General features: G+C 44.4%; 2 protein-coding genes across 5 annotated transcripts in view; one reads left to right on the top strand and one right to left on the bottom strand.

Moving 5' to 3' along the window:
- The window catches only part of ATAT1 (alpha tubulin acetyltransferase 1), a gene marked incomplete in the record, with an annotated part of 60,863 nt that extends 37,415 nt beyond the window's left edge, over positions 1 to 23,448 (bottom strand). Inside the window, 4 exon segments of the mRNA XM_077478965.1 lie at positions 5,762 to 5,853; positions 11,994 to 12,054; positions 22,790 to 23,016; positions 23,134 to 23,448. Of these exon segments, the coding sequence (XP_077335091.1) occupies positions 5,762 to 5,853; positions 11,994 to 12,054; positions 22,790 to 22,884 (248 nt within the window).
- Positions 23,449 to 67,873: 44,425 nt separating this feature from the next.
- LOC143979902 (serine/threonine-protein phosphatase 1 regulatory subunit 10-like) lies at positions 67,874 to 136,201 on the top strand. 4 transcript variants are annotated; one of them, XM_077478964.1, is made up of 20 exons: positions 67,874 to 68,100; positions 68,262 to 68,782; positions 77,874 to 77,989; positions 78,077 to 78,163; positions 85,075 to 85,210; positions 85,301 to 85,352; positions 85,456 to 85,533; positions 88,181 to 88,351; positions 88,442 to 88,544; positions 88,857 to 88,966; positions 90,311 to 90,411; positions 92,473 to 92,617; positions 92,718 to 92,903; positions 93,073 to 93,319; positions 93,868 to 93,943; positions 98,391 to 98,579; positions 102,276 to 102,390; positions 131,598 to 131,717; positions 133,742 to 134,077; positions 134,195 to 136,201. In XM_077478964.1, exons 3-20 carry the CDS (start codon positions 77,883 to 77,885, stop codon positions 134,302 to 134,304), a joined length of 2,469 nt encoding a protein of 822 aa, XP_077335090.1. In that variant the 5' UTR covers positions 67,874 to 68,100; positions 68,262 to 68,782; positions 77,874 to 77,882; the 3' UTR covers positions 134,305 to 136,201. The 4 variants fall into 4 exon arrangements, with proteins under 4 accessions (XP_077335090.1, XP_077335087.1, XP_077335088.1 ...); XM_077478961.1 differs by having other exon boundaries at positions 67,878 to 68,100; positions 131,595 to 131,717; XM_077478962.1 differs by having other exon boundaries at positions 68,078 to 68,100; positions 68,262 to 68,299; positions 131,595 to 131,717.
- The last annotated feature ends 7,978 nt before the right edge of the window (positions 136,202 to 144,179 follow it).

Here is a 144,179-nt window from a genome sequence, read left to right as displayed (position 1 = left end):
CTCCAACCAAGTGGGGCTGAATCTCCACCCTTTTCGCTGGCTTCTCTCTCCTATATCCAGGAAGCTCTTTATTGCTGAGTGGTCCGATAGACTTCTTGGCATATAGCTTATTTTACTTATTAATGCTCCCGCCTCATCATTCCCCAAAATCATATCTATCCTTGACCGGGTTGAATATGTGGTGGAGAGACACGAGAAGGTTCGGGATTTTGGATTCTGGAGTCTCCAGAGATCCTTCAGACCCATTTCTCCCAGGAACTGCGACAAGCGACTCTCATTTATACCCCCTTGCTGAACCCTCCCACTAGGAAATCTATCCAATATTTTATCCATGACCATATTAAAATCTCCCATTAATATCAGTGGGATTTCCGGTTTGTCCAGCACAAATTCAACCATGTCATATAAGATATCCATAGTGGATGGTGGTGGTATATAAACATTGGCCAAAATCAAAGTCTTTCCCTCTAAAATACCATATAGGAAGATATACCTTCCTTGTTCATCTATCTTCACCTGGAGGCAGTTAAATGAAACCCCCCTTTTTATAAAAATACTAACCCCCCTAGAAAAGGAGGTATGACACGAATGGTATTGGATATGGTATTCCCCCCACCCCAACTGTGTAGTGGCGGCTTTTGTAAAATGTGTCTCCTGGAGAAAAAGAAGCATTGCTCCGTGAGACATGGCTGATAGCTTAACTGCCATCCTCTTCTTCGGATCCCCCATCCCTCTAACATTCCAAGAGTATAAAGTAAGACCTCTCCCCTCTAATACCGTGCGTTCACTCATTACAAATTACAGTGAAAATACCTAAAAACTCGTGTATATGACTCCTCTTTGTTATACCCTTTAATATAATAAACTTTCAACCATTGTTTTCTTATAGGTGCGTGTCCTCGTGACCCTCCTTTATTATTCCCTCTTGTGTAATAAATTTTTGCCCTTTGTTTTGTCATACATAATTGTGCTCTAAGTGGTGTTCTACTCACAAAAACAATCCTCTTCCACCCTACTCCCACCTGCCAGTCAAGCTTTACACACCATAAACTTCTCTCTCTCCACCCATACCATTCACCTTTCTCACATTCTTCTCCCATTGCCTCTTTAGGCATCACCTGGGGCCTTCTTCTGTGACCTTCCCATTCACACTTTGCTTGTGAATAACTCCACATTTTTAACTTAAACCTTATTACCAACCCAACCCCCCACCACACCCCACCCCTCCCCTCCTCCCGAAAATCGCCAAACAAGAATATTACCCCATACAACTGGTAAAGGAGGTGGGGACCCCGCCGTCCCCTTCAACCAAAGGGGAAACATGCGTGACCCCCCCCTCCCTCAGCTCTCCCTCCCCCTTCCCAAAACAAAACAACCAACACAGAAAAAAAAAGGGGATTACAGTTGGGTCCACATTCCTCCTCCCCCTCCCCCAAAACATAGGTGGAAGAAAAAAAAAGAAAAAAAAAAAAAAGAGGGGGGGGCACAAAAAAGTCCATCACTACTAAGATCTCCGGGGGTGGGACACCAACCACTCCTCCACACCTCCAGGATTATCAAAAATTATAGTCCCTTCAGGAGCATTTATCCGTAATCTTGCTGGATATAATAGCGCATAGGCCATGTCCATTTGGCGGAGCTTCCTTTTAACTTCCCCAAATTTAGCTCTCCTTCTTTGAAGGTCTGGGGAGTAATCCGGGAAGATCGACACACGCGAACCATTATATACGATCTTACCCCTCTCCCTAGCTTTACGGGTAATAGTCTCTTTGTCCTTAAAAAACAGTAGCTTAGCCAGAAAAGGTCTTGGAGGGGCACCCGTCTGTGGAGGTCTTGAAGGGACTCTATGTGCCCTTTCGATAGAGAAAAATGAAGAAAAAGAGTCCTGACCAAACGTATCCCTGAACCATTTCTCCAGGAAGGCTATAGGATCTGAACCTTCACAGCTTTCTGGCAGACCTACAATCCGAATGTTCTTCCTCCTCATCCTATTCTCCATTTCATCTAATTTATTATCCTGTTTTGTTAGCTGTTCTTGTATTAACCTGAATTCTCTTATCATGGGGGCCAGATCATCTTCAACCCGGCTCAACCGCTCCTCAAGGGCCGTAGTCCTAACCTGAATCCTTTGAATATCCTGTCTAGTATGTGATAATTCCTCCTGAATAGAGATGAGTTGAATGCTCATTCCTCCCAGGGATTCTCTACAAAGGTTGACTGCCATCAGAACCTCTCTTAGGGTTGGCTCCGGTTCTGGTTCAGGTCCTCCCTGCAGACCCTCCTCCAATGAGCCAGTTGCCCCCTCTAGGCTCGCATCCTTGGCTTGACCCTCAGAGTCAGCTCTTTCCTCCTTTTCCTCCAAAGCCGTTTGGGACTGGCTTGGCCCTTGGCTTTTCCTAATGCCTTTGATGCCTGATAACCTATTAGCTTGGGGTTGCTGTCCTTGTTGCGGGCCCTTTGGGGAAGTCTGACTAGGCCCCTGACCCGGATTATGGGCGTACTTCTCTAATTTTGCGGCTGCAGCTGCTTGGCTGGATTTAGACGCTCGGTGTGATGGCATAGTGACTTTATTTTATTCCAAAATATTATCCCCAGAGATTATATGTATATCTGATTTCTCTCTCACCCTAGGCGAGGAAAAAAAGGAGGGGATCCTAGGAATAGGGAAACACACACGGCACCGAATTGTACTTCTAAAGTTCCCAGAAGGGTCAAAAACAGTTCCAGCTCCAGCTAAATGACCTGCATAGGTTACCACATCAGAACAGGTTAAGGTTCCTTTAAAGAGAGAGTTTCTGTTTCCCGATACTCTTATAAACACTCTTATGAGCGAAACGAACTTAGATTGCGTGTTGAAGCATAAAAGACATCTTCATACAAAGGAGCTTTACACCAAAAGAAAAAAAAAAACAACAAAAAATTTCTTAATGGCAGGATCTCTCATCGAGGGGTGTGAAAAAAAAGGAGAACCACCAGGTGAAAAGGCACACACTACACAGTTTTACATTATTTACTGCAGACTCTGAGCTATGCCAAAACCTCAGTATCTCCTATTCCAATCTCTACATTTAACTGTGTGAGCAGGCACTTCAGTGCCGGTAAAGAGTCTTTTTTTTTTTTTTACAGTTCACAATCTTCTCACCAACAAAAAGTTCTTTCAGGGTTAAAGCAGTGAAAAGACAACAAGCAGGAAGATTTATGCACAGTGTGATTAGTGAAGATGATCCATCTTCCTTTTCCTGTAAACAATATCTCAATCAGAGATCACATAGCAGTTCAGGCTCACTATCTTACATGGCAGTGTTTACTCTCACCAGTTCGTTGTGTTTGAATAGAGTCTCCCTTTGTGTCATTCCTCTGCTGCACATAGCCGAGAATGTAGTCTCCTCCTCCCCTCTTTGAACTCTTTTACCAGAACTTGCTCTGTCGTTTCCTTGGCAATCAGAGAGGGATCCTGCCCACCTCCAACGAGACTCCTGTGGAGCGCCTTCACTGCTGTATGCCGTAGGGGTAAGCGGGGGGGGGGGATGCCTGTTCACTCGATCAGCTAGGCGCTACTCTCCTCATCCATCATCCGACCTGTCAGCGGCAGAGAGGGTCGGCGAGGAGAGACGCCGCTCGTTGCTGTACGCTATCAGCATGGAGGGGAGAGCGAGGCGAGACGCTCACTCACTCAAGCACACCTTCCTCCTTCTCCATCCGGTCACGCCCCGTATTTATTGGTTTTTAGTTGTAGGGGGAAGTGTAAGCAACCCTCTGGTCCCATCAGGGGGGAGAAGAAAACATTTCTGCAACTTTCTTTTACCTTGCAAAGTCTCCCTCCACACGCTGCTGCAACCAGACACGGACTGAGTTTACAGTGAAGACAACATTGTAAAGTATGTGCATAGATTCCCTCTAGTGGAGAATTAAGGCATGACAACATTTTTTCCCTAATGGGAGAAATACATAGATGTTTTTAATACCCAAGTTTCTTCCCTTACCTTAGCCACGCCACAAGATTTGCTGAATTAACAGACAATCTAACCTTCACCCATCACGGCAGGCTGCATAGCAAACCTTAAAGGACTGGGTTCCTAAAACAGGGTTCCAACTGCCTTGAACCTATAAAGAGCACCCCATCAGGAAGTTTAGGTAATGTAACAAGACCTAAGCCCTGGGTTCCTGGGGTCCAGCCCTACAAAGAGGTGTTACAGGCAAAACCTTGTGCTTCAGATACAAGGCCCCAGATACCATCCCTGTAGGCCTCAATGGCACTTTGGATGGATCTGGTCTATGGAGGCTATTTAAATCCAGCATGGATCGCTCCTGGAGATCCTCTGGGCACATCTTCACTTGTGACCAACACCTTAGACACTGGAGAAAAAAACTGATGTGCTCCTGGGAGGAGGAGGGATTATATAGGGAATAAACGTTCTTGATTGGGTTTACCAGTGTCAACACCTGAATGTGGCCTATAGCCCATTAAGTAATTATTTAGGGCTCTGTGTCCCATGATGTACGATAAAGAAAACACTGTTTTCAGTGGCATGTCAGGTTATAGGCAGAAAAAACACATTTGGCATTTCATTTTTTGGGGGTTGGGGGCTGGGTACCTGGCTTGGAGTGGGGCTTCCTGTCCCACTCCCTCCTTCTGACTGACCGCCTAGGCGATTCCTAGGTGGCCCCTGCCTCCCGGCAATGTTCTGGGACAGGTGACAGGTCCCAGAAGATTGCCTGGCCATTGATGGAGCACAGCACGGCTCACACATGAACAGTGCGCGCCCGACTGTGAAGTCACAAACTGTCACAGCCGGAGTGCCCACTTTCACAATGTTGGAGCCGCAAAGAGGAGGGGGAGAGAACGGAGGCTTCGGGCGGCTGCATCGCTAAACCGTGGGAAGGTGAGTGGCTGTTAATTAAAAGTCAGCAGCTATACTTTTTGTAGTTGCTGACATTTAATAAACTCAAAAACCAGTGGAACTTGCTTTAAAGCTAGGCGCGCTCGTGTGTTAATACATTCTAATGGGCAGAATTCTGGCCAACAGAACGTAATAACACCAGACTCGGGAACATGCATTAGTGCTCATTAACGCCCATGCCAAACGCAACTTTTTACCATGTTTTTTGTCTCTGCTAAGCTCCTGAAAAAAGGAAAAAAAAAAGCATCAAGAGCATATAGTGTACATGAGGCCTTATTTTACAGTAACAGCTGTGTATAAGGCCAGCCACAGATGGTTCAAATCTCTGCTGGTTCAGAAAAAAACAGCCAAGCTTCAAACCATGTAGGGGTAGGCTGAACGTACCCATGTTAATCAATCAACTTGGGTACAACCAGCTTGCCAGATTTTACATACGGTTATCACTAGTGGTCGGTATAGCCGCTATCACTCACTGAGATTACAATTGCTTAGCAGGAGGGATTCCCCTGTCAACACTGTATGTTGATGGGGGAAATCGAGCCACCCGTGGTTGCAGGAAAGAAATTTGTTCCGTGTATGGCCTGTCTAAGGGATAAAACATGATGCATGGATTAAATTGATGAGATGCACTAAATAAGTTTTTGTTTTTTTGTAATTCCAAACTGAAAGAAGCTGCAAAGGGCATTTGTTTTTTTTCAATCTAAATAAATTATCTAGCTATGCATACCTGATAACAATCATTAAACAGTATCAGTATTTCATGACTTTCCAAATATCAAACACATGCACACAGACATCACAATCATATATGCAAACCATGTGGTTCAAGTAGTCCGTCCCTTTATTGTACCAATTCTTACGTTTTAGCTGTGCAGTCCTTCAGAATATACAGCTGATGCTGATTTGTCTGCATACGAGAGGCGCTGGTTATTGGGGCAGGCAGCCGCTGGGCCTGAAACATGGAGTGTGTAAAATATAGTGAATCTTCTATTACAAAACAAAGTTAAAATATATTATTATAATACAGAAGTTATATAGCATCAGTTTGTGCAGCACTTTATGATATAAAAAGAGAAAGTACAATTACAACACAATTCAGACAAGTTGGTCAAGGGGGCCCTGCTTTTGAGAACCTACAACCTAAAAGGAAGGGGCAAGAAAGAAATTAAGAAATTTAAAATGTAAATTTTTAGGCAGTCAGAATAGGCTTCTCAAAAAGAGAAAAAAAAAATCATTTTTATGGATCGACTAAAGGAGAACAGAGTAGGAGATAATCATACAGATTGGGGTAGAGAATTCCAGAGGATAGGAGAGGCTCCGGAGAAGTAATGGAAGTTAGCCTGGGTAACAAGGGAGCTAGAGAGAATGAGCCAAGAGGATGGTTTGGATGATATAGTTATATGATGTTGTTAGTATTTTGTATTTTACTTGTTGGGTGAGCAGATGCTAGTGGAAGGACTGGCAAAGAGGGGTGGTGGACATTGAGTGTAAGTGACCTGAGCGAAGATCTCCTCTCCCCCTCCCTCTCTGCAGTCCCCTGGAACACATCACAGGTTCCACAAGACTGCAGGACCATTCACAAAGCACAGTGTGGCTTGTACATGCGCAGTGGGCCGTGACCCAAAAAGCAGCATAGCCGGCTGCCTACAGGATTATAAAGCTGCTGACTTAATTTTTTTCCCCATAGTGAACCTCTTTTTAAAAGGGGTGAGCTGAGAACAAAGAAACAGATTTGTGTATCATTAGCATAAAAGGCGATATTGGAAGGTAATCAACTGACCAAAGGAGGCGATATAAATATAGAATAAAAAGGCATCTGTGGACAGAACCTTGGGGGACTCCTACAGAGGAGGTAGAGGAAAGGAGGAGATAGAGTTTTAGGTGAAACTGACGGAGCACCTAGATAGGTAATAGAAAAACCAGGAAAGTGTAGATATTACCCAGATATTATTTATAATACCCTTGATACAAATAATTTGATAAAGCCATTCAATTTTTTATCCATGGCTTTATATTTTCTCATCTATGTCATCAAGACTAATCTCACTTTGTTACCTAGTTAACCGATGGCGCCATTTTGTGGTCATAAAGTGTACTGCAGGAAAGCAAAACCTCAAAGTACAGTGGTTCAACACACAAAGTAAATCAGTAAAGGACAACAACTCACCAGAGCAAGGTAACCAATTTATCATTGAAAACAAGCTTTTTTTAAACTGTTTATATTGTTATCAGTGGAAGCACATATGTTTGACTTTCCCTGATGACTGTTAGAACAGACTGGTTCATATACAGTGCATTTGTCTTCTGTTGGAAAAAAAAAAAAAGCTTCAAGCTAGTTATACACTTGGAAGCACAAGCATATATTGGATGCTGGGACAAATAAAAACAAGCTCCTTTGTGACACAGCTTAAAGTGGTTGTTAACCCATAATAAAAAATAAGTAATACCTGCTCTGTGCAATGGGTTTGCACAGAGCAGCCCCAATCCTCCCCTGCCGAGTGCCCTCCATGGCAAGCTGCTTGCTATGGGGGCACTTGTTCAGGCTCAGTCCTAAGCCATGCCCTGTGTGTCCACCCACAGAAGGGAGAGAGCTGCTACTTTCATGCACAGCACTGGATCGAGTTCTGGTTCAGGTAAGTATAAGAGGGGGATAGGGAGCTGCCAGGGCTGGCTTAGCCCTTCCGTCTCTGGGCTGGCTGCTCAGCTGTCGGCTAATTGCCAGCTCTCATCTCTCTCCACAATTACCAGCTGTTCCTGATCATGCTCGTCTGACCCGCCTACTTAAAAGCTGTCCAGCTCACTTCACCTCTGCCTTCGCCTTGGTCACATCCCAAGAAACCATCTCCTGCGGTTTTGTTTAAAGACTGGCTTGCTGACATCCCTTCTGGCTCCTTATCCTGCTTGCTGTTGCTCTACTTGGATCCCTGACTTCTGGCCTGGCTGATTACCCCATCTGGTTATTGAACTCTGGCCTGGCTGACTACTCTATCCAGTTACTGAACTCTGGCTATGCTTTGACTACGCTTTTTCTATTTACCTTTTTATTTAATAAACAAGTGTGATTTAATTGTACTTCTGTCTCGGTCTGGGTTATGGTTTCTGACAGTAGGCGAAGGCCACAATAAAGGCACAATCTCTCCCCTCTTCGTAGAGGCTCTCTCATCCGCAGAGAGACGTGTGAAGCCCAGGTGCATGGGTTCATCTTCACTGACCGTCTCGGTACCAGGAGGCATGGGAGGTGAGGGAGGAATAGGTGGGACTACAAAGTTCGGAGGCAAGCGTACAGGAGGCTTCCGCAAGCGCTCCTTAAGAGAAAGTCTTTCTCTGAGTCTGGAGTCAATGAGGATGGCAAACGAGATCAAGCTCTCCAGCTCAGTGGGTATTTCGGGCTGCTATCTCATCCTTGATGGAATCTGAGAGACCATGAGAAAAAGCAGCCACGAGGGCCTCATTGTTCCAAGCAACCTCTGCTGCCAGAGTACGGAATTCAATGGCATAGTCGGCAACAGTTCTCATACTCTGATGGACATGAGGCACTTGGCAGCAGAAGCAGAGCGTGCGGGAACGTCAAAAACCCTTATAAAGGAGGCCGCAAACTGAGGGTAGCTCAAGACAACATGTTTTTGCGTCTCCCATAGAGGGTTAGCCCAGGCCAAGGCTCTCTCAGAAAGCAAAGATGGGGCAGCATCTCAACGTATATCTCAACCTGATTGAGAAACCCTCTGCATTGAACTGGATCAACCCCAAATCGCTGGGGAAGCGGAGCGGAACCAGACATACCTCTTATAGAGGTAATACTCGAGGCAGGTGCCTGCACAGAGACTGGCGCAGCAGCAGGGATGGCCTGCGACTCAGGTTGTACCAGAGTAGCCACCGTGGGGGATTCCAGGTGAGCCGTGCGACTCAGGAGCGTTTGTAACGACATGGAAAAATGATCCATGTGGTGATCTTGCTCATCCAATCTGGAAAAAATATTACCAACAAGTGGATTGACTGTATCTTCTGAATTCATGGCCTTCGCCTACTACTTTCGGAAGTTTATTCGTAACTTCTCGTCTCTGGTCAAGCCCGACTGATATGACCAGAAAGGATGGTAACCCACAGAGTTGGTCTCCGGAGTCCGTTAAGGCCTTTGAGACTCTCAAGGCTGCCTTTGTTTCTGCTCCTGTGTTGGCACATCCTGATCCTATGTTGCCTTTTTTCCTAGAAGTTGATGCTTCTGAGACTGGAGTTGGCACCCTTCTGTCTCAATGTCCTAACTCAGAGCGCTATGCATCCGTGTGGCTAATTTTCCAAGAAATTGTCACCTGCCGAGTGCAATTATGAGATTGGTGACAGAGAGCTGTTGGCGATCATTTTAGCCCTGAAAGAATGGAGACATCTCCTTGAAAGTACCACTGTGCTTGTTCTTATTCTTACTGACCATAAGAATCTTACATTCTTGTCTGAGGCTAAGCGACTCTCTCCCAGAAGGGCACAATGTAATTAAACCTCGACAAGAAAATAGCCCATCGTCTCATTCTTACCCGGTACTAAGAATGTAAGGGTTGATGCCTTGTCACGACAATTTTCCTCCACTTCCAAGTCGGAGTCGGTTCCGGTTCCTATGATTCCTCCTGATCATATCTTGGCTACGGTTCGCACCTGTCTTACTTCTCCTTTGGGTGACAAAATTCTTGCTCAGGTCCACGCTCCTCCTGATAAACCTTGTGCCCACTGCTTTGTTCCAGAGTCTCCGTACTGCTGTGCTCCAGACTTACCATTCTCCCAAGGCAGCTGGCCATCATGGGAAGAATCAACTCATTTGGGCCATTTACCAACAAATGGGGTGGCCTAGTCTATGGGCTGATGTTACTGCCTTCGTAGCTGCCTGTCCCATGTGTGCTCAGAGTAAAGGCCCATACACACGATCAGACTTTTTGACAACAAACATGCAAATTAGCTGTTTTGGAGCAACATCCGACCGTGTGTACGCTCCATCGGACAAACTTTTTTGGTTTTCATCGGACTTTTGTTGGCTCTGCGAACGGACAAACTTTCTGGCAACAAAAGTCCGATGGAGCAAAGTCTGATCGTGTGTACAGAAAACCATAGGACTTTTGTACAAAGTACAAACAGGCATGCTCAGAACCAATGCAAAAGATCAGACAACAATACAGAAGTTGACCAAAGGTGGCGGTAAAGAGCAGAAAAACCATGTGATTTGGTGAAAGTTGGCTGAAAAAGTCCTGCTGTGTGTATGCAATACAAGTTCAGGGCCGACGCCCTTTGTACAAAAATCCAAGGGAAAGTTTGTACAAAGTCCTATCGTGTGTATGAGGCTTAAGACTCCACGACACCTTCCAGTGGGCCTCCTACAACCCATACCCATACCCAATGGAGAGAGGCCCTGGACTCACCTGTCTATGGATTTCATTGTGGAGTTGCCCAACTCCCAAGGCAACAGTGTTATCCTTATGGTGGTTGACCGGTTCTCAAAGATGTGTCATTGTATTCCACTTAAGAAGTTGCCTACCTCTAAGGAACTGGCTTCCATTTTTGCTTGGGAGATCTTTCGCTTACATTGGCTACCCAAGTTGATTGTCTCGGATAGGGGCAGTCAGTTTGTCTCCCGGTTCTGGCGAGCCTTTTGTGTGCACAGTTGGGAATCCAGCTTGCGTTCTCTTCTGCATATCACCCGCAGTCTAATGGGGCCGCAGAGCGAGCCAATCAGTCCTTGGAGCAGTTCCTACGTTGCTATATTTCTGACCACCATAACAACTGGTCAGACCTATTACCATGGGCAAAGTTTGCTCACAACAGTGCCTTGAATTCTGCCTCCCGATCGTCTCCATTTATGGCGAATTATGGTTTCCAACCTTCCATGTTGCCTGACTCATTTGTTCCGCAGAGTATTTCTGCATTAGAGGAGCATCTCCGCGGTCTTCGTTCCACTTGGGTACAAGTCCAGGAGGCTTTGCGTCATGCTAATGATAGGTACAGACTCCATGCTGACTGCAGACGCCTGCCTGCGCCTTCCTACCAGGTTGGGGACAGGGTCTGGCTGTCATCTCGCAACCTCCGGCTTAGTGTTCCCTCACTGAAGTTTGCACCTCGGTTTAGTGGGCCTTTCCATATCCTTTGCAGGATAACCCAGTGGCTTACGCGTTGGACCTTCCTCCTAGTATGCGCATCACAAATGTGTTTCTTGTCTCCTTATTGAAACCGTTGGTCTGTAACCAAGTTACCACCTCGGTGCCACGACCTCACCCTATTCAGGTTGAGAACCATGAGGAGTATGAGGTACAATCCATTGTTGACTCCCGTAGGTTCCGTGGGCACATACAGTACCTGGTGCATTGGAAGGGGCACGGTCCGGAGGAATGCTCCTGGGTTTCATCCTCAGATGTACATGCCCCTGTCCTCCTCCGTGTGTTCCATAGATGGTTTCCCCTCAAGCCCGGTGGCCCTCCGAGGGAGAGGGGTCATTGAGGGGGGGTACTGTCAGGGCTGGCTTAGCACTTCCTTCTCTGTGCTGGCTGCTCAGCTGTCAGCTAATTACCAGCTCTCATCTCTCTCCACAGTTACCAGCTGTTCCTGATCATGCTTGTCTGGCCTGCCTACTTAAAGCTGTCCAGCTCCCTTCACTTCTGCCTTCGCCTTGGTCACATCCCAAGAAACCATCTCCTGCGGTTCTGTTTAAAGACTGGCTTGCTGACATCCCTTCTGGCTCCTTATCCTGCTTGCTGTTGCTCTACTTGGATCCATGACTTCTGGCCTGGCCGATTACTCTATCCGGTTACTGGACTCTGGCTATGCTTTGACTACGCTTTTTCAATTTACCTTTTTATTTAATAAACAAGTGTGATTTAATTGTACTTCTGTCTCGGTCCAGTTCATGGTTTCTGACAAGAGCTGAAGTGTGGGGGGCCGGTAATCTTAATGAAGAGAATACATTAGGTTAAAGAACCTTCAGCCTTTGGAAATGAGTGCTGTAAAACATATCACAAAAACGAATAAACAAAAACCTAAAAAATATATTTGCTTTGCATTGGCCATAGGTCAGAAAAGCAGTACAGTATTTGACCTAATAGATGACTATAATAATTTTACCTTTGCGGATGCTTTTCCAATTTCATCTATGACCATCATAATTTGTTTTTGAGCTTCAAAACTGAAAACAAAAGAAAACAGTTATTAAATGACCCCAAACAAACACTGATAGTAAAGCTGGATCTGTTCAAGTTGGGGCTTAATGTTTTGACTTATGGGCACTCTACCCATAGAGTAGAGTGCCCAACAACATGGGAGTGGGTAGATGCGGTAGAAGAAATATATAATATGGAAAGCCTGAGTCTGAGAGAAGAAGAGGAAAGGGCAATATTTCTAAAAAAATGGAGAGGTTGGAAACAATTTAAGCGAGATTGGAGTTTCTCCGCACAATTAAGACCATAAAGACCAGGATATTAGGAGCAGGGATACTACTGACAAGGGGATAGGGGAGGGGGGGGGGGTAGTATAACTTTAATATAATTTTAGTGAAATAATGGGAGTAAGATACAAGAATAGTTTTAAGAACATGAAATAAAAGTTGTATAAATATTTTACATTTAATTATACAAGTAAGTAACAAGAAAATAGCCACAATGATGTGAAGATTAATTCCAAGAGACAACAATGAACGTCAAGTTGATTTATAGTCTCAGGTAAAGATTCGCTGATGTGGCAAAAAGAAGAAAAAATAAATAAAAATGTTTTGACTTATGTGGTGTTACAATTGCAGTGCCTACCTTAAAGGGACCCTGTTGACAGAATAAAAGATTTGAGCAAAATCACCTTTAAGGCTGGGTTCACACTGGTACATCACAACAGTCATACGACCGTGGATCCGACTTTGCCCTGCAACTTAAAGTCCGACTTCTATCTGACTTCAATGAACGGGATCAGACTTTGATCTCAACAATACCAGGCCCTTTGAGTCTGGTATGAATCTTTAGGAGAAACTCTAGGGCAAATTTAAAATAAAAGAAACGGCATGGGGTTACCCCCTCCAAGATCATACCAGACCGTGTCCGTGTGGTCTGGAATGGATTTTAAGGGGAACCCCCATGCCTTTTTTTTGGAGTGGGGGTTCCCCTTAAAATCCATACCAGACCCTTATGCGAGATTGCCCTAACAAATGCATAGGATGCATTAAGGTGAAAGAACATTTACCTTTACAACCCCTTTAAGACAATGATCAGACTTCAATGATATTCAATGGGCTGAAGTAGGATCAAAGTCAGACCAAAGTAGTTCAGGAACCTTTTTCAAAGTCGGATCGACTTGTGTAGGACTAGTTAAGACAGCTCTCATAGGAAACCATTGATATATACACGTAATGCGAAATGTGCTCCCAACGTTGGAGCGTTTTGTCGCACCGGCGTGAACCAAGCCTAAACGGGCAGGCAGTTTTACACTGACAGCAAGAATCAGGGAACCATTGTAACGCAGCAAAACATAGGGGATAGCAGCGCTGTCACATGGTATGTATGATAGCAGAAAGCAAAGGCTGTTGGTAGTTGTAGTCTATTCATTCACAGAACTCTGTTAATGATTCGGCTGGGCAGGCAGAGCGTTTATTTTAGATTGCATCAGCGAGCCGGAAGAGAAGATACCCAGCTTGCTGCCATAAGAAAAAAGAAAAAAAAACGGGGGATCGGGGGTGTAGAGGCTGGTACATTTGTAACATTACACCCTGGGTATCAGAATATGGGTGTAATAGGTTACAAAAAGGTTAACTTATCCTTAATCCTTTGTTAGGGCAATCTGTGGTCAAAGCTAGTTTACAACTTATAAGGAGATCTGCCAGCTCAGTACAGACAGGGTTAATTATGGTGCACATTAACCCCCTTGCATTTCACCAGACTATTCACCTCAAGAGTAACCCAGAAATAAGTAAAATAAGTAAATAGCTAAGCAGAAAATTTTTTATATTTTTTTTCATTACTTAGTAAATACTTAGATTACGTGAATAAGAACATGCAACAAAGTATGATCTAGTCCTAGATTAGAAATGCACTTTAAAAAAGAAAGCATCCATAACCACCCTCTCCAGTTCCCTGAGTTAATTTACATTAAAACTCCCTATGCCAGCTACTTAAATCCCTCCATCTGATGTTTACAGCTTCTCCAGAAATATTCCCCTTTAGTGCTGGCCATGCCTACACTGCAAGTCCTCATAGACTTGTATAGGACCTTCTCCGGAGACAAGACATGCTCAGCAGATGGCCTTATGCAACTCTGTGTAAGAGGATTTTGGTTGGAGAGGAGAGAGTCGTCTGAGCCACAAATGCGGGTTTTTGCACTGTAGCTATGAATTCCCTCTCCACCATGGAATGTATTAACGCTGCTCTTCAGCTCCAGGGAAGATTTCTTTTCTCATGGAGCTTACCCTATGGCACGTAGTGGGAGAGAAGGCATGGTCTGGTGACAGTCTTTATTTAAGTGGACCTGGACACCAAAAATGAAGCTTTGCTATGTTTATAGAGAACTGTGCCTAAACAGTCTCCTGCGAAAGACAGTTTTTGTCTGGAGGAGCTCCTGAAAATGGCAGTGCAATCCCTGGTATTCAAGTGTGTCCAAGCACTCCCGTCCTGTGCCTACACCCTCAAAGCTTCAGATCTGCACTACCACAAGATTTGTAGATGCCACTACTGTTCTCAATGCTGGAAGTTCTGACATGAAGAAGCAAAGCTGTGCTTCTACCAAGATGGCTCCACCCAAAGACAGTGCAGAACAAGTCATTAAAGCGTTTGTTACCCCAACACTTCATATTCCCGTAATGTGGCTGGTGTACTATGTACTTGTATTAGAAAGTCTCTTGTTCTCTTTGTATTGCTACCTTTATGTGAAATCCCAGGTGTTCCTGCCAGTCCCTCTGCTTTCCTAATAAAAACTGACCACACTAAGTAGAACACACCGTGGTCAGTTCTCTAGCTATGCTGGGAATGCAGTGTGCTCTCCTCCAAAGATCAGACTTGTCCTAACACACCCCCACTGCACAGCCATTCACTGGGAAGCTCAGTGTGCTGCTGCTTCTCCTCCCCCCAGACCTTACAGTGATCACTTTTTTTTTTTTGTAAGTATTTATAATATATTTTTATATCTATACAAAAATGTTTTGCCTTTCATTTCTATTTTAACCGCTTCCGACCCCGCCTATAGCAGAATGATGACCGGGAAGTGGTTCAGTTATCCTGACTGGGCATCATATGATATCCAGCAGGATAAGCCGTGGGCGCCCAGCGTGGAGATCAGCGGTGTGTCAGTCTGACACACCACATCTCCGATCAAGGTAAAGGACATCTGACAGAGTCACTTTACCACGTGATTAGCTGTGTCCAATCATAATGTAAAACAGGAAAAGCGGTGTATCAGCTTTTCCTTTACTTGCACTGACAGAAGCGAGCAGAGGAGAGCCGATTGGCTGCTCTCCTGACGGGGACGGGGGGGGGGTCTGCACCGATAATCAGTGCAGCCCCCCTCCAGGATGCCCACCCAGGAAGACCAGGGATGCTCCCCACCCATGGCCAGCAAGGATGCCCCCCACCCATGGCCAGCAAGGATGGCAATCATTGCTCATTAGGGATGGCACTCTGTGCCCATCAGTGATGCCTGCCAGCACCTCTGATCAGTGCCGCCCATCCATGCCACCTCATCAGTGCCAATCAGTACTGTCTCATCAGTGCCAGTCAGTGCAGCCTCATTAGTGTCCCTCAGTGAAGAAGAAAATTAACATTTAAAAAGTTTTGTAACAAAAACGAATTAAAAAAATATATTTTTTTTTTCTCAAAATTTTCATTTTTTTTTACTTTTTTTATTTGTAGCGCAAAAAATAAAAACCCCAGAGGCGATCAAATACCACCAAAAGAAAGCTCTATTTGTGGGGAAAATTAACCATACAATATTTCTTTGGGTACAGTATTGCATGACCGCGCAATCGCCATTCAAAATGTGAGAGCGCTGAAAGCTGAAAATTGGTCTGGGCAGGAAGGTGTATAAGTGCCCGGCATTGAAGTGGTTAAACTGAAAGGGTTGTTTTACAAGGTAATTGTTTACAATCACGAGGATAAGGATTTTTATTTTAACCATGCGACTGTAATTCTGAAATCTGATTGGATTTCAGATAAAACAACTCACTTTTTTCTATTATAAAAAAGGACCTTGTGCTAGTGTATTAGCTTTGTGACTAGGGCCTACGCAAGCCTGCCCTCTATAGCTGGCTATACACTTAATTATGAATTTGAGCCATGGGTGGCCCTGGCAATACCACACTCCTCAACAAACTTCAAATTGAGAAATAAAAAGCACCAGGTTAAAAAAAAAAAAAAATCATCCGAACAGCGACTGCAGGCAGTCAGCGGTTTAGCCTGGATTGGGGAATGTATGGATTTCTGTTGTTCAGCCCAGCTCACATGGCCAGCTTTAGGCAGAACAATACTCACCTCTGGGTCTCAATTGCCGGCTGCTGTCATGACAGCGCCCAGGCAGGGATGACGTCACGCATGCGCAGGCGTTCAGTCAAATTCAGCATTGCCGAATTAGTACAGTGAGCAGCATGTGTGTGGCACAGGGGCGGACAGGCCGGTAAGTAGCTTTAATGCAGAAGAGACAAAAGCATGCCTCTTCTGCATTGAAAATCCTGCCTGTCTAACAATTTTAATTCCTTAGCATAAAGTTCCACTTTAACTGACAGCTGTGTTAATCGAATAAAGGGCTGGAACAGAAAGTACATATATTTTCTTCACGAGGGTAATCATTCAAGACATCCTCTGTCCCTAGAGGGGAAAGGAAAGTGTATAGAAACTTTAAACTGCTTCTAGTTAGCATGCACTGTGTACTTGTCTTGTAAGGCATTTTTTTTTTTTCGTGGACCAATGGAACTATGCATATACTATACCTGTAGGATCCCCCTAATCTCTCCACCTCGTCCAATCAGAGAAATTTTGCACTCAGAGAAAATGAAAAGCATTCTCTGAATGACACCCGTGCCATGGTAAACTCTACTAGGTGGATGTTCGGGCCTCATCTGATGCCAGTTTCAGGCATAGGGTCCTTCAGTCAGCTCTTTCAGCTAAAGCAGCCAACCTGTGGTGTTTAGAATGCAGCAGGACAGCCACACGGCACAGCACCCAAAAGCAAGTAAAGATCACTGAAACAGCTACAGTGACTTCTGGGGTTTTAACCCCTTCCCGACGAGCGTATGCAGATGTGCGTACACAGCTTTCGGGGGTTATACTGGGATGATGCCCGCAGCTGCAATTTAAAGCGTCGCCTATGAAGATTTTTTAGGTACCAAAGTTTGTCACCATTCCACAAGTGCATGCAATTATAAAAGCGTGACATGTTTGGTATATATTTACTCGATGTAACATCATCGTTCACATTGTATAAAAAAAAAAAAAAAAAATGGGATAATTATACTGTTTTTTTTTTTTTAATTCATGAAAGTGTCCCTTTTCCCAAAAAGTTGCGTTTAAAACACCACTGCACAAATACTGTGTGACATAAAATATTGCAACAATCGCCATTTATTCTCTAGATTCTCTGCTAAACAAAATATATATAATATTTGGGGGTTCTAAGAAATTTTCTAGCAAAAAATAGGGATTTTAACTTGTAAACACCAAATGTCAGAAATAGGCTTAGTCATGAAAGGGTTAATAATTAAAAATAACAAACATGTTATACTTACCTGCACTGTTGCGGATTGCACAGAGCAGCCCAGATCCTCTTCTCGGGTCCCTCTTCAACTCTCCTGGCCCCTCCCTCCTGTTGGGTGCCCCCACAGAAAGCAGGTTGCTATGGGGGCACTTGAGCCGAGTCACAGCTCCCTGTGTCCATTCAGACAGAGCTGCGCCCCCCCCCCTTTCTATTCTCATTGGCTAACTGACTTTGATTGACAGCAGTGGGAGCCAGTGGTGCAGTACTGCTGTCGCAGCCAATAAGGTGGTGAGTCCTGAACGGCCGAGACATTCCTACAACATCACTGGAGCTAGAGAGACCTCAGGAAAGTATTAGGGGGGCTGCTGCACACAGACTTTTTATCTTAATACATCAAGATAAAGAGACCTTCTGACTTTACAATCACTTTAATAATTATGCTACCAAAAATTAGCCTGTGCTGTAAATTGCCTGCAGCATTTCTTCTGTTCCTTCTTGCTGGAGGCTGCCATTTTGCTGAAGCCCAGAGCCCCTGAACAGCAGTAAATCATAAAGCAGAACTAAACCCATCAATTTAACGGTTTCAAAAGAAGCGTTACATTCCTGGAATGCTGGGATTGCCAATGGTCACATTTGCTTGTGTCCCCAACCAAACTGTCAAACCATCAAATGGCTGATGTCATAACTGATCGCATGTGCAGCACCATGGCAGTTGCAGATCAAACAGAAGCAGCTTCCTTGGCTGTAGGGTTTAATTCCGCTTTAAGACTGACAGCAGATCTGCCTCTATAAATTCGACAGTGCCTAAAAGAGACCAACTAAGCATGTGCAGAGCAGGGTGAGACAGTGTATTACTGGATTATGAACAACATAGACACTTATGTTTAATGTTTTACAAAATGGGCCAGCCTGAAGTAATCTAGCAGGACTTAAATTTCCTGACTAAAGTTCCACTTAACATTCAGACTCCATTCACACTGGGGCCGCCCGTGCCGTAGCGGTGGCGCTCCTTTTAGCGGCGATTTACCGCTGTTTTAGTGGCGCTTTTCAGCCACTGGTGGGGGGGGGTGTTAATAAACCCCAAAAAAGGGGTAAAAAACACCCGTGTTGCGGCACATCTAAAGCACTTTTCAGGCGCTTCGGACGCCCTGCCCATTCATTTCAACTGGCAGAGGCATTTTGGGAGCACTGTATAGGACTTGCTTGCAGGAATTTTTCTAACGGTGCGCCCCAGTGTGAAAGCACTCAGGCAGCATGGCAGGCAGTTTTCAGGTGCTTTTTCTAGTGCTAAAATGCCTGAAAACCGCCTCGTGTAAAAGGGCTCTTAGATTTCCTTTAAATAGTACATTTAAAAAAAAAAAAGAAGATATTTGATAGTAATCAAAATAAAAAAAAAGGCCCTAGAGTTTCTCAAGGCCAGAACTGTGGTTTCTTACACCAGCGGTTCTCAACCCTGTCCTCAAGCACCCCCAACAGGCCATGTTTTGGGAATTTCTCTTAGATAAAATAGCTGTCTAAAATACCAAGCCATTGACTACGTTTTAAAGCACCCGTGCAAGATAAAGGAAAAGCTGCAAACATGGCCAGTTAGGGTTACTGGAGGACAGGGTTGAGAACATTGTCTTACACCAGTGATGGCGAACCTTGGAGCCCCAGATGTTTTGGAACTAGATTTCCCATGATGCTTGACTACACTGCAGAATGCATGAGCATCATGGAAAATGTAGTTCCAAAACATCTGGGGTGCCAAGGTTCGCCATCACTGTCTTACACAATGCACACTAAACAGACAAAAGTATCCAAGTAGCTTTCATCCAGTCTATCAAATCAATGTTCTCAATCTTTCGATGCAAGCTCAGCCAGAACTCTCCACGCTAAATAATGACTTGTATTCATGGCGCTCAGACTTCCACCCTGGAGCTTAACTGAATAGTTGGAGATAAAATAATCTGAGCTTTGTCCATTGTATAGACTGGGCACACGCTCAGGAGATCACAGCATTTTGAAGGACCAGAAAACCAACAGGAAAGCTAGAGTACATGCTCAACTCAGCATTCATTTTATTGTCTTTTCGCTACCACATATTTTCATTTTTTTTTTTTTTTACATACATGTTTAAAAAACACACAGTTTCTGAAGATTACTCAACACCCCCCAACATACATATATTATGGTTTTGGCAAGAACTTGAAGGAGTTAATACATCGGAATGCAGTCCTCACTTGCACTGTAATTATGTATTCCTCTTATTCCCATTAGAAAAAATATAAGGGCAATAAATAAAAGTAATCAAAATAGAAAATATAGATACATAAGGTGTCCTCTTCCCACCCTTTTTTATATGCTTTCACTAGAAATTACTCTAAAGGAGGAGGGCACTAGTATTATATCAGTTGCTTTATATTCCTATGTCTGGACTAGGGATGAGCTCAGACATATTTGCATGCTCTACGTGCAGAGCCCGCCAGGAAGTCAGCGCAGCGCTGCGCTAATCACAGGCGGTGAGACATTGTCTGCTCTCTGCAGCCGCGCATCGGGACAAATTCTCATTGCCTGTGATTAGCACAGCGCTGCGCCGACTTCCTGGCAAGCTCTACACGTGGACCATGTGAGTGAGCTCATCCTTAGTCTGGACCTTTAGGACATTCACATGGCCGGTTACATACAGCCAATGGATTCCAGCAGCAAGAATCAGCAGATCCTTCCGGCTGGAATGACCAGGGCATGCAAATAGGAGCAGCCGCTCAGCCTATTTAAACCAAACTTATGGCAGTGGCAGGTGACAGCAGCTGCCATTGTTTGCATGTAGCAGCACACAGAGCAGTTATCTGCAGTTGGACCCCTTTCACACTAAGGCGCTTTTCAGGCATTTTCACGTTAAAAAAAAAAAGTGCCTGAAAAACTATTTCAATTAAAATCAATGAATGATTCACACTGGGGCAGTGCGCTGGCAAGGCGGTAAAAAAAACGCCCCACTCCATTGAAATAAATGGAAAGCTCTTCAAAAGCCCCGTTCACACTTGAAAATGGGGCAGTTTGTGTGCAGAAGACTTAGTGGGGTTCCCCGCTATTAGCTGTGGGTGGGAAGCCCCACTGTGCATGCTGGCAAAACAAGGCTGGGCACTGAGAACACATGTAATCAGCTCGTGTGACCAAGGCCTTTAAGTGTTGCAGGCTGCTGTGTGCCATAGAGCACCATGTGTTACCATGTTACCACAAGTCATAGGTGTGAAGCCAGACATTAACCACTTCCCACCCGGCCAATGCGTATATACGGCCGGGTGGGAGCCGCCTGCTCCTGATAGGACGTTTGGGAACGTCATTCAGGAGCAGCGGGATCGCGCGCGCGCGCGCCCGCGCAGCGGCGCGATCCCGATGTGCTCGTGTCACCCGGACACGGCACATCTCAGATCGGCAGGAGGGCTCTGTGATTGGCCCTCCTGATCACATGACGGCCGTGTCCAATCACGGCCGTCATGTGATGTAAACAAACAGCCGGTTGCTAGGCAATCGGCTCTCCTCTCCTCACACGGAAGTCACCGCTGAGGAGAAGAGAGCAGATCGCTGCAGCTGGCTGATGATCAGTGAGTATGGGCTGCTTTTTACAGCTTTTTACTCACTGATCATCAGTGTAGTGTACACACACAACACACCACACAGTACAAACACAGTCCCCACATATGTCCCCAAAACACACATGTCCCCAAAACATACATGTCCCCAAATAATAAAAACACATGTCCCTAATAATAAAAACATGTCCCCCACATATGTCCCACTAAAATCACATGTCCCAATGATTATCTGCACACATATGTACGTGATCACCTGCACACATATGTACATGATCATTTGCGTACATATGTCCGTGATCACACAAACCAATTATTATACACTTAACGGAATTTTTTTTACCAAAAACATGTAGCAGAATACATTTTGGCTTAAATTTATGACAAAATTTGATTTTATTGGATTTCTTTTCAAATAGAAAAAAGAAAATATAGTTTTTTTTCCAAATTTCCGCTATTTTTGCGCTTATATCGCAAAAAAAAAAAACGGAGTCGTGAATAAATAACACCAAAATAAAGCTCTATTTGTGCGAAAAAAATGATAACAATTTCATTTGGGTACAGTGTAGCATGACCACGCAATTGTCACTGAAAGAGCGAGAGCGCTGAAAGCTGAAAATTGGGCTGGGAAGGAAGGGGGTGAAAGTGCCCTGTATTGTAGTGGTTAAATACCTACAAAGCCAGAAGTGAATATAAAGTGCACAGAAGTAGGAAAGTTTATTTTTAAAGTGATGGTACAGTCATGGTTTTGCACCTTAATGCATTCTATGCATTAAATAGATTGTAAACCTCCTGGAGACATTTGTACCTATAGGTAAGCCTTATTCTAGGATTACCTATAGGTACTGTAAACCTCTCCTAAACGTGCCCCGTTTAGGAGAGATTTACTGTATACTGCGCCGATTAGGTCATCGGCGCATACGCTCTGAAGAAACGGCCGCCCGTGCTGTTTCTTCAGGTGAGTGTGCTGAGATGTCATGTAGCTCTGGCCAGTCACGGAGCCGGAGTCCGCGGACCCGGGAGAAGATGGATGCAGCCTGCAACGGGGATGACTTCGCTTGCAGGTAAGTGTCACATAATGTGCTAGTGTGTGATGCATACTAGCACATTATGCCTTTACTTTGCAGGGAAGGGGGAAATTTTTTTTTGCATTGTTTGATTTTTCTTTAAAAAGGTAAAGAAAACTTCTTTGCTGCAGCTGCCCCCAGTTTTTCTTACATAAGCCCATCCATTCCAACAATGTGCACGAGCCCAGTGGTTCCAGCCGCTGTCTCTGTCCTCACTGGATAAATTGACAGCAGCGGGTGCTGTCACTCAAATCTAGTGACAGAGGAACAGGGGGCCGAGCCACTGTCTGTGTCAATGGACGCAGCAGTGGGACTTGGGACTGAGCCCACACGGGTGCCCCCTTGGAATGCGGCTCTCCGTGGAGGCATCAGATGAAGGGGAGGAGCCCCGCTTAGGCACTCCAGAATAGGCGGATATGGGGTGCTCCATGCAAGACCCTTGCACAGAGCAGGTAAGTATAACATGATTGTTGTTTTTAATAAAAAAATTTAAAAAATGTAACCTTTACAACCCCTTTGACATCTCCGCTGAACCACCTCCCTGCAACCGGCCAGTTCTACCTACCTGGAGATGAGCGGTCGGCGCACAGGGATGAGACTGCTATCCAGCTTAGTGATGGGGTCCAAGAAGATCTTGTGTACGTCAAAATCAAACTCCATGTTGACCAAAGTGCGATAAAGTGTGCGCTAAAATGCGTGTACAATGGCGTGCGCTTATACGGTATTCATTCACATCCCGTCACCAGCAGCATATCCTTATGGGCCCTCACCCGCCCGGCTGTTCACACCTTTCTGGTACAGGAAGAAATAATATACATTTTATATCTATAATCTGTGCAATATTTATATTCCTTCATAAATAGAAACCATGCAGCTAATGGGCCTTTTGTTGCACCAGTGAGTACTTACCTTTACTTATAGGTGACCAATACACCTAATAAATCACATGCTGAGTGCTATATAGAAAAGCCAGTACACTGCTCTCCTCACATCCATTACACAGACATCGGGGTCTGTGCTTCACACACTGACACGTAAAGACCGGCTGCGCGCACCCGCCCGTCCTCCACTACAAAAGCGCGCCCCCGAGACAATAGAAACCGGCGCTAGACTGGACGAGAGCAGAGCGCGAGGCACGTGACCACCATACAGTCCAATCGCCCGAAGAGCGTCCGCTTCCACCTAGCAACCGCTTCCCTAGCGACGCAAGCACACACCCGGCGATTGGCTAGGAGCGGTGAGGTAGGGGGGATTAGCCCAGCTGGAAGCTCGTGCCTGATACTTGCAGTAAGAGGCTTTTATTTGGCCACGCCTCTGACAGCACTGCTTGATCTTATGTGATGATATCAGGCTAAGCTGCTCTCTAGCAATCGCGCAGGCCTTCCTTAGCAACGGGGATGATGTACCCCATACATAAGAATTCAATCACACTGATTTGAAGCAAGTGCCCTGAAACGTTTTAAGGATCGTTTACACTTACTATAGGGATGGGGGGGATAAAAAGCCTGAGGTTGAGCACAGAGGCGGCTCTAGACTTTGTGAGGCCTTAGGCAAAACTTAGAAATGAGGCCCCACTCACACCCATAATGGCAAAAATATTTTTAAAAAACAATAAAAAATTAACTGTATAAATGCATATATTAACTTAAATCCTATGAATTCACAGTTTCTATAAATTTCTCTAACCAATTATTTTTTAATCAACTATCATTAAACATAGGGTGGGTAGGTATGATATATATATATATATATATATATATATATATATATATATATATATATATATATATAATGTTACACGCACACAGATATAGATCAAATTGTGCAGCTGCCTACTCATTATCCTCTGTGCTGTCTGTCTTGTAAATGTAAAATAAATTTGTCAACAAACTATGAAACCAAAAAAAGTAATTTTACAACTTATTCTTGCACATAACCTGTTTAATGCAACAAGGATGCAACAAGTGATTTTTTGTTACAAAAATGGAAAACATAAAAACATATAAATATGTAACTTGGCATATTTTCTCAGTAGTGCATGGAACATAATAGGTATAAAGTGCAATATTTTTCAAGTAACAAAATAATTCTTGTATTCTTTAGCAAAACATCAATAAAAAAAAAAACTTAAATTGGAACTTTTGTCAGAAAATTAAGTCCTGGTAGATTTCTTCAGGCCCCTTTTTCAGGTATAGCTATGAAAATGTTTACAAATAAGTGTCTATACTGTTTAAAATGTAGTAGTAGTAGTACACTGTCTCACCCCCACTTTGCACTTCCTTAGTTGCTCTCCATTTTTAGACACTGTTGAGTTTGTAGAGGCCAATATGCTGACAGCCTTAAAGTGACATTAAACTCTCCTATCCTGTACAGCCAAGAAAGCTGCTTCTGTTTGATCTGCAGCTACCATGGTGCTGCTCCAATAAATGCCTATCAATTCTGTACACGTGTCTATTTAGGGTGCCTGCAGGAAAACAGCCTGGTGTAAGAGTGCCCTATTAGAATAGACTTATGCCAGGGTCCTTTCTCAGACACTTACTGAAAGCCAATCAAAACAAAAACAAACAAAAAAAAAACGTTGTTTCAATATACAATGCCACAATATATGTGCTAACTATAGTTGGGGCTTATACACAAACCCCCTGGAAAGTTTTAACAGTAATACATTTTTTTTTAATGTTTCAATATCAGAAGTTTCAAAACATTCTCCTACATTTTGCAGTTGTAAATTCATCTATCACAGATGAATAATTTAATTTTGAAGCCAGATCACGTTCAATGGACAAAACTGCTAAGGCAGATAATCTCTCTTGGCTCATAGTTGATCTTAAGTATGTTTTTATTAATTTTAGTTTTGAAAAGCTCCCCTCATCTGATGCAACAGTAACTGGAATTGTTAAGATGACTCTCAATGCAATATAGATGTTTGGATAAACGTCAGTGAAATTGTTATCAATGAGATATTTCAAGGAATCGGACATATTCAATTTTGGAGGTACAGTACGCATACACATTCGTAGCTCTTCATACAATTCCAGACTTCTTATGTCAGAATCAGAAGAATTAGGTAAAGTAAGTAGGGCTTCAAGTTCTTTGCAGTCTAATAAGTCTTTCTCAGATTTCATGCATAAAGAGGAGATATCATATAAAAATCCAAAATTGCTGACATAGCTTTTTAAACCTTCGAAGCGAGGCTCAGCACTAGCACAAATATTGTCGACAATAACATCGAAATATTCTGCTCTAAACCTGTCTGCAGGGTTAACAACTGCTTCATCTGGACACTCATAATCAAACATTCTTTTGGTCCTGCATATCCTGCATTGTCGAAATTCTTTTGGAATGTCCATTTCTTCAGCAATTTCTCTGGCAGTAACAATGGCAGAATTAAAGCCATGTTGGCGATATTCTTTCAGCCAGCACAGGAAGGCCTCCAAATGTTTTACTGCAGTGTCCAGCTGCATACAAGACTTTTGCCACACCTTGCTGATAAGGTTGATTTTTACTAAAATCTCATACCATACAATTAATGACAGAACAAACGCGTATGACAAAATTTCTTCTTTTAGTGAATTACATTCACTACAGAAAGCAAGATCAGCATTCATCTGTGTCATCTCTTCCAGGCACTCAGCAATTTCTTTTAGCTGGTAACGGACATCCTTTACACTCTCGACTCTGCACTCCCATCTGGTTTCTGACAATGGCTTGAGGGTAATATTTACCTTCTCTTTTAAAATTGCCCATCTATTGGATGAGCCAGAAAACAATGTGTAAAGTCTTTGCAAAACCCCCAAAAATAATTTGGCTTTTACACAAGATGCTGCTGCATCACCCAGAACCAAATTCCAACTATGACAACCACAGGGTGTAAAAAAAGATAAAGGATGGATATTTAATATCCTAGTTTTTACACCACTTTTCTCCCCTTGCATGTTTGCTCCATTGTCATATCCTTGACCACGGCAATTTTTGATGTCCAAACCTGATTCCTCAATTTCCAGCAGTATGGTTTTAGTTAACTCTTCAGCTGTCGTTTTCTCAACTGGTAAAAATCCAATAAAATGCTCTTCAACATCTCCAGATATTTCATCAACATGTCGTAATACCACAGTCATCTTGTTCAATGTGGCTCACATCCCTAGTGCAATCCAGAATTATGGAATAATATTTAGCTTGAAGAATCTTTTCAATTACTTTTTGCTTGACAAGTTTGGCCATCAATGAAATTAGTTCATTTTGTATGTTTTTTCCCAAGTAATGGTGCAAGTGTTCACGAAGAACAGGATCAAATCTTGCACAAAGCTTTATTAGATCGATAAAATTGCCACTATTCTCTTCCTCTAAATTATCTGTGTCCTCGAAATGGCAAGTTATGGCATGACAAGAATTGAACAGTGGCTATAAGCCTTTCCAGAATTTCATGCCAACGTTGCTTTTCCAGGAGTATTTGCTTTTGCACCGATGCATCAATAGTTTTCCCACATCTAAATCTTTTTTCAGTTTCCATCCATGTGATGATGTTCTCTCAGCCCTTGTACACACGGTCGGAGAATCTGTCGGAATGAGTCTTATCGGACCATGTCGTCAGATAATCCGACTATGTGGGGTATGCATCGGACTGATTCCGTCCGAATCTCCGTCCGACCCAATTTTCCAACATGTTGGAAATATTTCCTGACCAACTGGGCCGGACGGACCTAATCCGATCATGTGTAGAGCATTTTCATCGGACCAAGTGCCACGCATGCTCAGATCAAATTCCTACATCAAAGCTATTGGCTACTAGCCTGAATGTAGTCCCATCGTAACGAAATTATGTCATCACGTTCTGAAAGATTGGATTTTTCGCCAACTTGGCCCGACCGTGTGTATGCAACAGTTTCGGACACAATCCGTCGGACTAAATCCGACAGGCAAAATCCGACGGATTTGGTTGGCAAAATCTCCGACCCTGTGTACGTGGGCTAAGTGGTCCGAACTGTGTTCATGCAAACCAAGACGATTGCTCAGGTTCTTCCAGTCATTGCAGCCATTAGACACTAAAGCGCTCCCTAATGGTGAGAACAAACGACAGGCAAAACAGAAAACACAGTCCTTGCTTTTGGAATAAACTAACCAGCGCCTGTCTTGTGTTTCCTTGTTGCTTAGAACCCTGGTGTAATGAAAGGTAGAAAAATTTCTTTTTCCACTGTCTAATGGAAAAGTTACCTTTTCTTCCCTTACTGGTCCTTTCTGTATAAAACAGATTCGGTCTTTATCTTCCACTGGAAAATTCCATTCTCCAGGATCATAAGTTACAGGCTGATATGTAGACTCTGGTTGCTCAGAACCTGGAACATTAGGTCTTTCTTGAATTCCTTCTTCTGCGCTACCCCAAATGGTATACGATTCAGATTCAACAGAAGTGCTTGGCTGTGAATCATTTTCTATTTCAGTCAAAACTGATTCCATTGTCTCGTGTTGATGCTCAGGCACCTCTTGACTTGTACTTATCTTGCCTGTCTTCAAAAACGTATGCATAGAGCCACGTAGCTCTTGTTTGCATTCCTCAAAAGCAATATTATTTTTTCTTTTTTGGTGACCAGATTCAAATTTTCGCCCTTTATCACGTTCTCTTCCACCTTTTTGCATATTTGTTTTAAATTTATGGAAAACTAATGTAAATTTTGCTAATCTAGTAATTACACACAGTGTACTAACACACAATTTTAGAACAAAATAAACAAAATGGTAAAAAGACCAATGCTGGAACAGAATTGAATTGATTGAAGTGATTTCTGCTTCTGGTCTCTCAATTGGTCAAACTGTTTTCATGCTAAATCACTTGCTGTTGTCACATCCTTTATAAGCAAACAAATTCACTGGTTAACAAGGGTACTTGCATAATGAGTTTTTCAGTGTATATCTGACAAAAAGCTAAGAGGCAGTCCAATCCAGTTAAGAGGTAGTCCGATCTGTGGGACAGTCAAACCCAGCTGAGGGACAGCCAAACCCAGCTGAGGGACAGCCAAACCCAGCTAAGGGACAGTCAAACCCAGCTGAGGGATAGTCAAACCCAGCTGAGGGATAGTCAAACCCAGCTAAGGGATAGTCAAACCCAGCTGAGGGATAGTCAAATCCAGCTGAGGGATAGTCTAATCCAGCTGAGGGATAGTCCAATCCAGCTAAGGGAGTGCGACAGTTCAATCCAGCTATGGGACTGTGACAATCCAATCCACCTAAGAGACAGTCCAATCCAGCTAAGGGGAAGTCCCAGATAAGGGACAGTCCGGCCCAGCTAAGGGACAGTCACAGATAAGGGACAGTCCAATCCAGCCGAGGGACAGTCCAATCAGATGAGGGACAGGCCAATCAAGCTATGGGAGTGCGGCAGTTCAATCCAGCTATGGGACTGTGACAATCCAATCCACCTAACAGACAGTCCAATCCAGCTGAGGGATAGGCCAATCCAGCTGAGGGATAGGCCAATCCAGCTGAGGGATAGTCCAATCCAGCTGAGGGATAGTCCAATCCAGCTGAGGGATAGTCCAATCCAGCTGAGGGATAGTCCAATCCGGCTGAGAGATAGTCCAATCCGGCTGAGGGATAGTCCAATCCAGCTAAGGGATAGTCCAATCCAGCTAAGGGATAGTCCAATCCAGCTAAGGGATAGTCCAATCCAGCTAAGGGAGTGCGACAGTTCAATCCAGCTATGGGACTGTGACAATCCAATCCACCCAAAAGACAGTCCAATTCAGCTAAAGGACATTCCCAGATAATGGACAATCTGACCTATTTAAGGGACAGTCAATCCAGCTGAGGGACAGTCCAATCCAGTTGAGGGACAGGCCAATCCAGCTATGGGAGTGTGGCAGTTCAATCCAGATATGGGACTGTGACAATCCAATCCACTTAACAGACAGTCCAATCCAGCTAAGGGATAGTCCAAACCAGCTAAGGGAGTGTGACAGTTCAATCCAGCTATGGGACTGTGACAATCCAATCCACCCAAGACACAGTCCAACCCAGTTAAGGGACAGTCTGACCCATCTAAGGGACAGTCCAATCCAGTCAAGGGTCAGTCCAATCAGATGAGGCACAGGCCAATCCAACTATGGGAGTGTGACAATCCAATCCACCTAAGGGACAGTCCAAACCAGCTAAGGGACAGTCCAATCCACCCAAGACACAGTCCAACCCAGCTGAGGGACAGTCCGACCCAGCTGAGGGACAGTCCGACCCAGCTGAGGGACAGTCCAATCCAGCTGAGGGACAGGCCAATCAGATGAGGGTCAGGCCAATCTAGCTATGGGAGTGTGACAGTTCAATCCAGCTATGGGACTGTGACAATCCAATCCACCTAAGAGACAGTCCAATCCAGCTAAGGGACAGTCCCAGCTGAGGGACAGTCCGACCCAGCTGAGGGACAGTCCAACCCAGCTGAGGGACAGTCCAACCCAGCTGAGGGACAGTCCAATCCAGCTGAGGGACTGTGACAATCCAATCCACCTAAGGGACAGTCCAAACCAGCTAAGGGACAGCCCAATGCAGCTATGGGAGTGTCACAGTTCAATCCAGGTATGGGACTGCGACAATCCAATTCACCTAAGGAACAGTCAAATCCAGCTAAGGGACAGTCCCAGCTAAGCGACAGTCCAATCCAGCTGAGGGACAGCCCAATCCAGCTGAGGGACAGCCAAATTCAGCTATAGGAGTGTGACAGTTCAATTCAGCTATGGGACTGCGACAATCCAGTACACCTAAGGGACAGTCCAAATCAGCTAAGGGATATAGTCATAGTCTGACCCAGCTGAGGGACATAGTCCAACCCAGGTGAGGGACATAGTCCAACTCATCCAATCCAGCAAAGGTACAGTCCCAGCTAAGGGACAGCTAAGCCCACCTGAGGGACAGTCCAACCCATGATACAAGAGATGGTCAGAGACTGTGTATGGACAATGATACAGGAGATGATCGGAGACTGTGTATGGACAATGATACAGGAGATGGTCGGAGACTGTGTATGGACAATGATACAGGAGATGGTCGGAGACTGTGTGTGGACAATGATACAGGAGATGGTTGGAGACTGTGTGTGGACAATGATACAGGAGATGGTGAGAGACTATGCAGACAATAATACAGGAGACGGTCAGAGATTGTGCAGACAGTGCTATAGGCGATGGTCAGTGCGGACAATGATACAGGAGATGGTTTTATTATGGTAATGACAAGCAAACTCTTACCTGGTTAACACGATATCAAACGTTGGAGCCACAGACAGGGAGCTGACGGACAATCACCCCAGAAAGATGCAGGAGATGGTCATAGACTGTGCGGAAAATTATACAGGAGATGGTCAGAGTCTGCGCAGCCATGATACAGGAGATGGTCAGAGACTGTGTGTGGACAATGATACAGGAGATGGTCAGAGACTGTATGTGGACAACGATACAGGAGATGGTCAGAGACTGTGCGGCCATGATACAGGAGACGGTCAGTGACTGTGCAGCCATGATACAGGAGACGGTCAGAGACTGTGCGGCCATGATACAGGAGACGGTCAGAGACTGTGGCCATGATACAGGAGACGGTCAGAGACTGTGTGGCCATGATACAGGAGACGGTCAGAGACTGTGCAGAAAATGATACAGGAGACAGTTTTATTATGGTAATGACAAGCAAACTCTTACCTTGCCAACACGGTATGAAAAGTTGGAGCCACAGACAGGGAGCTGACAGACAATCACGCCACAAAGATACAGGAAATGGTCAGAGACTGTGCGGACAATGATACAGGAGACGGTCAGAGACTGAGCGGCTATGATAACAGATTGAGCATAATTGATAACTTATCAGTGTAATGCTTCTTCATCGTCAGCAGGTTTAGGGAGAGGGTAAATAAAACTGCTGTATTACTTAACTGTAATAGAAAAGGTGGTACTGTCACACCATTCTAAGTGTACTGTCTGGCAGAGGAATATGAATCACAAAAATAGCTGCACAGAATTATAAATCTTTTGGTGGAGGAAACATTTCACATATGTGTGTGAATATGTGTGTGAAAGCAGAACTGCAGCAAGATAATGAATTAAAATAATTAAAATGAAAAAGAAAATAATCCCTCCAGTTTGAATGACAGCCAGCCTCATTCAACGGCATTCAACTGGAATGTACAGTGGTGTGAAAAAGTGTTTGCCCCCTTCCTCATTTCCTGTTCCTTTGCATGTTTGTCACACTTAAGTGTTTCGGAACATCAAACCAATTTAAACAATAGTCAAGGACAACACAAGTAAACACAAAATGCAATTTGTAAATGAAGGTGTTTATTATTAAAGGTGAAAAAAAATCCAAACCATCATGGCCCTGTGTGAAAAAGTGATTGCCCCCTAAACCTAATAACTGGTTGGGCCACCCTTAGCAGCAACAACTGCAACCAAGCGTTTGCGATAACGTGCAATGAGGCTTTTACAGCGTCCTGGAGGAATTTTGGCCCACTCATCTTTGCAGAATTGTCCTAATTCAGTTACATTAGAGGGTTTTCGAGCATGAACGGCCTTTTTAAGGTCATACCACAACATCTCAATAGGATTCAGGTCAGGACTTTGGCTAGGCCACTCCAAAGTCTTCATTTTGTTTTTCTTCAGCCATTCGGTGGTGGACTTGCTGGTGTGTTTAGGATCATTGTCCTGCTGCAGAACCCAAGTTCGTTTCAGCTTGAGTACACGAACAGATGGTCGGACATTCTCCTTCAGGATCTCTTGGTAGACAGCAGAATTCATAGTTCCTTTTATCACGGCAAGTCTTCCAGGTCCTGAAGCAGCAAAACAGCCCCAGACCATCACACTACCACCACCATATTTTACTGTTGGTATAATGTTCTTTTTATGAAATGCAGTGTTCCTTCTACGCCAGATATACTTGGACACACACCTTCCAAAGAGTTCCACTTTTGTCTCATCGGTCCACAGAATGTTGTCCCAAAAGTCTTGGGGATCATCAAGATGTGTTGTGGAGAAATTGAGACGAGCTTTGATGTTCTTTTTGCTCAGCAGTGGTTTTCTCCTTGGAACTCTGCCATGCAGGCCATTTTTGCCTAGTCTTTTCCTGATGGTGGAGGCATGAACGCTGACCTTAACTGAGGCAAGTGAGGCCTGCAGTTCCTTGGACGTTGTTGTGGGGTCTTTTGTGACCTCTTGGATGAGTCGTCGCTGCGCTCTTGGGGTAATTTTGGGCGGCCGGCCACTCCTGGGAAGGTTTACCACTGTTCCATGTCTTCGCCATTTGTGGATAATGGCTCTCACTGTGGTTCGCTGGATTCCCAAAGCTCTGGAAATGGCTTTATAACCCTTTCCAGACTGATAGATCTCAATTACTTTCTTTCTCAATTGTTCCTGAATTTCTTTGGGTCTCGGCATGATGTGTAGCTTTTAAGGATCTTCTGGTGGACCTTACTGTGTCAAGCAGCTCCTATTTAAGTGATGCCTTGATTGTGAACAAGTGTGGCAATAATCAGGCCTGGATGTGGCTAGAGAAATTGAACTCAGGTGTGGACAACCACAGTTATAGTATGTTTTAATAAGGGGGGCAATCACTTTTTCACACATGGCCATGATGGTTTGGATTTTTTTTCACCTTTAATAATAAACACCTTCATTTACAAATTTCATTTTGTGTTTACATGTGTTGTCCTTGACTATTGTTTAAATTGGTTTGATGTTCCGAAACACTTAAGTGTGACAAACATGCAAAGGAACAGGAAATGAGGAAGGGGGCAAACACTTTTTCACACCACTGTACATGCCCTCAGCCTGTCATTCAACAAGTAAGGAGAAGGGCACAATGATGATCCCATCCAGTGGTGGCTGGTGCTCAAAATTTTATTTTTGGGGGGGGCGCAAACTGAAAAAAAAACAGCAATTGCAGGCTCACTGTGCCCATCAAACACAGCCACTGTGCCATCAAATGCAGCCACTGTGCCATCAATTGCAGCCACTGTGCCATAAAACACAGCCACCAAGCCCATCAAATGCAGCCACTGTGCCATAAAACGCAGCCACTGAGCCCATCAATAGTTGTCACTGTGACAGGGTACAGTACAGACAATGATGATGAGACCAATAGACAGAGATTGGGTACAGTACAGACAGACAGCATGTCTAAGACGGAAAGGATGGAGTGTAATGGAAGCTAATAAAAAGTAATGGAAGTATTGGATAGGAAAGTTAGGAAAAGGTGAATATGATCCAGAAAGGAAGAGTCACCCATAATACTAAGCTTTTGCTGACTCGCACATTGTGGATCATGTTACAGGAAATGGATAAAGATATGGCTTGTGCCATGATGGGCCCATTAGCTACTAAGGTTCATAGAGAACCAACATTCAGTATGGTGGAACTATTCTAAGCCCCTGTACACACCGACTGAAAATGTCCGATCGGACTGCGTTGTTAGATAATCCGACCGTGTGTGGGTTTCATCTGACTTTTTCTGTCAGAATGTCCACCCAACAAAGTTTAACAGCTGGATATAAAATTTTCCGACAACATGATCCGATCGGACTTGGTCCGATCGTTTGTAGAGAGTTCCGATTGGACAAAGTGCCCAGATCAAATTACGAGATCAAAGCTATTGGCTACTAGCCGCAACGTAGTCCTGTCACAACGATCGAACGTCATCACGTTCCGAACAATCGGATTTTCCAACAACTTTGTCCGACCGTGTGTATGCAACACCAGGGCTAATTCTATTGATCTAGCAAAAGGCATACCAAAACCTCAGTAAAGCAGATGACAAGTTATTATATATATTTTTTTTGGGGGGAAATAAAACTGTCTTGTTAACCACTTGCTTACTGGGCACTTAAACCCCCCTCCTGCCCAGACCAATTTTCAGCTTTCAGCGCTGATGCGCTTTGAATGACAATTGCGTGGGCATACAACACTGTACCCAAATGAAATTTTTATAATTTTTTTCCCACAAATAGAGCTTTCTTTTGGTGGTATTTAATTACAGCTGGGAGTTTTATTTTTTACTAAACAAACAAAAAAAAATGCAAAATAAAAATAAATAAAAAATCATGTTTAATAGTTTGTTATAAAATTTTGCAAACAGGTCATTTTTCTCCTTCATTGAAATGCGCTGATGAGGCGGCACTGGTGGGCACTGATAGGCACGGTTAAGGTGGCACCAATAGGCACAGATAAGGCGATACTGATAGGCACAGAAAAGGCAGCACTGATGGGCACAGATAAGGCGGCACTGATGGGCAAAGATGGGCACAGATAAGATGGCACGGATGGGTGGCATGGATGGGTGGCACGGATAGGTACCACTGATAGATGGGACTGATGGGCACTGATAGGTGGCACTGATAGGTGGCACTGCTGGGCACTGAGGGGCAGCACTGATGGGCACGGATATGTGGCATATGAGGTGCAGCAGTGTTGTTGAGGCAGATTGTGGGCACTGATAGGTGGCACTGTGGGCACTGATAGGTGGCACTATGGGCACTGATGGGTGGCACTACGGGTACTAAGGGGTGGTACTGATGGGTGGCACTTTTACTTTAATTAGGATGCACTGGCAGGGGGCAGGTGGGCACTGATGACTTGGCCGTGATCGGGACTGATGTCCCGATCACGGCCGCCGGTGATCGCTCTCTTTTTTTCTCCTCGAGGAGGAAAAATAGCCGATTACTGGCTCTGTTGTGATCACATGATCAGCTGTCATTGGCTGACAGCTGATCACGTGGTAAGGGGTCGGGATCGACCCCTTGCTCCGATCTGTGATCAGGCGAGTCGCAGGACAGGGAGGAGCAATACACAATGTTCTCTCTCTCTGCCTGCAGTGCAATCTGGGAGTTGTAGTCTCACTGTCTCTGCAGAGCACAGGCACCAGATGGCCCTATTGAAGTCTGTGTGCTGTGCTCTGTTGGAGAACTACAACTCCCGCCATGCATTGGGGCCGCCGTCGCCAACTTGGGGAAAGGCTAGAGGACGGCGCTGTGGCAGTGGAGCCTGCTATTGGATGCAGGCAGCTTGAGCCATGCCCAGCACCACCCATCCACCATGATCGATTGTAGTCCCGCCTCGTCTGCCGCCGCGGATCGCGGGGGTAGCACACCAGGCAAAGCATGAGTCAGCTCACCCTGCGCAGAGCGCCCGCCGCCCACTCACCCTGCCGCTTGCGAGTCCCAGTGCCAGTCACATAATCATTTATGATGACAGTCAACACACACACACACACACACACACAACAACCGTAAATGCAATTTAGGCAATCGCGCGACGGCGAGGCCCTTTCTGTGGGCGAGGCCTAAGACAATCACCTAATTTGCCTAATTAAAGGGCCGCCTCTGGTTGAGCACTTGAGGTGCGTCTTTACCACCCCTCAACAGCTCCCCCTTTTACCGCCAAAGCAATAGCCAGGGGTGCGCAATGCTTTACGGCTGTGGCAGAAATTACACCCCCTGTCGTGCTCAGCGGGTGGTACCGTCTGCCAAGCTTCACCCATGTAAATGGGGCACTTTTACAGGGCTGCCAAGCATTAACTTTAATTTTATTTTTTAACTTTTTGTGAAATTTTATATTTTATTTATAATTCAAGCCAGTGGCGTTGCTAGGGGTGGCTTTTGGGGCTATAGCCCCGAGTCTCTGCAGGGGTCCTCAAAGGGAGGGGAGGCTCTCTGGGGACCCTGATTTAAGGGGGAGGCTCTCTGGGGACCCTGATTTAAGGGGGAGGCTCTCTGGGGATATATATATATATATATATATATATATATATATATATATATATATATATATATATATATATATATATATATACACACACATTCACACATGCCCTCACAAGCGTATGACTTTCTTTACTACGCTGTTCTGGGCTCTAGCCCGAGATCTTTTGTAGACCTAGCAACGCCCCTGATTCAAGCCCCTGATCTTGCGAGATCTTGGCCTCAAATCTCACTTTTTACTACACATCGCAGCCATTCACAGAGTATTTCATCCACTTCACTTCCATACCTCCCAATTTTCTGAGATGGGAATGAGGGACACCTATGAAGAAAAGTATGCAGGCATAGGACACACCCCTTACCACGCCCCCCCTTAAAGGAGAATTGTACAAAAATTCAAGATTGGTTAAACCCAGAAGTGCTTTTTTTTTTTACTACTACTACTATTCCTTTATATTGGCTTCTGGAATTTACAAATACAGCAATTTAGAAATCAGATGAAAGGTTTAGCACTGAGAAACACGTTTTGATAGATAAAAAGTGCTTTTTATATACAACTATATAGATCAGACCAAAATGAGGGACAAATGAGGAGGAAAGAGGGACAGAGGGACAGAGGGCCATTGCTCCAAATCAGGGACAGTCCCTCGAAATCAGGGACAGTTGGGAGCTATCCACTTCTCATTCCTGTGACACTTGTAACCAAAAGCATTTATATAGCCAAAAAAATACACTTGGTTACAAATGTCACCGAAATGTCCTGATATTCAGTCATGGCCCAAAACATTGGCACTCCGTCCACATTTCTGTCACATAATGCACCACTTCTCCCAGAAAATTGTAAAATAGTGTCACCGGCACAAAAATGATATATATTAATAAAATGAAATAATATTGTTACCACTAATGCAGTGTTTCAACCTTTGTATTTTTATGTGTCAACCTCATTCTTTTAAAGTGCAACGTGACAAAAAATATATATAAAATATATAATAGAAAATAAAAAACGTACAAAAAAATGCCAAAGTTATAAAGTGGAACAGGAATCATGATTATAAACCATATACATATATCATAAGTCTCCAGTGTTCATGCTATTTGATATGTATGTTCAAAGTGCTCTTGTGCTTGAAATTTCATTTGCGCTGCATAACCATGACTTGTCACCACTTCTTGTGCCACCACCACCTTCTAAAATGGTCACTCACCAGAGCCTAGAAAAAGTTTTGCCTTTGGTTCATATAGGGATAACCACTCCACTATCCTAGTGTTCCTCCAGTCAGTTAACCACTAGCCGTTTCTTAACCACTTAAGGACCGCCGTATTGCCATTGTACGTCATCACAATGGCACAGGCAGGCACAAGTACGTAGATGTCTGTGCCTGCCTTCCAGCGGGTGGGGGGTCCGATCGGACCCCCTCCCGCTGGATACGGTGGCCGGTTCGCTGCAGAAGCGATCCGTGATGAGGGGATGGCCATTGGTTTCTGGCCACCCCCTCTGGATCGCTCCTGGCCAATGACGAACTTCCTCCCACTGTGTATTGTTTACACAGGAAGGAGGAAGTGATGTCATTCTCCTCGGGGTGGTCTTTTTGACAGGACTACGAGGAGAAGACTAAAAGTAAGTGTGCACCAACACTACACTGACATGTAGGTACACACAGGCACACAAACCCCCCCCCCCCCGATCGCCCCCCGCCCCCCCCCCCAGTCACAGTGTCACTGATTGCATTGATCATTTCTTTACTGATCAATGCATTCAGTGTCAGTTGTAACAGTTAAAACTGTCAGGGCAGTTAGTGTTAGGTCCAGGGTAGCCCCCTATCACCCCCCAATAAAGATTTAACCCCCTGATTGCCCCTAGAGTTAACCCTTTCATCCCCTTTTGCCAGTGTCACTAAGCGATCATTTTTCTGATTGCTGCATCAGTGTCGCTACTGTCGCTAGGTAGCTAGTTATTTTTTTAGGTTCACCGCCAGGTTTTTATATCGCTAGGTACCCCAATATACTACCCAATAATGGTTTTAACCCCCTGATTGCCCCTAGTTAACCCTTTCACCCCCTTTTGCCAGTGTCACTAAGCGATCATTTTTCTGATCGCTGCATCAGTGTCGCTACTGTCGCTAGGTAGCTAGTTATTTTTTTAGGTTCACCGCCAGGTTTTTATATCGCTAGGTACCCCGATATACTACCCAATAATGGTTTTAACCCCCTGATTGCCCCTAGTTAACCCTTTCACCCCCTTTTGCCAGTGTCACTAAGCGATCATTTTTCTGATCGCTGCATCAGTGTCGCTACTGTCGCTAGGTAGCTAGTTATTTTTTTAGGTTCACCGCCAGGTTTTTATATCGCTAGGTACCCCGATATACTACCCAATAATGGTTTTAACCCCCTGATTGCCCCTAGTTAAACCTTTCACCCCCTTTTGCCAGTGTCACTAAGCGATCATTTTTCTGATCGCTGCATCAGTGTCGCTACTGTCGCTAGGTAGCTAGTTATTTTTTTAGGTTCACCGCCAGGTTTTTATATCGCTAGGTACCCCGATATACTACCCAATAATGGTTTTAACCCCCTGATTGCCCCTAGTTAACCCTTTCACCCCCTTTTGCCAGTGTCACTAAGCGATCATTTTTCTGATCGCTGCATCAGTGTCGCTACTGTCGCTAGGTAGCTAGTTATTTTTTTAGGTTCACCGCCAGGTTTTTATATCGCTAGGTACCCCAATATACTACCCAATAATGGTTTTAACCCCCTGATTGCCCCTAGTTAACCCTTTCACCCCCTTTTGCCACTGTCACTAAGCGATCATTTTTCTGATCGCTGCATTGGTGTCGCTAGTGTCGCTAGGTAGCTAGTTATTTTTTTAGGTTCACCGCCAGGTTTTTATAGCGCTAGGTACCCCGATATACTACCCAATAATGGTTTAACCCCCTGATTGCCCCTAGTTAACCCTTTCACCCCCTTTTGCCAGTGTCACTAAGCGATAATTTTTCTGATCGCTGCATCAGTGTCGCTAGTTTCGCTAGTGTCGCTAGGTAGCTAGTTTTTTTTAGGTTCACCGCCAGGTTTTTATAGCGCTAGGTACCCCGATATACTACCCAATAATGGTTTTAACCCCCTGATTGCCCCTAGTTAACCCTTTCACCCCCTTTTGCCAGTGTCACTAAGCGATCGTTTTTCTGATCGCTGCATTAGTGTCACTAGTGTCGTTAGGTAGCTAGTTATTTTTTTAGGTTCACCGCCAGGTTTTTATAGCGTTAGGTACCCCCATATACTACCCAATAATGGTTTTAACCCCCTGATTGCCCCTAGTTAACCCTTTCACCAGCAATCACAGTATAAGTGTCACTGGTGACGCTGGTTAGCCAGTTAGTTATTTAAGTTCCCAATCAGGTTTTTATATAGCGCCAGGGACCCCCATATACTACCTAATAAAAATTTGAACCCCCTGATTGCCCCTAGTTAACCCTTTCACCACTGATCACCGTATAAGTGTTACGGGTGACTCTGGTTAGTTTGCTTTTTATAGCATCAGGGCACCCACCATTTATTACCCAATAAAGGTTTAACCCCCTGATCACCCGGCGGGTGATATAAATTAGGTTTTAGGGTCAGGGTCTGCGTCGCCCCAGGCAGCGCTAGGTTAGTGCCAGAACCGCTAACACCCACACGCAAAGCATAAACCTCCCGTAGTGGTATAGAATCTGAACAGATCAATATCTGATCTGATCAGATCTATACTAGCGTCCCCAGCAGTTCAGGGTTCCAAAAAAACGCATTGTTAGCGGGATCAGCCCAGATACCTGCTGGCACCTGCGTTTTGCCCCTCTGCCCAGCCCACCCAAGTGCAGTATCGATCAATCACTGTCACTTACAAAACACTAAACACATAACTGCAGCGATCGCAGAGTTAGGCCTGATCCCTGCGATCGCTAACAGTTTTTTTGGTAGCATTTTATATTTAAATCCGGAAGGCAGTGCTTGGTTTTCAGGGTCCCGTACGTGGCTAGGCTCCCAAAAAGTCCCCCACATGTGGTATCCCCGTACTTGGGAGAAGCAGCAGAATTTATTTTGGGGTGTAATTTGACTTATGCCCATAGCATGTGTGAGCAATATATCATTTAGTGACAACTTTGTGCAAAAAAAAAAAAGTTTGTAATATTCCCGCAACTTGTGGCAAAATATAAAATATTCCATGGACTCAACATGCCTCTCAGTAAATATCTTGGGGTGTCTACTTTCCAAAATGGGGTCATTTTGGGGGGTTTTGTGCTATTTTGGCATTTTATGGCCTTCGAAACTGTGATAGGTAGTGAGGAGTAAATTCAAAAATGTGCACCCTTAGAAATCCTGAAGGTGGTGATTGGTTTTCGGGGTGCCGTGCGCGACTAGACTCCCAAAAAGTCCCACATATGTGGTGTCCCCGTACTCAGGAGAAGTAGCGGAATATATTTTGGGGTGCAATTCCACATATAACCATGGCATGTGTGAGCAATATATCATTTAATGACAACTTTTTGTAAATTTTTATTTTTTTTTGTCTTTATTCAATCCCTTAGGACAAAAAAAAAAATATTCAATGGGCTCAACATACCCATCAGCAATTTCCTTGGGGTGTCTACTTTCCAAAATGGGGTCATTTGGGGGGGGGGGGTTTGTACTGCCCTGCCATTTTAGCACCTCAAGAAATGAGATAGGCAGTCATAAATTAAAAGCTGTGTAAATTCCAGAAAATGTACTCTAGTTTGTAGACGCTATAACTTTTGCGCAAACCAAAAAATATACGCTTATTGACATTTTTTTTACTAAAGACATGTGGCTGAATAAATTTTGCCCTCAATGTATGACTAAAATTTAGTTTATTCGATTTTTCTTATAACAAAAAGAAGAAAATATCTTTTTTTTTCAAAATTTTCGCTCTTTTTCCATTTATATCGCAAAAAAGAAAAATCGCAGAGGCAATCAAATACCATCAAAAGAAAGCTCTATTTGTGGGAAGAAAAGGACGCAAATTTCGTTTGGGTGCAATATTGCATGACCGCGCAATTACCAGTTAAAGCAGCGCAGTGCGAAATTGGAAAAAGACCTCTGGTCCTTAAGGTGTTTATTGGTCCGGGGCTGTAGTGGTTAATGCCCAATGTGGATATATTTCCCAGTGTCTTAGACTGGCACTGAGTCTATCCAGTGTTCTGTTGTGGGGCTCCATTATGCCACTTCGTTTATCGTTCCCGGCTTGTGCTCCAAGCCTCGTTTTGGTTTGGGTTAGTGATCGGAAGTGACGTTCGTAATCACCCAGAAGCCTCTACGCATTTCGCATTCATACATGCGTCATCAGGAAGAAAATTGTTGTAATTACAAATGTTTAGGCATTCTCATGTTTATTTCTTTTGTTTGTATTGGTATGACACAAAAAAATGGAGAAATAAAAAGCCAAATCTGGCACATTCCACGTAAAACTCCAAAAATGGACTGAACAAAATTATTGGCACCTTCTCAAAATTGTAAGAAATAATTGCATTCCAAGTTTGTGATGCTCCTGCAATTTGTAATTAAACTCACCTGTATCCACTAACAGGTGCTGACAATATAGAAATCACAACGGTAATCAGTTAAAGTGGTGACAAATTGACTCAACCTTTCTGTTGTGTGTCTCTGTGTGTCACACAGAGCATGGAAGAGAGAAAGAGCAGCAAAGAATGGTCTGAGGATTTGAGGATACAAATTGTGGAAAAGCATGGACAATCTTAAGGTTACAAGTCATCTCCAGATATCTTAACCACTTTAATACCAGGCATTTTCACCCCCTTCCTGCCCAGGCCAATTTCCATGCAACACTGTACCCAAATTATATTTTAATAATTTATTCCCCCACAAATAGAGATTTATTTTGGTGGTATTTGATTACCTCTGCAATTTTTATTTTTTGCGCTATAAACAAAAAAAGCAACAATTTTGAAAAAAACACAATGGGGGTTACTTACTAAAGGAAAATCCACTTTGCACTACAAGTGCACTTGAAAGTGCACTTGGAAGTGCAGTCGTAGATTTGAGGGGGACATGCAAGGAAAATAAAAAACAGCATTTTAGCTTGCACATGATTGGATGATAAAGAAGCTTATAATAACTAAATGAGCTTCCACTCATTTCATATCTACCCCTTGGATTCAGAGCCAATGCACTTTCAAGTGCACTTGCAGTGCAAAGTGGATTTGCATTTCATAAATAACCCCCAATATTTTTTACTTTTTGCTTTAATAAATATCCCAATTTTTTTTTTTTTAAAACCTTTTATTTCCTCAATTTAGTTCGATATTTATTTCTCTATATATGTTTGTTAAAAAATAAAAAAATAAGTGTATATTGATTGGTTTTTGCAAAAATCATAGCGCCTACAAAATAGGTTATTGATTTATGGCATTTTTATTATTTTTTTTTCTAGTAATGGCGGTGATCTGCGATTTTTATTGTGGCTTTGACATTGCGGCGGAGAGATCGAACACTTTTTACACTATTTTGGGACCATTGACATTCATACAGCGATCAGTGCTATAAAAATGCACTGATTACTGTATAAATGTCACTGGCAGGGAAGAAGTTAACACTAGGGGGCGAGCAACGGGGTTAAATATATTACCTAGGGAGTGATTCTTACTGTGGGTGGATGGGACTGACTATGGGAGGAGACCGATCAGTGTTCCTATATACTAGGAGCACACGACCGGTCTCCTCTCCCCTGACAGGACATGGATCTGTGTGTTTACACACACAGATCCACGTTCCTGCTCTGTCCCGAGCGATCGTGGGTGCCTGGCAGACACAGCGGCTGCTGGGCACGTGCATCGGCTCCTCAGAGATGTGGAGAGCTCACACCCCCTATACCACCAGGAACCCGAGGATGTCATATGATGGGAGATCCCATCTGCGGACATCATATGGCTATGGGCGGGTAGTGGTTAAAGTAGAACTATAGGCAAAAAAATGTTTAATTTTGAAAAGAGTAAAGCCCTGTACACACGCTTACATTTTCAGACAACCGAAAGTCGGTTTTTTGTGGCATGCTAGTCTCATGTTGAAAGTGAAGAGGTTAATTCACAATACGAAAATTTTCGTAGGACAGAATACAACATCAGAAGTGATGTAATGTGTTAAATAGTTTTGTATGTATTCTTTAATTTATGAGCAGGTGTAGTCTGGCTCTTACGATTTTTTCATACTAATGAAACGAAAATCAGATGTTGAGTTCACATCCAACAAAAATTTTATAGTCTGCACATCCAGCTTTTGTCTGATGAGAAAAAGTTAAATCGGCTGTCGAAAGTACCGTACTAGTGATCCGAAAATCGTCAGACAGCTAGTTTTTCCATCTGATTCTCCTATCGTGTGTAAGGGCCATTAGGGAGAGTTATAACCCGTCAGAATTTTTTTTTTTTTTCGCCATCTGTGTCCCATTGTGGAAATTTCCCTTTACTGAAAATTAAGGGAATTTTTTGGGGACCCCCAGTCCATCAGAACTAGGGTCCCTATTGGAAGATTTCCTCTCTATTACTTCTTTGGGGACAACCCAAAATCTTGGCATTTCTTTTACTTTCAATGATAATGGTCAACAGGACAAATATAGAGGGTGAATCTCCCTAACGGGGGGCACAGACAGCAATAAAAGCTGACAGGTGTTCTCATCCCTCTCAACATTATCAAAAACAGAAAGAAAAGTTTTGCCTTTAGTTATACTTTATAGTTCCTGTGTCCACTGTGCACAACATTGTCAAGAAGTTTACAGCCCATGGCACTGTAGCTCATCTCCCTGGACGTGGACGAAAGAGAAAATTTGAACAAAGAAGTTGCCAAAACTTACCCGAGGAAGCCAAAATCATTGTGGGAGAATGTGCTGTGGACAGACGAAAGAAAATGACAGCTTTTTGGTAAAGCCCATCGTCTACAGTTTTCAGAAAAATAAATGAGGCCTTTAACCACTTCAATACAGGGCACTTATACCCCCTTCCTGCCCAGGCCAATTTTCAGCGCTATCACACTTTGAATGGCATTTTTGTTTTCCTACAAATAGAGCTTTCTTTTGGTGGTATTTAAATCGCCACTACGTTTTTTTGTTTTAAAAAAAAATTAAAAAAAAGAACAAAAATGTTGAAAAAAATAAGTTTTTCTTAGTTTCTGTCAGAAAATGTTGTAAATAAGTAATTTTTCTCCTTCACTGATGTGTGCTGATGAGGAGGCACTAATATGCCGCACTGATGGGCACTGGAAGGCAGCACTGACTGGCATCACTGATGGACACTGATTTGTGTCACTGATGGTCACTGAAAGGCAGCACTGACTGGCTTCACTGATGGACACTGATGGGCACTGACTGGCATCACCGCTGGGGCTGCACTGATGATCAGTGCCCTGATTACCTGTGTAGTGATATAGTTGCCACTAGTAAGGGCGGCACAGTGGTGTAGTGTACTTTCACCTAGCAGCAATAGGGTCACTGGTTCAAATCCCGATAACAACACCATCTGCCTGGAGTTTGCATGTTCTCCCTGTGCCTGCGTGGGTTTCCTCCAGGTACTCCAGTTTCCTCCCACACTCCAAAAACATGCTGGTAGGTTAATTAGACCTTGTGTAAAAAAAATTGGCCTTAATATGTGTGTATGTGTACATCAATGTTGTATGTGTTTGTAAGCATGTCAGGACATTACAGGGTAAAGGACCACGCAAAGCTGCAGATGGACTCTGGTGGCAAGAAAGCACCCTGAGGCGATTCAGTTTGCATAGGTAGCGCTATACAAGTCATTCATTCATTCAGTAACAAACAATCCACCAATTCACCCCATTGCCAGACTTCATACATCACTCGCAGAGACAATGACCAGTCTTTTGCTGGGTTTGTTTTTGTTGTTTTATTGGGGGGGTGCAACTTGGATGGGGAAAGGGGGGTATGGGATGCCCATAGAACCTTTTAATTGCCATCATATTTTAAGATTGAGCACAATAGCACATACTTAGAGCCAGAAGATATGATGTGCATTTTTACTGAGTATGAATCTCCTCCTGCATCTCCATGCAGACTGTTGCTCCTCCTCTGCTTAACTCCTGCAGACTATTACCTCCAAGAATTCCCCATCCATTACCGTGTAGAGGTTGAGGACATCACTCTTGACCATGTAAAAGTGATGGTCCCAGAACGCCTTCTCCTCCTGCACAAACTTGTTTCCTCCTGCACAAACTTATGAATACTGAGGTAAAGTAATGTCACATCTTCTTCTTTTGAGCAATAAGGACCCAATCTGAATAAGCCCCTAAACAGGCTCTGGTTGCTCGCTGCTACTAGGCCTGAGGCCTGCAGCACCTCTCCCCAGAGGCCTAGTAGTTTAAAAGCATTCTTATGGTTGGTGGACTACTGTTCCCAGCCAGACAAACTTGCAAATCCTGTGCCCTCAGGTCACATCGATTTGACACAGATCAGCACAGTCTCTCCTCTGATCCAGGACTCCCCTTCTGTCACCATGTAAATGATGAAGACTTTGCTAATGACCGTGTAAATGCAAAGTTCCCTCACAGACTTCCTGGCACATCCAGCCCTCCACTGTGGTAACACTCACCAAACTTCCACTGCCCTGAATCCATGATTAGCAACTTGAATGGACCATGTGTCACAACAGCTTCACCTGCCCCTCTGCTCCAGGAGTTCTTTACCACCGACCATGTGATGATAAAGACATTGCCAATGACCGTGTAGAGTCAAAGTTCCTTCATAAGCTCTCCCTGGGCCTCCTCTTGCGATCGGTACACTCCCCTCCCCTTGATGGGGGTGCCCTCCTGCTGCTGCCTAGTATTCCATTCCTCACTTCACTCAGCCGACATCTCCCCCCAGTGGCATGTTACCTCAGCTTATATAGGAGGCCCGCCCCCTGCCAATACCAATTGGTGATTGGTCAGGGCTCCCACATGAGCTGCCTGCCACTCCAATGCTAGGCCCAGCCCCTCTTCCAGAATATTCTCCCTGGAAGCAGGGAAGGCTCCTCAGAACTAGAGCACAGGTGGTCACACCCACTGCTACTCTGACCACTCCCAGCCCCCAGATCAAACCAGACAGGCCTAGCTTACAGCATAGGCCTGCCTATATTTGCCTGTGCTGAAAGTTCCTAGTAAAAAAAAAAACTATTACTAGCACCTACCTATTGGTAAAGTGTGCTATACCTGTACAGGTCTCCCCTGCGAGGAGATGCTGTTGATGGGCTTTCCTCTCCTCACACTCTGTCAGTGTGAGGCGAGGAGAGCCGATAAACAGCACTTCCGCATTTACATGTGAACCCATAAAAAACTGTGCTGCGCTACTAAATATACTAATACAATAAATATCAAAGATGTAAAGTGATCAAGTGCCACTATCAAACTAAATTACATAAGTGAAAAAATAATTAGCACAATCCCAAATATATATAATGATCATAAAATTATAATAAATGTGACTTGTTCACAAAAATGAATGCAATATAATCAAAACATTTAAAACACATTGCTAAATAAAAAGTCCATAATGATTTTAAATGTGAATTAATGATTAAATTAACAAGCGCCATCCACCCACACGTGCATAAAACTCCAAGAGTGCTTGTGCTCGCCTCTCCCAGTGTATAATGGCCGCTCAGCTCAAATTTTGACCCGTTTCACCAGTGGGTCAAAATCAGCAGTTCCCCTCTGGGAAAGTAAAGATTACTTTGGCGTGAGGCTGGTACTTTTAATCTTCAGTCGCCCACACTTCCTTTAGTCAGCTCCTTGAGCCACGGTATTACTCATAAAAGATGGATATGTGACGGGAAAAAAAAAGAGGCAAAATCTAGTGCTCTCCACATAAAACAGCTTTATTTCCTGCATAAGATAAAAAATAAAAGCTTACAAGTGTGGCACTTCAAGCCGTGCTAGCTGCGATGTGACGTCAGCACGCAAGCTCCACCCCCTAAGCATGGGCAGGCTAACCATGTTTACTCATCTACCGTAGTGTATACACTGCCGGTGTTCTGTCAAAACAGCCAAGTCGTTGAAACCTCCAATTACTGCTGGTGGAGAGTCAGCAGAAGTGATTTAACAGCTTCCTGACCGCCTCACGCAGATATACTGCGGCAAAAGGGTATGTACAGGCAGATTAACGTACCTGTACGTGGCCCTTTAAGAGGCGGCTTGCAGGCACGCTCGTGCCGCCGGGAGCTCCGTGCCTGTGACTTCAGTCCGCTGGGATACCCGCGATTGTCTCATGGTGAGGAGGAACAGGGAGATGATAATGTAAACATGTAATGTAAGCATCTCCCCGTTCTGTCTAATGACATTGTCACTGATCACAGCTCCCTGTAATCAGGAGCAGTGATCAGTAACGTGTCACACACAGACCCCCCCCCCAGTTAGAATCACTCCCTAGGACACACTTAACCCCTACAGCACCACCTAGTGGTTAACCCCTTCACTGCCAGTCACATTTACACAGTAATGAATGCATTAATTAATTAATTTAATTGCACTGATCGCTGTATAAATGTGAATGGTTCCAAAATCGCGCCAAAAGTGTCCAACATGTCCGCCATAATGTCACTGTCACGATAAAAATCACTGATCACCACCATTACTAGTAAAAAAAAAATTATCAATAAAAATGCCATAAAACTATCCCCTATTTTGTAGATCAATCAATATTGGTTAATGCGATTTTTTTTACCAAAATTATGTAGAAGAATACGTATTGGCATTAACTGAAAAAAAAAGTTTTTTTATATATTTTTTGGGGATATTTATTATAGCAAAACGTAAAAAATAATGTGTTTTTTTTTTTTTATTGTCACCATTTTTTTATGTTTATAGCGCAAAAATAAAAATCGCACAGGTGATCAAATACCACTAAAAGAAATTTGTGGGGGGAAAAAAAGGACGTCAATTTTGTTTGGGAGCCACGTCGCATGACCGCACAAATGTCAGTTAAGGCAAAGCAGTGCGGAATCGCAAAAAGAGCTCTGGTCTTTGGCCAGCCAAATGGTCCGGGGCTGAAGTGGTTAATTGAAGATTGTGACGAGTTGGCTCTTTTGACAGAACAGCGGCACTCACAGACTTATGTTGCATATAAGGGAAGAGTCAGCACATCCAGCCAACCCCTTGAAAACGTCCTTTTGGAGGAAACACACCGGGGTGGAGGTGGCAGCGGTGCTAATTTTATTACATGTGATTGCTTTACAGCTATATGTGAGTAGATACTCAAATACAGTATATATACAGCTTGTATAACAGTGTAAATTTGCTGTCCCCTCAAAATAACTCAAAACACAGCCATTAACCACTTCAATACCAGGCACTTAAACACCTTCCTGCCCAGACCAATTTTGAGCTTTCAGCGCTGTCGCACTTTGAATGACAATTGCGCGGTCATGCTACACTGTACCCAAATGAATTTTTTATAATTTTTTTCCCACAAATAGAGCTTTCTTTTGGTGGTATTTGATCACCTCTGCGGTTTTTATTTTTTGCTAAACAAATAAAAAAAGACCGAAAATTTTGAAAAAAAAATAGTTTTTTTTGTTTCAGTTTCAAAACTTTGCAAATAAGTAAGTTTTCTCCTTCACTGATGGGCACTGATGGGGTTACACTGATGGGCAATGATAAGGCGGCACTGATGGGCACCGATGAGGTGGCACCAATGAAGTGGCACTGATGAGGTGGCATTGATGGACACCGATATGTGGCACTGATAGGCGGCACTGATGGGCACTGATGGATGGCACTGATAGGCGACACGGATGGGCACTGATAGGTGGCACAAATTGGCACTGATAGCTGGCACGGATTGGCATGGATGGGCATGGATAGGTGGCACAGGTGGGCATGGGTTAGTCGGCACAGGTGGGCATGGGTAGGCGGCACAGGTGGGCATGGGTAGGCGGCACAGGTGGGCATGGATGGGCACTGATAGGTGGCATGGATGGGCACTGATAGGCGGCACAGATGGGAACTGATAGGCGGCATTGTATTATAATATATTGTACTAATGGATGCCAATCAGTGCCAAACAATAATGCATGCCAATCAGTGATGCCCATTGTGGGCACTGATTGGCATCCATTATGGGCACTGATTGGCACTGATTATGGGCACTGATTGGCACTGACTGGAATGCCTGGTGGTCTAGGGTGGCATACCTTGTCCTGGGCATCCCTGGTGGTCTGGTGGCAACCCTGGTGGTCCAGTGTGGGCATCCTCGGGGGGGGGGGCTGTGCTGATAATCGATCAGCACAGACCCCCCCTGTCAGAGGAGCAGCCGATCGGCTCTCCTCTACTCGCATCTGACAGACGCGAGTGAGGAAAAGCCGATCACCGGCTTTGCCTATTTACACTGTGATCAGCCGTGATTGGACACGGCTGATCACGTGGTAAAGAGTCTCCGTCGGAGACTCTTTACCGAGATCGTAGTTGCAGGGTGTCAGACTGACACCCCGCAACAACGATCGCCATGATGCGTGCCCCCGGGGGCGCGCAGCAGCTCATAATCCTGATCACGTCATATGACGTCTGATCAGGATTATGCAACCACTTTGCCACCGTCAATTTGTTATAGGGCGGGCGGCAAGTGGTTAATGTCTAAACCGCTGGCAACAAAAATGAGTACACCCCTAAGTGAAAATGTCCAAATTGGGACCAAAGTGTCAATATTTTGTGTGGTTACCTTTATTTTCCAGCACTGCCTTAACCCTCTTGGGCATGGAGTTCACCAGAGCTTCACAGGTTGCCACTGGAGTCCTATTCCACTCCTCCATGACAACATTGTGGAGCTGGTTGATGTTAGAGACCTTGTGCTCCTTCACCTTCCGTTTGAGGACACCCCACAGATGCTCAATAGGGTTTAGGTCTGGAGACATGCTTGACCAGTCGATCACCTTTATGCTCAGCTTCTTTAGCAAGGCAGTGGTCATTTTGAAGGTATGTTTGGGCTCGTTACCATGTTGGAATACTGCTCTGCGGCCCAGTCTCTGAAGGGAGGGGGATCATGCTGTGCTTCAGTATGTCACAGTACATGTTGGCTTTCATGGTTCCCTCAATGAACTGTAGCTCCCCAGTGTCGGCAGCACTCATGCATCCCCAGACTATGACTCTCCCACCACCATGCTTGACTGTAGGCAAGACACACTTGTCTTTGTACTCCTCACCTGGTTGCCGCCACACACGCTTGACACCATCTGAACCAAATAAGTTTATCTTGGTCTCATCAAACCACAGGACATGGTTCCAGTAATCCATATCCTTAGTCTGCTTGACTTCAGCAAACTGCAGGTTTTCTTGCATTCATCTTTAAAAGAAGCTTCCTTCTGGGACAAAAGCCATGCAGACCAATTTGATGCAGCGTGCAGTGTATGGTTGGAGCACTGACAGGCTGACCCCCCATCCCTTCAACCTCTGCAGCAATGCTGTCAGCACTCATACGCCTGTTTCCCAAAGACAACCTCTGGATATGTGCACTCAACGTCTTTGTTCAACCATGGCAAGGCCTGTTCTCAGTGGAACCTGTCCTGTTAAACCACTGTATGGTCTTGGCCACTGTGCTGCAGCTCAGTTTCAGGGTCTTGGCAATCATCATATAGCCATCTTAATGTAGAGAAACAATTCTTTTTTTCAGATACTCAGAGAGTTTTTTGTAATGAGGTGCCATGTTGAACTTCCAGTGACCAGTATGAGAGAGTGAGAGCGATAACACCAAATTTAACACACCTGAGACCTTGTAACACTAATGCCGGCCATACACGGTTCGAATTTCGAAAAAATTTTCTTTCGAAAATCGTATTTAAGAATTTTCGTATGAATTTCGCACCATTAGTGGGCTGCAGCAACAGCCGATTTTCGTGCGGAAATAAAATTTGAGGAATCGGACATGTTGGAAATGTTTAAAAAAAAAACGAACGATGTACGGAGATAAAAGAAAATGTATGGAGATAAAAGAAAATTTACGGAGAGAAAAGAAGATTCCCAGCCAAGAAAATTCTTTTCTGTAGCAGCGTGAAATTGAAGGCTTGGTCGGCCGAATTTCGAAAATCAATGGTGGCATCATCGGATCACAAAAAAACCGAATTTTCTGATTTTTTAAAAGAAAATTTGTTCAAAATTAGACCGTGTATGGCCTGCATAACGAGTCACATGGCACCAGGGAGGGAAAATGAAAAATTCGACCTAATTTAGACGTTTTCACTTAGGGGTGTACTCACTTTTGTTGCCAGTGGTTTAGACATAAATGGCTGTGTTTGTTCAGTTATTTTGAAGGGACAGCAAATTGACGCTGTTATACAAGCTGTACACTCACTACTTTACATTGTAGTAAAGAGTCATTTCTTTTGTGTTGTCACATTAAAAGATATACGGTAATAAAATATTTAAATGTTATTAATATTAAATGTGAAGGGTCTACTCACTTTTGTGAGATACTGTGTTATTGTGTGTGTGTATATATGTATATGTATATATATATATATATATATATATATAAAACAAAAGCTACAGGCACTATGGGATGCCTGTTTATTTCTTTCATGGGATAACATGTATGACGGAGGTGAAGTGCTGGTAGTGAGGCCCTGCTGTTCTCGAGTATCCTGGTGCCGTGATCCTCATTGATGGTCTCTGATCCATGGGTGGGTGATCCGTGATTCAAACATGTTGTTTTAGACCACATGAGTTAATCGGGTAATAATGACTTTCAAAGTGACACATCCAAAAAATGATTAGGGAAGAAAAAGCAGATAGGAAATCCCCTTATCGCAATCTCATATCAACAGTACATATCACTTAGGGTCAACTCGATTGGTAAGAGGCTGTACGTGGTAGGGAAATTCACTGAAGTAATTGCTACTTATCACAAGTGGAGGAAACACAATTTGCATCTGTGGAGTGGAGTTGGTACTCCCCTGAATTCAACAGTCTTTTCTGTCTTGGACTTTATTTGATTTATGACATTGGCGGTGGAACTCGCTGATTATTCTCTTTCAATATATTTTTATTGAAACATTTTAAGGAATACAGTGTATAACTGCAATCAGATATACAGATACAACGGTATTATGAATGACTTCCAGGTTAGTAGTAACCAAGACACTACCTGCCTGGAGTCTGCATGTTCTCCCTGTGCCTGCGTGGGTTTCCTCCGGGTACTCCGGTTTCCTCCCACACTCCAAATACATGCTGGTAGGTTAATTGGGGGCTCCTTGAGGACAGGGACCTATGTGAGTGTGCAAGCATGGGGATAAGGATGAGGACACTGAACATTGAAGCACAGGAATAAGGATGAGGACACTGAACATTGAAGCTCGGGGATAAGGATGAGGACACTGAACATTGAAGCTCAGGGATAGGGATGAGGACACTGAACATTGAAGCTTGCGGATAAGGATGAGGACACTGAACATTGAAGCTCGGGGATAGGGATGAGGACACTGAACATTGAAGCTCGCGGATAAGGATGAGGACACTGAACATTGAAGCTCGGGGATAGGGATGAGGACACTGAACATTGAAGCTCGGGGATAAGGATGAGGACACTGCACATTGAAGCTCGCGGATAGGGATGAGGACACTGAACATTGAAGCTCGGGGATAAGGATGAGGACACTGCACATTGAAGCTCGCGGATAGGGATGAGGACACTGAACATTGAAGCTCGGGGATAAGGATGAGGACACTGCACATTGAAGCTCGGGGATAAGGATGAGGACACTGAACATTGAAGTCCGGGGATAGGGATGAGGACACTGAACATTGAAGCATGTAGCTCAGGATAGGCACTACAAGTCCCAGCAATGCAAAACCTACTAGGTAACAAGGGAAGTATTAGTGTTGTAACGAACGACCCAGTGTTTGTGTTGTGTGTAACATCACTTCCGTAACATTATGTGATGGTTTCGCTGAACTGTATTGCCGAAACTATGTTGGAACGCAGGGCGCGAGTGTTTGGAACGCATCGCGCATGCGCAGTACGCAATTTCTGGTGGCAACGTCACTTCCGCAGCATCCTGTGATAGGCAGCAAAATGTGACACTACAGAGGTGTGCCTCTGTGTAAATCCAGGAAGTAATCAGGCAGCAGCTTCAGCTGCCCACAGTTAAAATGGATGCAGCCAGACTCAGTGTAGGGAGATTTCTGTAGCATATTTGGCAAGTAGAAAATCACTGTGTATATATAAAATATGCAAAGTGGTTGGAGGGTTGCTTCAGAATGGCAAAGATGTTTTTATTACAAATTATGTGAGCAGACTGCAGTTCCTCATTACATTTTTTATGCTTTCACTATGTTCCATGAATGGGCACACTTTGGAAGAATTATACAAGAGATAGACTGAAATCTCCCCAAGAATCAGATTATAGCGTCCATTATTCTCAAGGCTACTTGTGAGAGAGGCAAAAAAAGGGCACCTGGTCCTGAATGGAAGAGCAGACCTTGTAGACAGAATAAACATTATTGAAAAATTGTATTACCGGTATATCATTTTTAAGAAAAATATAATTATATATAATTGCATTGAACATGCTGACATTCGTTGAGGAAAATTAAAAATATAGCTTCATATATCCATCATAAATATAGTGTTGGGGTACACTAATTAGTATTTCTACACTGCAAAATTTCTTACCATAAGCCCAACAGCCTTTCTGATCAGGGTTGCATACTAAATAGAGGTAGACTGATGCACTGACTACCACAAACATCTGAACCTGCAAAAACTAATTTCAGGGAAACTATATTTTAAAATCACCTTTTCAATATTTTTTCAGTGTTTCTGGGGAAAGGGATGGGGGGTATGTAGCAGTGGATGGGGTCAGTAGTTTTTATGTATTGATTTTTTTACAATTTAATCAGTTTTTATTTTTTTTTCACAATTCTTTTTGAGGGGAGTGGGTTGAGGCAGTGGACAGTGTTGGTAGGGCAGGGGGGAGTGGTGTAAGTAGTTTATTTTTTTTTTACACTTTTATTTTTTTACAATTTTTTAAAAATATTTTTTGGGGGCTTTGGTGAGATATCAGGGGTCTAAAACAGACCCCTGACATCTCCCCTTTGAGACAGAGAAAGGACTGAGGACACAGATTCCCCAGTCCCTTTCTCAGCACTGAAGATGAATGGAGAGGAGACAGGGTAAACACACAGTTTACCCTGCTCAGTTATCACAGGACACAGGAGCGATCTCGCTCCCTTTGTCCAATTCAGAAAAAGAAGGGGCTGGTAAATGTCATATTTACCCAGCCCCTTCCTCCGCTCTGCATCCTGGCAAGTCCCCCTCAGCTGGCAGGAGAATAGAGGAGGGAAGCCGGCTGCGGGGAACGAGGAAGGGGTGGAGGAGAGCACAGAGGGTGGCGGAGGAGCAGCACAGAAGGGGGCGGAGGAGCAGCACAGAAGGGGGCGGAGGAGCAGCACAGAAGGGGGCGGAGGAGCAGCACAGAAGGGGGTGGAGGAGCAGCACATAGGGAACAGCAGGGAATGATCAGTGTGGGAGGGAACAGCTGGGAACATCGATCTCCCTGTATAGATTTTTAGCTGACAGCTGCGGGAGGGAGAGAATGAGAATCGGCTTACAGCTAAATATCTATACAGGGAGATCGGTGTTCACAGCTGTTCCTCCCTCCACACCGATCATTCCCGGGAGGAGCTTGCGGGTGTGCGGGAGCCACCGCAGAAATGCGGGAGACTTGGAATGTTTGCTACCATTATCATAAGAACACAGCCCTTGGCAATTCCCATCACTCACAAATGAATCAGAGCACTGTTAGAGACCAGGTTGGGCACACCTTTTTTCATTGCACATTAAGACTCAGAGGGGCTTCTTAGATGCTTAGCAAAGAAATTTGTTGTACAGGTATTTCACAAATGTTGCAAAGGTGGCAATGGTGGGCACTGATAGGTGACACTGATGAGGAGGCACTGATGGGCAGCACTGATGGGCACTGTTGGTACTGCACTGAGAATCAGTGCCCTGATTATCAATGCTGATGTCCCTTTAACACAAACCTGTAAGCATGAGGAAAGAAAAGCCGATAACCGGCTTATGTTTACATCCATGATCAGCTGTTATTGGACACAGCTGATCACATGGTAAAGTGTCACTGTGATTGGCCCTTTACCCCGATCTGTGATCAGATGAGTCTGAGGCACTCAGCGGTCACAGGGGGCACGCGGGCAGCGTGATCATGGGAGGACATCCATGTACACCTTCCTGGCAAAGTAAGCCTGTGCTGTAGCCGTCTTTTGGGGATAGAGCAGGCAGGAAGTGATTAAAATGCTCATTCCCCACTGACAAACATGTATAGCTATATATAGATAGCTTGAAGGCCACTCACACACCTGTGTAAAGCTAGATATATATTACACAATTTGTTTGTTCAATTTCCTTTAGTTTTTCTTTTAACTATGTAGAGCAAGGGCCTGCCTGATTGCAAACAAATTTAAAGTGTTTAGGTTTGACCTTATATTATATGGTTTTGGTAAATATAAAAGCAAAATTGTACAATAACATTGTAATGTGTGGCCAGGTACAGTGTATAAGGGGAGCATGAGGACCAAGCAGACAGTATCTCTAGAGAGACAAGGGTCCAATGATATATATCCAACAATGAGGGCTGCACTCAGAAAATAAGAGCAAACTCTGAAACAAAATAAGACAGAAGAGAGAGGCGCCTCTACGTGCAGAATTAGCAACTGTTTATTCCCCAAACAAGATTAAAACACTTGTATGTAGTCATTGATAATGCAAATGGTCCGGCAGGCAGATGTGTCCCCGGCATGTAAAGACTCTCACGATTGGGGGCGTGGCCTGGACAGCAATGGAGTAGGACGCTTGTGACCTGAGCTCCGCTCCTACCGCGATCTCCTGCAGTGATCCTGGGTGCCCACTGACTATTTTACCTGCGACTTTACCGGTGTTATACCCGCTACTTTCCCGTGTATAACTTGGGACGATGTCTCCGACGAAGAAGCAGTCTGCAGCGGCGGCTTCACTTGAGAAATTCCGGCGGGACCACGAGGGCCAACATGGCGGACAGTCCCCTCCGGCTGCTGAACCTGCTGCCTCAGACACGGCGAAGGTGCTAGAGGCGATTTCTACCTGCCAGGCCACACTGACAACTAAGCTTGAGGAGGTTAAGGTGGACATCTCACTTATCCGACAGGACATGGCTAAACTGCGTGACAGAGTGAAGGAAACTGAAACCCGGATCAGTCAGGCTGAAGATGTCCTGTTCCCTCTGCACCATGCCCAGGAGGATGTGCAAAGACAACTCCAGCAGCTGGCCCAGAAACAGGACGACCTCGAAAATAGGGCCCGCAGATCTAACCTCCGATTCATCGGCCTACCGGAGGGCTCTGAGGGGGCTGACCCGGCGACATTTCTGGAATCTCTCCTGATTAAGACCTATGGTAGGGAGGCGTTCTCTACCTCCTTTATCATTGAAAGGGCCCACAGAATGCCTGCCCGCCCGCCGCCGGAGGGGGCACCTCCCTGCACGTGCATTGCTAAGCTGCTAAACTACCGAGATAGGGATGCTATCCTTCGCCTTACCCGAGAAAGAGGCAACATCCCGTTTCAGAACGGACATGTATCGGTGTTTCCCGACTTCTCCGTCGAAGTTCAAAAACGTTGTTCCCGATTCGTGGAAGTTAAGAGGCGCCTCAGGGCACATCACCTCAAATACGCCATGTTGTACCCAGCCAGACTCCGCGTTGTGGGGGAAGATAGGGCCTACTTTTTTGAAGATCCTGAGATGGCGGTATCCTGGTTGGACCAGAGAGACGCGGCTCGAAATCGGCCACTTCGGGACTAAAATCGTTGGAGGATTTGTGAGTACTCTATCTGCTCCCCCCTTTCTATTTGCCTGTGTGCAAGCAGATCGCTGTTGGACTGCCTATGCGTGGTTCACTAACCTCAGTCCCCGAGTTGATACTTATGTTCCCCCCCTCTACCATGGCTGGCCGTTACCCTTGCGGACTGAACATTTGCTGCTGCCTATGGCCACGCTCTGCGGGCATCCCCCCGTTTCGTTACACAGTACCCCTTCCCCCTCCCTGTTAGTTTGGGGGGCCCGCTTGGCGGACTTTATTGGGCCCTTTCCCTGGGTGGATGGTGGGGTCGCGGGTCATCTGGACTTGCTGCATGGGACTGCAGAACTTTGATGTTCTCCTGATACATGCCCTTTACTGGACTGCTATGTCCCGCTGCTGAACTGGGCACCACACCAATGGGAGCGGGGTGGGGAATGGACGCATGGTCCGGCTCCGGCCTACAAGCCGGGTTATGACGAGAAAGAACTTGGTCTTGTCACTGGGTGCATACCTGGCAAAGTCCACCCCCGTGGCTTATTGTTACTGACATTGCCTAGTGTTATATGGTTTGTTTTGGGAAGGGAGCTCCAGCCAAGTTGGGGTGGCTGAGAGCAGGGAGGGTGGGGATGGGTTGTAGTTGTTATGTTACAGGATGTTATGTTCTATGTTTAGTTTATGGCACAAGCTTTATTTGGTTATGGAACAGACAAATGTCTCTTTTTTATGTCTACTCTGATAATTATGGGGATGGATACAGTTTTGACCGGTGGTGTGGGTACTATTTTTCTCCTTGTGATATTGGCTGAGACCATGCTATGGGTACTCTTAAGTTACTGACGTGGAATGTCAGGGGAATTTGAGATAAAATTAAGAGGGCGGCAGTGTTTGGGTGTCTTAAAACTTATAGAGCGGATATCACAGTTCTTGTGGAGATGCATGTAACTGGGAGATTGCAAATAGCTTTGCGTCGCCCATGGATTGGCTGGGCCTACCACGCCACCCATACGTCCTATTCTCGCGGGGTGTCTGTATTGATATCTAAGACGGCAGTTTTCCTTGGTTTCTTTACAGACAGACCCGCAGGGAAGATATATATTTATACACTGATTATTGCACGGCGAACAATACATTATTCTCGCCTATTATGTACCCCCGCCCTACGATCATAGACTAATTACAGAGGGATTATTTTTTATGGCTCAACATCCCAATGTCCCAGCAATTTGGCTGGGAGATTTTATTATGGTTTTGAATCCAGGGGTGGATAGAATGAGCTCTAATCGAGGGGACCCTCCACAGGGGGCTGTGCCGCACGTCCCTAGGCCGCACGTTTCAGGAATTCTCTCTTACAGATCTATGGCGATTTAAATATCAGGCTAAACGTGTTTACTCCTGTTTCTCTGCAACTCATTCCACCATGTCACGCATTGATTATATTGCTGTGTCCGCTCAGTTGTTACCCAGGCTAGTAGACACGGGCTATTATGCTAGATCATTGTCAGACCACGCCCCTTGCTGGGCAACTTTTTCCTTGACCCGGCCTACTAGACCGAAACCATGGCGGCTTCACCCCTTCTGGTTAACCGCCTTGAGTGACAGTGAAGATTTAGGGGATGAATGGCAGTTTTTTTTTTAATACTAATCAGGGAACGGCTCCGGCTGATTGTACCTGGGAGGCTTTTAAACTGCTTGTATGCTCCACTTTAACACACCGGATCAACCGGTTGAAGCGCACCTCCAAGACTTTGCTGTCTAATGCCCTGAGGGAGCTGGACTCGGTGACCACTGACTTCACCACTGACCCCACACCTGCTAAGGCCCAGATATTAAGACACCACACAAGGATAGTAGATCACCTCCACACTGAACAGGCTAAGCAAAAGTTGTTTTTTGTTAAGCAACGGGTGTTTGAGCAGGGGGAGAGGGCGGGAAAGTGGTTGGCCTACTTGGCGCATCGGGACTCCAAGCCCCCGGTGGTGGTTTCGTTGACTAACAGTGGGGGTGAGGTGGTGACTGATCCGCCAACAGTGGCCAATATGTTTCATGCTTACTATGCTGCCCTCTATGAGTCGCAGGTACGTAGGCCGAGGACTGAGACGGGGGCATACCTCCGGGATGTCTCTCTTCCCCACCTGTCCGAGGCTCAGGTTGAGACTCTTGAGGCCCCGATATCGGCAGATGAGATTAGGCTAGCGGTGGCATCCCTTGCAGCGGCTAAGGCCCCTGGACTGGATGGTATTCCTCTGGACTTCTATGCCCACTACTCTGAGATACTAGTGCCAGAACTGTTGAGATTATATACACACATGTTTGAATCCGAGTCCCTACCGGATACTCTAAGGCAGGCTGTTATTATAGTGATACCCAAGCCAGGAAAGGATCCTCACTCCCCGGATTCCTACCACCCCATCTCGCTGCTCCAAGCAGATATTAAAATTTTGGCTAAAGTGCTTGCCAACCGTTTGAGTGGCATCATTGTATCACTTATTCACCCTGATCAAACGGGATTTATGCCCGAGAAAAACACAGCCATTAATATCCGTCGGTTATATATGAATATCCAGGCTGAGCATGACAGAGTGGGGTCGAGGGTGGTGGTGTCACTGGATGCCGCTAAGGCGTTTGATTCCATTGAGTGGAATTATCTTTGGGAATGCTTGGGTAAATTTAGGTTTGGCCCCAATTTTATTAAATAGATTACTCTCCTATACTATCGCCCAATGGCTAGAGTAGCGGTTAATGGATGGGTGTCGGACCCCTTTCAGCTGGACCGTGGCACACGTCAGGGTTGTCCGCTCTCTCCTATGCTATATGCTTTGGCGGCAGAACCGTTGGCTGCTGCACTTCGGGCGCACCCGGATGTAGTAGGCCTCCGACGCGGCTCTCTAGTGGAGTCGGTAAGTATGTATGCGGATGATACTTTACTGTATTTAGAGGACTCGGGTCGTTGGGAGCTGCCCTGGGGGTCATAGAGGAGTTTGGTGGTCATTCCGGTCTGCGTATTAATTGGACCAAGTCGCAGGTTTTGCCCATTGACTTGTTCCCCCCCGGACCGGGGTGCTGTTTCTCTCCCACTCTCCAGGGTATCTTCCATCCAGTATCTGGGAGTGCAGGTTACGAGGAAGCCCAGGGAGTATATTCACAACAATCTTGAACCACTGCTTCTGTATGTGCGGGAGAAGACTAAGGCATGGTCCCGTCTCCCCGTTGGGGTTATGGGACGGATCAATATTACTAAAATGATCCTCCTGCCTAAGCTCCTTTATGTACTTTGGCATTCCCCTGTCATGGTCCCTGTGGCGTTCTTTAAAACGTTAGACGGTGTCTTGAACACCTTTATCTGGGGCCCATCTAGACATAAGTTGGCATGGAACACACTTAAAAACCCGACCTCTATGGGGGGATTGGCTCTCCCTGATTTCCACACATACTACATAGCAGCCCAGGTTTCCCATTTTTATCACCTCCATAGAGCGGATAGTCACAGATACCAGGCCTTGGTGGGCGGGAGGGCTGAATTCCCTGTTGATACTCCACTTCAGATGATTTTTCTGGGGGGTGGGGTAAGGGATGCCCGGTTCCGGATCCTGCCACACCACCGGAGTATTTGGAAGCTAGCCCTTAGATTACTGGGAGCTGACTATCACCACTCCCATACACTGTTATGGCGCAACCCCCTACTTCGTGAGTTGTATGGCTTACCAGATGTAGACTTGTGGGCTTCTAGGGGGATACTTTATCTGCACCAGGTGGTGACTCCTATGGGCGTAAGGGATTTTCCCTCCTTACAAGTGGAATTTAACATACCCCCTCACATGCACTTTCACTACTTGCAATTGTGACACGCGCTCCATGCACAATTTGCTCAGGACTTCCCGAATGTACAGTCTTTGGCTTTGACAGATGTAATTATGGGGGACGAACCGACTAAATTGATCTCGACTTTATACAGCCTACTCCGGGCCCGCTTGGTGGCGCAAATCACTGAACGGGCTAGGTTGAGATGGGAAGAGGATATAGGTCCCTTTGATGGGGAGGAATGGGAGGATGCCCTCGAGAACATTAAACAGGCTTCACTTAACTTACCTGACCGACTAACGCAGTACTATGTGATGCACAAGTCATATCTCACCCCTGTCCGGATAGCTAAGTATCATCCTGACTATGACCCGAAGTGTCCCAGATGCTCTTGTACGACTGGTACTTTCTACCATCTTCTCTGGCAATGCCCAATGATCCAGGAGTATTGGGGGCAGATTGTCAAGTTTCTACACGACCACATGGGTTCACCCCTTCAACTTGACCCTAAGAGTTGCCTACTCAGCATATTTCCTGATACCTCTGTTGATAAATATTTGGCTACATTTTTGCACTCTACGCTGTTTACTGCACGAAAGCTAGTGGCTAAATACTGGATGCATCCAACCATGCCTACCATGCAGGAATGGGTAATGGACATTAATCGTAAGCTACCCTTGGTTAAACTAGTATATAGACCTCGTGAGTGTCCAGCCAAATACCACAAAATATGGGATAGGTGGGCGGAAAATCTACATACATGTGTGGAGTGAGTGTGTTGGAGTCCATATCACCATTGTCAGGAAACTTCCTTAATGTATGATGTATTACTGTCCTTCACCTATGAAGTGGCTAATGTCTGTACCTACTGTAATGCGTTGTTATAATTGAGTTGTTCAATAAACTTGTGCTGTTTTGAATTAAAAGACTCTCACGATTGTGTCCTGTACTGTACCAAAAACATAGAGCTACCGGTAAGCTGGTGAATGGGTAGACACACCGAGTTCATGATGGACGGTCTCTCACTGTTGACATCACTTCCGGGATCTCCTTCCATCATGAACTCGGTGTGTGTACCCATTCACCAGCTTACCGGTAGCTCTATGTTTTTGGTACAGCACAGGACACAATTGTGAGAGTTTTTACAAATAAACAGCTACTAATTTTGCACTTAGAGGCGCCTCTCTCTTTTGTCTTATAATATGTGGCCAGCCTTACTCCACTTTCATGGGGACATTTTTTTTAACAAACATTAGTCTGTAAAATGCAATGCAATATGGCTACCTGGGGGCATTTTGTACAGAGATGGTGTACAGAACGCTCACCAGAAATGTAATTTCCTGCTTGTGTGATTGCCTTACTGATTTTTCGATTTTCGCAGAAGTCTGCACTACAGCTCAATAACACTGCAATACAAGCCAGACTTTGAGCATCCCCCTCAACAAAAATTTCATTTTTAGTGGGCAGACCCTGCAACTTTCCTAAATACAGCCCTACAGGTGCTGCAGCTGATTGATAATTATAAGACCACTCACATGCAGACTCACTGAGCACATGGACACATGCAAACAAACATATATTCCTTCAAAATAAGAATAACAAAAGGTAGGAAAATGCATCAAAGTTTGTTAAAATCCTTGCAACGTACATAGATCACAAAGAGGGGAGTGTTTTTATCTCAAAAATACTTAGGCGTTAGTATATTACCACGCCAGTATTCAGAAAATAGGCCACAGACTGCTGAGTGTTATGCCCTGTACACACCATCCGATTATCAGATGAATGATCGTCCGTGTTTTTTTGCATTATAATCTCACGTTGAATCTGATGAGTTTACTAAAGTCACAAAAATTCTAGTACGACAGAATAAAAATTCAGAAGTGATGTCATGTGTTGTAATGCAGTTGTATTGCATTTTTCAACGACAGCTGTACTGATTAAACGAAAATCATCTGAAAAAAATTTCCGTGCATGTCTGCATAATATCGGATGAACTGTCCTGATAGGCTCTCGAAAACTCTGCACTAACGATCTGATTATCGTATGATTGATTTGAATGCGGCATTTTTCGTACGATTTTCGGATTGTGTGTACGGGGCATTAGATGAAGTGAGTTTAATGTAATAGGGCAAGTAAATAGCAGGGCCTAAACAAGTAGGCAGGCAACTGAACACGTTTAACCACTTGCTGACCCACCACAGTACATGTACTGTGGAGAGGCAGCACATGCCGGCAGAATCACATACACGAACGTCATTGTGCCTGCTCCCATTTAGGAGTGGGCAGCAGGTCATGTGATCGCATAACAATGTAAACAAAGCTGTTATGAATGAATCTCATTCAGAACAGCTCTGCTTCCTACACCAATGAGATGTGACTGACCCACAGCTACCCCCAAGCTACCTGGGTCAATCACAGCACCCAGTACCATGCGATTAGCTGTAGCCAATCACAGATCACTAGTATTCACAGCTGTCATTAATGTAACCCATTCATGACAGTTGAAAACATTGCTGTTGCAACAATCATCATTGTAACAACAATCAAAAAGCAAAATTCCTCCAGAGTAGCACAGTGCTACTAAAATGTAAAAAAAAAATATTTTAAAAAATGTAATTAAAAATGTTTTAACTTTTTTTTTTTTTAACATACTGTCACCAGTCAGTGTCCCTGATCACCGCCGCACTAGTCATTGTTTTATGTGCACCAGCTGTTTAGGGGAGTATGGACCCCAAAGGAAATCTAACCAGTTTGTATTTTTTACTACAATCACTACAGTGTTTTTTACCTTTTCTATATGAAAAATATGAGCTGGGGCTAGGCTCACATTATTTTGTCCCTGTGCAGGTACGTTTACACAAGCACAACAGCCCATTCATTTGAATAGGCTGCTGTACCCGCGGGAAACGGTCCATGACCCTTTTTACAAAATTAAAATGTGCTCTTTTTCAAACGCACAGGGGTGCCATTAAAATTTGCTAAAAAAGCAGCATGTTTTGGCTGCTGGTATGGCAACATGAGCAATAGTGTGAACCTAGAGACTCACTGCTGACCTCCTTTATGGTTTACTGTATACTTATTTATTATAAAATTTGTTAAAGTGGTTGTAAACCCTTACAACACACTTTGACCTACATGTAAGCCTAGATTAAGGCTTACCTGTAGGTCCAAGAAATATCTCCTAAACCTACACGGTTTAGGAGATATTTGCCGAAAGACAGGCACCGCTGTCTACGGTGCATGCGCCGTAGACAGCGGCGCGCAGGCGCACTGAGCGCGGCACAGTCAACGGCGAATATGCCGCACGTGGCGGCTCCTGTGCGCATGCTTTGCCGAATGACAGATGCGGAGCGGCGAGACCCACCGAGAAGATGGATGCGCCGGACTTCAGGGGACAGGGGTGACATCGCTGGCTCCTGTGTCAGGTAAGTGACACATAATGGACTACTATGCGATGCATAGTAGTCCATTATGCTTTACCTTTGCAGGGAATGAAAGAGGAAGTAAACTCATCAGGGTTTACTTCCTCTTTAACACGGTCATATATTGTGTTGGATTTTGAGAATGACAATATTAGTACCCAATAAATGCAATGCTACAAGCCAAGGTTCGCGTCCAGGTTAGTCTATTGCGACATGCCTTAAAAAATAAACTCTCAGCAAGTCTCAATGTTTTGACTGTATAAAACATGTCTCAACTTCTTTTGTTTTAGGGTGTCCTAAAATTTCTCTCCACTCATGAAAATCCTCAACCTCCTCACTTCCGGTGAGCCTGCGTCACTACCCAGCTGCTCTAGAGTCTTCATTGCACATGCGTAGACTGTTCTTCGGGTTCAGAAATATCATAGACCCTAGCGGCGTGCCAAATGATACATGACGACAGCGGGAGCAGTGCATTCAGCCCCACCCCCAACAGGCCCCTAGGCTGCTCTAGAAAGGGGGATAGTGCATAGTATGTCACTGGAGCTCGGATACACAGAGCGGTGTTGGCAGCAGTGGGAGGGGCCTAGGTCTGTGCTTGGAAAGGGGGGCGGTCCCCGTGAATAGCACTGTATGTTGAAATGACCTACAGTTTAAAGAGGAAGTAAACCCTTCCAAACAACTTGGACCTATAGGTAAGCCTAGATTAAGGCTTACCTGTAGGTCCAAGCAATATCTCCTAAACCTATATGGTTTAGGAGATATTTGCCCGAAAATGGGCACCGCTGTCTACGCGCATGCGCCGTAGACAGCGGCGCGCAGGCGCACTAAATGCGGCAAATCCAAGAATGGATTTGCCTAATTTGTCGACTCCCGTGCGCATGTGCGGGAGTGACGTCATCGCGGCTTCGCCGTATGGCAGCGGCGGAGCTGCGAGACGCGACTCCCGTGCGCATGCGCGGGAGTGACGTCATCGCGGCTGCGCCGCTGTGATTCGTCGGAGCTGCAAGACGCCACCAGCAACATGGATGCGGCGGACTACAGGGGACAGCGGCGACTTCGCTGGCTCCTGTGTCAGGTAAGTGACACATAATGAGCTACTATGCGATGCATAGTAGTCCATTATGCTTTACCTTTGCAGGGAAAAAAAGAGGAAGTAAACCCATCAGGGTTTACTTCCTCTTTCCATCAGAGATCCCTGTGCCCAAGAGCTTGCGATCTGTGACAACGACCTGCAGTTTAGTTGGTAATATAAGAAAGCCAGTCGGAAGAGCTGTGTCTTTTCTGATCTCTGTTTACTGTGTGTTTTATTGACAAGTGTGCTGTAGATAGAGCATGTCAAGCCATAGCTATGCTCCCTGGGGATATGCTGATTGCCCATCCGTGCTACTGCTGGAGGGAGCCCAAGCGACCATGAATGAGGGCCCTGCAGACTTGGTCATGGTGAGTGAGACCACCCCATACCCCACTCCATATCCCCCGGGTACAGGGACCCCCATCTCCCCTGGGGGCAGGGACAATTCATCCCCCCCCTCCCCCCCCAGGACAAAGATACCCATCTTCCCCCAGGGCCAGGGACCCCCATCTGCCCTAGGGACCCCATCTCCCCTGTGAACAGGAATCTGATCACCCTGAGTGTGCCAACCTCATCCCCCTGCCTGATAACCCTGGGTGTGCAAACCACATCCCCCTGCCCCATCACCCTGGGTGTGCCAACCTCACCGCCCTACCATGTGTCCTGTGTAAGGGCCCTCCTGTGACAGCTCTTATCAGAACTTTACCCCCACTGTGTGCTCCCCTATATGTCTGCATATTCTGACCACCTCCTGTATCCTGTGCACATCCTCTGACCACCTGTACCATTTCCACATCCTCTGACTGCCTCCAGTATCTTGTGTGCATCCTCTGACCACCTCCTGTATCCTGTGCACATGTTCTGACCACCTCCTGTACCAGGTCTACAGCCTCTAACTACCTCTTGTATCCTGTCCGCAGCCTCTCTCTGACTATCTCTTGTCTTTTATCATGTCCGCAGTCTCTGAGGGGAGCGTCTAGAGAGGAATAGGGAACGAGAGCGCCACCGGGATGGGGATTACGGGATGATTCAGACGTGTGTGTGTGGACTGTGGAGAGGAGACTATAGAATAAAATCAGAGCCACCAACCTGGAGCCGTCTAACTGAACCATGCACGGTGCACCTGAGAGGAGGTCAGTGACAACACCATCAGGCCAGTCTGGGGGGGGGGGGGGGTTGCCGATGTAAGGGGGGGAGTGAATACAATAATGTAAGGGGGCACTGATATAATGGTTTCCCCTTATATTAGTAACCCCCCTTACCTTAGTGTATTCACTCCGCAGAAGGTGGTCTCTGGTCACCAGGGTCTCCCCCCCCCCCCACATCAGAGTCCCCGGCATTCCCCTTTTCAGCAAAGTCTGAAGGATTCCCCCTTACAGTGCAAGTCAACTCAGATGTAAAGAAAAATGCTGCAGAGCATGATCTAAAAAGGAAATCTGATGTAAGAGGTGCTCAGAGTCCACTGCATTCCCATTTACATCAGAGTTCCCACTCACATAAGGGTCTGCAGCATTGCCCTTTAAATCAGGGTTCGCAGAGTTCCACTGTAAGATTACAGGGGATAGAGGCCCAGAGATATGTCCAGGGAATACACAGGAATCCTTACACAGGAATCCTGCAGACTTTGATGTAAAGGGGAATGCCAGGAAGGAACTCTGATGTTGGATTGGAGGGGGGGGGGGGGGGGGTATGGACCCTGGTGACCAGAGACCACCTTTCGCAGAGTGAATACATTAAGGTAAAGGGGGGTTACATATAGGGGGAGCACACAGTGGGGTGAAGTCCTGCTAAGAGCTGTCACAGGAGGGCCCTCACACAGGTCACATAGCAGGCAGGGCGGTGAGGTTGGCACGATCAAGGTGATCAGGCAGGAGGGTGAGGTTGGCACACTCAGGTTCCTGTTCTTAGGGGAATTGGGGTCCTGGTCACCAGGGATGATGGGGTCCCTAGGTGAGATGGCGTCCCTGTCCGTAGGCAAGATGAGGTCCCCATTCCCAGGGGAAATGGAGTTCCTGCCCCCAGGGGAGAAGGGGGTCCCTGCACCCGGGGGAGAAGGGGGGGGGTCCCTGCGCCCAGGGGGAGATGGAGTGAGATGGGGGTCCCTGTACCCGGGGGATATGGAGTGGGGTATGGGGTGGTCTCACTCACCATGACCAAGTCTGCAAGACCCTCATTCATGGTAACCTGGGCTCCCTCCAGCAGCACGGATGGGCAATAAGCATATCCCCAGGGAGCACAGCCATGCCTTGGCATGCTCTATCTACAGCACACTTGTCAAAACAACACAGAGATCAGAATAGACACAGCTCTTCCCATGGGCTTTCTTATATTACCAACGAAACTGAAAGTGATTGTCATAGATTGGGCACATGGATCTCTGGTGGGCTTTCTTAAACTGTAGGTCATTTACTCACACAGTAGTTATTCACGGGGACCGCCCCCCTCTACAAGCACAGATATAGGCCCCTCCCACAGCTGCCAGCACCGCTCTGTGTATCCGAGCTCCAGTGACCTATACGCCCGCCCCCCTCTCCAGAGTAGTCTAGGCGTGTTAATGTCGGGGACGGGACTGGACGCACTGCTCCGCTGACGTCATGCCAACTGGCACGCCACTCGGGTCTATATTTCTGAACCCAAAGAACGGTATACGCCTGCTCAATGAAGACGCCATTTTGTTGGAGACCGCCTCACGCAAAATGGCTTTGACCGAGGACACAAATAGCGAGCTAACTCGCACTCTACGGAGCCAGCAAGTAAAACAAGTGCATTTGCGCTCGGCTGTAAATTTCTACCGTTCAGCTAGCATATCTCTCTTTGAAATGAAGGAAAGGCGAGGGCGTGACTAAGCACTTTCGAGGTTCCTCGATTTCTATTGGTTAGTTCAGAAACGCCACCTGTCGCTTTCATCCTTCTCCGAGTGTGTCTGGCGCTATTGGCCAATCTGCTTCCTCCTTTTGACTCCAAGCTTGCACGCCCCTAACTTTACGTCACCGAGCCTTATAGAGGCGGGCGGCGCCTGACGCCGCCATTCCAGGCTTCGTCGTCAGGTATGTGAAGGTTGAAATAACGTTGGGGTTTCTGGCATTCACCCTCCCCCACCATTTTCCTTTGCCACAAGCTGGGCGTCCTTCCCCTGTCTGTAGTTTGTGTCTCTGTCACCCCCAATTACTGATTGTACTTAATATGGTTTATTTTGTCTCCTGTACAGGTGTCACTTACCTCCACCAATTGTTCTGGCTTCCCAAGGTCTGAGTGTTCACGATGGACGATAGTTAACATTAATCCTAAAGAATCCAGAAGCTTCTAACTGGACCATACTGAAGATCAAGGGGAAAAAAAAAATCCCTCATCTGCTCCATCTACACGTCTTTGTGCCGCTCTTATCTGAAAACCCCATAGGGCAGTTTAGAATAATTGATAATAAAAAAAAAAAAAAACATACTACTAATTAGTATTAGTGAGAGTTAGACTTTTATACTAAATTTCAGCCATATTTTTGTGGCTAAGTTCCCCTTCAGTATGGATTCCCTGGACAGTTTCCAACCCTGAGCTGTACTACGCCCTTTATAAAGATGGTGGCTGCAGTCTTTGTCATGCTGGTGTGACCTTCTAGAGGCATATTTGCCCTTCTAAGAGGAATTGGCCCCACTTGTTGCCCTTCTTTTTCGTCACTTTTTTTTTCTAGCCCAAAAACCTACGTTTTGAAGCACAGGAGGAGAATTTTGGATAGTAAGTCTGCCTTTCAAACGACCTTCAACAAAATACTTTTTATATTACCCCCCCACCACCCCGGAATCGTTTCCCCACATATAAAACCCGTGTGGGTTTCTCTTAATTGATTTTTCTTATCTGGACATATAATGGTATCAGTAATTTCATGGCACAGTCTGCACCATTACCCGGAGACCTGTAAAGCTGCAGAGAAATGAATTGCGTGTATTATTAGGTTGGCATGTGTTTTTTTTTTTCCCCCCCCTTTATTATCATCTGAGCCATACATTAAAATTAGAGGAGGGGCTGGTCTAGCCAGGAATTTATGATCTAAATCAATATATAAAGGCAGGCAGTTATGAGCTATATCAATATATAAAGGCAGGCAGTTCTGAGCTATAACAATATATAAAGGCAGGCAGTTCTGAGCTATAAAACACATAACATTTAGATTTCATTGGAAAATGAGCTCCCATACGTGAGATGAGGTTGGGAGTTTTGCCTGAATGGCTTTATCTCTGTGTGGGAGACAACATTTAACATAGATGTAATCATAGATCCATGAGCAATCTGTACATAAAGATTGCAGGCAGAGAAGGCTGCTCAGACACCGAGGATGACCCCCCTATTTTCCCGGATGGCCAGGAACAATTTTGTGTCCAGGCAGGGAGCATAGAGGCTTATGGAAAACAGCAGACAAGAGCAGTGTGATTTATGGAGGAGAAACCATAACCATTCCATGCAAGGACCCTGCGTTATTGTTATTACTCCGTTAACCTATTGCGGGCGCCGTATGGATATAATATTCACACAGACGTGGAGTCCTATTTAATTTTTGCACCTGTGGCAAATGTGCATATTTACTGAGGAGAATTAAAAGCAATCTAGTAATAAAGATTGCATAGCTTCTGCCTATGGCTAAATGTGTGTAGGTTCTTATTTAGGGGGCAAAGCTTTCCAATAATAACTTGTGTCTTGGGCCATACAGCAAAAGTATAATTTAGGTAGATTTTTTTTTTTTTTTTATATAGCTTTTGTTTAAACAAACGTGTGCTGTTTTAAGTAATTGTATCATAGCTCCCATTTATGAATATTTTCCACAGCACTTACCGTAGCTCATCCTTTTTTCTTTTTTTTTCTCCCCTCAATGAAGTTGGGATTATTTTAATCGTGTACCGAAGAGGCAGCATACATTTTTAATATATCAAGCATGAGGCCAAATTATCTGTAATATTGGATCTGTTATTTATTTATTTTTTATATATATATATATAATGTGCATTTTTTTTTTAGTTTACCACATTAGTTATTTTAGTTGTTTTTTTTTTTAAGCATATATTGCAGTACATCTCAATCTTCAAGTTCTTCAAAATGGCTGCTCTGCTTGTTGTTTTTAGTCTCTGGTGTGTTCCAGCATCAAAATGGCTTCTGTCACTCCTTCTTTGTTTGCAGACGGCCGAGTTGTGCTGCAGAGGGGTTGGCCAATGTGCACAGCCGATGGGAACGCCCTCTTCTCTTCTGCTTATAGCTTTTGCTCAGCCAGACATCTAATATAGATGTTAGAGCGGTGGGGGAGGCAGGCTAGATAGATCATCAAATCCATGTTTTGTTTTCCAACATTTCATTTTTTATAAAACCATGCCTTTTCAGATAGTACTTTTATTTTATTATGCACCACACAATGGGAAAACAACATCTGCCAGTGTTATATTAATAGCTGCAGTGTGTGTGTGTGTGCACATGTAAAATGCTGCGATATACATTATTTACAGTTTATAGTACCCCCATGATTCAGTATACATTGCACATTTCTCTCGTGCTTTGATCTATACTAATCAACTTGTATTTAATTGTAGCCCTTATCAGGAACATTGGACTTAGCTATCAACAAGATTAAATTAATGACTGCAAATCTTTCATTTTTATGTAAGCTTTTATTTCCCCCAAATTTCCATTTCCTTTGTGTGTTTGAGGTGACTTATTATTATTATTATTATTTTTTTTTAACTATTTAGGCCTAGAAAATAATACACTGTGCCTTAAGCGTTTGTATGTTTGGTAGTGAATGTGTATGTGTTGCTTAATATTTTTTTTGCCCATTGTTAAATTGTTAACCCAATAAAAAATGACAGATCCTGGTCCCTTAAAGCAGATTACACAGCACATTGCTTGTGCTGTGTAATCTGCCCCTCTCTAAACTGTTAAAAACCTCCCTGAACCTGTCACTTCCTGTACCCTCCTCTCTGTGCTGACCATGAAAATCAGGGTTGCTGAGCCCTGACCACCCCGGTCAGTGTACGTCCCTTCGTCATCCGCAGCTCTCCTATCTTCCCCCTCATCCCCTCCTCCCTGCCTGTCAGCTCTCTGTCTCTGCCCCCTCCCCGCTGCTATTAGTACAAATAAAAGTTTACAAAATATCACTGCCAGCCCCTCTATTATAGGTAGGCATAGCACACTGTATAAGTATTTTTTTTATAAAAACGAGAGTTGTAAATACCGATTTAGCTCCAGCTTCAGACCGGTCACATGACTCATGGCTGATCTCCAGGGCTACTGCGGGAGGGACCATGCGATCTCCCCTCCTACAGAAGCCATATAGCGGATGTATGCAGCGGCCGCAAGTCATGTGACAAGCCTGAAGATCGTGCTAAATAGGTATTTACAATGCTAATAGAGGGGCCAGCAGTGATTTGCACATGTGGGTTAACAAACACATAAAATTAAAAAAAAATGCTGATTTTTTATTTTATTTATTTCTTGATAAGAGAATGTATGTATTATGTGAAGTCTAATGTTAATTTTTAAGTAGAGCCATTTTATTTTGTTCCTTTTCTTTTTTATGTCGAGGTCTAATATCTGATACCTGTTATTTTGTTTTATTTTTTTTTAAACAATTTTTCTTTAAACTGCATATTTTGCAATTTTTGAGGTGAAAACATGGCAATTTTATTTTTCCTAAACCTTAATAGATTTATTAAACTATTTACATTTTGCCATCATAACTGTTGTAAGCAAAGCCCTTTTTTTTCCCCATTATCTGGTTTTATATTCCTTTTTTCTTTCTTTGCTTTGTCAGTGAGATTCACTTTATACCACATGTTTAAATTAATATCTGAAACACAACCTTTACCACTCGGTAAGTATTCTAATATTGCTTCCCACACCATAACCAGCTGCAGGCAGTGGTCAGCCTGGAATTGATGGTGATAAGGCACCACTGTCAGTGTTGGCGAGAGTATGAATGCCTTTAGCACAGGGTCAGCTGTTACAGATACCGTCATTGTGTGTATTGGATGCACTAAAGGAAAATCCCTGTCACTGAGATGAAAGGCCAGCTCAAGTATTGGTAAGCAAACAATTGCAAATATGTGCGTATATGCACACTTTGCCCATCTCTTGTTAACTTTATAAAAGTTTGCAACTTGATGTTGAAAATCTTATAAGTGCTAGCAGTTTTTGCAAGCACAGACATATATGCATGCTTATGTGTTTGTATATTTTTTGCAATTTAAACCTATGCACTGAACTGTTATATTGATGCCATGTACAAGTGGTGGTCTCCACCAGCTATTGTACATTGGCTTTTTCTGCAGTGGAGATACTGTATTTTATGTTTTAAGGAAAATTGTTGGCGTTGAACAAAGCAACCATATTTTTCCTATTTTAACCTGATGTAGAAAGATTTCAGCTTGAAATCTGGTTGCTATTGGGGGAAACAACAGTTTACTTAAAAACGCTTTCATACACAAAGCCCATCCTAGATAAAATAAAGATAATGAGCTTTGTTAATCAAACAGATACGAATATCCCTTAGCCCTTGTACACACGGTCGGACATTCCGACGGAAAATGTCCGATCGGACAGTGTTGTCGGATAATCCAACCGCGTGTGGGCTCCATCGGACTGTTTCCGTCGGTATATCCGACGGACAAAGTTTTATAGCTGGGCTATAAAACTTTTCGACAACATGATCCAATCGGACTTTGTCTCAAAGAACTGAAGGTAAATCTCTTGCATAGGTCACAGATGGGGGGGGGGGGGGGGAATACTGCTGGGGGTTTTACTCTTTAATAGGGGGTGGGGGGTTGGCTTCAGTTACACTATGTAATACTCTATCAATACTAGGCCAAGTTTTCAGTGCTTTTCTGACAATTACTTGGTCATGCAACAATGTCCCCAGATTAATTTTTCTAATATTTGAGGCAGAACTTTTTGGTGGTATTTAATAACCACTTTATTTTTATTTTTTTATTTTTTTTAAACTAGACACACCCAAGTGATTTAATCTGTCCACAAAGATTTTCAAAATGAGAGTACAGATGTATAGGATAAGATAAGTTGATGCGTATAACGGTGACATTTTAGACTGGATTTGTAGGAGAGAGAGAGGATCCCACAATCAACCCCCTTCTTGCCCTTATTCTGCTGCAGCTGTTGTTCTGAAACGAATGAATGATTGATTTATTCATTAGTTCCCTCATCAGTTGTAATAGGAAGGGGCAGATTGTCAAATGCAAACGCTACACTGTTTACATCTGATCTCTGTGATTGGCCATCACATGGTACGGAGCTGCTCAGATTGTTTCTGTACCCTTTGTCTGTAAAATGTACCATTCCATGATGGCTCAGTTTACAACCTTTACCAGGTGCGCTGACCACCCAAGGGTGATTTATCAATGGCACTGCAGAATGAAGGGTCCACCACTTTGCTGTTTAGAAATGTAAGGCTGAGAAGTGTTCAAGCAGCTATAACTTGCCTTAAGAACTGTCCTTTGTTGCCACATACCCACCAATCAGTTTTAGACATACCTTTGAAAATGAAAGGTAAATTCAACATTTTTAATCTTTTTGGTGGCTGTGGGTTCACATTTAACAGTGGTTGTAACCATTCTTGGTTACTCTAGGTAACAGCTCCACCTTTGCTCCAGTGTGTATAAATCAGCCTCACTAGGTGCAATGATTGCCTGTAGAATGCAACAATGCAATTTTTAGTCCCGGTTCACACCAGTGCGGCTTTGAAATCACGCTAATTCAGCGCAATTTTAAAACCACACATCAGTGTGCTTTGCACTAATGATTTGATTGTGACGTCATTTAGCAGAAATCTATGCAAGTCAAAAAGTAGTGCAGGAACTTTTTCCGTAATCGCTGGGACATGAGTTGTCGCAATATTAATGATTCCATTACCGAAAGTAGGTTGCACTGTCAAATTGCATAACAAGTCGCACCAGTGTGAACGGGGGCTAAATGTTAGCAGTAGAGATACTTTGTATCTTTTGGCTAATATGAAAACTAGTGCTTGATGGTAGTACATGTTGCCTAGTTTATTGAACTGTCTCATTCACACCAGATGTGTTGGGCTGCACTGAGCAGTGTTGCCCAATGCATAGAAAAGCCTTGTTGCTGCTCACATCAGTTCACTCTGGGGGGGTGTGCTCAACAAAAGTGTAGCATGGTGCAACACAATTCACTGCATTACACCATGGTGTAACCAATAGAACTTGATAGAATGTCACTTTCTGATATGTCAATAAAGTTTGCACAATGGAGTAAACCCCGCTAATGTAATGTGTTCTTTCCAGCACATTAGTGCTCCCTGCTGGTGTGAACAGGTATGTTACAAGACAGTAACTAGTCTTTTTATAAAGGGTCTGGATTCACATTGTGATGTGTTAACACCTGCTTGTTCTGGTAAGGCATCTCATTCATTTGAGTGGGCTGTCTAACACACCAAAAAAGGTGGCTGCACTATATTTTGTAATGCAACTCAGTACAACACACAGTGCAACAGTGTGAACAGGCTATTTTTTAAGGTTAGTTCAGCGTTTATTCTGTACAGCGAATAACAAATAATAATGATTACTGACGTCGGTGCAGAATACTCTTCTGTAGAGGTGAAGTATAAATGGTGGCATTATGTGCAGCAATGTCCACTGTAATCCTGCACACTTTTCCTGAATTATTCACATTTGCATGCATATATAATGTACTTGATGGATATAAGAGCAATCATTTTTGTATTGCATTAAATAAAAATGAATGTTCTTGCCTCCAGATTTGAGCACATGCTCAGTGACATGGGATTAGACATGTGAGTTTGACTGGTATTAGCAGTGTGCGTGTTCATCTGATAGACTACAGAGCCTGTGTGTGTGTGTGTGTGTGTGCATGCCGGAGGAGCAGTCTTGGTTTGAGATGGGAGGAGACTGTTTGTTTCATCATTTCTAATTCTCCCCATCTCCCTCTATCAGTTAAAGGAGAAACAGCTACATGTGTCCACCAGCCTTTACTATAGAAAGTATATAACACAGCAAATGGCAATGCAAGCAGCTGTTCTGACTTAGTCATGCTAAAGTTCTTTGGATTGGTGTTTTTACAACTTCCATAATGAACGAGACTCTGATTATTTCATCTTTTTTTTTCTACAATTTGTGTTCATCATCTAATGTAAACAAATAGCCTTGAAAAAACGAGTTTGTAGAAGATACATGCAACCGTTTACGCAAGGATTCTCTGCAGCTTTATGAACTCCTTGTAAAGTGAGCCATGTTCAAGAATCCTTCAATGCTGGCAAATGTAATAGTCCCTTATAGCTGAAGGAAGCAAAACACCACCATTATACAACTTCTGTACCAGTTTTCATCAAATTAAATCTGCTATAAGCCCGTCACATGATTTCTTCCTTCGCTAAACAATTGTCAAAAAGGATGACAATATAAATATCTCATTTAGTATACCTGTCATGGAGGCCACCATCGTTCTGTTTGCCTCGCTATGGTAGGCTTCAATACATTTAAATCACAGACCAGAAACCAACAAATGTTAAAAAGGTGTAACAAGTCCTTATTTCTCTACTTGTTGTGGGGCCTGCAACTCAAAGTGTGATGCCATCCACCTATAGATTATGTGCAGATTTTCTATGTTTAGATGGAAAAAGTGCAACAGATTTATCCATGTATGCTAAACTGTGTGGATGGAGGAATGTCCCACTGGGCCAAGCTTCAGTATCTTGCTAGTCGGTCCTGCTGGCTTTCAACCTAAACAATGCCTGCATCCAATCAATGTTCAGGTATTGTGAGAGCAAGCGGGGCCGACTAGAAAAATATGGAAGCTTGGGCCAATGGGAGATTCTTCCATCCACACAGTTCAGCGTAGATGGAGAATCTATTCCACGTTTTCCATGTGGCCATAGAAAATGTGTAGCTAATCTATAGGTGTATGGCCAGTCTAAAGCATCAGCATGAAAGCCAGCAAACTTACATCCTCAAAAAAGAGAGCTCAACAATGGTGGCTTATATGCTTCACTTTGCAGAAATGAAAAAATGCAACTATATCTTCTATATCTTTTTCATATTTCTAAGATCATAAAACTGCAGTTACACAACCCCCCCCCCCCATTGCTACTATTGGTAACAGCTATTCAATGATTGTCCTATTGTCAGCTATTCAACGTGTCCGGCCAAATGTTTCTGGGGCCCCTAGATTGTAAATGATCCATTTTGGGATCCTGTACTTTATGGCAGACAGAAATTCGGGGTTCCAGAAACCAGTATACTGACACTTGGAGCCTCAGCATAACAATGATAAGCACCTTTGCTATATAGTGCGTAATAATTACCTCCTATGCGTCACTGACAGAAGCTTTGTCATGATGGACATTGCCAAAGCTTGCTAAGAAAGGAAAACATTCAGGCCAGCTTCAAACCATTCTGTTGCTGTAATGCATAGTACTGCAGCATGAACCCATTGTAGTTCTATACATTCTGTATTACACTCTGACACACTTCAGAAGTGACCTTTGTTGCTGTGACACATTACCATGTGCTGTGGTGTGTTGCCTTAGGGCAGGGGTCTTCAAACTACGGCCCTCCAGTTGTTCAGGAACTACAATTCCCATCATGCATAGTCATGTCTTTGAATGTTAGTTTTACAATGTCTCATGGGATGTGTAGTTCCATAACAGCTGGAGGGGCGTAATTTGAAGATCCCTGCCTTAGGGAATAAGGAATGGTTTTTGGTGCACTTGGCAGCCCAATCTAAATAAATGGGCTGGTTAAATGCAACTCAGGCTAGCCATACATTACCAATTTTCTTGTACAATATTCTCTTAGATTTACCAAAACCATATAGATCAATCCTAAACAATTTCAATTTGTTTGCATTCAGGCACATCCTTGCGCTACATTGTTGAAGGTAAAACTAAAGAAAGTTGTATTATGTATGGCCAGTTTTAGATTAGTATGTGTGAGAACACACTAGCACATTGTAAAAGTGTGGAGGGGCCCCGTAGTCTTTCAGATATTATTTATTATACATCTAAATGTTCAAAATTTGTTTTAACTGCAAGTTTTTATTAGCCTGTTTTAGTTTTCAGCGATGATTATTTTTTTTAGCTCGAAATCATGATCCTTATGGCAAATAACAATTGGTATAGATTAATCAGTTGCACCTATAGCGTTAAGACTTGGCACAATAATATAAAAATCAATATGGTAATGGTTGGTCCCTCTGACTCTACTTAGAATTTATAGCAGTAACAAGAACTAAAAATGAAATGGCCTCACTTGTATGGCTATCTATGTAGTATGTCATTGCCAATGTCACTAAAGTCTAAGTCAAGAAAAAGTGTTCTGAGCATTAATATATTACAAGATTGCTGAAGGCAATGAGATATACAAAAGTGTTCATCATACATGCAGGTAGAATGATCGCAATTAAAAATAACTCATGTTACATTGTGATATCGGAATATGACCCACAGAGTCCCCTTCCCCATATGTTATTTGGAAAAGTTTTATGACCCCTTTATAAGTAGTAGAATATTACAGATAACAGTATTTCTGTTAATCACTCAAGCCCTGCAATTTGTTTTGCATTAAGTTGGTGCAGCCCCTTGCAGTTTTGTTAATTTTGCATTTCTAGTAATGTACATCCATGTTATACATGAATAGTACGGACTGTTAATGGTCATACCTGTCACTACTAATCATTTGTATGGTACAAAGCAAAATTCTAGATCTATTTATTCAGATTAACCTGCAATAACCATTATAGTAAATACTACATATTAACATATATCAAAAAATAAAAATACATTTTGTTATTCCAGCTTGTTAAAATGGAGCCACGACCCATAGATCCCAGTGAGCTGCTCAAGGGTCTGGACAGTTTGCTGGGTCAAGATGGAGAAGTAAAAGAAATAAATGAAATGCCAAAAATATACAAGTATGTACATAAATATATTGATGACTTTGTCTAACTGTTTATGTCTCATTTGACTGCTTAAACTTACATCTTCTGTATGTTTTTCAGCTTGATGAAGGAATCACAAAAGATGGTCAGTCGGTGTATCTACCTAAACATCATATGCCAGACAAATTCGCCAGAACTCCTTTCTAAGTAAGCAGCAGCTGTGATCTGTACCTACGTTTTTTTGAAACTGCTCTTAGGATGGTAGGCAAACAATGTGACAACATGTCTTCCAAACAAAGATGAAGGAACCATCTTGCCATCACAGGAGTGAGCTCTCAAACACAAAGCCCAGAGCTACTGCATTAGAGGGAGAGTGCATGTGAGGGGTTTGAATCAGAGAAAGAGCTCAGTCCTGTGATGGTGAAGTTGAACAAAAACAGCTGGAGACTGTCTTGGCAACGTCCTTAGCAATGCCCTGGGAGTTTTCCAGAAACTGCTAAAATTCTTCAGAAATGCCTGGATCACATACTCAATGGCAAGTCACTAGTCATGTGGCCTCCATGGGGAACAGCGTTGAAGCCGACCTACCTAATTGGTAGTTTGCTAAGAAATGTGCTCCTACCATTCAAGATGGACCACATAACTGGCACCAGTGGACAAACCAGAGAAAGTTCTATGGGGTTTTACAGACCGTTATATAATTAAACACTATATCGTTTTTGTTAGCAGGACATAAGGATGTGCGTGTTTTTTTTTTTTTTTTTTTATCTTATTAAGTTAAAGCGGTAGTAAACCCGCTATATATATATATATTTTTTTTAACACCTACCTGCAAAGCAAAAGGCATAATGAGCTAGTATGCACCGCATACTAGCTCATTATGAAATACTTACCTTAGAACGAGGCCCCGATATCTGGCCCGATCCACGCCGAGGGAGCTGACATGCTCCCTCGGCGTTTCTTCCGGGTATCACGGCTCCGGCGCTGTGAGTGGCCGGAGCCACGATATCGTCACTCCCGCGCATGCGCGTGGGAGATTTCATTCCGGCCGGTCGGCTACTGCCGGATTTTCAGGCCGGGAATATCCTTGTGCGCATGCGCCGCTGCAGTCAGCGGCGCATACTGAGGGGAATATCTCCTAAACCGTACAGGTTTAGGAGATATTTTTTTTACCTACAGGTAAGCCTTATTATAGGCTTTCCGGTAGGTAAAAGTTTAAAAATAAGTTTACAACCACTTTAAGTGTTCAGAGTATAGGTGCACTTTAAATCTGACATTAAAGCACTGCTGGGGAAGTCTGAATCAAATATAAAAAAAAAAAAAAAGTCTTTGCTTCCATGAAAACAGTCGGTGCCTCACTTGGGTATTTTGGTATCTATATATTTTTTGAATAATGCATAGTGGTTTTATACATATTTCAAAAAGAAAGCTGCGCTAGAAATCATATAGTGCAAAATGATATCATTACCATCATAACATGATTTATCCTGTGTGCAAAAAAAAATTGTTATAACCACAAGTAAAAACATAAACTGATTAAAAGTGTGAACAGTCCAAAAAAAGGGGAGAGAGACAAGAAGATGAGGCTTCAGTCCAGTTAGGTGACTCTGTACAAAACACCCTCCAAGTATGTAGCAAGTGCACCCAGAGAAAGGAATTCCTCCACCACTAGATTCAGTGAGGCTTACCAGCTGACAAGATCTCTTTTTAGGGAGATCATACGCGCTCGCAAACAAAACCGGTTCCTTTAACCAGTTGCCGACCGCCGCACGCCGATGTACGTCGGTAGAATGGCACGGGCAGGCATAAGGACATACATGTACGTCCCTTGCCTCCCGCGGGTCGGGGGCCCGATCGGGCCCCCGCCCAGTGCCTGCGGCGGTCGGTTTTCGTCCGGGAGCAATCCGGGACGAGGGGGCGGCCATTCATTCATGGCCACCCCCTCGCGATCGCTCCCGACGAATAGAAATCCCCGGTGACATCACTTCCTCTCCTGTAATGTAAACACAGGAGAGGAAGTGATGTATTCTCTCCTCCGTGTCGGTATTTTTCGTTCCGACACGGAGGAGAGCGGATCGGTGAGTTGCACCAACACTCTACACACACAGTAGAACATGCCAGGCACACTCACACCCCCCCTTTACCCCCCGATCACCCCCCCAATTACCCCTGCCCCCCAGTCACAGTGACACCAATGTCATTTTTTTTTTTTTTTTGCATTGGTGTCATTTGTGACTGTAATAACTGTTAGGGCAGTTAGAGTTAGCCCCCTTTAGTTCTAATGTACCCCCCTAACCCCCCCAATAAAGGTTTAACCCCGTGATCACCCCCCGTCGCCAGTGTCACTAAGGCTGGGTTCACATTGCAGCGGTTTATGAGAACGAATGTGATTCGCACCGCACTGCAGTGCAAATCACATCCGATCTCTGTGCGATTCGAGTTCAGCCATTCGCCGCACCCGCCACACCCGCCGCACCCGCCGCAAATTCGCACGGGACCCTTTTTTTGGCCCGCAGCAGAATCGGATCGCATGGGTGTTCACACCATGCGATCCGAGTTTGCAGATCGCACTGCGATATGCGAACTGATCTGGGGGTGTCAGTAACATTTCACTGACACTCCCAGCAGTTCGCATAGGGCAGTGTGAACTGCCGCCGGGAGGCATGCGATGCGGGAACCCGCCGCGGATTCGCGGCGTTTCCGCATCGCTCCAGTGTGAACCCAGCCTAATAAGCGATCATTTTTCTGATCGCCGTATTAGTGTCACAGGTGACGCTAGTTAGGCAGGTAGGTATTTAGGTTCGCCGCAGCTTTTTATAGCGCCAGGGACCCCCATATACTACCGCATAAAGCCCCCTGATTGCCCCCTAGTTAACCCTTTCACCAGTGATCACCATATAACTGTTACAGGTGACGCTGGTTGGTTAGTTATTTTTTTATAGTTTCAGGGCACCCGCCATTTATTACCTAATAAAGGTTTAACCCCCTGATCACCCGGCGGGTGTCATTTGTGACTAATAACTGTTAGGGCAGTTAGGGTTAGCCCCCTTTAGTTCTAAGGTACCCCCCTAACCCCCCCAATAAAGGTTTAACCCCGTGATCACCCCCCGTCGCCAGTGTCACTAAGGCTGGGTTCACATTGCAGCGGTTTATGAGAACGGATGTGATTCGCACCGCACTGCAGTGCAAATCACATCCGATCTCTGTGCGATTCGAGTTCAGCCATTCGCCGCACCCGCCGCACCCGCCGCAAATTCGCACGGGACCCTTTTTTTGGCCCGCAGCAGAATCGGATCGCATGGGTGTTCACACCATGCGATCCGAGTTTGCAGATCGCACTGCGATATGCGAACTGATCTGGGGGTGTCAGTAACATTTCACTGACACTCCCAGCAGTTCGCATAGGGCAGTGTGAACTGCCGCCGGGAGGCATGCGATGCGGGAACCCGCCGCGCATTCGTGGCGTTCCCGCATCGCTCCAGTGTGAACCCAGCCTAATAAGCGATCGTTTTTCTGATCGCTGTATTAGTGTCACAGGTGACGCTAGTTAGGCAGGTAGGTATTTAGGTTCGCTGCAGCTTTTTATAGCGCCAGGGACCCCCATATACTACCGCATAAAGCCCCCTGATTGCCCCCTAGTTAACCCTTTCACCAGTGATCACCATATAACTGTTACAGGTGACGCTGGTTGGTTAGTTATTTTTTTATAGTTTCAGGGCACCCGCCATTTATTACCTAGTCTCACTAGTGTACCCCTAAATTTAGGGGTGTCTACTTTCCAAAATGGGGTCATTTGGGGGGGGTTTGTGCCATCTTGGCATTTTATGGCCTTCAAAACTGTAACGCCCTTAGAAAGCCTGAAGGCGGTGCTTGGTTTTCGGGGCCCCGTACGCGGCTAGGCTCCCAAAAAGTCCCACATATGTGGTATCCCCGTACTCAGGAGAAGCAGCAGAATTTATTTTGGGGTGTCATTTCACATATGCCCATGGCATGCGTGAGCAATATATCATTTAGTGACAACTTTGTGAAAAAAAAAAAAAAAAAAAAAAAAAGTTTGTAATTTTCCCGCAACTTGTGGCAAAATATAAAATATTCCATGGACTCAACATGCCTCTCAGCAAATAGCTTGGGGTGTCTACTTTCTAAAATGGGGTCATTTGTGGGGGTTTTGTGCCATCTTGGCATTTTATGGCCTTCAAAACTGTAATAGGTAGTGAGAAGTGAACTCAAAAATTTACGCCCTTAGAAAGCCTGAAGGCGGTGCTTGGTTTTCGGGGCCCCGTACGCGGCTAGGCTCCCAAAAAGTCCCACATATGTGGTATCCCCGTACTCAGGAGAAGCAGCAGAATTTATTTTGGGGTGTCATTTCACATATGCCCATGGCATGCATGAGCAATATATCATTTAGTGACAACTTTGTTAAAAAAAAAAAAAAAAAAAAAAAGTTTGTAATTTTCCCGCAACTTGTGGCAAAATATAAAATATTCCATGAACTCAACATGCCTCTCAGCAAATAGCTTGGGGTGTCTACTTTCTAAAATGGGGTCATTTGTGGGGGTTTTGTGCCATCTTGGCATTTTATGGCCTTCAAAACTGTAATAGGTAGTGAGAAGTGAACTCAAAAATTTACGCCCTTAGAAAGCCTGAAGGCGTGCTTGGTTTTCGGGGCCCCGTACGCGGCTAGGCTCCCAAAAAGTCCCACATATGTGGTATCCCCATACTCAGGAGAAGCAGCAGAATTTATTTTGGGGTGTCATTTCACATACACCCATAGCATGTGTGAGCAATATATCATTTAGTGACAACTTTGTGTAAAAAAAAAAAAAAAAATTTTTTTTTTTGTCATTATTCAATCGCTTGAGGCAAAAAAATAAAATATTCAATGGGCTCAACATGCCTCTTATCAATTTCCTTAGGGGGTCTACTTTCCAAAATGGGGTCATTTGGGGGGGTTTTGTACTGCCCTGCCATTTTAGCACCTCAAGAAATGAGATAGGCAGTCGTAAACTAAAAGCTGCGTAAATTCCAGAAAACGTACCTTAGTTTGTAGATGTGACAACTTTTGCGCAAACCAATAAATATACAATTATTGACTTTTTTTTTACCAAAGACATGTGGCTGAATACATTTTGGCCTAAATGTATGACTAAAATTGAGTTTATTGGATTTTTCTAATAACAAAAAGTAGAAAATATCATTTTTTTTCAAAATTTGCGGTCTTTTTACGTTTATATCGCAAAAAATAAAAATCGCAGAGGCAATCAAATACCATCAAAAGAAAGCTCTATTTGTGGGAAGAAAAGGACGCAAATTTTGTTTGGGTACAACATTGCATGACCGCGCAATTACCAGTTAAAGCAGCGCAGTGCCAAAGTGTAAAAAGACCTCTGGTCATTTACCAGCAAAATGGTCCGGTCTGAAAGTGGTTAAAGGACACTGCTGATATCTCCAACTTGTGTATCCCCCTCCTCAGAGCCTCTCCCGTTTCACCACAATCATTTAATGAGATAAAACAGAAAGGCTCCCATAGCGTAACTCCATATAAAACTTTTATTTAAACACAATAAAACGAAGATTGCAAACTCACAATTTCAGCCGCATACAAGCGTGTATATAGTAACGAGCCGGCCGGCTCTCTCTCGCTTACACTGCCCGTCCTTCCTAGACTAACGGGGAATGGCGGTGACGTGGTTTTATACATAACCTATCAATTTGGAAATATATATTTACTACATTGCCTGGGCTCTCCATTCTTATATGTTTGTGTTTTATGTAGAGCTGCCACAATGAGTCGGCGTAATCGATTACGTTGACTACCAAAATACGTCGACGTGCGTCAAAGGTGTCGATGCGTCACACGTTGCGAGTTGCAGGTCAATACACCCCCACCATGGCTTTCAGCGTGGTGCTTCTCTCCCACACACGATCACCGCTGACTGTCCCCTATCCTCTCCCTCCAGTCCCCATCCGTCCTTCTCCATGCTGCTCCGTGTCTCCAGCTCTCCTCCGTGCTTCTGTCCCCCTCTCTTCTCTATGTCCCCCTCCATGCTGCTCCGTGTCTCCCGCTCTCCTCCGTGCTTCTGTCCCCCCTCCATGCTGCTGTGTGTCTCCCGCTTTCCTCCATGCTTCTGTCCCCCTCCATGCTGCTGTCCTCCTCCATGCTGTTTCCTGTCTCCCTCTCTTCTCCCCCTCCGTGCTGCCATCCCCCTCGGTATGTCAGAATGGAGAGCGGAGGTAGAAGCCGGTAAACCCAGCTCCTTAGTTTTCTGAATAGACAGAGTCAGTGACCACTGACTTTGTCCATTCACATAACATTGTAACCTCCTGTGATTACGATGTCTCAGTTAATGAATGGAGAGGAGCCACTGTCTTCTCTCCATTCATTATCAGTGCAGCTGAGGCTGCAGAGAAAGGAACTGGGGAATCTGTGTCCCTAGTCCTTTTCCCTGTCTCAAATAAAAATAAAATAAAAACAAAATGTAAAAAATAAAATAAAAAACACACTGACACTGTCCCCACACCCCCCCCCCCCCCTTAAAAAAAAAAAAAAAGCATTGTAAAAAAAAAAATTATAAACATTCATGAACTTCTGAACAGAAAATAAAAACAGAACATAAAGCTAAGATAAAAGATTATAAATATATATATATATATATATATATATATATATATAGAGAGAGAGAGAGATAATATATATATATGGATGTAGTTATATTATTTTATCTTAACTTTACAAAAAATAAGTACATAAAAAAAAAGGTAAGATAAAAGAATATAACTGCATACACACACACATATATATATATATATATATATATATATATATATATATATATATATATATGTGTGTGTGTGTATATGTACTAGTTATATTCTTTTATCTTACCTTTTTCTTAATGTGCTTATCATTTTTTGTAAAGTTATCCAAAGGATTAATTAGCTAATCAAAAAAAAAAAGAACACTAGATTAAGTAAAAACAAAAATCAAAAAAAAATCGTTATAGTCGATGACTAATCGAAAAAATAATCACTAGATTAGTCGACAGACAAAATAATCGTTAGTTGCAGCTCTAGTTTTATGTATTTGGTGGATTGACCTCCCTTCCTGCATGTTTCAGGTTTATCCGGGTTGGTGGATACAAGCTCTTAAATGTTTGGCTGACATATGCTCGCAACAGCAACAACAGCCCTCTGCTCCATCAAATTCTGCTGACACTTCAGCATTTACCGCTGAAAGTGGACCACCTAAAGCAGGTAAACATTTTTAAACTGATGCTTTGATCATTCAGCATGTGGACTTTAGTACTGTGTTCTCTTACAGTATATCCTCTACTGTCTTTTCAGAATAACACAGCAAAGCTGGTGAAGCAGCTCAGCAAGTCCAGTGACAATGAAGGTGTGGTACATTCTTTATGTTGGTTATTTATAATAGTCCAATATGTTTTTGAAGATTTGTAAATGTGTTATTATTTATTTTGCTTTTTTTTTTTTTTTCTCAGAACTTCGGAAGTTGGCAAGTATTCTGGTGAATGACTGGATGACTGTAATAAGGACTCAAAGTAATCTTCTGCCTCCTGGTGAGTTGGTACTATGGTTCCTGTTAGGGACTTGGTGTATTTAGAGACACTGTCACCTTACCCATGCAGGTGTTTCAGTAAAGGGCATCTTCTTAAACTTCATATATTCACTTTACCTGCACTCTTTCACACTTTCTTTCTCCTCTGAAGTTAACAGGCTGGGAGGAGCTATGGGGAGTGCAGGTAAGGAATAGAACAAGGGTGCCGGGTGATTCATTGCAGAAATACTGTCACTGTGTGCTGCATGGGCAAGGTGGCAGAATCTCATTAAAGTGTTAGTAAACCCAGGATCCTGCATTCACAATATCTGGTCTCCCACAGTGCATGGACATGGTTCTTTTAGTAAATATAAACTGCTAAATACCTTTTTCTCATTAGCAGTTAGAGCAATCTTGTGACTTCTATCATTGTCCAGCCAAGCACTTGTTAAAGCTTGTAGGAGGAGTTTTCTGACTGTGCTATGAGACTGCAAAACCCTTGGCCCTCTTGTCTGGACAGTGCAGATCACATACACCAGGGGTCTCAAACTGGTGGCCCTCCAGCTGTTGCAAAAAACTACAAGTCCCATGATGCCTCTGCCTGTGGTAGTCACGCTTGTAACTGTCAGCCTTGCAACAACCTTGTCAGCCTCGTTTTCAACACATGAGGGCTGTGATTGGACATGGCCGTTGTGTGATCAGGAGGGCCAATCACAGAGCCCTCCTGCCAATCAGAGATGCGCTGTGTCTGGGTGACACAAGCGCATCGGGATTGCTCCGATGCGGGGGCACGTACGATCCGCCTCCTTCTGAGGGACGTTCCTGAACATCCACTCAGTAGGAGAGAGTACCCACCCAGCTGTTTATGTGCAGTGGCCGGGTGGGAAGTGGTTAATATTTGCTCTGTACAAAAAGCAGAAAGCCGTTCACATCACATTCACATAGCACATTTTGATGTCACATAATATGCTGTCTAAGGAGAGATCAGCCTATACAAAAGAATTGCATAATTTACATAAGGTAACTTGGATATTTAATATAGATCTGGTTTCTGTGAAGGAGTGTGCCCGGGTCTGTAATCCTAATTTCACAAGAGGTCATCATCCCTACAATATCGCACTTTATTCTCTTAACAGTACCATGTGGCTGTTGGTCTGGAATTTATCCTATACCCCCATGCCACAAACAAGCTATTTGATGACAAGAAAACCGCTCTCTGAAATTTTATAGCTATCGTCTTTAGCCAAAACAGTAAAGATATCTCCTAAAACAACTGGAAACATTTTTTAAACTAGACTGAAAAAGGGGAAATTCATTAATTGATTTGACTTGGCCTCAAACATTTCTAAGCTAACATATGCTGAACTAAAACCACTTTGTGTAATAATTTTCATTAGTTTCTGCCAAAGTTAAGATCAAGACCTTCCTTCTTCTAATCAGTTGCCAGATCTGCCCACTAAGATGTGGGGAAAATAAGAGGGGCTGGGGTTTAATTTGAATTTGTACATAATTTTAGGCCCTATGTACAGTTTAGGCCTGATATCCAAGGAATTCACAGGAATTGATTTTAAGATCAATTCAGATATTTGAGAAGCCACAAAATGACTGCGTTTGTACACCTTAAACACAAGATATTATTGCTGAGTTCACTGGTAAGATCTCTAAGATGCCAGATCTGCACTCATTGTTGCATGTATTGGGAATCTTACACTCGCCATTGATTGAAAGAAAGCACACACCAAGGGAGCGGTAATGCCTGAGAATGGTGTAAAAGGAGCACTGTGTGTGGGGTAGGGGGCTATATGTACTAAAATCACCAAGCGATATAAACCCATTTTTTCTGCCCATCAGGCAGTTCTTTAACAACGTCAGCCTCAGAAGGATTTACCCCCTTAATGACCAGGCCATTTTTTGCGATACGGCACTGCGCCACTTTAATTGACATTTGCGTGGTCCTGCAACGTTGTACCCAAATAAAATTGATGTCCTTTATTATCACAAATAGAGCTTTCTTTTGGTGATATTTGATCACCTCTGTGGGTTTTTTATATTTTGCGCTATAAACAAAAAAAGTGACATTTTTGGAAAAAAATAAAACAATAAGCGTATTTTGATTGGTTTGCGCAAAAGTTACAAAATAGGGGATCGATTTAGGGACTTTTCATTATTTTTTTACATATTTTTTTTTTTTTACAGGTAATTGCACTGGACAGATGTGACACTTTTTGGGGACCAGTGACACCAATACAGTGATCAATGCTAAAAAAAAAGTTCACTAATCATTGTATAAATGACACTGGCAGGGAAGGGGTTTACACTAGTGGCGATCAAAAGGTTAACTGTGTTCCCTCAGTGTGTGTTCTAGCTGTGTGGGGAACGGGCTCATTGGAACAACACAGAGATCGCTCTTCCTGTCCCCTGTCAGAACGGGGGATCTGCCTTGTCTGTCTTTGGAGCGATCGCGGGTGGCCAGCGGCCATCAAGTCCACCAGACCCACGTGCACGGCCACAGTATCTCATGTCAGAAAAGACGTACAGATCCGTTGTTTGGCGCAGCCGGGCCGTCCTGCCGCAGTATATGTGTGGTGGGCGGTCCAGAAGTGGTTAATTTTAAGATTATATGGCGACTTAGGCTACCATTTTCTCATAGAATTTTCTTAATCGACTAGAAAAGGATAAAAAGAAGAAGAAAGAAGATACTAAAGGAAGATCTCCTATGGCTGATAAGACCGCCGAGGCCAAAGCTGAATCACGGGCAGACGATCAAGGAGATAGGAAGAGAGAGAAGCCCAAAACACAGCGCACTGCTGCACCTAGTCATGCAAAATTTAGATCTACAGGTAAGTGACCACCAGCATTCACAACAATTTCCTCTACAAGAAAAAAACTTCTCTTCCATGAATGGTTTTGCTCTTCTTAACTTACCTCAGGTCTGGAGATGGAAATATCTTCACATGCTCCCATCAAGAAGCCAGCTTCTGTTCCAGTTATTTCAGAAAAATATTTGAAACCCATTCCTGTAAAAAGACACAGGTGAGAAAAAGGGTAGAAGGCTATTGTGTGTGTATGTGTGTGTGTGTGTGTGTATATATATATATATATATATATATATATATATATATATATATATATATATATATATATATATATATAGTGGGCCAGCAGTTTTGTGGTAGTCAGTGGGTTTACTAAGCCTGTTGATTTACAAGGAAAAATTTTAAAATGTAAAGGGTCCATTTACAAATAGGTACATTTTATTACAGTGCAATGTTTTTTAAACACAAGTCATTTTACATTATTTACATGTGTGCAGCTGTATAAATTTTGCTGTCTTTGCTTTACCAGTTCGGTTCCCACACCCAGTGATGCAGCACCTGCAGAAAAGAAATACAAGCCGCTGAATATTATACCAAATGCTACCAAGGAGATCAAAGTGAAGATTATTCCTCCACAGCGTATGTGTCTGTACTCCTACAAGTATTTCTTACCATTAAGGCAGCTCATAGATTTTTTTTTTAGATTTTTTTTTTTAGTTCAGCCAGCTGGTTGAACAAAAAAAATTACTTGATCCCCCATCCACATGCTTGATATCCTCCCCGATGAGGTATTGATACTTTCCCGCTGTCAGAATACACTGATCAGCACTACTGGCTATAGTCTGCTGCACTGATTGAGCGGGGCAAATCAGACATGCTGGTTGTACAGAAGTCGATCGGCAGATCAACTTAGGTACAACAAGCACGCCCACTATTGGATCAAAATGTGTCCAGTCCCTGCTGAACTGGCCAAATTTTGATCTATGTATGGCCTGTTTTACAGTGTTAATCTGTACTTTACCCATAGGCAAATTAACAGGCTCCTCTGAATCACTGTAAAAATACTTTTGAGTCTAGGGAAGCGTGGCAGTGCCCTTGCCACCCACAAAATGGTGTTGCATGGCAGAGATTAATGGGTCCATGTTCTATCACATGAGGCCCAGGGGAGCGGTGAGCATAGCCCTTTCTACAGAATATCAAAAAGTAAAAAAAATAATAAAAATACAGAAATGTATAGGTGCTCTAACACCTGATTAGCGCAGCAGGGGATCACAAGGAAGGCATGTGTAAGCTGATTAATGTTCCCACTATAAAGTCAACATTTTACTTTTGCCTACTATGGGCAGTAAAGGTTCAATCAAAAATATATTGAAACCCTGTTCAAGAAAAAAAGAAATAAATAATTTTCTACAATTTCCACTCTTCCCCACATTTTATGGCTGATTTTACTGAGGAATAAGCTTGTAAAACGTAGCACCAACACTTTTGATAATGCTGCCTTTGCATGAACTGTATAGCGAGGCAGGGTTAACAGGGGTAACAAAACTGCCCTTGCATAACCCGTATGGAGGACAGGGTTGTCACTCTTGTGTGTGCATACTCCCAAGTGGAAAAGCTAGCAGTTTCAAGCAGGGCTCTATGTTACAGCATCTAGCCGTGCCTTGAATTGCACAGCCTTCAAAAGTCCTGGTATACAATGCATGGCTTCCAAAATAAATGTCAAAAACCAATAAGGGTTTTTTTTTTTGTTTGTTTTTTTATAATTGAGTTTGGGATTAGTATTTTGGTCCTGAAATTTAGGAATGACACGTTATTGTACTGTTGTCAAACTATCGTAATTCCAGTATAAAACACTAGATGGCAATACAGATATCCACTGAAAAATTATATTCCCTCTTTATGCCACACAAGACTAGCATTCTTTTGAGATGTTCATACTGTAATATATTTAATTCTAAAAATATTTACCAAATTTCCCTGCAGCTATGGAGAGTTTGGACTTCTTGGATGCACTGAATTCTGCCCCAGTTTCTGGAATAAAAATTAAAAAGAAGAAGAAAGCAGTTTCTCCAACCAATAATAAGGTAACTTTATTGCCTGGCCAAACACTGGGATGTTTTGTGGTAGCCTGATATATTTACATCTTCACTATTAGTCATATAAGAAATTTTGGTTCTATGAATGCAGATTGTATTAACCACTTGCTGACTGCCCACAGCATATATTGGGGGTACGTATCTTCGCTGGTCTAAGGATGTGATTCAGTTACGATTATCCTGTCAATCATTCAACTCCATGATGCATCATGTTTACTGCCAATGGTTTTCTGTCCTTCAACATCTCTAGCTTGGCTGCAGGATGGGCATGATCAGTACCCATTAATGCAGCCTCATTAGTGCCCATCAATGTAGCCTATCAGTGCCCAGATCACACAGAGCAGGGATCTCCTGCTGTGACATGGAGCTTGGATTTGATTTGCCTGTGCGGCTGCTGTCAATAGTCCCACCTTTTAGACCATCTCCTATAATACACATCACACTGATTAAATTTGCCGGGCATTGGATCAGTGTGCCATCTATCATAAGAACCGGTCTAGGAGGCAGGACTTTGTTACAGCAGCTGTGTGGCGTTTCAGATCCAAGCTTTGTGTCACAGTGGAATATCACCACTCTGTGTGTGACATGCACATTTAGGGAGGGAGGGGAGGACTTTTACAGGGGCTGATGACGTAATTGATACAATCATGATTCAGCCATTCTCTGCATCGATGTAGAATCGTTTAAGACTGAATTGTGACTCATCGATTACATGATTATTTTCAACGCCCCTAGTATATAACCCTGGTATAATTTTTTTCTGTGGGAGATTCTGTGTTGGATAAAACTGATCCCAGTGGCACATTCGCAGCACGATCACTTTTAGAGGCAACGGGAGAGGTGCCCCCTCCCGCCACTTTCCGGCTGTTTCTGGGTCTCCTGAAGTCATTGTTAAACCTTAAAGCGATCCAATGGCTAGGCAGAAAATCAAGAGAGAGCAAGATGGCCCCTACTCAGCGCTATGGCCTTAGAGGACCGAAGCAACTTCTAATGTCCCTTCCGGGTTCTCGTGGATAAAGACATTTTTTCTTTTGCTTTTAAAGGTAAATGAGAGCTCTAGGGTCTTTTTTTACCCCATATCTCTCACTAAAGAGGACCTATTATGCTTATTTCTATTACAAGGGATGTTTACATTCCTTGTAATAGGAATAAAAGTGATCTAAAAATGAAAAAGTAAAATAAATAAGCTAAAAAATAAAACGGCCCATCCCTCTGTGCTCTCGCGCAGAAGCAAATGCATCTGTAAACGATGTTCAAACCACACATGTGAGGTATCACCGCAATCGTTGAAGTGAGAGCAATAATTTCGCACTAGACTTCCTCTGTAACTGAACAGGTAACCTGTAAAAATTTGTAAAGCGTCGCCTATAGGGATTTTTAAGTACCGTGGTTTGCCGTCATTCCACGAGAGTGGATAATTAATTATAACATGTTAGGTATCTATTTACTTGGCGTAACATCATCTTTCACATTATACAAAAAATTGTGGTAAGTGGTGTGTTTAATTTTTTTTTTTTTTTTTTTATTCATTCAAAGTGGGTTTTTTTTCCAAAAGGATTGCATTTGAAAGACCATTGCACAAATACAGTGACATAAAATATTGCAACGATTGCCATTTTATTCTCTAGGGTGACCTGGAGAAAGTGTGGGCCGCTCAGGCTCGATAGGAAGGGAGTATGTAGCATCCGCAGCTGCTGCTAGAGTGCTGACAGGGCATGGAGTCCATCCTGGCTCCTGCAAAGGTTCAAGAAAGGAGGGGTGACACCTGGAAGTCGCACATCTAGTGTGCCCTGCTGCAATGAATGGAGTGGCACCCTCAGCCTGGGCTATAACTTAGGGTCTTTGTAAAAAAAAAAAAAAAAAGTGTGTGTGTGTGTGTGTGTGTGTGTGTGGGGGGGGGGGGGGGTTCTAAGTGATTTTCAAACAAAAATTTTTTTTTAAACTTATAAACAAAAAGTTCCACAAAAGGCCTGGTCAGCAAGTGGTAAGGTGGTTGTTGAGGTAACTGCTTTACAGAGATTTAAAACAATGCCTATTTTATTTATCCAGCCCAGTCCATTTGACAGCAAGCTTCAAGGTGATGTACCAGCGGTTACCAAGCCCTCTTCTCCAGAACCGGAGCCCCCAGCTGAGGCAATGGAAGTGGAAAGACCTGGAACTCCAGTTCCTGTTGAGCTCCCTGAGCCTATGGACAGTAAGGCATCATTCTATACTTTAACAAACATTAACCTCTCCTGATTTTTCTCCTTCTGTGTATCTTTCTTATATGGCTTATTTGCTTCACAATTTTGCAGCATCTGTGTCTGTATCTGCATCTACACCTGCCCCTGCCCCTGCCCCTGCCCCTGCCGAAGTCAAACCACCTGAGCAAGAGGTTCCTCAACTAACAAAAAAAGGAAAGAAGAGGAAAACAGTTAGCTGGCCAGATGAGAGCCATCTTCGGGAGTATTTTTATTTTGAACTGGATGAAACGGAGAGAGGTACATTTTATAAATAATGTGTGTGTATTATATATATATATATATATATATATATATATAATCTTTTCAGTTACTTCTTGTATCCTTGCAATCTACATGGCTCTATACTATTTACCTTTGCCTGCTTTGTACTTACAGCAGTCTTTTCTTCTTCTATGCCCACTTACAGTTAATGTAAACAAGGTTAAGGATTTCGGTGAAGCAGCCAAGCGAGAGATGCTGAAGGAATGTCAAGCATTCCAAAACGCCCGCCGGCTTAGTCATGACACCATGGAGGAAGTCATTCCTTGGGTCCTTCCACGTCCACTGTTGCTCCTAGGAGCACTTATACAGATTGGGAGCAACAGCACAGAAAAGCACACCCAAGCTGAACGGGAGATGGGCATCCTGCAAGAACTTTTTCTCTCTAAAGAGAGGTAAATATACGCCTCAAGCACTTTAGAACACATTGCACATAAATCTATTTTTATTTTATAGTATTGTGTGTACACAATCTTTAACCCTTTCACTGAGAGCTGTTTTGTTTCTTGCACACATTAAAAAAAATATATATATTAGACGGGACGATTAGTTAGAACCCCCAAACATTATATATTTTCTGAAAGCAAATTTTTTTTTAAGTTCAGTATTCTATATTTTCCAAAAGGCGATGCTTTAAAAGCTTCTACAGGTCATCAGTTTAAGGTCAACTGCCAATGGTAGCCCTAGAATTATTGTTTTTACTCCAGCATGCGCAATGTAACATGTATTGCAAGCCACAATTTTGTACACAAGTTACCCCCAATAGTTATTTTTACGTTTGTATATGTGTGTACATGGGGGTGGGCTTCAAATTTTTTGAGTGTTGTGAGTTTAAGTGTGTAATACATTTTTTTTCCTCCAAAAGTTGGCTTGTGTAGTGTTAAAAGTGTTTTTTTTTTTTTTATATATTGTCAAGTCTAAAATTTAAATTTTTTTTCTATAGTGTTCCTGACACCCCGCATGAACCGGACCCTGAGCCTTATGAGCCAGCACCACCAAAGCTCATACCACTGGATGAGGTAAGTTAGAAGGTAGGGTTTTAACCACCTCAATATTGCAATATTGAAAAACTGATCAAGCGGCTATACAGCTGCTGCATCACTTTTACAGGTGGCGGAGGGGGTCGTCCCCGTCCCCCCCCTGCATTTATGGGCTCTCCTGTCCGCTCAGGGAGCCTGATAATGATGCAACCAGTCCAGTCGCATTCAGTGAGAAGAGTGGCAAGAACGGAAGTTCCTGCCCCTCTTCTGTGACATTAGAAACCGGAAGCACCGTGTATTTCGTCACTTCTGGTTTTTGGTTGTATCGTTGAGAAGTCGTTAATCGCTTTTACAGTATCTGATCTAATTGATCTTTGTTTGATCAAATGCTTTGGAGGCCAAAGGAACTAAATAAGTCCTGTCATGGCCCATGCTATCACAAGGGATGTTGGTAATCCCTTGTGATAGCAATAAAGTTGATCCAAAAAAATTATATACAGTATTAAAATAGATAATAAAATGAAAATGTTAACCCCCTCCCTCCATGGTCATGCGCAAATGTGAACGTACTTTTAGGTCCTGCATGCATGTGTAAACAGCAATCGCACCGCAGATGTGGTATATGGGCTTGAATGTCCGAGTGAGAGCAATAATTCTAGCACCAGACTTCCTGTGTAACTCTAAACTGATAAAGGCTTTTAAAGCGTCATCTATGAATAATTTAATGTACCATAGTTTCTTCATTCCACGAGCATGCACAATTTTAAAGTATGACCTGTTTGGTATCTATTTAGTTTGTTTAACTTCATATTTTACAGTTTACCAAAAACATCGGTATTATATTGTTTGTGTTCACTATAATTCATTAAAGTATATTTTGTTTCAAAAATGTGTGTTTGAAAAACCACTGCGCAAATGTTGTGTGACATAAAAATTGCAACAAACACCATTTTATTATCTAGGACCTTTGCTTTAAAAAAAATATACTGTTTGTAATTTTCAAGCAAAAATAAAAACAAAATGAAGATTTTCACATGTGTTAGTCAGCCTGGGGTCAAGTGGTTAAAGGATCATCCCCCTGCATATAGCCTACCTAGGATAACGCCTTATCCCAGGTCTAGCAATGTTTCCTCGCACAAGGTCCTGGCCATCTCCTCTTCATAATGTGCATTTAAGCCCTGACCCTATTCATTCACGTGAGTAAGCCTACTTTAAGTAAGTATTAAAAAGAGCCAACCAGAACCTTGAAGTAAAGATTGCTGGATCGGGGAAAGAAGGTACATTTTATTCTGGATGGCTGCATGTAGGAAGTTGGGGGATTTTAACCACTAGCCTACCAGCTCACGCAGATATACTGTGGCAGGTCGGCTCTCCTGTGTGAATCAACATACTTGTACGTTGGTCCGTGCAAAGAGTATAGCAGGCGCACAGCGGACTCTATGTCCGCCAGCGACCTGCGATCGTGGTGAGGAGAGGCAGAACAGGGAACTGCCTATGTAAACATAGGCGATTCCCCATTCTGCCTAGTGACATGAGAGATCTACTGTTCCAGTGATCGGGAACAATGATCTCTGTCATGTTCCTGGCAGCCCATCCCCCCTACAGTTAAAACACACTTAACCCCTTGATCGCCCCCTAGTGTTAACCCCTGCCCTGCCAGTGTCATTTATTTTTTTGGATATGTATTAAAGTAAAAAGTAAAAGAAAATATATATTTTTCTTTTTTTTTCAAAATTGTTGCTCTTTGTTTATAGTGCAAAAAATTAAAACCTCACAGGTGAGCAAATACGGAAAAAAAGGACATAGATTTTGTTTGGGTACAGCATCGCACCACCGCGCAATAGTCAGTTAAAGTGATGCAGTGCCTTATCGCAAAAAATGGCCTGGTCATTAAGGGGGCAAATCCTTCCGGGGCTGAAATAGTTAAAGGGCAAGTTTACCAAAGGCAAAATTGTCTTTTAAACATTTAATGATTCTAGTTGTAAATCAACTACTTCACTTTCCACATTGTGTGGATTCTGCAGTATTAAAGGACAATTGTATTCTTTGGTACCTATAGTAATAGAGCCTTGCATGCATATACACTAAAGCTGGCTGTAGATGGATCATAATTTATCCACATTTTGAGCCGTTCAGCTTCCTACAAATGGACTTGTTGGAGAATCTTCCTTTGATCAGTCTATTAAGACAGCTCAAGAGTCCCACTGTCCAAATATAATAACACAGCAGGGAGGATTTCCCTCTCTGCCTTATTTGTGTGGATGGGGGCATCTGTTCAGTTTTTTCAATCAGCCTACAGGTTGATCGAAAAAAACTGACGCATATGTATGGCCAGCTTAAGAGAATGTTTTCACTGAAAATGTTATGCAGTGCCGTATAGAAGAGATCACTCAATTTGAGGAGGAAGGTATAAGTTGGTAAGCTGTAAAGGTGTAAAAAAAAATACTGCGCTGTGAAAAGATGTGTTCTACCCAGCTGCCAACACTACTGAAGACTACATAGTAACATACAAAAATTAAAACAAAAAAGTGTGGCGCTTAGGTGGCAACAAACCACATGAACCAGTAAGGCACTAATTCAAGCAAAGAAAATTACATACACTTCAAAAAAAGGAAATATGTGTAAATTCCGTTGTATATCAAGAGATCTTACTCCCAGGTGGAAGGGTGCATGAACCTCATGCACACAAAAGGTTAAGGTAAATAAAATTAATTTAACATATACAGTCCATCAAGTAAACGTCTAACAGTCCTTGAAATGTGTAATATCAATCACAATTCCAAGCTTGAGGTGACGTGAAAAAAGGTGAAATTCAACTTCTGATGTGTAGAATAATACCACCACCACCATGATAAAGAAGGGGAGAGGAGGCTTACCAAATGACGTGGACTCGGAGGAAGGCTTACACCTCTCGAGTCATATGGGCCTGTAGGTTAGCAAACCAGATAATCATACATCTAGTATGTAATCTCCCGCAAGTCTTCAGGTCATGAAATCATCCGTAGCGATCCTCCTATAGTGCTCATCCCACGAAAATAGGGGGCTCAGGTATCAAAGACCATGGAAGTAGAAAACTAGCATAGCGTGATACCGTTTTAACATCCTATTTATTAAAAAATAATAATAAAATTACACTCACATTTGTTTCAATCGTAATAACATAGTCAGAAAGTAGCGATGTCCGTAAGGGGGTCCACCCGACGCGTTTCTGCAGAGGACGGCTGTTTAGTTGAAACGCGTCGGGTGGACCCCCTTACAGACATTGCTACTTTCTGACTATGTTATTACGATTGAACCAAATGTGAGTGTAATTTTATTATTATTTTTTAATAAATTGGATGTTAAAACGGTATCACGCTATGCTAGTTTTCTACTTCCATGGTCTTTGATACCTGAGCCCCCTATTTTCGTGGGATGAGCACTATAGGAGAATCGCTACGGATGATTTCATGACCTGAAGACTTGCGGGAGATTACACACTAGATGTATGATTATCTGGTTTGCTAACCTACAGGCCCATATGACTCGAGAGGCGTAAGCCTTCCTCTGAGTCCACGTCATTTGGTAAGCCTCCTCTCCCCTTCTTTATCACAGTGGTGGTGGTATTATTCTACACATCAGAAGTTGAATTTCACCTTTTTTCACGTCACCTCAAGCTTGGAATTGTGATTGATATTACACATTTCAAAGACTGTTAGACGTTCACTTGATGGACTGTATATGTTAAATTAATTTTATTTACCTTAACCTTTTGTGTGCATGAGGTTCATGCACTCTTCCACCTGGGTGTGATATACAACGGAATTTACACATATTTTCTTTTTTTGAAGTGTATGTAATTTTCTTTGCTTGAATTAGTGCCTTACTGGTTCATGTGGTTTGTTTCCACCTAAGCGCCACACTTTTTTGTTTTAATAAGTTGGTAAGCTGCACTCGGTGCGGAGAATTGATTAAGACCCCGTTCACACTGAGGCGTTTTTCAGGCACTAAAGGGCTAAAAATGGCAACTGAAAAACGCCTCCCCTGCCACCCTAATGTGAAAGTTTAAGTGCTTACACACTGGTGCGCGCTGCACTGGCAGGACGTTAAAAAAAAGTCTTGCAAGCAACATCTTTGGGGCGGTGGAGGAGGGGTGCCCACTGAAATGAATGGACACCACTGTCGAAGCGCCTCTACTTGGGCACTATTAACCCTTACTTCGGCCGCTAGCGGGGGTTACTACTGGCCGAAAAACGGGGGGTAAAGTGCTGCTAAAACGAGGGCTGCTTTACCGCTAACGCAGCCACGCTAATAATGTGAAAGGTAAATTATACAAAGTTACACTTGTCCTTTAAGAGGTACATTGCTTTTTTCCAGGTCAAAAGTAAAATCTGCCAGCTGGAGTAGGATATTTTTGTAACTAATACAATATTATAATTATTTAGTATTTATAAGCGAAGAGTATGTTTTATTACAGACAAGTCACTTTTTTCTTTTCTTTCACCAGGAGTGTTCCATGGATGATAATTCGTACATTGTGTCAATGGACCAGAGTACAGGTTCTCAATCTCCGGACTTGTCATCTGGTGCTAAGCTGCCTCCTGTACTTGCTAACTTAATGGGCAGCATGGGAAATTCAAAGTCACAAACAAACCCACTGCCGGGCACTGTGCAGGAGATTCTGACATCCATTATAGTGAGTACATTCATATTGTGCGCCATGATCTTTTAGTACTAACGCTGTTAGAATTATGAAATAATGCACCATGGCAACTCATGGTTACTTTTCACACTACTGCATTTATTTCAGTTGAGGTGATTGCTAACTGCTAGCTAGAGGTTGCTGCATTATGGGTATAGACCTTTAAACCTTTTACTGCCACTGCTGTAAACCCTATGCTGATCATACATTATACAATTTTCTTGTTCAATTTCCTTTAAGCCGCGTACACACGGGCGGACTGCCTCGCCAACTTAGTCCACCGAAACACATTTCAGCGGACAGTCCGCTCGTGTGTGGGCTTCAGCGGACTTTTTCAGCGTGCAGTCTGGCGGACTAAGTATTTCGGAATTTCCGTAATACTGTCCGTCGGACTCGCATTTCGGCGGACAATCCGCCCGTGTGTATGCCAGTCCGCCGTACTTTTGAAATGAGCGGACTTTTCCCGCCCGGAGAAAAGTCCGCTCATTTCGAGCGGGTATCCAGGTAGGCGGGGCCCGCGAAGGAGACGTCGCTGGCCCCGCCGCCTGGTATGGACTTAAAGGGGAACCCCAACGCCGTAAAAAATCGGCGTGGGGGTCCCCCTCAAGTCCACAACAGACCCTTGTCCGAGCACGCTACCCGGCCGGCCAGGAAAGGGGGGCGAGCGAGCGCCCCCCCCCCTCCTGAGCCGTACCAGGCCGCATGCCCTCAAAATGGGGGGGTGCCTTGGGGAAGGGGGGCCGCGCGGCCCCCCCACCCCAAAGCACCTTGTCCCCATGTTGATGAGGACAAGGGCCTCTTCCCGACAACCCTGGCCGTTGGTTGTCGGGGTCTGCGGGCGGGGGGCTTATCGGAATCCGGGAGCCCCCTTTAATAAGGGGGCCCCCGGATACCGGCCCCCCACCCTATGTGAATGAGTATGGGGTACAATGTACCCCTACCCATTCACCTGTAAAATAAAAGTACCAAAAAAAACACAACACACGAGATAAAATACTTTATTGCACAGCTCCGGGAGTCTTCCGTCTTCGGGGGTCTTCTCGCCGGACTCCTCCGCTATCTTCTTGTAGCTCTTTTGCTAGCGGAGGAGTCCGGCGAGAAGACCCCCGAAGACGGAAGAGTCACGGAGCTGTGCAATAAAGTATTTTATCTCGTGTGTTGTGTTTTTTTTGGTACTTTTATTTTAACACACGCGGGGACTGTTCGCCCAACTTTGTCCGCTGAACAGTGTTTCGGCAAACAGTCCGCTCGTGTGTGGGCTTTCAGCGGACAGTTTCAGCGAACAGTCCGCTGAACAAGGTTTTTCGGAAATTCCGAAAAACTGTCCGCTGAAACTTTGTTTCAGCGAACAGTCCCCTCGTGTGTAGGCTTGTTCGTCAAACTAAGTTCCGCGCATGCTCAGAAAGGATTTACACGCCGAAAGTTATAATGCAGTGTATAGGACGTCGTATTTTTCGTCCCGTCGTACGTGCCGTTCACGTCATCGCGCACGGTTTCAGCAAACTGTTCGTTCGTCGTGTGTGGCCATGTCCGTCCATGCTAATTTTGAGCGGACTGTTTGCCGAAACTGTTTGACGGACAAAGTTGGGCGAACAGTCCCCGCGTGTGTACGCGGCCTTATAGCTCTTTTACAGGCGGTGGCCCGGTCTTCTGTCGCCGCCGCCTTCCGTTCTTCTTCTCCAGGAGATGTTGCCTCGACGATCTCTCCGGCCGGAATGCCAGGGCCGCGCTGCGCGGCCACTTATATAGGGACAATGGGGCGGTGTCACATGGCTTTATGTCACATGGGTTGGTCACATGGGTTGATGTCACATGGGGACTATGACATCGTAAGGGGGCGGGGTCACCATGTGACACCAACCCATGTGACATAAAGCCATGTGACACCGCCCCATTGTCCCTATATAAGTGGCCGCGCAGTGCGTCCCTGGCATTCCGGCCGGAGAGATCGTCGAGGCAACATCTCCTGGAGAAGAAGAAGAAGAACGGGCGGCGGCGGCGGCGTCGACAGAAGACCGGGCCACCGCCTGTAAAAGAGCTATAAGAAGGCGCGGTGGCCCGGCAGAAGAACCGCCCATGTTGAGGGCACGCGGCCTGGTACGGTTTAGGAGGGGGGGCGCTCGCTCGCCCCCCTTTCCTGGCCGGCCGGGTAGCGTGCTCGGACAAGGGTCTGTTGTGGACTTGGGGGGGACCCCCCCACGCCGATTTTTTTCGGCATTGGGGTTCCCCTTTAAGTCCATACCAGGCGGCGGGGTCAGCGACGTCTCCTTCGCGGGCCCCGCCTACCTGGAGACGCGCTCGAAATGAGCGGACTTTCCTCCGCGTGTTTGGGCGAGTCCGTTCATTTCAAAAGTAGGGCGGATAGTATGGCGGACTTAGTACGCCGTATTAGTCCGCTCAAAAAGTGGTGTGTGTGGTCAAGTCCGTTCATTCGAAAGTATGACGGACTGTCCGTCGGATTGTCTGACGGACTAAGTTGGCCAGACAGTCCACCCGTGTGTACGCGGCTTTAGATTTACCTTCAACCATGTAGTGCATGAGCCTGCCTGGTTGCATACAAATTGAAAGTGTTTAGGTTTGACCTCATTTTACATGTATTTAGTCAATTTAAATAAATACTGAACAAGACAATTGTATAATGTATGACCAGCCTTATGTTGTTAGCTACCGGGGACGGGGGGGGGTTGTGTAAATTTGCCAAGTTAATTGTCAGATAGAAGCGATCTGGTAGCTGCCGGAAAACAAAGGGTAACAAAGTAAGTTTGTTGCCGTTTCACTGGTTCGTTCAATTTATGCTTTTATATTGGTTTTATATTACATTTGCGTGCTCCGCTTTTTACTGAAGTTTTGCATTTCATAAACTATTACGCCAATATTGTGTTGCATAAAAGATTGAAATTACCACTATTTTCTTTCCTAGGGTGTTTGCCTTCAGAAAATATACAATGTTTGGGGGTTTTAACTAAACTTCAGGCTTTAAATGATTTTTTAAACATGTGCAAAAAATGGGTCTAATATCAAAAGGATTAAACTCAGCTATGTTACAACAATCGATATTGGTCCTAATGACTGTTCTTTTTAGCAGTAACTGCCAATGAGATTTGAAAATTGAGTTACATGGCTAAAATTTAAAGTGGTTTTAAAGGCAAAAGGTTTTTACTTTAACACATTCTCTGCATTAAGGTAAAAAACCTTTCAATGTCAGCAGCTCCCCTGTAAATTCGTACCTGAGTCCTCTCTCAGTCCAGCGCTATGCCTGTCTGCAGCAGCGTTGCTCTTTTCTCACAGGAGGCTCGGCAGCAACATGAGCCATTGGCTCCTACTGCGATCAATCAAATCTGTGAGAAAGGGGCAGAGCCAGGCTGTGTGTATGTCAATGGATGCACACAGTCCGGCTCTGGAGCAAGTTTGCAGGTTTGCCCCCATAGCAAACGGCTTGCTGTGTGAGAACTCTGAGAATGGGGAGAAGCCTGGCATGCTGGTGGGGGACCCCAAGGAGGAAGTTCGGGGCCACTCTGTTCGATAACGTTGCAACATTGCTTGTTGTTTTTAATTAAAAAAAAAATACTTTTACAATCGCTTTAACTTTATGGCAAATTACACTTAAGTAAATTGTGACTTTTCAGTGTTTGTTTTGCGTTTTTGTATATTTATCACTTTCCAATTTGGAAAATTGTTTCTATCTTGTAGGGAGCTCAGGGCAATGCCGAACCAGAAGATCTGATGAAGCAGCCAGATTTCTCAGATAAGATCAAGCAGCTTCTTGGGTCACTGCAAAATCAGAGTCAGGCCACACCCGCACCAGGTGAGATTTTTTATTAATGGTCACAAATTTATTACAGTGGGCTGTTTCTTTGTGCCAAGCAGAAGTAGCTAATGTACATTAAAGCAAACATTCACTTTGATGCCTGCTACCTCCTACCTAGCATTAACACCACAATTGTTTTTTTTTTACTACCACTGTAACAACGTTTTCTTAATTGTATATTCTAGAACACAGGAGGTATTCGGTGACATAGGGTTATGTTGCCACTTTCAGGAGGCAACCAGCGCTCTAGGGCAGCCCAGTACAACCTCTCCCACTGCCAGCCTGATGTTTTTTCTCTGCTCTTAGAGAAGAAAACCATTTTATATTTTGATCATGATTAATTTTCTTCCAGCAGACTTTCTTTAGATGCTACAGAGACCTTGAGGCTCATTTTGCTGCCTTCTGGACTGGCTAAGCCTCAGCATTATCTTGCAGTCTGTACCTGGATCCTGCTGTGAGGAAGAGGTGGGGCCAGCCTATTGTATTCTTTGTGTGCAGAACACTGTTATGTGAAACTTCTTTTGTGTACCGTAGGTGCAACGTGGGTGGGTGCTTTGAGGTCCAGATCCTTTTACAATTTGGCAGGACCTACACCCTGAAGTCTGCTGAAAGAGTTTGCCTGCCTGGGAGGGCAAAGACTGTGTAGAGTCCCTGAACCCTGCCTGTGTCACTTTCTGTATGGTGGCCTTTATTATTTATATGCCCATCCTCTACTTTTTCCCTTAAAAGTTTATTGTAAGTTTTCCAGGTGCGACACTTTTGGCTAATGTACAATTTTCCAGAGCACAGCTGATGTCACCCTTCTTGCCAGCCCCTGCTGGATGTCTTTGGGCTCCCTGCTGCCTTCAGTAACCAGGCCAAATTCAGTATTCGCCCTTCTTGCTTCTACAATTTCTATGAGTATGCTTGGTATGTCTGATCTACATATCTAGTATGGATTAGATCATAATTGTAAAGATAGCAGTGCTTTTTGGCGCTGAAAGCTTCTGATCCATTAACAGTGTTGGGGGACATGTAGTTTATCTTCTAAAGCAGTGGTTCTCAACTGCTGAGCCACAGCCCACTGTTAGGCTTCGGCCTCCTTCCTTTCAGACCTCAAGCCCACTACAGATTCCCTAACCTGGCACAGTGCCTTCCAGTTCCCATAGTGCCAACCAGCCTTCCATAGTCGGCTGCGGTACCTCTCCACATCCCACAGGGCTGCCCAGCCTCCAACAGTGCTCCTAGATTGCTGCAGAGCTTCCAACCACCCATAGGTCCCTAAGTGAAAACGGTGTCCCACAGCACATATCCATCCCCTGCATTGCCTTCCATTCTCCCACAGTGACCCTGCAAAATTCCAGCATCCTACAGTTGCCCCAGCTCCCTCCAGAAACCTAATCCATTACAGTGTGCCACTAAGTCTGTCCCCTAACCCCCTTCACAACTCAACTAAACCGTTTTTCTTCACTGTTGGAACATGGAATGTTTATGTGCACTGACAAAAAATTAGTTCATTTTCGTTTAATTAGTTTGTTTGATTTTTTCGGAAAATCGAAAATTTGGAAATTCTAAAATTCGTACATTTCGGGAATTTTCACATTTCGATTTTTCGGATTTCCGATTTTGCGAATTTCGAATTTTTGAACTTCCGAATTTCGAATTTTCGTATTTCCAAATTTCCGAATTTTAGATTTTCTGTTTTTCGGAACTCCAAATTTCCGAATTTTCAGAATTCGGGAATTCAAAGATTTGAAAGTCTAAAAAATTTGAAAATCTGAAAAAAAGAAAGAAAATCAGTTTAATTAATAACGAACTATTAAATTAACGAGTACGAATTTATCCAAAGTTACGAATTATCTGAAATTACAAATGCAGCATCTAAACAAATGGAAGGGAACAAATTAATAATAAATAATTAATAATAAAAATAAAAAGGTTTTATTATTATTAGATTGTTACGTTCCATTTGTTTAGATGTGGCATTCGTTATTTCAGATAATTTGTAACTTCGGATAAATTCGTACTCGTTATGTTCACTAACAGACAAATTTGAAAGGGAATTCCAATACCTATAATTTAATCGTTAGTTATTATTTAAAATTACAGATTTTCTTTCTTTTTTTCTGATTTTCGAATTTCCGGAATTCCGAAATTCAAAAATTCGAAAATTGTAAATTCGGAAATCCAAAAATTCGGACATTTTGGAAATTTGTAATTTCATAAATTTGTAATTTAGCAAATTTTGAAATTCGGAAATTGAAAAATTAGGAAATTCGAAATTAACGAATTTGTCTAAATTTGTTAAAAAAACGAATTTGGAACTAAACGAATTGCACATGTCTAGAATTTAACAGGTCCTGGTCTCAATAAGGTTGAGAACCACTGCTCTAAGGGACCTAAATCTGACCTGCTTGATCGCTGTCCCTTACCTGACTTGCAGCACCCCTCTGAGGTGTCCTTAACCCTTCCCAGGGGTATCTGCCTTCTCTGTATTATCCAAGGAGGAATTTAATGCTACTATGTCTGAGTTTATGTACTCATAATAGCTGCTCAGGACACAGGAGCTTCAAGCGTGTTTCTTCTTTCCTCTCCACCAGAATCTATCTCTGATTTTACCCATAGCTGCTCTTGCTTTGGTGCAGATTGAGAGTCGCTGAAGGTGGTACCTTATCTATGGTAGATCACTTGGTACCTGAGGAGGGACACCATTGCTGTTTCTACTGATGTAGACCACATGCGCCTAGACGTGGAACTACCTGAGTCGGTTTTATCTAAGGTTACTAGTGTGGGTTCACTTACAAGCCTCCAGCCTAAACAATCCTTTCCAATTCATTCACTATTCCACCCTATTTTTTGTATAGTGATTGGCATAATGCAGGCAAGGTATTTGCTCCTCCTCATGTTTTGCCACAATTTTTACCTTAAGGAAGAATTCAAAAAGTGGACTGTCCCCACTGTAGATTTGGCTGTTGCCTGTCTTAGACTTTAAATGTCCCTGTAGAAGGATATTCAAGCATTAAAGGATCCAGTGGATAAAAAGATAGAAACCCTTTCCAGAGTCTTAGTTTTCTTTTCTTACTTCAGGTGACACAGAGCCATAGTAATTACTATGTGGGTTATAGGGCCACTGATAGGTGATGAACACTGGCACACCCTAAGGCACTACCAGGAGTCCTCAACTTTTTCGCCAGTGTTTAAGGTGTTGGTCAGGAGTAAAGATGTGCTGTGCTGAGTTCCCCTGGAAGCTTCCTTGCTGGGGCTAGCCATGCTGACCAGATCCGTTCTGATGTCTTTTTCTTGGGCTAAATGGATGGTACCCGGGCCTCGTGTCCGAAGAAACAAGGTTTTGCTTGTGAACGCTTCTCTTTTAGAGAGCTGGACCCTGGGATCCAGTACTTTTTGGTAGTAAGGCCATAAGGTTTTTACTGGCAGGGTGCTGTCGCAGGTCCAGGATTGTGGGTAACCTGAGGTTCCCCTGTTTCTGAAGGTTTAATAAAGGTCCCGGAGCACACCGTGAAGGGTGAAGATTGGGTTTTTTATCTCAGATAAACCCTGCTGCGAGGAAAAGGTTAGGGAGATTTTCTCAGGAAGTTCTCTTTCTATGTATAATGTTATCATGCCTATGTGTCACCCACTGGGGGCTGTATTGAGCACTCACCGACCTGACGCTGGAAACGGCACAGAAGCCTGTCATTTTCTCCTCTCCTCCGGCCACAACAGATCCTCCGGTAAGATGGGGGATCTGGTTCTCCTCCTGCGCCCCCTTTCGGGGGGTTGATATAAAAGCAGTTTCCTTTTTTGTAAAAAAAAAAAAAGACAGAACGCGCAGTTGTTCAAGCAGAGGATTTAACCCCGCCGCCATGTCTGCTGTTTTTTCAGGATGCCTGAGCTGCGCTCTCACGTGAGAAAACACTTTCCTTTTGAAGGGGGGGGGGCGTAATTCATACAGGGGGCGTGGCTAATGGTACCAGACGCCAAGCACACATGGAGGAAGTATAAAGCACTGTGTATGTGTAGCTGCTGCTGGCTGTGGAGGGACAGAGCAGGAGGATGGCTTATTCAGGTTAGTGACACAGGCATTTTCCTTTGACACATTATACTTTACCAGGCTAGGAGTAATAGCAGCTAATGGCACTGGACTATAGCCTAGCAATGTACATTCTTTTGAGTGCCTCTGCTTTATGCTTCAGGCTATGAGTGGTAATGGGACCAGGAACCTCTAAGGGTTCTAAAGGGGTCAATGGTTTTACTATAAACTAAATCCATTTCCAAAAGAATATCATCCTCCTCTGAGAGGGATGCAGCTGGTCGGATTGAGCCGTCAGGGGAAACTGTTGTTGCATAAAAGCTTCAGTCCCTGTATATATTATACAAGAGTTTTTTTCTTCTACCATTTGTAATTTGGAAAGATGATTGATGCTATGGTGTCTCTCCATAGTGGGGCTAAACATATCAGATTCCTATCTTGTGCTCAGGACCCTCTTATTGAGGTGCAGGAGGCTGGGGATCAGGTAGATCTTCCCAAATATTTGGAAGATATTTATCCTCTTCTGAGGATCTTAATATGGAAGGAGTAGCATCATAAGACAGATTGCTTGTGTACTCCATTACTCAACCTTTTTGCTGCCTGCTCCTCTTGAGGAACCTACCTCTAATTGGGTTTGTTAAAACCTCCCCCATTTGGGGATGTTTTTCCCTATTCATGGTGCTTGCTTTGGCAGCACATATACTAAAAAGCTTATGTATTCTGAATGGGAACATCTGGATAAACAATATTGTCTTCCCAAGAAATTCTCCACACTTTATCCTATGGAAGAGGATTTCTATGAAAATGGGGGGTTCCAGCAATTGATGCTACAGTCGCCTCAGTGAGCAAGAATCTCACATGTCCGGTGGATAATGCACTGATGTTAAAGGATCCAACAGATAAAAAGTTGGAACTTCTTTCTAAAAACAATATGTCTTTAGCAAGTTCAGTAGAGTAGCCGGTTCTTGCTGCAATTGGTGTATCTCAGTCCATTAAGGAACAGTTTGTGGAGATACTTAAAATTCTGCCTGATCAACAGGCCAAGCAATGGGCTGGTATATCAGACTCACTGTGTTTCCCAGTAGATGCTATGAAAGACTCTATCATTTAAGCCTCATGGCTTATGCTTGGACTAGTGCATTCTCGCAGAGTTCTATGGCTTAAAAATTGGTCAGCCGAAGCACCGTGTAAAAAGCTCTTAGCCAGTTTTCCCTTTCATGGTGAACGGCTATTTAGAGACGATCTGGATAAGTATGTCCAAAGGATCTCTAATGGGAAAAGCTCTCTTTTAACAGTAAAGAAGAAGTTCAAATATTCTGCTTTTAATCGTGCTGCCTCTCCTGTGCCAGGGGCATCAGCCTCTAGGCAGTCTCGACGGCTTCACCATCAGGTTCAAGGGGAAGTCCCCAAAGGCATCACCAGAGTCAGAAGAGATCTTGGGGCAGAAAGCCCACAAAGCAGATGCTAAAACCTCCTCATGAAGGGGCGCCCCCATTCGCTTGGGTGGGGAGAAGGCTCCTGCAATTCTCAAGTCAGGAACAATGTCAGGACAGATGGGTGGCTTCTGCAGTTTTTCTCTAGGTTACAACTAGACTTCTGAGAGTCTCCTCGTTTTTTTCTAAGGGAAAATGTTCCCAAGGGTCCAGAGAAAAAGAAGTCTCTCTTTCTGTCTCTGGATCATCTATTATCCCAGTCGGTGATAACAGAGGTTCCCTTAGTGGAACAGGGCACAGGTTTTAATTCAAACCTTTTACGGTTTCAGAACCAAACGAAGTGGTAAGACCCATTCTAGATCTCAAAGATCTGAATCGGCACTTAAACATCCAATCCTTTCGCATGGAGTCAGTCCGATCGGTTGTGTCCATCCTGTAAGGAGGGGAGTTTTTTGGTTTCAGTCGATATGAAAGATGGATATCTCCACGTGCCAATATTTCCCGCTCACCAGAAATTTCTGCTCTTTGAAATATTAAATCATCATTTTCAGTTGTGGCCCTGCCATTCGGTTTAGCCACAGCACCGCGGGTGTTCTGAAAGATTCTGGCACCTCCTTTAGCCAGATTAAGGTCTCAAGGCATAACGGTCCTAGCCTATTTAGACGATCTACCTTTAATAGATCATTCAGTCTCAGGTCTACACCAGAGTCTGATCACAGCTGTAACTACCTGGAATCTCTGGGTTGGATACTCAACCTAGAAAAATCCTCCTTAAAATCATCAAGGAGATTACGATACTTGGGGCTGATTATAGATACCGTACAGAAGAAGGTATTCTTACCCCAGACAAGAATCGGTTCCATTGGAGGACTAATTCAACTTATCAAAACAAGGAAAAATCTTTCCATTCGACTGTGCATGAGATTGTTAGGGGAAATGGTGGCCTCCTTTGAGGCCGTCCCTCGTGCAGTTTTCACTCAAGACTGCTTGAAAACACCATCCTGTCCTTCTCTAATAAAAAGATTCAGGCCTTGGTTTTTTCCAATACGCTTGGCTCCCAACATAAATCAGAGTCTAAATTGGTGGTTGTTATCCAGCAAAAGGGAAAATCTTTTATAACTGTATCCTGGGAAGTATTAACAACAGATGCCAGCCTTCCAGGCTGGGGAGCAGCCCTGGAAGAAGATTCTGTCCAGGGGACATGGTCCAGATTAGAGGACTTTTCCTAACAACATTTTGGAAGATTTGGGCAGTACGTCTGGCCTTAGAATCTTGGACGGTCAGTCTACGGGACTCTCCTGTCAGGATTCAGTCTGACAAGGCCACAATGGTGGCTTACATCAATCACCAGGGGGGCACGAGAAGTCGTGCAGCCCAAAAAGAGGTGAGTAATGTTTTAGCTTAGGCAGAACACAACATTCTTTGCCTATCGGCAATTTTCATTTCAGGAATGGAGAATTGGCAGGCGGGCTACTTGAGTCGCCAACAATTATTCCAGGAGAATGGTCTCTTCACCCCGACATCTTCCTAACGACATGTCAGAGATGGGGTATTTCGGACATGGACCTAGTCGCGTTCAAAGTCAACAACAAAGTCAACAACTTTGTTGTCGACAACAAAGTTTATACACATAAATTCCTGTTCCGGCATTCGTGCGTGCTCATTGGGTCTCCTGCCGTGCAGCGGGCGCACACGCCCTCTGGTGGCCGAAAATGGGTAGGCCGTATCTGTACAGGATTTCACCCAGGAGAGCCATTGTGACACAGTAGGTAAGTGGTTAAAGCAATCTACTGAGCTGGACAGAACCACCTCTTGAGGGAGTCTATTCCACATTTTTACAGCTCTTACTGTGAAGAAACTGTTTCCTGTATTTGGAGAACTCTTTTCATTCAGATGTAAAGAGTGCCCTCTTGTCCTCTGTGATGACCTTAAAGTGAATAATTCAACACCAAGTTCACTATATGGACCACTTCTGTATTTATTCAGTTGATCATATCTTCTCTTCTCAAGAGAGAATAAATTCAGTTCCTCTAATCTTTCCACATAGCTGAGCTCCTCCATGCCTCTTATCAGTTTGGTTGCCCTTCTGTGCACTTTCTCCAGTTCCCGATATGCTTTTTTGAACTGGTGCCTAAAACTGAACTGCATATTCCAGATGAGGTCTTACTAATGATTTGAACAGGGGCAAAATTATATCTCTCACTGGAGTCCATACCTCTCTTAATACAAAAAATAATTTTGCTCTCTTTGGAAACTACAGCTTGGTATTGCATGTTATTAAGCTTATGATCTACCACAGTGGTTCTCAAGTACCTTAGTACTAAGTGGTTCCTTAGGTACCCTAAACGGACCATGTTTTGGGAACTTCCCATAGATAAAATAGCTTTTATCAATAACCATGTCATTGATATTGATTTAAAGTAGTTGTGCAAAGTAAAGAAAAACCTGAAAACCTGGCCCATTGGAGTTACTTGAGGACTGAAGTTGAGAACCACTGATCTACCAGAACGCCCCGAATCCTTCTCCACCATTTATTCCCCCAGTCGTACTCCCCCTAGTATGTATGCTGCATGCATAACTTTACATTTATCAACATTAAACCCCATTTGCCACATAGTTGCCCAAATAAACAGAGACAGTTAGAGACATCCTGTAAGGACATTATTCCATTGCATAGCTTGCATTGCAAAGACTGAAATTGTACTTTTAATCCCGGACCCTATATCATTTATAAATGTATTAAAAAGTAAGGGTCACAACACTGAACCTTGGGGTACACAACTAACAAACCTAGACCATTCACGTATGATTCATTAACCACTACTCTCTGAATTCAGTCTCTTAGCCAATTTTCTATTAATTTCTATTCATTTATAAACTGATCTTTCCAAGCCTGAGAACATGATGTAACTTAGGGTATCTTCTCACAGTTTTGAGGCTTGGCCTCTTCTATTTCTTCTGTTTGTTTGTTTTTTTGTTACAATTGACAACTATGTTTCTTTATCATACATCACAGGACACAGAGCAGTTATTCATGACTAACTGGGTTATACGCTACCTCTAGGTGATTGGACACTGGCAACCAATAGCAAGAAGGTTCCTCCCATATAACCCCTCCCATACCGGAATTACCTCCGTTTTTTATACTGGATTACAGTTAGAAGCTCAGAGGGAGTGCTGTCTTCCCATACTTGTAAGCAATGTCTTCCAGGAAAAGAGGAACAGGGAGCAAGACCAATACAGGGTTAAGAATACCTCCTTTAAAAACAGGCGATCAAACTCTTGAGGATATTATGACAGTTTCCCCTGAAGGTCCTGCGGCTTCTGGCTTAGCTGAGCCATTGCATTTGTCAGGCATTGTGGCCACAACTGGTGTCCCTGCCTCGGCTTATGTTACTAAAGATGATTTGGCATCTGCCTTATCTGACCTTGAAGGTAAAATAGCGGGTATGATTGCCTCGGTAACACAAGCAGGGAGAAAACGTAACAGATCTCCCTCTCTGGAGCCTGATCCTGATGGTGAGTCATCTGAGCATCAGGACTCTAATAACCAGGCAGGGCCAGGGGACCCAGACCCAGAGTGGGAGGAGGATCTGGTCGCAAAGGATCGGGAAGAAGGAGAAGCTGAGGACTCTTCTACGGGAGAGTCTAGCTCAGACGAGCCATTCTCAGCCTCCCATTCCCAAAAATTGTTTGTGCATTCTCTGACAGAGATGGTTCGAGCTGGGTTTAAATTACCCCCAGTCCAGGAAACTGGACCCTCCTGTTCTACTTTGGGTTCTCTTCTACCTCAGCAGGGTTCTCAGGCATTTCCTGTGCATCCGTTGTTAGAACAGGTGATCTATGCAGATTGGGATCATCCTGACAGGATATATTTACCTTCAAAAAGGTTTCCCCTCTTGTATCCTATGGAGGAGAAATTCAAGAAGAAGTGGGGTACACTTCTGGTGGATGCCGCCATTTCTTCAGTAAATAAAAATTTGACCTGCCCGGTGGATAACGCCCAGGTATTTAAGGATCCGGCCGATAAAAGCTAGAAACCTTGCTAAAAGCCTCCTTTACACTAGCTGGTTCAGCTGTTCAGCCAGCGATAGCGGCTATTGGCATCTGCCAGTCCTTAAAGGATCGTGTTAAGAAATTGGTCAGGAACCTTCCTTGTCAAGGAGAAGCTACCGAAGAATTATCGGAGCTCCCTCGCACCTTGTGCTTTGCAGTAGACGCATTAAAACATGCGATCCAACAGATGTCTCGCTGTGCACTTCTGTCTGTACATATGCGCAGGGTCTTGTGGCTAAAAAACTGGTCGGCCGAAACACCATGCAAAAAGCTTCTTGCAGCTTTTCCCTTTCATGGTGAACACCTGTTTGGCGAAGATCTGGATAGGTATATCCAAAAGATCTCCGGTGGGAAAAGCGCTTTGCTCCCTGTTAATAGGAAGAATAAGCGACCCTCCTTTAAGATTCTGCATGCTCCAGGACCTAGTTCTTCTTCTCCCAATCGGTATCGACGGCCTCAGCAGTCCAGTTTTAAAAATCCGCAGGGTCAGAAAAAACCCTGGACTCCAAGGTCAAACAAACCCAGTTCCAAGTCTACCCTATGAAAGGACGCCCCTCTCTTACGGGTGGGGGGAAGACTTCGGCTGTTTTTGGATGCTTGGGAAAAACAGGTTCAGGACATGTGGGTCATTTCCATCATAACGTCAGGTTACAAGATAGAGTTTTGGAAGTTTCCTCCAACTCTGTTTCTGAGCTCAAGGGTTCCGGCGGAACCAGAGAAAAGGAAATGTTTGCTCCTAGCCTTAGAGCATCTACAAAAGCAGGGAGTAATCATCAAGGTCCCACACGGGGAAAGGTTCAAAGGATTTTACTCAAACCTGTTCACCGTACCGAAACCGAATGGGGAGGTAAGGCTCATTTTGGACCACAAATCTCTCAATCTGTTTCTAAGTGTCTGAAATATCCGTATGGAATCAACTCGCTCAGTGGTAACATCCCTAAAGAAAGGGGATTACTTGGTGTCCATAGATATCAAGGATGCATACCTTCATGTGCCCATCTGCATGCCGCATCAACGTTTTCTGCGTTTCGCGGTAGAAGGGCGACATTTTAAATTCGTCGCATTGCCGTTCGGTTTTGCCACGGCCCCTCGGATCTTCACAAAAATTCTGGCCCCTGTATTGGCGGTCCTAAGATCCCAGGGAATCGCTGTGGTAGGATATCTGGATGATCTTCTTTTGAAGGATCAATCTCGTCCCATCCTGGTCCAAAACATCTTAAAGACCGTACAAATTTTGCAACACCTAGGCTGGATTCTGAATATAAACAAATCAAACCTTCACCCCACTCATGTATTAATGTACTTGAGACTAAACTTGGACACTGTCCAAGAAAGGGTGTTTCTACCTCCTGTAAGGATCAACTCCATAGTGCAGCTCGTCCGGAGGGTGAAAAAATAAGAAAAACCTTCTGTTCGCCTTTGTATGAGGCTATTGGGCAAAATGGTTTAATCTTTCAGCGCAGTCTCTTATGCTCAATTACACTCAAGGTTGTTCCAGAGCATCATTTTAAGGGCCTGGAACAAAACCACTCTAACTTTGGATCATCCTATGGTCTTGTCCCAACAGACTCTACAGAGCCTAACTTAGTGGTCAAAAACCAGCAATTTAAAGGTCGGGAAATCCTTTCCACCAGTGGTCTGGAAAGTTGTGACCACAAACACCAGCCTTCTGGGCTGGGGAGCAGTTCTGGGGGAAGCATCGGTCCAGGGACAGTGGTCTCAAGCAGAGAGGACCTTGCCCATCAATCTCTTGGAGATTCAGGCAACCTGACGAGCTCTGCATTTCTGGATGACCAAGCTGCAGGGTCTCCCAGTCAGAGTTCAAACCGACAATTCCACAGTGGTCGCTTATATCAACCACCAAGGGGGCACCAGGAGCGTAGCGGCTCAGAAAGAGGTGGATCACATATTAAGATGGGCAGAGAGGCATGTGCCATTTCTGTCTGCAGTATTCATACCGGGGGTAGACAACTGGAAGGCGGACTATTTAAGTCGCCAAAAGTTGTTGCCAGGGGAATGGTCCCTTCATCCCGAGGTGTTTCTCCAGATTTGTCAGCATTGGGGGACCCCGGATGTGAATCTCCTAGCATCCAGGTTCAATGCTAGACTGGACAGATTTGTGTCCAGAACCAACGATCCTCTTGCAGTCGGGACAGACGCATTGGTGACTCCTTGGCACCGGTATTCCCTGCTGTATGCCTTTCCTCCAATCCAAATCCTGCCGCATCTGCTGCGTAGGATACAGGAGGAACTAAGACCAGTGATCCTGGTGGCCCCAGCCTGACCCAGGAGGTCCTGGTACACGGAAATTGTGAAATTGGCAGTAGGGGACTTGTTGCTCCTTCCGTTACGCCAGGATCTATTGTCCCAAGGACCAATATTCCATCCTGCTTTACGGTCGCTGAATTTGATGGCCATTGAGGCCAGGGTATTAAAGGACCGCGGGGTTAGAGGTGCAGCCTTGTCCACTTTGATAAATGCTAGGAAACCGGTTTCCAGGGCCATTTACTACAGGGTTTGGAAATCATACATTTCCTGGTGCGAAGGGAAAGGTTGGAACCCCCGTAAGTATACAATTGGAAAGATCCTTGCTTTCCTTCAGGCAGGAGTACGCTTAAGATTGGCCTTGGGCACAATTAAAGGTCAGATTTCAGCCTTATCTGTTTTTTTCCAAAGACCAATTGCAGCCCCTTGATGCGTACCTTTTGTTAAGGGAGTGACGCACCTAAGACCACCAGTTAAGCACCCCTTATGCCCCTGGGACTTGAATTTGGTAGCCCTTCAGTATCTACCCTTTGAGCCTATTATGCAGATTCCTTTAGTCCTAATGACCAGGAAATTAGTCTTCTTGGTGGCCATAACTTCAGCCAGAAGAGTGTCAGAGCTAACCGCCCTTTCATGCAGAGAACCTTACTTGATTCTGCACCAGGACAGGGCAGTCTTGCGCCCTCGTCGGGAGTTTTTGCCAAAGGTAGTTGCCAATTTTTATTTGAATCAGGATATCATTCTGCCCTCCTTTTTTTCAAATCCCGGGTCTAAGGAAGAAAAGTTACTCCACTCGCTGGATGTAGTGAGGGCTATTAAGGTCTACTTAAGGGCGTCAGCCCCTTTCAGGAAGACTGACTCTCTTTATTCTGCCTGAGGGTCCTAAGAAAGGACAGTCAGCTACGACTTCAACTATCTCAAGGTGGATTCGCTAAACTATCATTCGGGCTTGTGAGTTGAAGCACAGGGTTCCACCGAGAGACCTGAAAGCACATTCCACTAGAGGGGTTAGTGCTTCATGGGCAGTACATCGACAGGTGTCTATGGCACAGGTCTGCAGGGCAGCCGCTTGGTCTTCAGTTCACACATTCACCAGATTTTACCAGGTGGATGTGAGGTCTCGAGAAGAGACAGTCTTTGGTCATAGCGTGTTGCAGGTGGCCTTATAGGGCCAAAGGACAGTTGGGACTTGTCTAAGCTGTGTATCCCCTCAGGTGCATTGCTTTAGAAAATCCCAGATAGTCATGAATAACTGCTCTGTGTCCCATGATGTATGATAAAGAAAAACTGATTTTTGAATACAGCTTACCTGTAAAATCCTTTTCTTTGACTACATAACGGGACACAGAGATCCCTCCCCTCTTTACTGGGACTTTTCATTGCTTGCTACAAAACTGAGGTAATTCCCGTATGGGAGGGGTTATATAGGAAGAACCTTCTTGCTATTGGTTGCCAGTGTCCAATCACCTAGCGGTAGCGTATAACCCAGATAGTCATGAATAACTGCTCTGTGTCCCATGATGTATTCAAAGAAAAGGATGTTACAAGTAAGCTGTATTTAAAAATCAGTTTTTCTGCCTTTGAGAACACCAGAACATTACTTAACACAGTGGTTCAGTTTGCTTATTGCAATAATTTACTAACTGTAACTCTTTCGCTGCATTGTATTTTGGAACTGTACCTTGAGTTGTTACATGTACCAGGTTTTTTTATCTTAGTCAGCTCTGTATACTTATGATATTTGTCAATAAAAGCCTTTGTAAAAGAAACTACAGTATCTTCCTAACTATAGAAGGTAAACTAACAGGTCTATAGGTACTTGGTAATGCCTTTGATCACTTTTTAACCACTTCCTGATCGCATTATAGCTGAATGACAGCTACAGTGTGGTTCTCGGAGGGAGTAATCTGACCTCCTCCGTGATTGCGCCTGCTACAGCGCATGGGCAGCATGCTCTGTGCACACAGCTGATCACAGATTGGGGTAAATGGCCAATCACAGCAGCCCTGTACCACATGATCAGCTGTGTCCAATACCCACTTATCACAATTTAAATACAAGCCGGTCAATACATTCCTTTCCTCGCGCTGACAGCACGAGGTGAGGAGAGCCAATAACCAGCTTGTGTGAAAGGGACATCTACACTGATAATCAGGGCACTGATTATCAGTGTCCTGATTATCCAGTGCAGTCTTAACAATGCCCACCAGTCCCTGCCTCATCAGTGCAGCCTCATTCGCGCACATCAGTGAAGGAGGAAAATTACCGGTTTGCAAAATTTATTTTTTGGTCTTTTTTTAATTTGGTAAAAAATAAAAAAAAACAGTGGTGATTAAATAGCCATCAAAAGAAAGCTCTATGTGTGTGAAAACAAAATTATAAAAATTACATATGGGTATAGTGTAGCATGACTGCGCAATTGTCATTCAAAGTGTGACAGCTCTGAAAGCTGAAAATTAGCTTGGGCGGGAAGGCAAGTGGTGTCCCCATTATGGACATGAGCTCCCCCATGCTCCTTTATATGCTCAGCTGAAGAAGGTATTTAATTACTTTGCCTTCCCTTTGTCCCCAGTCACCCACTTTAGATCATTTTGGACCTACCTGACCTTTTTTTTTTTATTATTATTAACTCCTTGTCGCCGACATAACACATATATTCGGCTCATCTGCACTGGGCTTTTTTTCTGTGGGGCTGCATATATGCTTATCTCCCTTTGTGCTGGGAGTGCGCCTCCCAGCACAAAGACCGGGGTCTCACGGAGAGCTACCATAGTGATCAGTCACTGTGATGTCCACCCCTGTGTTTCTGCCTCTCTCTGTGAATGGAGAAGAAAGATACAATGTAAAAAAAAAATAATAATAATAAAGGAAAAAATACTTAAATCAAAATTTGTTCTGTGTCAGTGCCAGGGTTAGTATTTGTGTCAGGGCAGTCTATCTTGGGCATGATTTTATTTTTATTTTTTTAATTCGCATCAGGGTCAGTTTATGTAAGTGTGTTTTAGGTAGGACAAAAAAAGAAACGGAAAATGTTTCATTGTTTCTGGGCTGTGCTACATTACAAACAACAACTAACATACACGCTGCGATTGTTGGGAGCAGGAGAATTTATTTTGGGTTGTTCTTTGGTGGTAGGTTGTGGTAGTAGCAAGAAATATACAGCTGAATTTAAAATTATATATATATATATATATATATATATATATATATATATATATATATATATATATATATATATAATTATTTTATTTTTTTGGGACAGTTTTCCTTTGATAATAATAAAAAAATTAAGATATCCATAACCATTTACCACCAAATGACAACCCAATTTGTCCTGAAAAAACCCCCAAAAAAACGATATGTACGGTTTTACTAATACACGTCAAAATTGTGCTTGGGCATTAGGATTTGTTTTACCCTTAGGCCGCGTACACACGCGGGGACTGTTCGCCCAACTTTGTCCGCTGAACAGTGTTTGGGCGGACAGTCCGCTCGTGTGTGGGCTTTCAGCGGACAGTTTCAGCGGACAGTTTGACGAACAAGGTTTTTCGGAAATTCCGTAAAACTGTCCGCTGAAACCTTGTTTGAGCGAACAGTCCGCCCGTGTGTAGGCTTGTTCGACAAACTAAGTTCCGCGCATGCTCAGAAAGGCTTAACACGCCGAAAGTTATAATGCAGTGTATAGGACGTCGTATTTTTCGTCCCGTCGTACGTGCCGTTCACGTCATCGCGCACGGTTTCAGCAAACTGTTCGTTCGTCGTGTGTGGGCATGTCCGTCCATGCTAATTTTGAGCGGACTCTTTGCCGAAACTGTTTGACGGACAAAGTTGGGCGAACAGTCCCCGCGTGTGTACGCGGCCTTAGATGTTATATTCTACCTATTCTGTTATATTCTTTTTTTTTTTTTTAACCAATAATTTTTATTCAAATTTTTCAGAGTTACAAAGTATAAAATAAGCACATCGACTTTCGTACAAGTGAGACAGACAATCAGTATAAATAGGAGACATTTTAGGCCTGTCCAGGTAACATCGTATTAACATCTATAAAGCAAGAGTATGTTCCATCGATATAGCATGTTTCCACACTGATGTCTACGCTAGAGTCTGGGTCTATGCCTCTCCCCCACCGGAGGCGCCCCTTCCGGGAGCTGACTGCACCTCCGGGGGAAGAAGCACCCGGGACCTTTTGCAAAATCCCGTAGTGCACAGAGACCAGACAAATGTACCACCATTAAAAGGGTTATAACAGGCGCCCCATCAGTTTCCATATGAACATTCCATAGTATATCCTGTACATCAAAGAGAAAGTCGGGAACAAAAGGAAGAACAGAAACAAAAAACCCAAAACGGGGAGGGGGAAGGGAAGGGAGGGGAGGGACCTAATACTAGGTCCCATAGAAGGAGATTATCACTCAACCCGCTATATGCATTTATTCACTTAATATCGAAGAAAAAGATATAGTATACCAGTCACTGTGAAACATTAGCTTTGTACCAATCGCACCAAGGCTGCCAGTTGTTTTGAAAGGCAGTGCGCCTCCCTGAGGTCGATGCCAAGATAAGTTCGTAGGCATAATGGGTAGCAAGGTGTCACGTACCTGGTTAGAGAGCCCCAACGTGCAGGGAGCGGCGCCTCGTAAACCTCCGGCTCTCGAGCCCCTGGTGATGGAGACAGGGGTTCAGGAGCCCGGAGGACACAAGTGCCTAGCCGGATAGCAGATAGCGGATACAGCTGGAACAGATGGTAACTGGAACGGCAGGTGCACCCGGCGCTGGATGTCGGTCAAGGACTGCTGGACGGCTGGCACAAGTGGACCGGCAAGGTGGCAGAGACAACGGGTGCCGGACTTCGGGCAGACAGGCGTAGTCAATCAGGCTGGGTCGGTAACTATCTGGCAGCGGAGGTACAGAAGCGGGAGGCAGAGGCGTGGTCAGTCAGGCTGGGTCGGCAACTATCTGGCAGCGGAGGTACAAAGGCGGAAGGCAGAGGCGTAGTCAATCAGGCAAAAGGTCAAGGGCAGGCGGAATACAGGCAGAGTCCAGGAACAGGTCGGGTATAATATCAGGAACACGATCACAAACAAACAGCAGAAGTCTCAGGAACGCTGTAGACCGAACAGCGCCGAGGAGCAGGAGCTGTGGCCTTAAATAGTCTATTGGGCACCAGGATTGGTCGTACGGCCCGTTTGCGTACCCCCGCAGGTGGCCGTGGTTACGCTCGTGACCCCGCGCACGTCCGTACGGTGCGAACGCCCGCTTGTGTCGACGCGCACCTGCGAACGTCTGTTGGAACCTGCGTGCACCCGCGCGTGTTTGTTCGCGTCAACCCGCGTCCGAGGGCGTCGGAGATCCCGTCGTACAGGAACCCTGCAGGTAAGTCTCTTCTGTACGATCGGGGTAGCGGAACGACCGTGACATTGCCCCCCCCCAAAGGGCAACCTCCAGATGCCCAACTGCGTCATCCTATCAGGATGGGACCTCTTAAAGGCTTGGACTAGTTTTGCAGCATGCAGGTTGGACTCTGGTTCCCACGAGTTCTCCTCAGGGCCGTAGCCCTTCCACTTAACCAAGAACTGGATCTGGTTCTGTCTCTTCCTGCAGTCCAGGATGGACTCGACCTCGTACTCCAGTTCCCCATCAATTGTCACGGGCTCAGGAGGATTGGTATTCCGGTCAACAAAGGGATCAGGAACCGCAGGCTTCAGTAGCGAGACATGAAAGACCGGGTGTATCCTAAATGACTCCGGGAGTTTCAGCTCAACGGCCACGTCATTTAGTTTCCTTATGATGGGAAATGGACCCACAAACCTCGGGCCCAGCTTCTTGGATGGGCAGGCTAGCTTCAAATTTAGTGTAGACAACCAGACCTGGTCCCCGACCTGGAGGTCAAGTTCCCCTCTTCTCCTCTTGTCAAAGGCCTCTTTATAGCATTTCTGGGTCTTCGCCAGGGTCTCTTGAAGAAGCTTGTTATTGTTCAAAAAAAAATTAAGGTCCTCCAGGACTGCAGGTACTGAACATTCGGGGAGACTACCGGACAAAAAGGACGGATGGAAACCAAAATTTGCAAAAAATGGTGACTGTTTAGTGGCAGAATGAGTAGAATTATTATAAGCAAACTCTGCAAGCGGTAAAAGTGATGCCCAATCATCCTGAGAGAAGGAGGAGAAACAACTCAGATATTGCTCTAACGTCTGGTTGGTTCGCTCGGTCTGGCCATTGGTTTGAGGGTGATAGGCCGAGGAGAGACGAAGCTCAATCTTCAGAGCTTCACAGAGAGCTTTCCAGAACCTGGACGTAAATTGTACTCCTCTGTCAGAGGTAATGTCAGCAGGAACACCGTGGAGCCTTACTACTTCCTTAATAAAGGCCCTGGCCGTTTCTGTGGCCGACGGGGTCCCCCTCATCGGTATGAAGTGGGCCATCTTGGTAAACCTGTCTACCACTACCAGGATAGAGGAGAAGCCTTCAGAGAGGGGCAGATCCACTATAAAGTCCATAGATATCATCTTCCATGGTCTGTCCGGGATGGGTAAAGGTCTCAACAAGCCCCAAGCCCCTAATTTGCTACCTTTATTCCTGATGCAGGTGGTGCATGCCTCCACATATTCCCTGCAATGCTTCCTCATCTGGGGCCACCAGAACGTGCGCTGGAGCAAGTCCGTGGTCTTGAACACCCCAAAATGACCGGCCAGTGGATGGTCGTGACAGGAACTGAGGACCGCCGTACGTATCTCTTGGGGGACGAAGATTCGGTCCAGATGCCAGAGAAGTCCGTCCTTGGAGGTTAAGGAGATGTCCGGTGGGATGGCTGGATCGCTGGAAGCCTGTTTAATTTGGGATAGGAGGCCTTCCTGGAGCAGAAGGAAGTTTCCTGGAGGCAGGATGGTGTCGGGGGTAGGAGGTTCCACAGCTTCGTTGTACATCCGGGAAAGAGCATCAGGCTTCACATTCTTTGACCCGGGCCGGTATGTGATGTGGAACACAAATCTGGAAAAGAAAAGTGCCCACCGGGCCTGCCGAGGTTTCAGTCGCTTGGCTGCTTTCAAATACTCGAGATTTTTATGGTCGGTATAGACCAGGATTGGATGAGAGGCGCCTTCAAGGAGATAGCGCCATTCCTCCAATGCTGCCTTGATCGCTAGGAGCTCCCGGTCACCGACATCATAGTTGCGCTCGGCTTCTGAGAGTTTGCGGGAGAAGAAAGCCACCGGGTACAGAAGTGACTTAGGTCCCTGTCTCTGGGAAAGTACTGCCCCGACGGCCACTTCCGAAGCATCCACCTCCAGGATATAAGGCAGCGAAGCGTCGGGGTGTTTGAGAATTGAGGCAGAGATAAACAGGTTCTTTAGAGTTTTGAAGGCCTCCTGAGCCCTAGGGGTCCACTGAAATTTCTGGTTCTGTTTGGTCAGTTCAGTGATGGGGGAAATAATGGAAGAAAATCCCCTGATGAACTTCCTGTAAAAGTTCGCGAATCCCACGAAGCGTTGGACCCCTTTCTTGTCCGAGGGAGCGGGCCAGTCTACGATGGCTGAAATCTTCTGTGGGTCCATTTCTATGCCGTTTACAGAGATGATCAAGCCCAGGAATTGGATACTTTGCTGTTCAAAAACGCACTTCTCCGGTTTGGCGTAAAGGCCATGGAGGCGGAGACGGGCTAGGACACTCCTCACATGCTCCCGGTGTTCAGCTAAAGAGGAAGAGAAGATTAAGATGTCATCGAGATATATAACAACAAACAAATCAAGGTACTCTCTAAAGACATCGTTAACAAAGTGTTGAAATGTAGCGGGAGCGTTACAAAGTCCAAAGGGCATAACTCGGTACTCATAATGTCCGAAGCGGGTACGGAAGGCGGTCTTCCATTCGTCGCCTTTGCGAATGCGAATGAGGTTGTAAGCGCCCCGTAAGTCCAACTTGGAGAACACCTTGGCCGACCCCAGTCTCTGAAATAATTCGGGCACTAACGGTAGAGGATAACGGTTCTTAATTGTGACTTTGTTGAGTGCTCGGTAGTCCACACAGGGCCGTAAGGAATGGTCTTTCTTCTGAACAAAGAAAATCCCTGCGCCTGCTGGGGAAGTGGATGGTCGTATGAAACCCTTCTTCAGGTTGTCGTCCAGGTAGGTTTTCAAAGCACCCAGCTCGGTTTCAGATAAGGGGAAGATCCTCCCGAACGGGATCTCTGCTCCAGGGAGTAGGTCAATAGGGCAATCGTATTGCCTGTGGGGAGGTAAAGTCTCTGCGCCCTTTTTACTGAACACATCTAGAAACTGGTGGTAAGCTTCGGGCACAACCTGTCGGAGCTCGGTGTCTGTCTCCATGCAGAGCAGAGAAGAAGAGGCAGGGTCCGTGTTGGTGGCTGGGAAGCAGTTTTGATGACAATACGCAGACGGGAACTCTACTTCTCCAGTGAACCAGTTAATCAGAGGGTTGTGGGCCTTCAACCAGGGCATGCCCAGGATCACGGGAAACAGGGGGGATTTGATGATGTCCAGACTCAGGAATTCCTGATGAGTTCCGGCTATGGTGACAAAAAGCGGGGACGTCTCCTGGGTAACGGGTCCGGATTTAAGGGAGGAGCCGTCGGCCAGAAAGATTGAAAGTCCCTTTACCCTAGGCCGAAGAGGGATGTTGTTTCTCAGGGCAAAAGACAGGTCCATGAAGCCGCTGCAAGCTCCAGAGTCTATGATGGCGTCAACGCTGAGAGTCTCTCCGGAAAACTGTAGGAGAAGAGGTACAACCAGGTGAGAGGTGGTGTTGGTGCTGGGCAGAATGGCAGGAGAAGCAGAGGGTGCAAGAAGGCACTTACGTGACTTGGCGGGGCAGGTGCGAACGTAATGTCCAGATTCCCCACAATAAAGGCAAAGGTTGCCAGTTCTCCGGCGTTGGCGCTCCTCGGGCGTCAAGGAAGGGCGAAGTAGACCCAGTTGCATAGGCTCCGAAGGATCCAGAGCAGGTGGAGCAGGAAGGACCGGAGGGTTGGGACTTGGAACCCGCGGCATCATCCAGACTGGGCGAGAAGTGGAAGTTAAGCGCTCTAAACGACGCTCCCTCAAACGCCTGTCAATCTGAATCGAGAGATCGATGAGGGCTTCGAGGGTTTCAGGGGTTCCCACGCGAGCCAATTCATCCTTCAATGCCTCCGAAAGTCCCATGCGGAACTGGTAGCGAAGGGCTGAGTTATTCCACTCTGTGTCGGCACTCCAACGCCTGAACTCAGACACATAGTCCTCTACTGGCCTGCGACCCTGTTGGAGTACATGCAAAGCTGCTTCTGCAGTGGCGGCAAGTTGCGGGTCCTCATACAGTCGGGACATGGCTTGGAAGAAATCGTTCAAAGAGTCCAAAGAGGGGTCCTTTCGTTCGAGGAGATGATGTGCCCAGGCCTGAGGTTCGTCGGTTAATAGAGAAATGACGAACCCCACTTTTGTTGCCTCGAGAGAAAAAGTCCGGGGTTGGAGGGCGAAAAAGAGCTCGCAGGAGTTCCGGAAGGCTCTGAACTTATTCCGGTTACCGGAGAAGCGGTCTGGTGTAGGTACCCTTGGTTCTGGCGGCATCATGACCACTGACGGTGGGCCTGGAGACCCAGAGGCAGCCGGGGCTGCGGCAGATAGGGCCTGGACCCGTTCCTCCAAACGTCCGTAGCCTTCTTGTAGGCTCTTCACGGCCTGGGTGAGGCCGGCTAGATGATGGCAGAGTTCATCCATGGGAGACGCTCCCTGCGAGGGCTCAGACATCCTGGCTGTTCGGTACTGTCACGTACCTGGTTAGAGAGCCCCAACGTGCAGGGAGCGGCGCCTCGTAAACCTCCGGCTCTCGAGCCCCTGGTGATGGAGACAGGGGTTCAGGAGCCCGGAGGACACAAGTGCCTAGCCGGATAGCAGATAGCGGATACAGCTGGAACAGATGGTAACTGGAACGGCAGGTGCACCCGGCGCTGGATGTCGGTCAAGGACTGCTGGACGGCTGGCACAAGTGGACCGGCAAGGTGGCAGAGACAACGGGTGCCGGACTTCGGGCAGACAGGCGTAGTCAATCAGGCTGGGTCGGTAACTATCTGGCAGCGGAGGTACAGAAGCGGGAGGCAGAGGCGTGGTCAGTCAGGCTGGGTCGGCAACTATCTGGCAGCGGAGGTACAAAGGCGGAAGGCAGAGGCGTAGTCAATCAGGCAAAAGGTCAAGGGCAGGCGGAATACAGGCAGAGTCCAGGAACAGGTCGGGTATAATATCAGGAACACGATCACGAACAAACAGCAGAAGTCTCAGGAACGCTGTAGACCGAACAGCGCCGAGGAGCAGGAGCTGTGGCCTTAAATAGTCTATTGGGCACCAGGATTGGTCGTACGGCCCGTTTGCGTACCCCCGCAGGTGGCCGTGGTTACGCTCGTGACCCCGCGCACGTCCGTACGGTGCGAACGCCCGCTTGTGTCGACGCGCACCTGCGAACGTCTGTTGGAACCTGCGTGCACCCGCGCGTGTTTGTTCGCGTCAACCCGCGTCCGAGGGCGTCGGAGATCCCGTCGTACAGGAACCCTGCAGGTAAGTCTCTTCTGTACGATCGGGGTAGCGGAACGACCGTGACACAAGGGCTCTAATAACCTCTGAAACCTCCGGGGGATGAGGAGCTTTCCAAATCCTGAGGAGTACCAGTCTAGCTGCTAAAAATAGATGGGTTACAAACTGTCTGAGTGGAGGGGGGGATATCTTAAATTCCTACGTTAAGCAGCGCCAAGGCGGGGGTGGGGGGGATCGGTATGCCTGTTACTTGTCGAAAAATCACGAATATTCCCGTCCAATATTCAGCTAGTTTACTGCATGACCACAGTACATGGAAAATGGTGCCAGTTTGGGAGCAATTCCTCCAACAAAGTGGAGAGATCGAGGAGTCAAATTTGGCAAGACGGTATGGAGTTAGATACCACCTTTGTATGGTTTTATGGGCTAGCTCCCAGAGGGAGGTACATCTAGTGGCGGCGTATGTATGGTGGATAGCCCTGCCTCATTGATCCTCAGGGATCGAGATCCCAAGATCTCTCTCCCAGGCCATCATGGGTCCAGTCTTTTCTAACAGTGACTTGTCATTTAAAGCTTCGTAAAATAAGGAGATTCCGCCTTTTTTTCCATACCCAGCACTAAGATATTGTTTAACTCGCCAATAGACCACGAAAGGGGGAATAAACTTACTGGTGAGATAAGATTGCACACGATAATAGGTGAAATACTCTGAATGAGGTAGACCGTATTCCTCCTGCAACTGCGCAAAAGGTTTAAGTCGGGGTCCCCTAAAGAGGTCCTGAATCCATTGTAATCCCAAGGTGTTCCATCTATTCAGGGACAGCTCGGGGATTAGCCATGTCAATATTGATATAGGCATTGGGATTGAAGAGGTTGGGCTGCTACGCGGGTGTGTGGAAACTAATAGTTTCCAGGAATTCAGGGATGCCAAAACAGGGAGTGGAAGGCCTTTCGGCGCCCGCTCTAAGTGTGGGAATGCCAGTGCTAGGTTGAGTAAATTGCTGCCTGGAGCACATTGCCGCTCTATGTCTCCCCACAACGAGGACGGTTCGACAGCAAACCAGTCCCTCAATTGTGCCAGGATAGCTGCTCTGTAGTAGTCCACTAACACAGGGAGGCCTAGACCGCCAGCCCTCTTGGTTTTGCTCAATTTCTTAAAGGCACTCCTAACTTTTTTACCTTCCCAAAGAAATCTTGAGAGCATAGCCTGTAGTTTACTAAAAAACCTATTAGTGACCGGAATGGGTACCGTGCGAAAGACATATAACAGCTGAGGTAATATTTGCATTTTGAATGCCGCTAGGCGCCCTGACCAGGAGAGAATATGCTTGCTGAGAGAAAGAAGGCCCGACTTCAATTTATCTATAAGAGGGACGTAGTTAGCTTTAAAAAGTTGTTCGGGAAAAGGGGTTAAAGTGATTCCTAGATAAGATATCCCGGAATTTTTCCAAATAAAAGGGTAGCCAGTTTGTAAAATTTTCTTTTCATGTGGGGCAATTCCCATGTCGAGAACATACGATTTGGTTGTGTTCACTTTATAATACGAGACTTTGCTAAAATGTTCCAAAGTTCTGGCGACGTACATCAGTGAGGTTGTTGGTTTAGTAAGCATTAGGATCACATCATCAGCGAATAGGCCTATGACGTGTTTGCGATTGTTCACCTCGAACCCACATATCCTAGGGTCCTGTCTAATGCACGCCGCCAGAGGCTCGATTGTCAAATTAAAAATCAAAGGGGACAGTGGGCATCCCTGACGGGTACCATTTGTGATCTGAAAGGGTTTCGACAACATTCCAGAGGAGTAAACTCTAGCCGAAGGCGAGGAATAGAGAGCCAATATTGCCGATAAAATATGACCAGTAAATCCAAATAATCTCAACACCTCATCCAAATATCCCCAATGCACTCGGTCGAACGCCTTCTCCGCATCCAAAGCAAGGAGCAGAGAAGGCGTTCGCCGAGCCCGTGCTAAGTGGATAATATTGATAGACCGCCTAGTGGCGTCCGATGACTGTCTCCCCTTAGTAAAACCAGATTGGTCAGCATCAATAAGATTAGGTAGCATCGGCATCAGGCGTAGTGCGATCATTTTAGCATATATCTTTAAGTCGTTATTTAGCAGAGATATAGGCCTAAAGTTCTGAGGCACCTCCGGGGCTTTGCCCGGCTTGGGTATTGTAACAATAATGGCTTCCAACATCTCCTGCGGGAAGAGAGCAGAGGCAGTGGCATTCTCATAGACCTTAAGAAGATGAGGGCCTAGGAGCGTCTTAAAAGACTTGTAGTAGTCCCCAGTTAGCCCGTCAGGCCCCGGTGATTTATTAATTGGTAATGTGTCTATGGCCCTGTAGGTCTCAGTGATCGAGAAGGGCAAATTTAGTTCATCTAATTGTTCAGCGGTGAGAGTAGGGAGTTTTGCTAGAGCTAGGAAGTTTGATATGTCTTCCTTAGACGGTTGTGGAGTAGAGCTATCCTTGTTCAAATTGTATAGGGAATTGTAATAGTCACTAAAAGAGTCAGCGATCTGTTGGGGATCGAATTCTTTGACATTAGTCCTAGAATTAAATAAATAAGGAATTTTTGATTTGTAACGCTGACCCTGAAGCCTACGCGCCAAGGCCTTTCCAGCCTTGTTGCCCGAGGAGTAAAAAGACATTTTAAGCCTCCTCTCTACTTGTTCAAATTTGTGCAGTAGCATAAGCCTAAGTTCATGCCGTAGATGGCCTAAGGCAGTATGATAGGCCGGGGTGGGGTTAGATTTATGTAAGCTCTCTAGAGCAGCAATTTTGTTCAGGAGTTCATCTGTCTGCCTCTGCCTCTTCAACCGCGCCCCCTGCTGGATAAAGATACCTCGGATAAACGCCTTGTGCGCGTTCCATATTATATCAGGAGCGATCTCGGGGGTAGAATTAAACCGAAAAAACTCGGACAGGTGGTCCTCAATTAAGCGTTTGGTAGTGGGATCTTGAATTAATCAGGAATTAGATCGCCACAAATAAGCGGCGTTAGAGGGACTATCATCAGCAATGGTGATCAGCACCGATGCATGATCCGACCAGGTGATTGTATTAATTTTAGTATGCGTAATCTTTTGGAGGAGCCACCTGTCCGAGAGGAAGAGATCGATCCTGCTATAAGAGCGATGCCTATGAGAGTAAAAAGAGTAATCCCTCTCACCGGCATGTCTAAAACGCCATACATCAAAAATATCGTTCTTACGGAGAAAGTTGCCCAGAGACTGAGGTCTCCTAGCAGAAGTGCAAGTTGAGTCCATTTTGGGGTCTGGTGCAATGTTAAAGTCTCCACACAACAGCAAAGCTCCTTGCTTAATTTTGCAGAGTTTGATCATAAGTCTGTTCAAAAAGCGAATCTGGCGTACGTTAGGTACATAAACATTTACCAGCTTGTAGCGAACGTTATTGATATCACATACTAAAATTATGAAACGACCGTTCGGGTCTGTAATTTCCTGATGCAGTTGAAAAGCGACAGTATCTCTAATGGCTATCATGGTTCCTCTTTTCTTCTTCTGAGCGCTAGAGAAGAAGTAATGTTGAAAACCCCTGGCTGTACATTTTGGAGGAGAGTCCTTGTGGAAATGTGTCTCTTGGACGCAGAGTATGTCGCATTTCGAAGATTCGGCCTCTTTCCACAAAGAGAATCTTTTTGCCGGGTGATTTAAACCGTGGGCATTAATAGATAAGATATTAAGAGGCATTAGGACTCAGAGGCTGGAAGCTAAACCTGGGGGGATACTGGTACTCACGATACAATTTGACACGTTGTAGCTGTGGCAAGCAGGGAAGTAGGCACGATGAGTGGGATGTCTCCTCCAAGTCACCGTTATGATAAAGGCATGTTGATAGCTTAGGGATGGCGGAGTCTAGACGTTGGGAAAGTGTTGAAATCTCCTGGGGGAAAAACAGAACAGGGAGAAAAGTTCTAGAACGAAAACACAAAATGAATAAAAGGAGGGTCGTCATAACCCGTGTGCAGATTCTATCTGCTCAAGTGAGTGGGGTCTGTATTGACCAACAAAGCACAGCTCCATCAGGCGGGCCCCATTAGGGACTAGTTAAAGAAGCACCACGGCCGCCAACTAATGTCAAGATCAATAATGAAAAAGGAACGGCAAGAGAAGATGGTCGACTCTTAGGGCTGTGTACATCAGGAGACGAAGAGGGATCATCAGGGAGTATCTTCCATTTTCTGAGAAGTTGAAGACCTTTGTCAGGTGTAGAGATCACGTAGTTGGACCCATCTCTGTTCACAACCAGCTTGGTGGGGAATCCCCACTTGTAGTTAATGTTGTGGTTCCTCAGGACCTTGGTAATGTTATTCAAGTTTTTGCGTAGCTGCAGGGTGTGCTGCGAGAGATCAGCATAGAATTGTAGGCTAGAAAATTCTGTGTTTCGGTGTTCCCCTCGCCTGGTCATTTGCATCAGGCGATCTTTGGTTTGGAAAAAATGCATACGGAACAGGACATCCCTGGGAACATTTTCCGGAATAAAGGATGGTTTTGGGATCCGGTGAATTCTATCAATGGACATCTCTATTGGCGAAAGATCCGGCATGAGGGTGGACAACAGCTTGATAACATAGGGACGCAGATCTGCCGGGGTCACGGACTCAGGAATACCCCTTAGCTTCACATTATTCCTCCTGGCCCGGTCCTCCAGGTCCGCCAATTTGGCTTTAATCCAGTGTTGGTCCTCTTCGACTGAGTCGTGAGCATCAATTAGGTCATTGATGGTAGTGGCGTATTCCCCCTTTTTGTTTTCGACATGGCTCACTCTCTCACCCACCTCCTTGAGTTCTGTGCTGAAACTCCGCATGCAGGACATCATATCCGTGTGGATAGTACTGCGCAAGGAGATGAGCATGTCCTTAAGAGTGGTATCTAGAACAGGCTGATTAGTGGTAGGGAAGGAAGTAATGGAGTTATGAAGCTCTCTAGTGTCTTCCTGAGAGTCAATGGGGGATCTCACCTCAGGCTGCTGCGGTGTGTCTGTGTAGTCCCGTCTGCTCCTGGCCTTGGCTGGACTCCTACTCAGTGGGGTGGACGTCTGCGAGTCACCAGGGGAGAGCTCACCGCTGGTGTGGGTCGATTTCTCCTGTTGCTCCCAGGGATTGTGCGATAGGAGCGGAGTGGAGGACGCGCTGGCGCCATCTTTGCCATGCTGTCTCGACGGCTGCATGAAGTAAGCCGTCAGTTTTCTGGGCTTCTTCTCCGCTCTTTTTTGCCTGGTCATGATGGCGGGAGTTGCCCGAGTCAAAGCGCCGCTGTGGGACCGAAAATTATGGCCGCTGTGTTCCGTGAGCCGCTCGATGTGCCCGCTATGCGCCGGAGCTCTGGTGCTAAGCTGCCATCTTGGCTGCGGTCAAACCACGCCCCCCCTTATTCTGTTATATTCTTTGATACGCCCTGTACATTTATGAAAGTAGGATTTTTGGCTTGCCTGTAAAAAATCTTTTTCTTGAAGTGAATTACAGAACATAGGTCCCGCCCCTTTTTGGCTATGGTCCCCTCTTACTATTGCTTGCTAATTCAACTGAGGCACAGGGGTTATATTGGAAACTGACAGCCAAAACTGTAACATAAACCAAGTCTCCTAAAGGTTGCAGCATAACCCTAGCCTCAGAATTCCAAAACATGTCCTGTTATGTTCTCCAAAGATCGCCTTTTATTTTATGAAGTCTATTTTTATATTATTTTTTTTTTTTTACAAATGTAAATGAAATCTATTTTTAGTAGGTTTGACATAATGCCTCATTTTATATGGATTTCTTAAACTGTTTTCTAATCATTTTTATTAAGGTTATAAAGCATACCGATATAAAATCATACAATACAGTATAGAAAAGTACCAGTACATGATACCATTAGTGACATACACCATTGGTCGCTAAGGAGCGTTATAACGCAATTTTGGACGAAGACTATAAGACCCATTTCTCGCGGGGATGGCATCGGCGCTAAAACGCAGCTATTTTTAGCTGCGCTTTACCACCAATTTTGTGGCGCTGTACGCCTGCTAGCAGGGCGCTTTTACCCCCGCTAGTGGCCAAGAAAGGGTCAAAACCACTGCAAAGTGCTCCTTCACCGCTCCAAAGATGCTGCTAGCAGGACTTTTTTTTTTTTACCGTACTGCCAGTGCACAGCTCCAGTGTGTGAGCCCTCAGGGCAGCGGCTCTTTCAGGGTGTTTTGTAGGCACTATTTTTAGCGCTGTAGCACCTGCAAAGCGCCCCAGTGTGAAAGTGGTTTTATTCTTAAAGTGGGAGTGATGTCACGTGGCTCCGGTCAGTCACAGAGCTGAAGTCCGTGGCCCCCCAGAAGGAAGAGGGCAAAAGTAGATGTGGCCACCAGTGGGGACAACGTGGGCTTCGTGTGCAGGTAAGTGACACATAATGGGCTAGTATTCAATGCATATTAGGCCATTATGTTTTTACTTTGCAGGGGAACAAAGAGGAAGTAAAACCCATCACCCATTTGATGCACACCGCTCCGGTCCTGAGGAGCTGCGGGCAGGAGTTTTTAGGCGAGGCCGCGGCCTAGCTTAAAAACTGCTGCCTGCAACATTTCAGGACTGGCGCAGTGTCAGCGCTGGTCCTGGTGAAAAAAAAAAGGAAAAAAAATCTATTTTCTGAAATTTTGAATCGATTTGACCTCTCAACTCGATTCAAGATTTAAATAGATTTTTTCCCCAGCCCTACTATCTGGTCTCTATATGCCTTTTTCCTGTAAAGGAAGTTAAAAAATATTTACTGGAAGGTTCAACCGAAATAAAAATGTTATAGTGGACTCTGAAGAACCTGGCATTTTAATGTTTGATGTGTGATATTTTGTCAAACATACCACTTTGAAAATCTTGTAGAGTTTTGGTATAATTTATATCCCTTTCTTATCTCTTTCTCAGCAGGACCGGGGATCCTAGGACCTATGTCTACCACCAGTGGCTTTCCACCACCCACTCCTAAAAACCCACCACAGCTTCCCCCACAACATTATCCACCACCGGGGCCTGGTGGGCCATTCCCAGGTAAGTTATTTGTCTTGGTTTACCATGATTTTGTTTTTGAAGGTTTCAATAGTTAGTGACCACCTGCCTGCAATGAAATGCAAACGAGTGGCCATTGTAGGCAAAGTGACTAACCCATATATCGCTGCCTGCTTCTGGGTTTAAGGCATTTGCAATCACAGCCCAGAACTCTTGTGTTGGCAAACAACACAGAGCTCTGTACAGAGGGAGCGATCTGTCAGGGAGATAAAGGCTACTTTCACACTGAGGCAGTTTTCAGGCATTCTAGTCCTAGAAATAGCCTCTGAAAAGCTCCTCCCATTCATTGTAGTGTCTCTTTTCACACTGTGGCAGTGCGCTTACAGGATGTTGAGAAAATTCCTGCAGGCAGCATCTGTGGGTCGAGTTTGTGAGCGCTGTATTTAGCGCTCCCAAAAGCCCTGCCCATTCCAAAGCAATTTAAAAGCGCAGCAAAATGGGACTTTTTACTGTTTTTTTTTCCCGAAAAGCTCTGCTAAAACGAGGGGCGCTTAAGTTCTAATGGCCGGGCGTCCCAGTGTGAAAGTAGCCAAACTGAGAGATCTCTTACTAAAAGCACAACACTGTACACACATTACGCATAGTTAGGCTCATATTTAAACCCCTTGATTGCCCTAGATGTTAACCCCTTCCCAGCCAGTGATATTAGTACAGTGAGAGTGTATAATAGTATTACTGATCACTGTATTAATGTCACAGGTGATGTCAGTCAGTTCCCCCTAGTTCCCAGTTAGTCAGTTACCCCCTGCACTATCACAGTCCCATTATAAGACGTTGATCGTCGCCAAAAATAAAAATTCCAGTGTGTGATATATATGTGTGTATATATATATATATATATATATATATATATATATATATATCAATCATATATGTAGGCCCCTATAACTTTCATGCAAATAAATAAATATACACTTATTGGTATTTAGTCATGATCATTTCTTACTGTGCATTCCTTCTGGGTAGATTCACCCTCTCTGGTTGCCCCATCTCCACAGTCGTTGGGACAGAAAGCTATGAGAGCGAAAATGTTATGGTTGTCGCCAGAACAGGTGATGAGGGGAAATCTTCCAGTGAGGACACCTGCTCTAGTGACAACTGTCTAAGAAGGGGATTTCTTCTTACTTTGGGTTGATAGTACCTCTCATTGTCTATACTATCTACAGGACAAAAAAAGCTAATGTTTGTAACTGGTTTAGAGTTCTCTTTAACCTCTTGGTACCCATGTAACATAAATGTGAGGCGGCAAAGAGAGTGGGCTTTACCACCCATATTCAGCAGATATGTGTCTATGGGCAGCTGAGGTTTTTGTGCTGAGAGCATACTCACTGTGCACTCCCAGCATGAGATGTCATAGACCGCTCCCAGTCTTTAGTAAACTAGTGGTCACAAGTTTGGGTAGTCCTTCCCACCCCTAAGCATAAAGGCCCTGTTAAAGGGATGTCAGGGTTGGGTGGGAAGCTGTTAAAGTGGTTGTAAAGGTAGAAGTTGTTTTTTTACCTTAATACATTCTATTAAGGGGAAAAAGCCTTCTTTGTGCAGCTCCCCTCCAGCCTCCTCTTATTCTTACCTGGGCTTGAGGTTGATCTCAATCCAGCGTTGTGCCCGAAAGCAGCGGCCCTCTCTCTCACTGGCCATGGAGGGTCCTGCTGCTGGCAATCACAGCCTGTGAGAAGAAAGTGGGGGGGGGGGGGGGTAAAAACAGTCTATGGACACACAGAGCAGGGGCTGGGATTGAGCCTGCACGAGTCTCTCCATAGCAGGGAGGGGGGGCGAGGAGGATCGGGGCCGCTCTGTGCAAAACCATTGCATGAAGTAGGTAAGTATAACATTTGTTGTTTTAAAAAAAAATCCCTTTATAATCACTTCACAGCTCTGCAGAAAATTATGAGTGCTATATAAACAAGTAAGTGCAAACTTGTATTGTTACGGAAGTAATGCTTGTCAGCAAATGTATGTAATAAAGATGAAAACAAAAGCTTAACATATGTTTTTTTATTTTACAGGTCCACGAATGGGTCCACCTCCTCCACAACGTGAAGGTTATTGGGAACCACCACTGAATGAAATTAGAGGAGAACACCATGAGCCCTTGTTGGGCAGAGGAGGTGGAATGAGAGGGGATAGAGGACATCCTCCCCCATATCAAAGGAACAGAGGAGGGGACCCAGGATTTAGAGGGCGTGGAGGAAGGGGAGGAGAAAGAGGACCTCCTGGACGTGGCCGAGATGGACCACATGGTATGGGACATGGAGGAGAACATAGAGGAGATCCTAATAGAGGTTACCTTGGAGAACCCAGAGGCCATGGAGGAGAACATAGAGGACCTGGTCAAGGGGGAGGTAAATATATTAATATCATAATTAAGATACATTATGAAATAATCTTCAGAAATATAAATCCCCCTTCATTACTTACAACTTACAAGCATCTGTTTTTTATTTTTTATTCTTTTTTAGATATGTCCTATCGACCTGTGTGTCGACATTTCAGGTACAAGGGTAACTGTCGATATGAAAACGATTGTGCCTTCTACCACCCAGGCATTAATGGACCGCCTCTTCCATAAAAACGGACCAAGTAAATCAGTGTTTTCCTGAGGCCCAAATCTGTTAATCTCATATTTTTGTTACTTGAAAAAAACAAAACAAAAAAAAACTCCTTGCTGGGTCACCTTAAAATACCACTGATGAAGATGAGACCTCTTGTCTTTTGCCAGTGTCTTTTTTTGTTTTTGTTGCACCTTTTTCAGTGTTTGTCATCGCAGAGTGTTTAGTATCTTCTGACATCCCGATAACACTAAATGAATGAGATTTGGATCGGAGGTGACTTATCCAGCTCAGTTCCTCTCTTCAGTGCAACTCGATAGAACAACCTACAAGTATGGACTGATGACTTTACACTAAAGTGGGAACATTTCCCCCAATATGCACTGTGGTGAACTAGACCAGCTATGGAAACCACTGAACTTATCTATGTTTACATTTTTTTTCTTTGTATGTTTAATGTTGCACAGTTATGATGCTGAGCTTCTGTACAAATGTATACCATGAACAAGCTGCTTTTATTCATCCAGGGTACAGAGATAATAGGCATACTGAGTATTTACTATTGCAGCTGTGTTTATCAGTCTGTACATTTTCAGTTTATACATGCTCTGTTTATAAGCTTTCTGGTTCAATACCACTTTATTGCAATTTTTTGTTATAGCACCCAAAGTGTATTTAAATACAGTATTAACAGGGGGAATCTCTGGCCTTCGCTCTCATTGATACCACAAAGTGAGAAGGAGGCTTTGGGTTCTATCCTGAAAACTTGTTTTCTATGAAAACTGAGAATATATTCTCACTTTTAATTGCTTTACTTGCTTTTTATGGGCCCCTAAAATATTTTCGTTTCGTTTTGTTTTATTTATAAATTTTGTATATGATAAATCTACCCAATGAGAAGGTGATATATTTTGGTTGGAAGTCTTGGGCTCCATGTACACTAGCTTTAGGAGCTTTTGGCGTTTTTTTTTTTTTGTCAAATCTCCTACACTCAACTCCATAGAAGCCTATGTACACATAGACTTTTATGATCGTTTAGGAGCTGCTGCGGTTTGGGGAGGTTCAATCTCCCCTAACTTCTCTCTCCTAAACGCATAAGAATCGCGTTCAGGATAGGAACATTTTAATCGCCAGCCACAAAATCACAGTAAATTCGTGGCATGATTTGGTCTCATTTTGCATTTTTCCACAGCCAAAGTAGTTCAAGTGTACATGAAGGCTTATGCTACAATTTTACCAAAAGAAACCTTAGAGCTGAACAGGCAAATACAGAGATAAGATGCATATATGAAAGCGGTTTTACCTGCTCAAAACTTTTTTTTATAGTTCTGTCTATTCCGTTTTAGGATTAATAAAGCTCTGTCACAGAACACAGGCAGCCTGGAGATTGACTTTCTCCACTGTAGTTAATACAACTAGGTCTCATCCCTTGCTCCCAGCCTGTGACTGTACAGTGAAGGAGAAGCAGAAGACTGATGAACCTATCTTTTTGTCACTTTGTTCTCCTTTGTCAGCCCATTGGCAGAATATTAGCACTGCATAACATCTTACTGGCTCCTTGTACTGCCTCTTATTTACAGTCTGAGCTCTGCTATAAAGGAAAATGCAAGAGGCTGATACCAATTCAAAATCAGGTACCTACACTAATTAAGTTTAACCACTTGAAGACTAGCGTGTTAAACCTCCTTTTTTGTTGAGGCCATTTTTCAGTTTTCAGCATAGTGATACTTTGACAATTACTTTGCCATGCAACATTGTGTCTCAATTAATTTCATGTCCTTTATTTGAGGCGGAGATTTCTTTTGGTGGTATTTAATTGCCACTGGTGATTTTACTATATAAAGGAAATAATACTGAAAAAACTGTTTCCCTTTATTTCTGTTATAAAAACTTTGCAAATAAATATTCAGAAATTTAGACCATGTATAATGCCATATTTCCTTGAAAAAAAAAAAAAAAGTAAGTGTATATTATGAAAATTAGTCTACAAACGATGGTGTATATATAATTTGAAGTTTATCCACCCTGATATGTTGACTGCCTATCTCATTTGTTGAATGCCAGGACAGTCCAAGTACCCCTAATATGGCTCCTTTTTTGGAAAGTAAACACGCCAAGTATGGGGCCACCACATGTGGGAGTTTTGGAGCCTAGCTGCACAGAGAGGCTCAAAATCCAAGGAGCAGTTCACAGAGCATACATTATGAATCTCATTTCCTGATTGCCTATCAAATTTTTGGTGGCCCTGGTGTGTCAGGACAATAGAAATACCAACAAAATGACCACATTTAGCAAGGCAAACACAAATGTATTTTAAGAGGCACAGAGATTTCATTTTATTGCCACAAGTTTGTGGAAGACTAAGAATGCGGACACCAGAATTGATTCATAGACCGTGGGTTATGTGCCACTACCTTCAGGTGATTGGACACTAACAAAAGGTTTGCTCATGACTGCACTTTACCTTAACATATTCATCCTGCAACAGTATTCTCTTTCCTAGTGATGTAAATTTCAACACCTGCAGGCGTCTCCCAGTGGCCAGGAAGTGTAACATCACCCTTATGCAGGCCATACACGGTGCAAATTTCTTTACCACAGGTTGCAGGAAATAAGTTTGCACAATTCCCCTATCAACACAGGTAGTGTTAACAGGGGAATCACCAATTGTCTTCTCCTGGTGGGGGGAGGCAAAGGCATCCCCGCTGGGAGAAGGTCGTGATTATTGCTAGCGGCTATAGCAGCCACTAGTGATAATCACAAGAGACTCCAGCAGGCAGGTTGTTCTGAAGTTGAGCGATTTTTATCAACTTGGTACACTTAGCCTGCCCATTAACAGTTTGAACCGTGTATGGCTAGCCTTAGTCTTTGTCTTATGCTTATGGAGTCTTGCAATAAGGAGTTTTGTTTCTGAATCAGATGGGACACAGCAGACAATAATTGCTGAAAACATTTGTCCATTACCCTCAGATCATTTCTGAAATCAATTATGTCAGTAAACACTGTTAAATGTGCATCAACATCCAGTGCCGGTGTTCTGATTAGAAAGGTCCCCCCATTGGATAGTGTCTGCCCTATACTGTGCAGCGCTTGCACAATACAGAAGACAAAGGAGAGGCCGAAAGTCTCTGAAGATGAACAGCTGATTATCAGCTGTACACGGCACCTGCACACTTAATACTATGTTTTGTCACACGCTCCCGATGTTGTAAGACAGCACTTTGTAAGAGGGCCCCTCTTGGGCTGGGCCCGGGCCACGCTTGGGCACGGCCTCGCTGCGCTCGGCATATTTATAGTCTAACTCTATGTCCACTTGGATGGTGGGGCTTGAACCTGGACTCAGTGCTCAGGCGTCGTGTAGAGCTGACGATCAGCTGTTCATCTTTGGAGATTTTTGGCGTCTCCTTTGTCCTCCGTACTGCGCAAGCACAGTATAGGGCGGACACTATCCAAAGGGGGACAGCTCTCGACAGGATACCGGATTAAACTCTGTGGAGGCCTCTAGATCAAAACCTTGGCCTCCCCCACGGTTATCTGTAGGTTTCTTGTGCACGTACCCTAGTGGGATAAAATTGAACTACATAGTGTGCACATTGGCTGCTAGATGGAGTTGCCCCAAATTTTTTTACAAACTGACAGCTGAAAGAAGAAGACTATCTTTTAATGTGAACCTGATGTCTATGGTTAACGTACTTGTTATTGAGTACATTACATTAAAGCGGACCTCCACCCTGAAGTGGAAGTTCCGCTCATCTGATCCCTCCCCCCCTCCGGTGTCACAATTGGCACCTTTCGGGGGGGGGGGGGGGGTGCAAATACCTGGATTATCCTGGTATCTGCACCCACTTCCGGGACAAGCTAGCCGCAAATGCCCCGCCCTCCCCCCGTTGTGTTCTGGGAAATGCACAGTTCCCAGGACACAGCGGGGACCAGTGGAGACGCGCAGTGTGACTTGCGCATGCGCAGTAGGGAACTGGGCAGTGAAGCCACAATGCTTCACTTCCCGATTCCCTGGCAGAGGATGGCGGCGAGGGCAGCGTAGAGACGAGCAATTGCTCGTCATCTACCGCCGACATCGCTGGACCCTGGGACAGGTAAGTGTCAATTTATTAAAGGTCAGCAGCTGCAATATTTGTAGCTGCTGGCTTTTACATTTTTTTTTTTTTTTTTTTTAAAGGTGCAGCTCCTCTTTAACACTGTTCTTTTCTCTATAGCTTCTTTAAGGTAACATTTTTGTTTCTTTGAGTTGATTTTTTTTTCTCTATCTTTTAAGAAAGCTTCGGTGTAATTTTATTTCAATATAAAATCAATATAATTTTGATCCAATGTCGTGGGGCCCATAGGCCAGTGCTTACCCTGCCTATTTGGTAATCCGGCACTGCCCACAGATACCCAGAAGATACAAATGTTGAATTTACTGCTGCCTTTTTCAGGGTTTGTCTAAATCTATGATATGTTGCAACAAAGGACAGTTCTCAAGACAAGTGATGGCTGTGTGAACAGCTCGTTAAGTTGGCTTAAAGCTCAAACTTTTTTTTCATTTTGGATATGGGGGATTGGATAAGGGATGATTACAATTCCTGGTATTTTTTTTTTTTTTTGTGCCGGTGTTCTGGCATATACAGTCCGACCATCGGATACTGTCTGCCCCGTACTGCGCAGGCGCAGCGCTTGTGCAGTACGGAGCAGAAGGAGCTTTGGAAATCTCCGAAGATGAACAGCGCCTGCGCCGTGATTCAAGGTGGTAGCCCCACCATCCAAGTGGCCTGCTGCCGATGTTAGAGGGCCCCTCGCGGGCTAGCTTCGTTCGCCACAATTTTGGCACGGCCTCACTGCGCTCGGCTCTTTTTATTCTAACTCTATGTCCACTTGGATGGTGGGGCTAGAACTTGGACTCACGGCGCAGGCGCCGTTCATCTTAGGCTATTTTTGGAATCTGTGTGTACACAGTACACAGCAGACACTATCCGATGGGGGACACAATATGATAGGACACTGGCTTTTAGCAGCATTTCAGTAGCTTTTAGGAATGTTAGCGTTTTATTAGCAGTTTTACAGTGCATGAAGAAAGAAAGAAAAAAAAGCTGTTAGGAGCGTTTTTTTTTTTTTCTGTCTGGAAATGCTCCCAAAAACTCTACAAACAACTTTTGTTTTCTGCTCCTAGATGCTGAAGCTCAAAAAACACTAATAGCCTAAAGTAGTGTGCATGGACACATAAGATATCAATGTTTAGCTTCTAGAGCAGAGAAAAATGCTCATAATAGCTTCTAGTAGCTTAAAAAAATGCTATTGTGCTTGGAGCTTTCAAATGTTTTAAAACAACTGAAAATTCAGCTCATATGTGATCGGTTTTAGGACAAGTGATGAATCAAGTTATTTAGCTAGTCAGGGCTGCTCACAAATTGGAGATTGCTACATGAGTAATAACAAGTGCGTGTCCATGATTAGCTGCGGGAACTGACAGCCTCCCATTGCTCTCAATGGGGCTACCTCCTGGAGTTAACTTCCAGGAACCCCCCAATGCTATTCTTGGATGTAATCTGAGAAATGCCCATTTGCAAGTGTGCATGTGTTCTAAAGCAAGCGGACTTGGGGTCCATTCACAGAAGGCGCAGAAATGCATCTCCTGAACAGGGCCATTTTTTACTGGCAGAGTCCCATATATTTCTCTTGGGACACGTGGCTGCATGGATTCAGCCGCTGTATAACAAATTTCATATGAGTGCAGGTCCCCAAATGCATACAGGCTGTGTTCGGGGACCCACAACCGTGTATCCCAATAGAAATTAATGGGATGCATGAACACCTCTGCATCCCCATGCCAGTAAAAGAGGGCCCTGCAGGGGAGACGCATGTTTGCATCTTGTGAAACTGGCCCCTAAACCTAAACTGAAATCTGGAATCTGCCTGGATACTCCAGGGAAACTAAATTTGATAAATGAAGCCCATTATCTGTAGTTTGGTTATGTCTGGCCTTGTCAAAGTGTTTTTTAAACTGTTGTGCCCAACGACAACCAGATTTCAAACATTAGCAATCTGACGGGGCTCCCGTATGAACAAGCTGGCAGCTGTGTATGCCATGCTCTTCCCTTATTAACCAGATATGATGCGCCATGATCAGCCCTTAGTAACCAAACATGGTATGACGTGCTCAGCCCTTAGTTACCAGATATGGTGCGCCATGCTGGCCTTTAGTAACAAGATATGTTGTGTCATGCTCAGCCCTTCGTAGCTGGATATGATGTACTATGCTTGCCTCTTAGTAACCAGTTATATATTTTCATATATGACCCCCTCTCAAGGAATGTTCATAAAGTGTTTATGATATAAGCAGCCTCCAAGACAGATCAGAGCAGACAGATCTTCGTGTACTAAATCACAGAATGCTCGAATAGTAGCCAATGATAAAAACATATGAAGGGACAAACTCTCATAGTGTTGTAAAGACAGATCAAAAAGTTTATTAAATCAGTTAAACGTGCAAACTCAGAAATCCAGGTAGCCCCACAGGCAACATCACATGTAATTTGGGTATCCGATGCTCCAAAAATCCTGGCAATCCCCACTTCCGCTGGCCCCTCTCTGCCCTCAGTAACCACATATGGTGTGATGCTGTCCCTTAGTAAACAGATATGGTGTGACATGGTTTGCCCTAGGTAACCAGATATGATGTGCCATGCTTGGAACGTAGTAACCAGATATGGTGTGACATGTTTAGCCTTTAGCAACCAGACATGCTTGGCCCTAGGTAATCCAATATGGTGCGCCTTGTTTGGGACATGGTAACCAGGTGTGATGTGCCATATTTGGATCTTCATAACCAGATGTGATGCGCCATGCTTGGCCATTAGTAAACAGATGTGGTGCGCCATGCTCTACCATTGCTAACCAGATACTGTGGGCTATGCTCGTAACCAAATATGGTTCGCCATGCTCGACCCTTAGTCACTGTATATGGTATATAATGCTCGGTCTTTAAGAAACCTATAATGCACCATTCTTGGCCCTTAGTAAAAAGCCCTAGTGCGACATGCTTGGCCCTAGGTAACCAGATATGGTGCGCCATGTTTAGCCCTTAGTAACCACATATGATGTGCCATGCTTGGCCCTTAGTACACACACATGGTGTGCCATGTTTGGCTCTTAGTAGCCAGATATGATGTACCATGTTTGTTCCTGAAAAACCAGATGTGGTGCGCCATGCTTGGCCCGGAGTAACCAGATATGATGTGCATGCTCGAACCTTAGTAACCAAATAGAGAGGACCATGTTCTGCCGTTACTAACCAAATATGGTGAGGTATTGTTTGGCCCATAGTAGCCTGATATAGTTAGCCATGCTCAGACCTTTGTAAACAAATATAATGCACCATGCTCGGCCCTTAGTAATCAGTTATGCTGGTAGGGGGCAGGATAAGCAAACCCCACACATTAGCAGTCTGACAGGGCTCCTGTATTAACAAGCTGGCAGCTGTGTGCGCCATGCTCTTAGCTTAGTAAACAGATTTGGTGCGCCATGATCAGCCCTTAATAACAAAATATAGTATGACATGCTCAGCCCTTAGTTATCATGCTGGCCTTTAGTATCCAGACATGTTTTGTCATGCTCGGCCCTTCATAACCAGATATGATGCACCATGCTTGGCCCTGAGTAACCAGATATGCAGATATGTTTTACAAAGTATATATGACCCCCTATCAAGGAATGGTCATTAAGCGCTCATGATATAAATAGCCTCTAGGACTCCACAGATCTTTATGCATACTAAATCACTGAATGCTCAAAAAGTGCCCAAGGATGAAAACATATGAAGGGAAAACTCTCAGTGTGTAGTAAATGAGGATCAAAAAGTTTGTTAAAAGTGCAAACTCGCAAAGCAAGGCAGCCCCTCAGGTTACATTGCATGTAATATGATCCTCTGCAAATCCTGGCAAAGCCCACTTCTGTTATTCAGTGTGTGTGAGCATCACTTCCACTGTCCCCTCTCTGCCCTTAGTAACCAGATATGGTGTGCCATGTTGTCCCTTAGTAAACAGGGTGCACCATGCTTGGCCCTTAGTAAACCGATCTGGTGAGCCATGCTCAGCCCCGAGTAACTAGTTGATGAGTCATGCTTGGCCCTTAGTAAACAGATATGGTGCAATATGCTTGGCCCTAGGTAACCAGATATAATGGGTCATGTTCGAAAACCTAGTAACGAGATATGGTGTGCCACGTTTAGCCTTTAGCAGCCAGATATAGCGAGCTATGCTCGGCCCATTGTAACCCGATATGGTGTGCCATGCTCAGTCTTTAGTAAATAGATATGGTGCACTATGGTTGGCCCTCAATAAACAGATATGGTGTGACATACTTAACTTGGCCCCAGGTAATCAGATATGGTGTGCCATGCTTGGCCCTTAGTAACCAGATGTGGTGTGCATGCTCAGTCTTTAGCAAACAGATATGGTGCGCAACGCTTGGCTCTCAGTAAACACATATGGTGCAACATATTTTGTACAGTAGAAATAATATATGGTGTGTTATGTTTTGGCTCTTAGTAACCAGATATGATGTGCCATGTTTGGCTCTTAGTAACCAGATATGGTGCACTCTCATACAGCTCAGAGCCTGCACTGACCATTCCACCCCCCCCCCCCCCCTCGCGTAAATGAGCTGATCTGCTCCTTCTCCTCCAGCCCCTCTCCTCCTATGTGCACCGTGGGAAGTGTGAAGCTAAGCAGCTGAAATTGATTATTCAGCTTCTGGGCTTCACACTGCTGCAGTGCACACACTGAAGCAAGGTTATCCATTGCCCAGGGCAAAGATATCAAATTTTCAACCCCCATGATTATATGAGCTTAGGGGATCCCACTTCTATTAACCACCTGCTTGTGTCAGCATCACGGCAGAGCTCTGGATCTCCCAATCAGGTTTCACGTGGACACAGAAGTGTGCTGCAACATTGTGGGACCCTCCTGCTGTGTTTTCTACCTGTATGGATTAACGTTTTTGTTCCGGCTTCTAGTAATATTTTATTAGCATTTTTACAGTACATAAAGAACAAAAAAAAACTGCTAGAAAAAAAAAAGCTGTTAGGAACATTTTTGTATTGATTAGCGCTTTTTTTTTCTGCTGGGAAAACACTCCCAAATAAGCTACAAAAATATTTTTTTTCTGCTCTTAGATGTTGAAGCTCAAAAAACGCTAATAGCCTAAAGTAGTGTGCATGGACACATTGGATAATAATATTTAGCTTCTAGGAACAGAAAAAAAGAGTTCATAATAGCTTCTATGAGCTTAAAAAAATATTAGTGTGCACGGAGCCTTAACATGCAGCATAAAGTTACACATTGCAAAGAGTATCTACAGTTGTGGTCATACGTTTACATACCCTGGCAGAATTTATGATTTCTTGGCTATTTTTCAGAGAATATGAATGATAACACAAAAACTTTTCTTCCACTCATGGTTTGTGTTTGGCTGAAGCCATTTATTATCAATCAACTGTATTTACTCTTTTAAAATCATAATGACGGGGGGCGTGGCCTGACCTTGCATGGAGTAGGACGTGTGTCTCTGGAGCTCCGCCGAATGATCCTGTCTCCCACGCTGATCCTGTGACACCACAGCACCAATACTTACCTGAATACGTCTGGAAGGCTTCCCTTCATCCCGGTGGACATGTCTCCCTCGAAATCCCAGCGATCGGCGGCAGCGCGGCTGTCTTAATACCGCCGACATGTGAGTGAGGAGGGGGAGGAAAATGGCGGCGCGGAGGAGACGGGAGGGCCACGTGCAGCGGGAGACACGGACAGGCTTCTTGAAGCCATTACATTGTGCCGCACGTCCCTTACATCCCAAATTGAAGAAGTGCAAATGGACATCTCTTTAATAAGGCAGGATTTTCAGAAGC

Source organism: Lithobates pipiens, unplaced genomic scaffold, assembly GCF_037356315.1.
Source record: "Lithobates pipiens isolate NorthernLeopardFrog02 unplaced genomic scaffold, aLitPip1_a1.2 Scaffold_1, whole genome shotgun sequence".
Lineage (NCBI taxonomy): Eukaryota > Metazoa > Chordata > Amphibia > Anura > Ranidae > Lithobates > Lithobates pipiens.
Note: the sequence above shows the minus strand (reverse complement) of the source record. Positions and strands in the feature narration are given on the sequence as shown.

Excerpts from the sequence above, each read along its gene's own strand:
- LOC143979902 (XM_077478961.1), top strand. The coding sequence starts at position 77,883 with ATGGAGCCACGACCCATAGATCCCAGTGAGCTGCTCAAGGGTCTGGAC. Across the intron at positions 85,353-85,455 it reads CAAGTCCAGTGACAATGAAG|AACTTCGGAAGTTGGCAAGT; the intron begins GTGTGGTACATT and ends TTTTTTTCTCAG. Across the intron at positions 98,580-102,275 it reads AGATTCTGACATCCATTATA|GGAGCTCAGGGCAATGCCGA; the intron begins GTGAGTACATTC and ends TCTATCTTGTAG.